Genomic DNA, 144179 nt, shown 5'->3' on the forward strand with positions numbered 1-144179 from the left:
GGATCTGCAGAGACGAATGGGAGAAACTCACCAAATACAGGTGCGCCAAGCTTATAGCATTATACATAAGACTCAATGCTGTAATCACTGTCTAAGGTGCTTCAACAAAGTACTGAGTATAGGGTCTGGATACTTATGTAAATGTGATATTTCAGGGTTTTTTAATTACTAAAAAACAGTTTTTGCTTTGGCATTATGGGGTATTGTGTGTAGATCGAGGGGAAAAAACAATGTAATCAATTGTAGAATAACATAAAATGTGGAAAAAAATCAAGTAGTCTGAATACTTTCCCGAAGGCAGTATGTGTGTGTGTGTGTGTGTGTGTGTGTGTGTGTGTGTGTGTGTATACTCACTATATACCACACCCACAGCCGCCCCCCCCCTGCCCCCACACACACCAACAACACAAGCACCCCCACACATACTTCACACTCATCACATGCTGCTGCTACTTTATTTGACTCGTTTTACTATCTATCCTGATGCCTAGTCACTTTACCCTAGAGGTCTTCACGGATCCACTTGTACCCGAATACCCGAAACCCACTCCGGGACCTGATTGGGTCCGGATCCAGAATTCTAAATAACGTCATGGGTCTGTGTCGAATCTGATCTGATTGTCACGGGTATGTTTAATTTTAAGTGACTTGTCCAGAAGGACCCATATGAATCCGAACACGACTGCTGCAGTAGAGAGAGAGAGAACTTTATAATTTATGCTGCTGCTCTTTGCTTTTCACAAAAGGGGCGTGAGTAGCTTGTTGTTGGCCAACCACAAGTGGCAATAGGCTACAGTCAGAGCCTCCAAGTGGGGAAAACGTTAGCAGATATCTAAATCAATGGAAGATGGAATTCAAATGGAATAAAAAAGTTAAAGGAGAAGGAGAGGCTACAACGATCAAAAGCCAACAGTTAGGCTGCTATTAATAGCTATGTCAGCTATTAGTCTACTATAGTTCGAGTCAGCTTGGTTGGTTGCAGTCTCTCCTCTCTCCCTCCCTGTTCCATGTCACTCGCTCACACTCACAGTTGCCTAAACACACAGCACTGCCACTGCTAGAGCGTCACCTCTACCTCCTCTCCTTTGCGCTTTATCAGTCCTGCAGCGCACCAGGGCAAGAGAAATTCGTTACACCCCATGATCTATAATACATTCATTACATACTGTATTCAACAGTCTAGGTACGTTTTCATAATTTTCCTTCCATTCACAAACAAATACATTTATCTCACTGGAGAAAGCATCTGAGTGAGCAAAACAGCGCCCCTCTGTCTCTATGTGTAGGCCATCTATCTGATGCTTTCTGATCATGAAGAGTATGACATTGTTGCCACCGTAGCATTGAATGCAAGGGAAGCCAGCGAGCATTTGGCCTCCCTTGATAAAAAAAGTATGAAATCATAGCCAATCAGCACTGAGATAAACTGAGTGAGCTCACCTGTGAATGCTCCTGCGCACTAGAAAGGAAAAAAAAGTGTCAAGGGAAGCCAGTTTGGCTTCACTCCGATCTCTTCGCATCAAGAGAAATATGTCTTTAACAGAAACAACTTGAATTGTTTCATCTCGTTGTGTTGTCCTCCGGTGACTGGCTGGCTAGCTAAAGTGGACCCTTTCCTAAATTAGCCATGGATGGAGATAGGGATTTGGACTTGGATACTGGCCAATGATTATAACGGTGATTCTGATTGTGTCCCCGGACTGAGAGGATAGAAGTTCAATATGAGGCTAGATGTCAAAGGCTAATGTTAACTAGCTAACGTCGCCCATGAAAGGAAGTTAGGCTCGAGAGCAAGAATTTTAGCCAGGTAGTCTAGTACAACAAAAAATAAAACATATACTGTATGACAGAGTCATAGGCCGGCTCGTCAACATGAAAGAAAGGAGGATGTCATTGGCATTTCTCTACAAGTAGAGTGAGCAAACATGTTTTTTTCTATTTTCATGAATGCACACACACACACACACACACACACACACACACACACACACACACTCAGTCTTGTATAACTAACCTTGTGGGGATAAAATGTATTCCCATTCAAAATCCTATTTTCTTAACCCCTAACCCTAGTTCCTAACCATAACCCTAATTCTAAACCTAAACCCCTACAAATAGCATTTTACCTTTTGGGGACTAACAAAATGTCCCCAGTTGGTCCAATTTTTGTTTGTTTACTATTCTTGTGGGGACTTCTGGTCCAGAAGTCCCCACAAGTATAGTTAAACATGTTCACACACACACACACACACAAATCAGAACCATTGACAGCCACATCATATTTAGCTTCTGTCGATTGGACTAAATTGTTTGTGGTATCTTTTAGTTGTCACTAGTAGACCAAGCATAGGTGATTTGATGATGTTAAAATGGTGCTGGAATAGTGGAGGCAGCTCCTGTTTTCTTTGGGACTTGCGGTAACTCTCCGTGGTTCTAAATCAATAGTTGTTTAGTAGGCCAAAAATGTCAGAAACATTTAGGAAAGGGAGGATAACTAGTCAGTTGTCCAACTGAATGTATCTTCTGCATTTAATCCAACTTCTCTGAATTAGAGAATGCAGGGGGCTGCCTTAAACAACATCCACAGCTTCAGCACCTGGGTAATGGTATGTTAACTGCCTTGCTCAGGGGCAGTACAACCAATTTTGACCTTGTCAGCTCTGGGATTCAATCCAACAACCTTCCAGTTACAAGCCCTACACTCTAACCACTAGGCTACCTGCCGCTTGACCATGTAACTGTTGGTTATATGAAATATGCTTTGTGGACTTCACCTGACAGAGGTTACTCTCCAGTTTCATTATGAAAGAAAGGTGCGGTTGAATTTATTCTGCCACTGTCATATTGTCTCGGCCTTAGGCCTATATACATCACGGTCACAAGGCGTATGAACTAACAGGTTATAGAATAAACAACGCAATTATCACAGCACAAGTTGTAATTTGGCTATTTTCTGTCTTGGTTCCCCAGTGTTTTTATACACTCACTGTGACTGGCACTGACATTCTTTAAAAGTCACATTTAATGAGTTTCACCACTGTACTTCAACTCTATACTTTTCGAAAGAACTGACATTTTTTCTAACGCACACGAGCACATCCGAGGAGTCTATATTCCGAACCACATTCCTGTAAAGCTTAGAGATGATCTCATGTTAAATACTGTTGAAGTAATATGGCTTCAGGTTCATCTGCCTCACCTAAGGCCCATTCTTGTGGGAAGCTGCTATAGACCACCAAGTGCTAACAGTCAGTTTCTGGATAATATGTGTGAAATGCTTGATAATGTATGTGACATCAACAGAGAAGTATATTTTCAGGGTGATTTAAATATTGACTGGCTATCATCAAGCTGCCCACTCAGGAAAAACTGTATCAGGTTGGATCAGGTTGTCAGTCAACCTACCAGGGTAGTTACAAACAGCACAGGAATTAAATCATCTACATGTATTGATCCCATTTTTACTAACGCTGCAGATATTTGCTTTAAAGCAGTATCCAAATCCATAGGATGTAGTGATCACAATATAATAGCCATATCTAGGAGAAAAAAAAGTTCCAAAGGCTGGGCCTAATATAGTGTATAAGAGGTCATACAAGAAGTTTTGTAGTGATTTATATGTTGATGATGTAAAGAATATTTGCTGGTCTGTGGTGTGTAATGAGGAGCAACCAGACGCTGCACTTGATGCATTTATGAAACTACTTATTCCAGTTACTAATAAGGACGCACCCATTATGAAAATGACTGTAAAAGCTGTTCAATCCCCTTGGATTGATGAGGAATTGAAAAATTGTATGGTTGAAAGGGATGAGGCAAAAGGTATGGCAATTAAGTCTGGCAGCCCAACTGATTGGCAAATGTACTGCAAATGAAGAAATCATGTGACTAAACTAAATAAAAAGAAACTACACTATGAAACAAATATAATTATATAATGATTGATAGTTAAAAGCTTTGGGGCACCATAAATTAAAATTTGGGGAAAAAGGCCAACTCGGCTCCTTCATTCATTGAATCAGATGGCTCATTCATCACAAAGCCCACTGATATTGCAAACTACTTTAACGACTTTTTCATTGGCAAGATAAGCAAACTTAGGGGTGACATGCCAGCAACAAACGCTGACACTACACATTCAAGTATAACAAAATGTGGAAAAAAAAGTTGTAGGGTCTGAATACCTCTGCTGTGTCCACTGAGCTGTTGGACCCGCCCTGCAACCTCATTGGATAAAGCTGGAAAAGCCTCTTGCTTGCTGTCACTTAAATGAGAGGGGCTGATGATCATTGGCTAGAACTCGAATTGCCCCTGTGGAAACGGACAAACACGATTTAAGAAAATGAATTACAATTTTTAAAGGAACTGTTTGACTTTGTCTCTTTTTATTTTGTCTAAATTTGCACTGAGAATGGCATAATCAAGTTACTAATTATGAAAGACAAGAATTGTACTTTTGAATTCCGGAAAGTCAGTGTGGAAGAGGTGAAAAAAGTATTGTTGTTTTTCAACAATGACAAACCACCAGGGTCTGACAATTTAGATGGAAAATTACTGAGGATAATAGCGGACGATATTGCCACTCCTATTTGCCACATCTTCAATTTAAGCCTACTAGAGAGTGTGTGCCCTCAGGCCTGGAGGCAAGCCAAAGTCATTCCGCTACCCAAAAATAGTAAAGCCCCCTTTACTGGCTCAAAGAAAACATATGTGTTATGGCTTTATACCCCCTGCTATAATGTGGAGAAAGAGTTACTTCTCTAACAGAACACAGAGGGTCTCTCTTGACCTCATGGTCAGCCAGTCCAATCAGATTATTGTTGGTTCAGATGGTGACTAAACATGCACAAAAAGGAAAAATACAAAAAGACATGCCCAAACTAAAGATTCAAAAGCCAAACGAAAGGCCTTATGGCCACCAAACAAAGTGGAAGTATATCCTGGACGGTGTTTGTCTACGTCCTAACACAAACCTTGTACCTACAAGTCTTACATTCCATAACCTCTCTCTCTCCAACCCTGCTGGAAAAACCAATTTGACCAACTGAAGCTGGTGACCAGTTTGACCATCCTCAAGACCATATCATAGCCTAGAATAAAAAAATCTCCTACAAGTAGATTTATTTGTCCCTTTAAGGAGGGTTCAACATTTGATCTATAATAATTATATTATGTTCTAGTATCCTCCAGACCTAGTCAATGAATAAGCAACTATAGCTTCAAACAATGTTCAACATTCTTTATTTTTCTCAAGGAATTGTCTTCATTTACTGCTTAAGACATACAGTATCATAGACAATAAGGTGTGTTGAGGTTGGACTTGCACAGAGCACCTATCATATGGACAATAATTGAGATTCTGTCTATATTGATATACACTTGCCCTCAATGGAACATAAAAGGGTCAAATCCAATGTGAAAGCAATGTGTGATTTGATTGTATACCAGTGTGATCACAAGTTTTGGAATTGCTTAGACTGTTTAAGCTAATGTCCTCCAGTGGGTGGCAGTAAAACTCATGAAATAATCACACAATTCTACATTTTGGTCATTTAGCAGATGCTCTTATCCAAAGCAACTTACAGTAAGTAGTAAGTCGAACCTACAACCTTGGCCTTGCAAGATCAATGCTTACCAACTGATCAACACGAGACAACACAATCAACCAGGATGAAATCAGACATTATGTATAATACATGATCTACATAACAGTCTAGGTCTATACTGAAGTAGGAAATAGAATAACAAGAGCCACAGCACTGAAGTTCTTTAAAAGGTCACATTTAATGAGTTTCACCACTGTACTTCAAATCTACACTTTTAGAGACCGGACATTTTTCCCAACACACACTTGAGCACATCCGAGGAGTCATTTCCGGTCTCAACTTCACATTGGCTTTAAGGTCCTTGTAAGCAGAGCTTTATATATATATTTATCGTAAATTGTATTCAAATTACATTACCTCTGAGTATAAACTTCAAATGTCTTATAAAATGTGTGACAGCACAAGTAGTACCTATCCAAATTTTGCCCAAATATCAGTTGCAGAGTTCAAGTTAGTCTCTCTCACAGCACCACCATCATATTTCTGTCTGCTTTGTTATTATATATCGAAAATTAGTATCAGTGGGTTTTTGTACTTCATTTCAACACAAAATCTCTTCACACAGATATTACACAGGGAGACGAGGAGGGTCATAGGGGAGGGTCATAGCCTATCAAATATATGACTCAACGTCAACTAACAGTCTGGAATTGCTTGGCTATTGATAGGGTATTTTAATACAATGACATGATGAATCCTACCTCTGGCAAATTAAAAAATGTTTTTCAAATGAGTGAAAAAGAAAACTAGCTGTTTTATATATATATATATATATATATATATATATATATATAAATATATATATATATATATAAAAGCTGTAAGGGACATTCAAGTTTTATTTTTAATTCTCCACATGAACTGATACATTTGTGGAGGTTAACAAACCAAGTAATAGAGCTCAAGAGGTAGAGAGCAACATTGTAATTCCTTATATACATATACACACAATAGTAAAGTGTTTCTCTAAGGTAGAAATAATAATAAGAAAAAAGCCTTCTACTTCAATATATCCACAGCTCTGCAGTACACACAAGACACAATTAACATAATTGGTTATGTGTTTTTTCATTTGTTTTCTGAATCATGTTTGTTTTGGATTATTTATTTCTTCTACACACTCGTGTACAGGGGAAAACATAAAAAAGACAAAATAAAATATATACATTTATATGCAAGTCTCAAAAATAAAATAAAATGCACAGCCCTAAAATACAGCAGTATTGTTTTGAGTTTTCATTTATTGATTCTTTTCCTCCATTGTAGATTTGGTTTGAAATCTATTTGTTTTTCACCTATTGACATATCATATTCTATGGATCATGCCATTGAACATTGACTGAAAGAAATAGAAAATAATAATCTAAAAATATATTAAATAGTTTTCTTCTGCGAGTTTATTTTATTGGCGTAGGTGCAAATGTGGGTGACATGAAACATCGCTATGGGGAGTGAGGCTTAAAGTAGACCTAATATTACTGGGTCAATTATTCATTGACCTTATTCATTGATGGGAATATCTATCTCTTTGACACCATTCCCTTTATAAGGTGACACCCCCTCTCCAAAGCAACTCACTGTAGTTAGTTAAACATATTAATTTGCACGTGACAGGACACACGTATAAGTAACACGCACACATCCCACTTGTTGGGACCCTTTGGAATAAATCAACATCTTCCAGAAATGGCAGCATCCCCGTATCATCAAACATCTATTTTTTTTAATATATTTTTTTAAATCTTGGTTTCGCTTTCTCTTTAGAATAATTAAATAATTTTGGTTTGGCTGATCTTCGTATTATTTTGCTTGTCTGTCTTTAACTAGGTATGTATTGACAGAACATGGACAGTGTATGGTAGGACTATAGATTCAGAAGACATGGCAGGGGAACCAGTGAATGACTGTATCCCTTACACGCTTAACATGCCTGTTCATATGGTACAGTACGTTTAACAGCAGATTACTTGAATTCGGTCTCTAAGAGTCTCCAGAGAGAAAACGCAACGACCAAGTACCACCCCAAAATGGCCTTCTTGTTCCTGTAGCACAAAATCTGTGCTGAATACCACAATGTCAATATGTACCCTAAACTACCTTCTCTCTGTCCCCCGTCATGTTACTGTACCCAGAGCGGAGGATATCTTCAGCTCTCAGTGGCGCTTCTTTCCCACTAATAGCCTATTCTTTGATGCAACCACATTCCAGGGTTACCACATTTTACCCAGCTAATACTGACAGAGCACCATATTTGGGTTAGTCATGAGAGTGTGTGTGCCGGGTGGGGTGTGAGGGGTTCTCGCCATACGTATCGCAACCAAGTGGCATGCAGAGCACACACATCTCTTCACAAATACTGACTTCTAACCCGGGGGACAGCAGGCATAGAACAAACAGCAATAGAGCAGGATTTTTTTTTGACAAAACAAACAATGAAACCCTCTGACTAAACTGTTTAACAGTACACCACAAATAAATAAAAAGCATTATCTCTAATTGAACATTATGATTTCTGAGGGAGGGGGGGGTTAACTAGCGTGAGCAGGTAGTGTCTTAAATCCTGTGCTATATATAAAAAGAACACCCTTTCCGGAACGCGTCTCCCTCCTTTAATAAATAAGTGATGACTATGCATGTATGGAAGTGGACGGGAGCTGTGCGTTGCCCTCTGGGAATGCAGGCAGAGACTACGAGGACTCTCTGCAGCATACTGTCTCATCCCTGGCTTTACACACACACTTTCAAGCCCACGAGGTTGGCCCTTATACCAGCTCTGCACAATGTTTGTATGCACGTGTGTGTGCATCCATTTGTGGCTTTGCATCTACAGAGCAGTGTGGGTATACACTTGCATACATAGCACACTGTAAAAGTCCCTCCATAACCCAGTCAGCAGTGGTTGGGTTCATTTTAAAACTTCATAGTTAGTATTACAGTACACACACAGTGGGCATTGCTAGTCCTAGACTCCAGTGAAATGCTACGCAGGTTGGGGTTTCTTGTTGTTGTCCTCAGTAGTCCAGCGCGGGGCCAGGGCGTGGCACAGACAGCAGCTATTCCCACACCAGGGGGGACGGGGGCATCTCAGAAGGCTGGGCCACAGTGGAACTGTCAGGGAGAGATGGGAGAGAGAGAGAGAAACATTGAGGGAGACGAGTGAAAGAAAGAACAAAAGAGGAGACAGATGAGGGGACAGGGAGAGATGGAAAGATATAGTCAGTCACTGGCACTGCCGCACCACCACTTTCTGTTTAATGAGCAGCATGCATCTACTGCAGAGGACCTGCAGAAAAAGCTTTTAACTATTGCACCAAATCCTTCACAATAACTCTCAGCATGTCGGCTGGCAGGCTGGAGGTAGGAGGAAAACTCACAAATCAGATGTTTTAGGCCGGTAAAAACAATACTGCAAGGAGAAAGAGACTTTTATTGGTTGACAAGCTGGCCACTGCAATGGATTCTTACTGTTCTCATTGTGACACAGAAGGACACAGGTATCAAGGTGTGGCAGGTAGATTATGGTAAGGGAAGGGAAGCGGATATGCTCACAGGACCAGGTCAAGTAGGGTCAATGTCATCTATCAAGCTATCAAGTTTCTAAGGAGTGGCTAGCTTTCAAACTACTGTAGCTTAAGTACAAAAATCCAAACAATGAAGAATCTGGTGGTATCCACCGGCAGAGGCCTCTAGTCTTACCTGATAAAGCTTTTGAAAGCGGCTGACTGGGGGTTGATGCAGAGCGGCACTCTGTTCCCCTTCTGCTGTTCCAGGATGAACTGGTGAATGATCTCTGTGGAAGACAGAGACAGAGTCAGACTCAGGGAGATGGACCGAACACATTCTTTAGTTACACCAAGTTTCAAAGTAAGCTTTTTAACCGGGGCTAACTTACTGTGTTGTACTGTATTTAGGGCTTGTGTTTTAATTTGGTAAAGATCTATTTTGAAGTGTGGATTTTCACTTACAAACACATGGTATGTACAGTTGAAGTCGGAATGTCCTTGGACATACTGGACCTCAAATAGTTTATCAGTTTTAGCTTACTGAAAGCTCTTTCGCCACCAGCAACAGTCACAGGCAGTGTGCAAAATATACAGTTGAAGTCGGACGTTTACATACCACCTTTAAATACATTTAAACTCAGTTTCACAATTCCTGACTTTTAATCCAAGTAAAAATTCCCTGTCTTAGGTCAGTTAGGATCACCACTTTATTTTAAGAACGTGAAATGTCAGAATAGTAGAGAGAATGATTTAATTCAGCTTTTATTTCTTTCACAACATTCCCAGTGGGTCAGAAGTTTACATACTCAATTAGTATTTGGTAGCATTGCCTTGAAATTGTTTACCTTGGGTCAAACGTTTCGGGTAGCTTTCCACAAGCCTCCCACAATAAGTTGGGGGAATTTTGGCACATTCCTCCTGACAGAGCTGGTGTAACTGAGTCAGGTTTGTAGGCCTCCTTGCTCACACACGCTTTTTCAGTTCTGCCCACAAATCTTCTGTAGGATTGTGGTCAGGGCTTTGTGATGGCCACTCCAATACCTTGACTTTGTTGTCCTTAAGCCATTTTGCCACAACTTTGGAAATATGCTTGGGGTCATTGTCCATTTGGAAGACCCATTTGCGACTAAGCTTTACTTCCTGACTGATGTCTTCAGATGTTGCTTCAATATATCCACATAATTTTCCTTCCATGATGTCATCTATTTTGTGAAGTGTACCATTCCCTCCTGCAGCAAAGCACCCCCACAACATGATGCTACCACCCCCGTGCTTCACGGTTGGGATGGTGTACTTTGGCTTGCAAGCCTCCCTCTTTTTCCTCCAAACATAACGATGGTCATTATGGCCAAACAGTTCTATTTTTGTTTCATCAGACCAGAGGACATTTCTCCAAAAAGTACGATCTTTTGGGCCTCCCGGGTGGCGCAGCGGTCTAAGGCACTGCATCGCAGTGTTAGCTGTGCCACCAGAGACTCTGGGTTCGAGCCCAGGCTCGAGGCCCACGGGGCGGCGCACAATTGGCCCAGCAATGTCCGGGTTAGGGAGGGTTTGGCCGGCAGGGATATCCTTGTCTCATCGCGCACTAGCGACTCCTGTGGCGGGCCGGGCGCAGTGCACGCTAACCAGGTCGCTAGGTGTACGGTGTTTCCTCCGACACATTGGTGCGGCTGGCTTCCGGGTTGGATGCGCGCTGTGTTAAGAAGCAGTGCAGCTTGGTTGGGTTGTGTTTCGGAGGACGCATGGCTCTCGACCTTCACCTCTCCCGAGTCCGTGCGGGAGTTGTAGCGATGAGACAAGACAGTAACTAGTAACAATTGGATACCACGAAATTGGGGAGAAAAAGGGGGTATATTAAAAAAATAAAAATAAATTTAAAGACGATCTTTGTCCCCATGTGCAGTTGCAAACCGTAGTCTGGCATTTTTAATGGCGGTTTTGGAGCAGTGGCTTCTTCCTTGCTGAGTGGCCTTTCAGGTTATGTCGATATAGGACTTGTTTTACTGTGGATATAGATACTTTTCTACCTTTTTCCCCCAGCATCTTCACAAGGTCCTTTGCTGTTGTTCTGGGATTGATTTGCACTTTTCGCACCAAAGTACGTTCATCTCTAGGAGACAGAGCGCGTCTCCTTCCTGAGCAGTATGACGGCTGCGTGGTCCCATGGTGTTTATACTTGCATACTATTGTTTGTACAGATGAACGTGGTACCTTCAGGAGTTTGGAAATTGCTCCCAAGGATGAACCAGACTTGTGAAGGTCTACAATCTTTTTCTGAGGTCTTGGCTGATTTCTTCTGATTTTCCCATAATGTCAAGCAGAGGCACTGAGTTTGAAGGTAGGCCTTGAAATACATCCACAGGTACACCTCCAATTGACTCAAATTATGTCAACTAGCCTATCAGAAGCTTCTAACGCCATGACATAATTTTCTGGAAATTTCCAAGCTGTTTAAAGGTACAGTCAACTTAGTGTAAACTTCTGACCCACTGGAATTGTGATACAGTGAATGATAAGTGAAATAATCTGTCTGTTAACAATTGTGTCATGCACAAAGTAGATGTCCTAACCGACTTACCAAAACTCTATTTTGTTAACAAGAAATTTGTGGAGTGGTTGAAAAACAAGTTTTAATGACACCAACCTAAGTGTATGTAATTTATTTAGCGCGGGGCCGGGGCGATTTCTAAATACAACTGTATTTAGAAATCACGCGGTGAAATGGTAGTTGCATTATAATGATCTGATTATTTTGCTTCATTTGGGTTCATTAAAACAAGCGTTGTTGTGTAGATACCACTTAGGACGAAGTAAATAGTTGAAATATGTACCAGAGAGTACAATATCTGAAGTAAAAGTAAAATGCTATTCATTTTTCTTTGTTTTTGTCACAGGCCTACTCCAGGATATCTGGCACCTGCACTAAGGTTTCAGATGTATTGAGCTATGTTTTGTCATTCATCACATTCCTGCAAACTCCAGCCATCTGTCTTTTGCTGCAGAGGAGGAAACTGTGATTGCATTACACAATTGATGACAAATCATCTTAACATTTCAGCCATTTTTACCAGTATGAGCATGCACATTTGTGTGTACAGTACATGTGCACACACCAAAGGCCTCTAAAGGCTAGCAACTAAAGTGGTGCACTAGAGTCCAGTGTCCAGAAGAATGGGGGTGGGGAGGAAGAGGAGTAGGAGGGAGGGAAGAGAAGGGGGTGGGGAGAAGGAGGAGGAAGAGAAAATAAGGGAGAGAAGGAGGAGGGAGAAAGGCCAGGTTTATTTCGACCCTCCACCAGAGTAAGCCTGCTTTTAGAAGACAACCTCACTAATACCTGCTAACAGAACAGGCCACCAATGATCTGGGTCTCCCCCTATGTAATGATCATGCTGTTTAAACAGCTTCTTGGTATGCCACACCTGTCAGGTGGATGGATTATCTTGGCAAAGGAGAAATGTTCACTAACAGGGATGTAAACAAATTTTTGCACAAAATTTGAGAGAAATAAGCTTTTCGTGCATATGGAAAATTTCTGGGATCTTTTACTTCAGCTCATGAAACATGAGACCAACACTTCACATGTTGCGTTTATATTTTTGTTCAGTACAAGATAACTCAAGAAATCTGTCATAAATGTTGACTTTTTGCAGAGGAGAACTTAGTCGTGTAATTTTACATCTAACTAAATGTTTGGTGCAGTATTTCTCAAAGAAAAAAATGTGCATGAAAACGAGTCGTCTCATTGAAGAATCGACTTTATTGAAGAATCCCTATTATTGACCAATCACCAACGAAGGGGCGTAGACTTCGGCTACTTTCGAGAAAAACAATGTGGTGCCTGAACAGCTGAAAAAAATAATTCACGAAGTCTAAACTAACAACAAAAATCACAAAATGTCATCATAATATATGCACGAACCCTTCCGAACGGTTTCGTCTGGGAAGCACGCGAACGCTTTAACACACAGAGGCATGATCTGCACATGGTCTCAGGGTTGATTGGATTCAATTAGGACCTCAGGCATCTGTAAAGCTGCCGGTTTCACAATAATCACAATACTAGGTTAAGACTTTCACCGTGTATGCAATGGATGGATGTCTATCTATCACCCATTGAAACTAATTAGCTTTAGCTAAAGCTGCCTCTCTTTGCAAACCCAGTGGAAAAACAGAACCCAGTAACATGAAGGGGATAAAAACGAATGAGATCGATAGGCCTAAAACAGAGGATAAAATAATCAAAACAACAAAACTTGAAAGGGCTAATTCCCATAGTGCAACTTTGCCCTCTGCTGGTTGGTCAACAGACTCACCTTTGACCTGTCTGACGGAGGTCAGATTCTTCTCGAAGCCGTCGTCGAACTTGGGGTTGGTGACGGGCTCGAAGTCGCTGGTGTAGACACGGCCAGAGGAGGTGGTGTAGCAGCACTTGCACATGCAGGTGTGGTACCTCAGTCTGCCCTCGTCCAGGTAGGGGTGGGCCAGGGCATCCTTCGCTGAGATCCGTTTAGACTGGGGGAGGGCCAAACACACACTGATGTATACAGACTACACACACACTGATGGAATACATACAGGACTATGAAATCCCTCCAAATCAAATGGTCTGTTTGATAAAGCATTTGCTGGCTCTCAAACAGCAGTCTACTGCACATTCGCTCTCTTTCGAGGACACCCCATATTAAAAGTGGACCTTGGAATCAAACCAAATCAGCCTCAACTGAATAACCATCTGACTAGTCAGCAATATCCCACTTAGATGTGCCAGATTGAAACGAGGGGGGAGAAATACTGCCCTCTGGTCTGGAAAAAGACACCCGAAAAGAAAGGTTGGCTTATTTCCACATTACAGATCTCAATGAGACAACCCTGTATACAGTAGGCCTCGATAACTCAATGTATTTGGCCACCATCATTACCATATGTCAGATTCCTCCTAATCTGTTAGTGACAGAGCCTCAGAATCATTACAGCGCACATCTTATTTCCCCAGTCAGTCAGGAGATGCCAATAAACACCACCGCATGTGTTCTGTCAACGCTAGCTGCTAGTAGGGCTTCTGCACACACACACACACACACACACACACACACACACACACACACACACACACACACACACACACACACACACACACACACACACACACACAATGGATGTAGGACAAGCATGCAACATTGTTTGGTTTTAATCATATCCTAAGTGCATGAATAAGTAAACGTGTGGGTCGGGGAGAGAAGATGGCATAGTTAATCAACCTCCCTTTGTTGCATAAGACAGTGAATAAGCGTCAACTCGTCAACCTAACTCATGATAGGAGGATGTTGTTGCAGGGCAGTAAGGTCAAGGCAGTGCTCTTTAGGGGTTGGACTTGGAGACATATGCACTGGGGGAACAGTCTTACACCCTAGCTGTTCATCTTTCTGGATTGGCCACTGGCCAGAGGTGAAAGCCTGCCATTGAAGCCAACGTCATTCAATCGAAAGCTGGATTGTTGATTAGTCAGTGACAGTGGTGTTTAGGGTTACCACCACCTTCCACACGTTCCCTTTGTTCAGGATGTTGAATTCATATCTTTCCAATGTGTAGTTGACTGCTCAGAAATGATGCAAAAACTGTCTTCGTACCATAAGGTATACTTGTACATTTTAGGAAAATAAGATATGTTTAGACAGAAAGCCAAAAAGCGGCTTCCGTCTGTAAGCAGAAGCCAAAACTCTTGAGTAGTCTTTTTTACATCTCTAGATATGGTGTCCAATCTACAGGTCATTTAGCCTTTGAACCATTGCTTGTAATGAGGATATTATTTTTGTTTATTTTCTTTGGTTAGGCAGAAATGGCATCCTATTACTGTGGAGTATAATGATCTGTTTCCCAACAGGCACACACACTCTCTCTCTCGTTTACCAAAGTTTGTCGGGACACACAATTGATTCCCATTCAAAATCCAATTTTCCCTAACCCTAACCCCAAAACCTAACCTTAACCCTAAACCTAACTACTAACCCCCCTAGAAATAGCCTTTTTCCTTGTGGGGACTAACAAAATGTCCACAGTTGGTCACATTTCGGTTTGTTTAGTATTCTAGTGGAGGCTTCTGGTCCTCACAAGTACAGCTAAACATGACAACACACACACACACACACACTACTCACCGGATCGAACACAAGCATCCTGCACAGGAGGTGAACAGCTTCGTGGGTAGCCTGGCTGGACAGGGTGTACAGGACAGGAAGGGATGGCTGCAGAGACAGGAAATTACATACAGTCAGTCAAATAGTTACACGCACAGTCAACTTAACCAAATAAAGCTATTTCAATGCTGGCCTTGTTTTTATTACATGAGGATTTTCAAAATTGTGAAAACAGCTTGGATGATGATATCATGAACTGTACATTCAACATGACATTTTTGACATTCAGAAGAAGCATCTACCTGTGAAGGCAGTGTAGATGGTAGTACAGTTTTTGTACAGCAGTCAAGGGCTACTGCATACATATTGCAATGTGGATTCAATTGAATTGAGTCCTACAGCAGATCTTATCTGTGGCATCAAAGCCAGCCACAGCCAACGATTTTACAAATCTCTCCTTCACTTCCAATGGTCTTCCACGCTGCCGCAAAAGGGATCCTTCAAATGATAGCCCTGCTGTGTGCTTATCTCTAAGAGTAGGTGGGCCCAAAAGTTATTTTTACACTCTAATTATCTTTCCTGCCCCATCTCTCTCTCTCTCAAACTCAACAAAGTTGATTGAAAAAGTCCACTGGTAATCACCTGTTTTCCCTGTTTAGGTTTTGCAGGTGCAAGCCCCAACTGGTGATTCACACTCTCCGATGTGTTTCAGGAGAGGAGGAGAAGAGGAGGAGGAGGAGAGGTGAAGGAGAAGATAAGGAGCGGAGAAGCAGAGGAGAAAGAGAAGGGGAGCAGAGGCGAGGGGGAGGAGAGCAGAGGAGAGGGGAGCAGAGCAGAGGAGAGGGGAGCAGAGGAGAGCAGAGGAGAGCAGAGGAGAGGGGAGCAGAGCAGAGGGGGAGGAGAGGAGGAGGAGAGGGGGAGGGGAGGAGAGGGGGAGGGGAGCAGAGCAGAGGAGAAGGGGAGGAGAGCAGAGGAGAGAGGGAGCAGAGCAGAGGGGGAGGAGAGCAGAGGCGAGGGGGAGGAGAGCAGAGGAGAGGGGAGCAGAGCAGAGGAGAGCAGAGGGGAGCAGAGGAGAGGGGAGCAGAGCAGAGGGGGAGGAGAGGAGGAGGAGAGGAGAAGGGGAGGAGAGCAGAGGAGAGAGGGAGCAGAGCAGAGGGGGAGGAGAGCAGAGGAGAGGGGAGCAGAGCAGAGGGGGAGGAGAGGAGAAGGGGATGAGAGGGGGAGGGGAGCAGAGCAGAGGAGAAGGGGAGGAGAGCAGAGGAGAGAGGGAGCAGAGGAGAGGGCAGGGGGAGGAGATCAGAGGAGAGAAGAGAGGGAGGTGAGGAGAGGAGAGGCTTTTAAAGCTGCATCCTCAGGACAATGGACATGAAATGTTCACCTTTTTTCCAAGGCTGCATAGTGTGTGTGGTGTGGGTGTATGTGTGCATGCGTGCGAGTGTGTCTATGCTCCATTGGGCAAAGTTGATTGCAATGTGTGACAACTCCAGTGATAATTAAAAGTGGACCCAAGTTCTCCGTTACCGGAAGTAGAATTTTCACCTATTAACTCTGTGCTTTGACTCAATGACTAATGACTCAGGAAAAGACACTGATTGGTGATGTAATGGCCATGGCGCTGTTTCAGACTAGACATCACTCAGAAACTCACACTGTGTCAAACACTGTGAAGGAAGAGACTGTCAGAGGAAATGAAGGCTCTTTTTAAAGACAACATAGAGATATAGATGCATCTATCTATCTATCTATCTATCTATCTACTTACATGATACACTACATGACCAAAAGTATGTGGACACCTGCACGTCGAACAGTAAGCCAGCGTTCCCTTTCTGACTTATGAGAAGAGAGAGAAAGAGGCTCCAGGTTGGTTTAGCTCTGCTCTTTTTTCTAGCCTTAGCACTAGGGACTTTACTCAGTACGACATAGATGAGCTTCCTGTGTGGTGAAACCCATGTGACCCCTACCCCCCCTGCATTCCATCTTCTCCTCAACCCCCCCAACACACAAACAACACACACTATGCCCAAAGACAGTACAGTATGAAGACACACTACCGGTCAAAAGTTTTAGAACACCTACTTACTCAAGGGTTTTTCTTTACTTTTACAATTCTTTACATCGTAGTATAAAATTAAAGACAAAAACTATGAAATAACACATATGGAATCATGTATTAACCAAAAAAGTGTTAAACAAATCAAAATATATATATTTTTTTTAATTCTTTATAAATCTTCTTAGGGCTAGGGTCTATTTTCCTGAATTTCAGTCTGACAGACGTGCCCAAAGTAAACTGCTTGTTACTCAGGCTCAGAAGCCAGGATATGCATATAATTGGTAGCATTGGATAGAAAATACTCTGAAGTTTGTAGAAATGTTGAAATAATGTATGAGACTATAGCACAATTGATATGGTACTACACAAACCAGATTTTTGTTTTTGAGGTCCCAGGCTCTTATAATGGAAAGCTATGGGCCCTATGCAATTCTAGCTCCCAGATTGCAATTCCTATGGCTTCCACTAGATGTCAACAGTCTTTGTTCAAGGTTTCAGGCTTGTTTATTCCAAAACGAGTAAGAATTTTGAGTTTTTATACAAAGCGTCTCAGTGGAAAATCAGTTTGTTTACGCGCGACAAAGAGGACGTGCGCCTGCTAATTTTACATTTCTATTTAACATACTTCTTTCCGTATTAAATATTATAGTTTATTTAAATTTTAGGGTACCTGAGGATTGAATAGAAACGTAGTTTGACTTGTTTGAACAAAGTTTAGCTGCAGCTTTTTGGATTCCTTTGTCTGCATGTTGAACGAGTGGATTACTGAAATCGATGGCGCCAACTAAACTGACATTTTGGGATATAAAGAAGGATTTTATCTAAAATAACGAACATTCATGTTGTAGCTGGGACCCTTGGGATTGCAAACAGAGGAAGATTTTCAGAAGTAAGTGATTTATTTAATCGCTATTTGTGATTTTATGAAGCCCGTGCTGGTTGAAAAATGTTGATGTGGGGCGCCGTCCTCAAACAATCGCATGGTATGCTTTCGCTGTTAAGCCTACTTGAAATCGGACAATGCAGTTAGATTAACAAGAATTTAAGCTTTTAACCGATATAAGATACTTGTATGTTCATAAATGTTTAATATTACGATTATTTATTTGAATTGCGCGCCCTCCAATTTCCCGCTGACGGGACACCTAGCCCTATTAAATAGCCACCCTTTGCCTTGATGACAGCTTTGCACACTCTTGGCATTCACTCAGCCAGCTTCATGAGGTAGTCACCTGGAATGCATTTCAATTAACAGGTGTGCCTTGTTAAAAGTTAATTTGTGGAATTTCTTTCCTTCTTAATGCGTTTGAGACAATCAGTTGTGCTGTGACAAGGTAGGGGGTATACAGAAGATAGCCCTATTTGGTAAAAGATCAAGTCCATATTATGGCAAGAACAGCTCAAATAAGCAAAGAGAAACGACAGTCCATCATTACTTTAAGACATGAAGATCAGTCAATACGGAAAATTTCAAGAACTTTTAAAGTTTCTTTTAAGTGCAGTCGCAAAAACCATCAAGCGCTATGATGAAACTGGCTCTCATGAGGACCGCCACAGGAATGGAAGACCCAGAGTTACCTCTGCTGCAGAGGATAAGTTCATTAGAGTTACCAGCCTCAGATATTGCAGCCCAAATAAATGCTTCAGAGTTCAGGTAACAGACACATCTAAACATCAACTGTTCAGAGGAGACTGTGTGAATCAGGCCTTCATGGTCAAATTTCTGCAAAGAGACCACTACTAAAGGACACCAATAATAATAAGAGACTTTCTTGGGCCAAGAAACACGAGCAATGGACATTAGACTGGTGGAAATATGTCCTTTGGTCTCTAGAGATTTTTGGTTCCAACCTCCGTGTCTTTGTGAGACGCGGTGTGGGTGAACGGATGATCTCTGCATGTGTATTTCCCACTGTAAAGCATGGAGGAGGTGGTGTTATGTTGTGGGGTGCTTTGCTGGTGACACTGTCTGTGATTTATTTAGAATTCAAGGCACACTTAACCAGCATGGCTACTACAGCATTCTGCAGCGATACACCATCCCATCTGGTTTGGGCTTTGTGGGACTATCATTTGTTTTTCAACAGGACAATGACCCAATACACCTCCAGGCTGTGTATGTGCTATTTTACACCAGGGGCAGCCAGGGAAAGTTGCATCCCTCTCCCACACCCTCCCCTCAAACATTGCCCTCTCTCTCTGCCCCCATCCCTCAGCCCAGAGCACGACAAACAAGTTGTACATCACTCTGCCATACAACAACAAAGCCTTCCCAGGCTACAGCAGGGCACTGTGAAAGGAAGAGTTGCACCTGGGGATGCATGGTGGTGTGGACAAGTGGATGTGATTCCACTGTTTACTCATGTAAACCTGCTGCTAACACTAGCTAGCTAGCCTCCTGGAGCTAAGAGATGAGACTGGTGAAAAATGGGATGGGCCGATAAAGATGTAGGAAATTACTTGAACAAACCGCCAGAGAGTAGGGTTCAACCAGCATGTCAACGCCATATCAGACGGTTCTGTACAAATATTTGGAGAAAGGGGAAGGCGGGTTTATTTGGATTCTGTGTGTGTTGTGTGTGCTCCAGCAGCAGAGTGAAGTGTGTGAGTAGCAGCTTCTGGCAACTACAGGAATCTACATTAGATTAGTGAGAAGTAGAGAAATCTACATTAGGTTAGTGAGAAGGAGAGAAATCTACATTAGGTTAGTGAGAAGGAGAGGAGAGGAATCTACATTAGGTTAGTGAGAAGGAGAGGAGAAGAATCTACATTAGGTTAGTGAAAAGGAGAGGAGATGAATCTACATTAGGTTAGTGAGAAGGAGAGAAATCTACATTAGGTTAGTGAGAAGGATTGAAATCTACATTAGGTTAGTGAGAAGGAGAGGAATCTACATTAGGTTAGTGAGAAGGAGAGGAATCTACATTAGGTTAGTGAGAAGGAGAGGAATCTACATTAGGTTAGTGAGAAGGATTGAAATCTACATTAGGTTAGTGAGAAGGAGAGGAATCTACATTAGGTTAGTGAGAAGGAGAGGAGAGGAATCTACATTAGGTTAGTGAGAAGGGGAGGAGAGGAATCTACATTAGGTTAGTTCTACATTAGGTTAGTTCTACATTAGGTTAGTGAGAAGGAGACTACATTAGGTTAGTGAGAAGGAGATAAATCTACATTAGGTTAGTTCTACATTAGGTTAGTTCTACATTAGGTTAGTGAGAAGGAGACATCTACATTAGGTTAGTTCTACATTAGGTTATTTCTACATTACGTTAGTGAGAAGGAGAGAAATCTACATTAGGTTAGTGAGAAGGAGAGAAATCTACATTAGGTTAGTGAGAAGAAGAGAAATCTACATTAGGTTAGTGAGAAGGAGAGAAATCTACATTAGGTTAGTGAGAAGGAGAGGAATCTACATTAGGTTAGTGAGAAGGAGAGGAGAGGAATCTACATTAGGTTAGTGAGAAGGGGAGGAGAGGAATCTACATTAGGTTAGTTCTACATTAGGTTAGTTCTACATTAGGTTAGTGAGAAGGAGAGGAATCTACATTAGGTTAGTGAGAAGGAGAGGAATCTACATTAGGTTAGTGAGAAGGAGAGGAGAGGAATCTACATTAGGTTAGTGAGAAGGAGAGGAATCTACATTAGGTTAGTGAGAAGGAGAGGAGAGGAATCTACATTAGGTTAGTGAGAAGGAGAGGAGAGGAATCAACATTAGGTTAGTGAGAAGTAGAGAAATCTACATTAGGTTAGTGAGAAGGAGAGGAGAGGAATCTACATTTGGTTAGTGAGAAGGAGAAAAATCTACATTAGGTTAGTGAGAAGGAGAGGAGAGGAATCTACATTTGGTTAGTGAGAAGGAGAAAAATCTACATTAGGTTAGTGAGAAGGAGAGGAATCTACATTAGGTTAGTGAGAAGGAGAGAAATCTACATTAGGTTAGTGAGAAGGATTGAAATCTACATTAGGTTAGTGAGAAGGAGAGAAATCTACATTAGGTTAGTGAGAAGGAGAGAAATCTACATTAGGTTAGTGAGAAGGAGAGAAATCTACATTAGGTTAGTGAGAAGAAGAGGAGAGGAATCAACATTAGGTTAGTGAGAAGGAGAGGAGAGGAATCAACATTAGGTTAGTGAGAAGGAGAGGAGAGGAATCAACATTAGGTTAGTCAGAAGCAGCCCGAGTGCCTGTACTTCTCGGTGGACGTTCTCGCTGTCTGGGAGAATAAACAGATGTAATGACGTCGCTGATGCAGCTCGGAAAACCTTGTCTTTAAAAATGGCACTCGCTCCTCCTCCTGCCATGTTTCACTTCTCTCTTCCCCCCATCCTTCCCTCCCAAGCTCCAAAACCCCAGACACCATTGCGTAAAAAGGAACCCCTTCTTCCCTCTTCAAAGCTCCTTGGTCAACCTCTCACCGTCTCCTCTCTCCTGTGCCCTCTCATCCTCCTCTCGCAGGTCCTTCACCTCCTCCAGAGGGAAAAGAATGGGGGGGATGAGAAGAGGGCAGGGGCTCTCTGTGATGCTTCATTCTCTCCACCTCTCTTGTCTTCACAAAGAGCCTGTCCTCTTACGTGAATACGTAGCTCCCCAAACACTCCATAAAACCTTCAAGTGTGTGTTGACCTCTGGCTGCATCTTGTAAGCTTTGAACTTGCATCTGAAGGAACAGCTAAAACCAGGGCTTTTACAGAGATGTTATGTACTGAATGAGGTTAACTTGTGAATAATCATCCACAGAAAGATGCAAATCAGCCACTGAACAGCCACCCTGCAGGTAGAGCATGGTTGGTAGTGATGGGGGGAAAATCACCCTGCAGGTAGAGCATGGTTGGTAGTGATGGGGGGGAAATCACCCTGCAGGTAGAGCATGGTTGGTAGTGATGGGGGGGAAATCACCCTGCAGGTAGAGCATGGTTGGTAGTGATGGGGGGAAAATCACCCTGCAGGTAGAGCATGGTTGGTAGTGATGGGGGGGAAATCACCCTGCAGGTAGAGCATGGTTGGTAGTGATGGGGGAAAATCACCCTGCAGGTAGAGCATGGTTGGTAGTGATGGGGGAAAATCACCCTGCAGGTAGAGCATGGTTGGTAGTGATGGGGGGAAAAAAATCACCCTGCAGTTAGAGCATGGTTGGTAGTGATGGGGGAAAATCACCCTGCAGGTAGAGCATGGTTGGTAGTGATGGGGGAAAATCACCCTGCAGGTAGAGCATGGTTGGTAGTGATGGGGGAAAATCACCCTGCAGGTAGAGCATGGTTGGTAGTGATGGGGGAAAATCACCCTACAGGTAGAGCATGGTTGGTAGTGATGGGGGAAAATCACCCTGCAGGTAGAGCATGGTTGGTAGTGATGGGGGAAAATCACCCTACAGGTAGAGCATGGTTGGTAGTGATGGGGGAAAATCACCCTGCAGGTAGAGCATGGTTGGTAGTGATGGGGGGAAAAAAATCACCCTGCAGTTAGAGCATGGTTGGTAGTGATGGGGGAAAATCACCCTGCAGGTAGAGCATGGTTGGTAGTGATGGGGGAAAATCACCCTGCAGGTAGAGCATGGTTGGTAGTGATGGGGGAAAATCACCCTGCAGGTAGAGCATGGTTGGTAGTGATGGGGGAAAATCACCCTGCAGGTAGAGCATGGTTGGTAGTGATGGGGGGAAAATCACCCTGCAGGTAGAGCATGGTTGGTAGTGATGGGGAAAATCACCCTGCAGGTAGAGCATGGTTGGTAGTGATGGGGGAAAAATCACCCTGCAGGTAGAGCATGGTTGGTAGTGATGGGGGGGAAATCACCCTGCAGGTAGAGCATGGTTGGTAGTGATGGGGGGGAAATCACCCTGCAGGTAGAGCATGGTTGGTAGTGATGGGGGGGAAATCACCCTGCAGGTAGAGCATGGTTGGTAGTGATGGGGGGGAAATCACCCTGCAGGTAGAGCATGGTTGGTAGTGATGGGGGAAATCACCCTGCAGGTAGAGCATGGTTGGTAGTGATGGGGGAAATCACCCTACAGGTAGAGCATGGTTGGTAGTGATGGGGGAAATCACCCTACAGGTAGAGCATGGTTGGTAGTGATGGGGGAAATCACCCTGCAGGTAGAGCATGGTTGGTAGTGATGGGGGAAATCACCCTGCAGGTAGAGCATGGTTGGTAGTGATGGGGGGGAAATCACCCTACAGGTAGAGCATGGTTGGTAGTGATGGGGGGGAAATCACCCTACAGGTAGAGCATGGTTGGTAGTGATGGGGGAAATCACCCTGCAGGTAGAGCATGGTTGGTAGTGATGGGGGAAATCACCCTGCAGGTAGAGCATGGTTGGTAGTGATGGTGGAAAAATCCATAGTTACATATCAGTATATTATTTTTGATGATATACTGTATCATATTGTTTTGACAATATCACAATATTATTTTTGTGCTAGTTTGCTGTACCTCCACCAAAACTCAAAGCTTGTTCTCCATATTCTTTTAAATAGAGAGCCAATTTGTTTTCACGACTCTCTCGTCACTCTGCAGCAGACACATGGTGAGCAATATTTTTGCAACATCAAATCGTAATAAATACACAGTATCGAATCGCAATACATATAGAATTGCGAGAATCAGGGAGAGGGGGTTCAGATGAACAGCCAGCCTGCATGTAGAGGACCAGCATGGTTGTTGGAGGTGTAAGATTAACCCCAGATGTTAATACACTGCTCAAAAAAATAAAGGGAACACTTAAACAACACAATGTAACTCCAAGTCAATCACACTTCTGTGAAATCAAACTGTCCACTTAGGAAGCAACACTGATTGACAATAAATTTCACATGCTGTTGTGCAAATGGAATAGACAAAAGGTGGAAATTATAGGCAATTAGTAAGACACCCCCAAAAAAGGAATGGTTCTGCAGGTGGTGACCACACACCACTTCTCAGTTCCTATGCTTCCTGGCTGATGTTTTGGTCACTTTTGAATGCTGGCGGTGCTCTCACTCTAGTGGTAGCATGAGACGGAGTCTACAACCCACACAAGTGGCTCAGGTAGTGCAGTTCATCCAGGATGGCACATCAATGCGAGCTGTGGCAAAAAGGTTTGCTGTGTCTGTCAGCGTAGTGTCCAGAGCATGGAGGCGCTACCAGGAGACAGGCCAGTACATCAGGAGACGTGGAGGAGGCCGTAGGAGGGCAACAACCCAGCAGGAGGACCGCTACCTCCGCCTTTGTGCAAGGAGGTGCACTGCCAGAGCCCTGCAAAATGACCTCCAGCAGGCCACAAATGTGCATGTGTCAGCATATGGTCTCACAAGGGGTCTGAGGATCTCATCTCGGTACCTAATGGCAGTCAGGCTACCTCTGGCGAGCACATGGAGGGCTGTGCGGCCCCACAAAGAAATGCCACCCCACACCATGACTGACCCATCGCCAAACCGGTCATGCTGGTGATGTTGCAGGCAGCAGAACGTTCTCCACGGCGTCTCCAGACTCTGTCACGTCTGTCACATGTGCTCATGTGCTCAGTGTGAACCTGCTTTCATCTGTGAAGAGCACAGGGCGCCAGTGGCGAATTTGCCAATCTTGGTGTTCTCTGGCAAATGCCAAACGTCCTGCACGGTGTTGGGCTGTAAGCACAACCCCCACCTGTGGACGTCGGGCCCTCATACCATCCTCATGGAGTCTGTTTCTGACCGTTTGAGCAGACACATGCACATTTGTGGCCTGCTGGAGGTCATTTTGCAGGGCGCTGGCAGTGCACCTCCTTGCACAAAGGCGGAGGTAGCGGTCCTGCTGCTGGGTTGTTGCCCTCCTACGGCCTCCTCCACGTCTCCTGATGTACTGGCCTGTCTCCTGGTAGCGCCTCCATGCTCTGGACACTACGCTGACAGACACAGCAAACCTTTTTGCCACAGCTCGCATTGATGTGCCATCCTGGATGAACTGCACTACCTGAGCCACTTGTGTGGGTTGTAGACTCCGTCTCATGCTACCACTAGAGTGAGAGCACCGCCAGCATTCAAAAGTGACCAAAACATCAGCCAGGAAGCATAGGAACTGAGAAGTGGTCTGTGATCACCACCTGCAGAATCACTCCTTTTTTGGGGGTGTCTTGCTAATTGCCTATAATTTCCACCTTTTGTCTATTCCATTTGCACAACAGCATGTGAAATTTATTGTCAATCAGTGTTGCTTCCTAAGTGGACAGTTTGATTTCACAGAAGTGTGATTGATTTGGAGTTACATTGTGTTGTTTAAGTGTTCCCTTTATTTTTTTGAGCAGTGTATATTTCCTACCACTGCATTTCTGTGAGCTTTTTCAGACTACCGTCAAGCCCTGCTCCCTCCCACCTCAACTGCATGATGGCACAATGTGTCCTGGGACTGCACTGGTGGCAGGAAACATGATCCCTTTTGGCTCGGACCCCACCACCATCCTCCAACCCATACACCCACATCCCCCATCACTCCACTACCCCTCCCTCCTCTCCCTATGCTGTCCCTACCGGCCCCAGGTCTGTAATCTAAACGTCAGTCGATAGACATGATTAAAACATCCTGCTCCACGCATTGCCTAGCCTGCAGGAGACACACACATGGGAGGGAGCGTCGAGTGACAAGGTCATCCAAATGTCAGCGTTTGCTTACAGTGATGGTGGGGGTGGGTGGTGGCCGTGTGCAGTGTGCATGCACACACACACGACACAGGGTAGGGAGATGGCAAGGAGGTATAAGAGTGGCATGGCTTGTGGGTTGATGGGAGGCAGGGGGCAAAGCCACAGTGCTTGCTCTGCAGTTCCTGTTCCCTGCAGGATACCATCTGCCCAAATCAGACATGGAAGATGCACAGAACACACCCCCAATACCAATCACCCATTGGCTGGTTACTGGCTATGTCATTCCATTCACAGAGACCCGACCCACTTACACAAATCTGTCAAGCCTTAGTAATGAAGACATGAGCTCCAGAGGACTGTAGGATCACTCTCACACACACACACACACACACACACACACACACACACACACACACACACACACACACACACACACACACACACCAGGGCTGTCCCCGACAAGACAAATCTTGGTGACCGAAAGTAATCTGTTCTTTCAACCAATTGATTGGTCGTAATGTTTAAACGTGTATTTTTCCATATATAGACACACCATATGTGTTTTAATAAAATCAACTATATACGCATTGAGCTTGTCTGATACTTTAAGCTGACTGTTGAAATAAAACACAAGAGAGAGCCAGATATCTAGATAACAAGAAGAAAAAAAACTTCACCTGAACCAACCATTCTCCTCCCGCTCCTGCTGGCTTTCACAGATTCTGCCATTACTCTCCTGAAGTTGCCGGTAATAGGCTACATGAGGAGTCGGCAACCTTTCTCATGTGGAATGGCAATTTATTTCACAATTTCTACTGATCTGCGTGCTCGTTATAGTTTTCATATGCACATTTTCGTGGAAATTTCATTTATTTATAATAACGTCTTCATATCTCAAAATCATTGTCATGTGGTTAATCAAAATACTATCTAAATGAAAATGATACAAACCTAAAAAGTAACTTCTATTCCCATTGCCAACTATGTAAAAATAGCCTACACAAAGCCAACAAATAAAAACTGCAGCCTGCGCGTAGAAAATATCTTGATAAAAATAAATATCCTATAAATCACATTGGCTAAGCATGGCTTGTCTGCAATGAACTTGAAACATTGTATCAACTATTAACTTGGGTCCAGCCAGAAGCTTGCGCTAGCGAACTTGTAGCATTGGATAAAATATTCATGGCCCTCAGAGTTTCCCGCGCCAGTGAGCTTGGGACAGACACAGCTGTAGGCTACTTGCGAAAGGGATAAGAAGCAGTGCTTGACTTGGGCAGGAGCTCAACAGAGCTGAGTACAGACACCTCAAATGTTCTACTGTTTGAGCTAGTGTTCCTCTTAATTTTTATCATTATTTTTTATGTATTTTGCCCCCTTTTTCTCCCCAATTTCGTGATATCCAATTGCAATCTTGTCTCATTTCTGCAACTCCCCAACGGGCTCGGGAGAGGCAAAGGTTGAGTCATGCGTCCAGCCTAACCGCGCTTCTTAACACCCGCCCGCTTAACCCGGAAGCCAGCCGCACCAATGTGTCAGAGGAAACACTGTTCAACTGACAACCAGTCAGCCTGCAGGTGCCCGGCCCGTCACAAGAAGTCGCTAGAACGCGATGAGCCCCCCCAGCCAAACCCTGCCCTAACCCAGACGATGCTGGGTCAATTGTGCACCGCCCTATGGGTCTCCCGGTCGCGGCCGGTTGTGACACAGCCTGCAGTGCCTTAGACCGCTGCGCCACCCTGAGCTCCTGATCCTCATACAGAATATTTTTTCAGTTTTTCTTAATTTTTTACTATTTTCTACATTGTAGAATAATAGTGAAGACATCAAAACTATGAAATAACAGATATGGAATAATGTAGTAACCAAAAAAGTGTTAAACAAATCAAAATAGATGTTATATTCTTCAAAGTAGCCACCCTTTGCCTTGATGACAGCTTTGCACACTCTAGGTATTCTCTCAACCAGCTTCATGAGGTAGTCCTACCTGGAATGCATTTCAATTAACAGGTGTGCCTTGTTAAAAGTTAATTTGTGGAATTTCTTTCCTTCTTAATGCGTTTGAGCCAATAAGTTGTGTTGTGACAAGGTAGGGTTGGTATACAGAAGATAGCCCTATTTGGTAAAAGACCAAGTCCGTATTATGGCAAGAACTGTTCAAATAAGCATCATTACTTTAAGACATGAAGGTCAGTCAATACGGAAAATTTAGAGTTGACTGCACCTCAGTTATTGCAGTCCAAATAAATGTTTCACAAAGTTCAAGTAACAGACAGATCTCAACATCAACTGTTTAGAGGAGACTGCATGAATAAGGCCATTATGGTTGAATTGTTGCAAATAAACCACTATACTAAAGGAGGCCAATAAGAAGAAGAGACTTGCTTGGGCCAAGAAACATGAGCAATGGACATTAGACTGGTGGAAATCTGTCCTTTGGTTTGATGAGATTTTTGGTTCCAACCGCCATGTCTTTGTGAGATGCAGAGTAGATGAACGGATGATCTCCGCATGTGTGGTTCCCACCGTAAATCACCTACAGTATCACCAGCAAAGCATTTCTACCACAGTATTCTGCAGCGATACGCCATCCGATCTGGTTTGCGTTTAGTGGGACTATCATTTGTTTTTCAACAGGACAATGACCCAACACACCTCCAGGCTGTGTAAGGGCTATTTGACCAAGAAGGAGTGTGATGGAGTGCGGCATCAGATGACCTGGCCTCCACAATCCCCTGACCTCAACTAAATTGAGATGGTTTGGGATGAGTTGGACCGCAGAGTGAAGGAAAAGCAGCCAACAAGTGCTCAGCATATGTGGGAACTCCAAGACTGTTGGAAAAGCATTCCAGGTGAAGCTGGTTGAGAGTATGCCAAGAGTGTAGAAAGCTGTCATCAAGGCAAAGGGTGCCTACTTCGAAGAATCTATTTTGATTTGTTTAACACTTTGTTACTACATGACTCAATATGTGTTATCTCATAGTTTTGATGTCTTCACTATTATTCTACAATGTAGAAAATAGTAAAAATAAAGAAACCCATCAATGAGTAGGTGTGTCTAAACTTTTGAATGGTACTATATATATATATATAGTATCACAATTCCAGTGGGTCAGAAGTTTACATACACTAAGTTGACTGTGCCTTTAAACAGCTTGGAAAATTCCAGAAAATTATGTCATGGCTTTAGAAGATTCTGATAGGCTAATTGACATCATTTGAGTCAATTGGAGGTGTACCTGTGGATGTATTTCAAGGCCTACCTTCAAACTCAGTGCCTCTTTGCTTGACATCATGGGAAAATCAAAACAAAATCAGCAAATCAGAAAAATTGTAGACCTCCACAATTCTGGTTCATCCTTGGGAGCCCAATTTCCAAACGCCTGAAGGTACCTCGTTCATCTTTACAAACAATAGTACGCAAGTATATACACCATGGGACCACGCAGCCGTCATACCGCTCAGAAAGGAGACGCGTTCTCCTAGAGATTAACATACTTTGGTGCGAAACGTGCAAATCAATCCCAGAACAACAGCAAAGGACCTTGTGAAGATGCTAGAGGAAACAGGTACAAAAGTATCTATATCCACAGTAAAACGAGTCCTATATCGACATAACCTGAAAGGCCGCTCAGCAAGGAAGAAGCCACTGCTCTAAATCCGCCATGAAAAAGTCAGACTACGATTTGCAACTGCACATGGGGACAAAGATTGTACTTTTTGGAGAAATGTCCTCTGGTCTGATGAAACAAAAATAGAACTGTTTGGCCATAATGACCATTGTTATGTTTGGAGGAAAAAGGGGGTTAGGCTTGCAAGCCGAAGAACAACATCCCAACCGTGAAGCACGGGGGTGGCAACATCATGTTGTGGGGGTGCTTTGCTGGATGGTACACTTCACAAAATAGATGGCATCATGAGGACGGAAAATTATGTGGATATATTGAAGCAACATCTCAAGACATCAGTCATGAAGTTAAAGCTTGGTCGCAAATGGGTCTTCGAAATGGACAATGACCCCAAGCATACTTCCAAAGTTGTGGCAAAATGGCTTAAGGACAACAAAGTCAAGGTATTGGAGTGGCCATCACAAATCCCCGACCTCAATCCTGTAGAAAATTTCTGGGCAGAACTGACAAAGCGTGTGCGAGCAAGGAGGCCTACAAACCTGACTCAGTTACACCAGCTCTGTCAGGAGTAATGGGCTAAAATTCCCCCAACTTATTGTGAGAAGTTTGTTGAAAGCTACCCGAAATGTTTGACCCAAGTTACACAATTTAAAGGCAATGCTACCAAATATTAAATCAGTGTTTGTAAACTTCTGACCCACTTGGAATGTGATGAAAGAAATAAAAGCTGAAATAAATCATTCTATCCACTATTATTCTAACATTTCACATTCTTAAAATAAAGTGGTGATCCTAACTGCCCTAAAACAGGGAATTTTTACTAGGATTAAATGTCAGGAATTGTGAAAAACTGAGTTTAAATGTATTTGGCTAAGGTGTATGTAAACTTCCGACTTCAACTGTACATACATACAGTTGCTTCTGCTCGACTAACAAAATATTGGTCGAACAACAGCCTATCAACCAAACAATAGATCAGTCGACTAATTGGGGTCAGCCCTAACAAACACACAAACAGCTGGATCTTTTCTCAGTAAGAGGTGAAACCTGTTCTTTAAATAACTAGAGTTAATACAAAAGTCAATGAAACAAAGAGGTGGAACAAAACATCAACAAAACGCCATCTTGCTTTCCAAGAGGACCATTCATCACTGACTCCTGTAATTTGTAGGACTTCTGAAAACCTTGCTCAGGAGACTCATCTGCTGTCCTGCTCCAGTTAACATACACCGCTCATCTGTGTCTCTACCTGTTTGTGTGGTCCTCTGAGGATGTGGGCCCTGGCCCCCTCACACGCCGTCCTCATGGCCTCCAGAGAGGGAGTTCCCAGCAGGTCCGTGATCAGATCCAGCTTCAACACAGAAGAACACCATGCAGCACATGTTACTGTACTTGAGACATGCATGCTCGAACGCACACACACAAACACACGCTATGGCACATATGCAGTAAAGGCAAAGTAGTTGAGAGAGGCAGGCTAAGTAAATGACTCCAGGGAGCTGTACTGTATGTATTGTGTGTGTACTGACTTATTGCTCCAGAATGCAATTTTGCAGTGTATTGTGAACACACAGTATCTGTGAACACATGTCATTTTAGACATGAGCCATTTGTGTCGATATCAGAAGTGAAAGGGAGTAGTGTGTACTGAGACATAAAACTGCATTCATCCCTCCCCAGCTAACTCAACATGTCATCTGTAATTTAGGTTTTTTTACCCCTTTTTCTTCCCAATTTCGTGATATCAAATTGGCAGTTACAGTCTTGTCCAATCACTGCAACTCCAGTACGGACTCGAAAGACGACTAAATTCAGCCTGCAGGTGCCTGGCCCACCACAAGAAGTCGCTAGAGCGCAATGAGCCAAGTAAAGCCCCCCTGGCCAAACCCTCCCCTAACCCGGACGACACTGGGCCAATTGTGCGCCTCCTCATGGGTCTCCCGGTCATGGTCGGCTGGGACACAGCCTGGGATCGAACCCATGTCTGTAGTGACGCCTCTAGCAATGCGAAAACAGTGCCTTAGACCGCTGTGCCAATCGGGAGGCAACATGTCATCTCTGAAAGGGATGTAAACGAGGCAGGACCAGAGCCCAAGGTCTGGAGAGACACGGACACTAAAGGTTCAAGGAAACTCTGTTCTGTTTTCAAATACAAACTTGATCTCTGAAAGCTCTGCTCAAGCTGAAAAAAACATTTCAGTGAAGTCAACAGACTAACACAACTAAGGATAGCGAATACCTTTTTATCTTATAAAATAAGCCCAGAAATGCTCTGCACTGAATACTAGATCAGCAAGTATTCCATGTCAGATCAACATGTCCCCAGTGTTTACAGTATTGGTTACCTGCTGGATGGGGCTTTGGGCCTGGAACAGGATGCGTCGGCCCAGTAGCTCGGCGAAGATGCATCCTATAGACCAAATGTCGATGGCGTTGGAGTAATGGTGGCTGCCCATGAGGATCTCTGGCGCGCGGTAATACTGGGTCACCACCTCCTGAGTCATGTGACGAGACTCGTCCAGCTCCTCCACCCGCGCCAGCCCAAAGTCACAGATCTGGAGAGGGATGAAGGCAGAGAATATGTTCACATTAATACATCCATCAATACCAATATACAAATAGACTAGTCCTCCCAACCCAACCTAACCCAAGGTTTAGATGCATGCAGCTTCTTGTAAGATACACTATTTATTATTTGGCATTTTACTGTGACTGTTCTGAGTCAATTGTTACATAACTGAATGAGAACATCGTCTGATACGTCTAAAGACATAAAAGAAAGGAGTACTTGGATCGTTCATAAACGGACTAACGAGCTGCTCCGAAATTCTTTGTTCCCTCATCTCTTTCCCCCACAAACTCTTCAAGGGATGAGCAGCTTTTTCAGAAATGCATGGCACATCACTAATTATATTTTCCAATGAAAACACTCACTGAAGTTGATTACCAACCTCTTCTATGGTGTCCATACAGGAACACACTTCTGTCTCAGTCCCCCCCACCCTCACCTCCTCCAAAGAAAGCTTAGGACAGCACAGCTATGTGCTAAAAAAAACATTTTTTCCCCCCAATTTCTTCTTGTTGCTGTTAGCTAAATATACATTCTGGTCAGAATGACAGGAAGTGAAGGATTGGGGAGCCACATTAGTGTCGCACTGCTACGGGTCACATTACTTCAGACGATTGCTCCCCACCAGCTTGTACACAACTGAATCAAACTGCTTGAGTAGCTGATGCTGCTGAGGGAGATTTTTGGAAGGGGATGTTTATCATCAGAAATTAAATGACCGCCTCTCTAAAATAATGGCAGACTTGATAGAGAAGGAACACAGCGATACCATGGGCAGACAGCACCCAATCATATGCAGTGAGCATCACAGAGGCAGGCAGAGATGGGTTTGTCTGAAAATAGCCCAGAATGTGTAGGGAAGGTTTTTGGGAAATTAGAATTAGGAGCTAAATTAGTAAATGTCTGCTGGAGACAATCTGTTCTCCAGAGTCAGCCAGAGAATCAATCTGTCCTCCACCCTCTCCTCACTTTTGCTCTCTCTCTCTCTCCCCCACCCGTGGACTAGCACCCCTCCCAGTTGTCTGTGAGGGAGGGGGAGCTAAGGGTAGAATAAACCCAGGTAGGGCCTCCATTACTTGAACCCAGGATGAAGATTTAGGTGTCAGGAGCCCAGCATCGTGTACTGTAGAAATCCCACTGGGGCGTCAGACCCCCAGTAACACAGGCTACAGAGACTCAGGGCGCCAGACAGCGAGTGAGGGCAGGAGTCAGGAGTGTGTGTGTGTGCGCGCATTTCAGATACTGTACTTCCACAGAGCAGACTCCAACCCCAAGTTGACCTCATAAATATCATACTGTAGATCTCAGTTGAGTAATACATGTCATCATCACAGGAGGATGGAGATGTTAGATAGTAGAGAACAGTAGAACAACCTTAAGCACACAGTTGCTGTTGACCAGGAGGTTGCCAGGTTTGATGTCTCGATGTAGGATGCCAGCTGAGTGCAGGTACTTCAGTCCTACAGACAAAACACATGCCGGGAAGGATTCAGTTGAACGGTTTGATAACAGTTCCTTGTGTGAAGGTCCTACCCCGTTATTTATCATGACGATTCAAACTGATATGTGTGAATATCACATTTTAATGTTTGCAATGTGATCTGGGAGTGTGTGAGCGTGTCGGAGAGGTCTTACCTCGGAGGATCTGATAGAGAAACACTTTGACGTGGTCTGAGCTGAGGGGCTGAGGTGACACGATGATCTTATGGAGGTCACTCTGCATCAGTTCTGTCACCACATAGCTGGACGAGGAGTGGTCAAGGAAAACAACACCACAAAGACTACACAGATATTCTGCAGAGAAGAGCTAGCTAGGTAGTGAAGAGGGATTAATGGAAGTAAGTGGGAATGGGTCGAGGAAAGACTATTCAGTGTCTGTTCTGTTACATTCTAACCTACATAAAATGTTGCCACCCTAAATGGATGTTACTGACAGAGGTTGGTCCAATTCCTCTGCATGTAGCAGCAGTACGGTATCGATCCATTGTCACAATGGGCTCCTGCTGTGAGTTTTAATAGACCTCTATGGTGGGGTCTCTATTTCCTTCTTTCTTTCTGCCTCTTTCACTCTCTCCTGGAAAAGGTATTCAGGCAGCCCTGTTTTGCTCTCCCTCAGTCATTCTGGCAGGGTAGACACATAATACATGTGGCATACCTGAACCACAGAGCATAGAAACGTCTCTCTGATAGAAACAACTTAATCCTGCCATCTAGCACTGTCAGCAGGCAGGCCAACTCCCAGAGCACACAGGCATCCCAGCCCAGCCCTGTCGTGTGTGTGTGAGTGTGTGTGTGTGTGTGAGTGTGTGAGAGAGAGTGAGAATGATTAGAGCTGAGTGTGCGACACTGCCTCATCGATCCTCCACAGCTCAGGCAGGGACTTCTAACAAAAGCGCGCACACACACACACACACTTCATCAATAAAGATGGAATGAAGCTACTTGTGGCATGAAATCAGAAGAGGAACAGAAAAGGCAGTGCACACACACCACACCAGGAAGGTTGAGGCTACATACCCGCTCGTACACACGCCTGAAACACACGCATACACAGCCAGTTGGAGAAGGCTGAGGACACTGGGTGCCTTGTGCTCCGTTGGGTCCTCGCCTCCCTGCAGACCCATGTCAGCTGCTCAACAACTCCCACTCTTTTTACAGCCATTTTTTGTTAGCTGACGCCAATGGCGACAGCTAGACCTCCTGGGGTCTGACACATAACAAAAAATACATAAGAAAAAAACACTTTACAATTTACATACATTTAAAAAAAATAACATAGACATTACAGACATACACAATTTCAGTGCATTCGGTAAGTATTCAGAGCCCTTCCCTTTTTCCACATTGTTACGATAGACTTTTCCTGAAATGGAAAAATATAAAATGTTCCTCAGCAATCTTCACACAATGCCCCATAATAACAAAGCAAAAACTGTTCTTTAGAAAATATAGCAAATGTATTAAAAATAAAAAACTGAAATACCGTATTTACATAAGTATTCAAATAATAATTGAGCTCAGGTGCATCCTGTTTCCATTGATCATCCTTGATGTTTCTACAACTTGGAGTCCACCTGCGGTACATTCAATTGATTGGACATGATTTGGAAAGGCACACACCTGTCTATATAAAAAGGTCCCACAGTTGACAGTGCATGTCAGAACAAAAACCAAGTCATGAGGTAGAAGGAATTGTCCGTAGAGCTCCGAGACAGGATTGTGTCGAGGCACGGATCTGGGGAAGGGTACCAAAAGATTTCTGCAGCATTGAAGGTCCCCAAGAACACAGTGGCCTCCATCATTCTTAAATGGAAGTTTGGAACCACCAAGACTCTTCCTAGAGCTGGCCGCCCGGCCAGACTAAGCAATCAAGGGAGAAGGGCCTTGGTCAGGGAGGTGACCAAGAACCCGATGGTCACTTTGACAGAGCTCCAGAGTTCCTTTGGGGAGATGGGAGAAGGACAACCATCTCTGCAGCACTCCACCAATAAGGCCTTTATGGTAGAGTGCCAGACGTATGCCACTCTTCAGTAAAAGGCACAACAGCCTGCTTGGAGTTCACCAAGAGGTACCTAAAGGACTCTCATACCATGAGAAATAAGATTCTCTGGTCTGATGAAACCAAGATTGAACTCTTTGGCCTGAATGCCAAGCGTCACGTCTGGAGGAAATCTGGCACCAACCCTATGGTGAAGCATAGTGGTGGCAGCATCATGCTGTGGGGATGTTTTTCAGTGGCAGGGACTTGGAGACTAGTCAGGATCGAGAGAAAGATGAACGGAGCAAAGTACCTTGATGAAAACCTGCTCCAGAGCACTCACCTTCCAACAGGACAGCGACCCTAAGCACACAGCCAAGACAATGCAGGAGTGGCTTCAGGGAAAAATCTCTGAATGTCCTTGACTGGCCCAGCCAGAGCCCGGACTTGAACCCGATCGAACATCTCTGGAGAGACCTGAATTTAGATGTGCAGCGACGCTCCCCATCCAGCCTGACAGAGCTTGAGAGGATCTGCAGAGAAGAATGGGAGAAACTCCCCAACTACAGGTGTGGCAAGTTTGTAGCGTCATACCCCAAAAGACTCAAGGCTGTAATCGCTGTTAAATGTGCTTCAACAAAGTACTGAGTAAAGGGTCTGAAAACTTATATAAATGTGATATTTCTAAAAACCTGTTTTTGCTTTGTCATTATGGGGCATTGTGTGTAGATTGATACGATTTTAGAATAAGGCTGTAACGTAACATAATGTGGAAAAAGTCAAGGGACTGAATACTTTCTGAATGCACTGTACATACATTACTACATATACATGTGCCTTAACCCATCACCCCTCCCTGTCTTATCACTCGCCTCACACACACACTCCCTCCCTCTATCACAAGGCCTCTCCCTTGCATACTACGATCCCATCCCCTCTCTGCTAGCGCCTCTCACACATGGAGAAGAGAAGTGCCAACCGGTCACACCACAGTGGCGAACATGAGGCCCAGGGGCCAAGGACCCATCTATCTGGCCTCGGCACAGCTCCAGATGCTTCCTTTCTGCTTGATAAAACTAAACGCTTAATTACCACTCAACGTCTCACCGACAGCATTTCCTATATTATATATACACTGTGTGCATGTCTTCTTCAGCAAGAGACATGCATTTAGCCTTAAAAATGTATTAATAATTCATGTTTTGTTACATTGATCTAAATTTAGAGCCATGCCAAATTGGGAGCAAATTACATTTCGCTATGCATCCATGTCATCTCAAAGTGACAATGACTAATAAAGACAACATATATTTTCCATAATAGTTGTAAAACCCCACGCAATGGGGAATTCTGACAATTCATGGATGAAACAACTCATTGCCAATTGCAATTTGCAAAATTGTCAGGAAATAACCCAGCAAAGCCCAGAAGGAGTCCCTTAATTGTATCAGTGACAAGGCAGGGAACAGATTACTTTTGTCCTGCCTCTAATACTGTATAATTATCCTCACGCAAATCATCTGCATGCTTGATTCCTCCACTGAATTGCAAACTACACTCTTTCCTCTGAGGCCTGTGCTCGCTCGGTGGTGGTTGACTCTCTCTCTGCTGTGGTGACAATAACAAGGCTCTCTCTTTCTCTGGGTAAAAAGGCATGTCCTGATGGTGAGTGAGTAAGTGCGAGAACACCAGCCACTGGGGCTCTGGACACCTCTAGTCATTCAGAGGAGTGATGGAGATGGAGCAGAAAAACGTGTGAAGAGAGGAATGGTTTGGAATCTGGGGATCAGTTTCTGTTATAAGAATGGAGTGCGCAACATATATAAAGGGTAGATCCCTGTGGACTGAGGTAGCTAGTTATATTTTTCTACACTGAAGCTCCAGTATTATTGTGTGTATGGACTTTAGTTGGGTTAGCCTGTGTCGGGTATGGCACCCCTGGCCTGCCCACCCGTGAGCAATCATTCCCCTTTTAACCATGTGACCTGGCGCTGAACACACTCCCAGAGGGCTCTGGTTACCTGTTACTATGCCAACCAACGCATCCAAGAAGTGGGAAGTGGCAGAGAGGCACCTGGGGTCTGCTGTATGTCAGGGAGCCAACCCTCCCCCTCCCTGCATGACTAACCCACAGAAAAGAGGATGTGGAGCAAGAGGCAAAGTAAACACACACTTTGGCAAGGTGAGGTAAGGGGAAACATAAGAGACATTTTAAGACCTCTTGTGGTTTTCCCCCACTGTTTAAATGACAGTGGAACATGAGGTAAAGCCCCCCCTCCCTCCATTAAAGGTCATATTGTAGCAGGACTCAGAAACATGAACTAGGCTCCCTAGTCAGCAAGTCTCAAATCAGCACACACACACAACACATCCTCCTACTAAACTCAACAAAAAAAGAAACGTCCCTTTTTCAGGACCCTCGTCTTTCAAAGATAATTTGTAAAAATCCAAATAACTTCACAGACCTTCATTGAAAGGGCTTAAACACTGTTTCCCATGCTTGTTCAATGAACCATAAACAATTAATGAACATGCACCTGTGGAACGGTTGTTAAGACTAACATCTTACAGACGGTATGCAATTAAGGTCACAGTTATGAAAACTTAGGACACTAAAGAGGCCTTTCTACTGACTCTGGAAAAACACCAAAAGAAAGATGCCCAGGGTCCCTGCTCCTCTGCGTGAACGTGCCTTAGGCATGCTGCAAGGAGGCATGAGGACTGCAGATGTGGCCAGGGCAATAAATTGCAATGTCCGTACTGTGAGACGCCTAAGATAGCTCTACAGCGAGACAGGACGGACAGCTGATCGTCCTCGCAGTCGCAGACCACGTGTAACACCTGCACAGGATCAGTACATCCGAACATCACACCTGCAGGACAGGTACAGGATGGCAACAACAACTGCCCGAGAAACACCAGGAATGCACAATCCCTCCATCAGTGCTCAGACTGTCCGCAATAGGCTGAGAGAGGCTGGACTGAGGGCTTGTAGGCCTGTTGTAAGGCATGTCCTCACAAGACATCACCAGCAACAACGTTGCCTATGGGCACAAACCCACCTTTACTGGACCAGACAGGACTGGCAAAAAGTGCTCTTCACTGACGAGTCGCGGTTTTGTCTCACCAGGGGTGATGGTCGGATTCGCGTTTATCGTCAAAGGAATGAGCGTTACACCAAGGCCTGTACTCTGGAGAGAGATCGATTTGGAGGTGGATGGTCCGTCATGGTCTGGGGCGGTGTGTCACAGCATCATCAGACTGAGCTTGTTGTTATTGCAGGCAATCTCAATGCTGTGTGTTACAGGGAAGACCTCTTCCTCCTTCATGTGGTACCCTTCCTGCAGGCTCATCCTGACATGACCCTCCAGCATGACAATGCCACCAGCCATACTGCTCGTTCTGTGCATGATTTCCTGCAAGACAGGAATGGCAGTGTTCTGCCATGGCCAGCGAAGAACCTGGATCTCAATCCCATTGAGTATGTCTGGGATCTGTTGGATCGGAGGGTGAGGGCTAGTGCCATTCCCCCCAGAAATGTCCGGAAATTTGCAGGTGCCTTGGTGGAAGAGTGGGGTAACATCTCACAGCAAGAACTGGAAAATCTGGTGCAGTCCATGAGGAGGAGATGCACTGCAGTACTTAATGCAGCTGGTGGCCACACCAGATACTGACTGTTAATTTTGATTTTGACCCCCCCTTTTTTCAGGGACACATTATTCCATTTGTTAGTCACATGTCTGTGTAACTTGTTCAGTTTGTCTCAGTTGTTGAATCTTATGTTCATACAAATATTTACACGTTAAGTTTGCTGAAAATAAACGCAGTTGACAGTGAGAGGACATTTCTTTTTTTGTTGAGTTTATATCGCTCTGTGCATTGGGAGGAGTAATTTTGTTTCATGATGAAAAGTCAAGCACATCCATCCATTTCATAAAGCACCTGAAACGTCTTCCTAAATCCATATTTACATTTAATCTAATTGCCTGTGAGTGTCCCTCCCTCCCTTATTGTTGCCGTGCATCAGGCTGTAAGCATCACGTCTTCCTGTGTCAGGAGCAGTTTAATCATTATCAGGCTGTAAGCATCACGTCTTCCTGTGTCAGGAGCAGTTTAATCATTATCAGGCTGTAAGCATCACATCTTCCTGTGTCAGGAGCAGTTTAATCATTATCAGGCTGTAAGCATCACGTCTTCCTGTGTTAGGAGCAGTTGAATCATTATCAGGCTGTAATCATCACGTCTTCCTGTGTCAGGAGCAGTTGAATCATTATCAGGCTGTAATCATCACGTCTTCCTGTGTCAGGAGCAGTTTAATCATTATCAGGCTGTAATCATCACGTCTTCCTGTGTCAGGAGCAGCTTAATCATTATCAGGCTGTAATCATCACATCTTCCTGTGTCAGGAGCAGCTTAATCATTATCAGGCTGCACAGGCCTGGCTGTGTGTGTTTGTATAGAAGAGTGTATTCACTTTAATGTGCTACTTGATTAAAAACACCCCCTCTACATAATAACCAGCGTGTAGATCTGGGGAGATGACATTCATATTCCTGTTCTGACAGAGCAGACCAAGACGGAGCACACACACCAGCCTACAGTATTCTGCCGTGGGTGCTTAATAAACACACATGCATGCACAAACAGATGCACACACACAAAGACAGAAGGGGTGTCAGACCTCTCGCTCCCTCTCATTCATAAATGCACGCAAGCAATTTCAGCAGAGACCTTAATACTAAAATAGGTACAGTCACTTCCGGAACAGCAAATTACTCACTATATCTGACACATGGATGCAGTCAGTCCTGAGTCAAACACACCACACTACTCCGAGATAGAGAGCCTATTCAGATTAGCCACCCATTTCCAGACTCTATTTCAGCAGGATAATATAATTTTCCGAGGGGGTATTTATAGGAATTCTAAGAAATAGAAAGAGCAGTGGGCAACCAGACCTAAGCATGGTGATTGTGGAATAGACTCAATATCCAAGTCATTTCCTGACAATGTGTAACTCCCCATAACAGACTTCTGAAAAGCAGGCAGGCATGTGGTTGCCCTGAATGTACTCTCTCTTTCTCTTGGCAGGTTGTGATAGCCCCATGCCATGTCACATTGAGGGCTATATACAGCCTGTTGTTGTGTCAGTAATTCACTAGCCTTCCTTGATGCGTGTGTGTGTGTGTATGTGTGGGGTAATGAACATAGAAGGAATGCCGTGGTAAAGATATGGAGACACGTTGGCTCAGATAACTCTGGAGATAACCCTCAGTGGAAAGACAGTGAAGTAGTTGTTAGTCAGGCCTAGTAGGGGTGTTGGTAGGTGGTAAAATGTTAACCTCTCAAACCAGGCTGGAAAATTAGATGAGGGGACGCTAACCCCCTACAAAAGTACACCCAAGGAAAACAGCATGCACACCAAAACCCACAGAGGAAATGCTTACAAGTTAGCAGAGCTACCGGCCTCAACCCCTACCAGGGCTCTAACATTGTGACAAATTTTTCTGTGCGACCAAGCTCATCACTAAGCTCCGGACCCTGGGACTGAAAACCTCCCTCTGCAACTGGATCCTGGATTTCCTAACGGGCCGTCCCCAGGTAGTGAGGGTAGAAAACAACACATCCGCCACGCTGACCCTCAACATGGGGCCTCTCAGGTGCGTGGCTAGTCCCCTCCTGTACTCTCTGTTCACCCAACCCCATCATTAAGTTTGCTGACGACACAACGGTGGTAGGCCTGATCACCAATGACTATGAGACAGCCTTTAGGGAGGAGGTCAGTGACCTGGCAGTCTGGTGCCAGGACACTGACCTTTCCCACAACGTCAGCAAGACAACGGAAGCTGATCGTGGACTACAGAAAACGGAGGACCGAGCACACACCCATCCACAGGACTGTAGTGGAGCCGGACGAGAGCTTCAAGTTCCTCATGTCCACATCACTAAGCATACGTACAATGTCAGAGGCTGACGCATGCTGAACGTGGAACTAGAGAAAGCTTGGTTGTTATTGAAAGTTTCTGAAAAAGTTTTTTCTTGAGAATACAAATATTTACTAGCCTACCTGTTTCATGTGGATCCCGCGACGTGGTTATCCTCAGTTTCTGGGACCACTACTATCTGTCCCGGGATACTGCCAAACCCTAAAAACCTACTGCTTGGTAAAGCGGTTAGCCTAGCTACTCGCTATGAAGCTAGCCAGGTTTCCTTGACAGTTTGAACACCACCCTCGATACGGTTAGCCCTTGCGGCTGGTAGTTCCGGGCTTGTGGCTGTTTAAATCCCAGCTGTTTGTTGCCGTTTCCGTTGGCCCTGAGAGCTGTGCTGGCTGGAACTGCGTTGAGTACCAGCGTTAGCCTACGTTGCTACCATGACAAAGAACAAAGCCTAAAATCTTTGAAATTGTTGCATGTTTAATTTATATTTTTGTTCAGTGTAGAATGACTATGTATGCAGATGATTACACACTCTACATGTCAGTACCCAAAACCAGTGAGCTCACTGAAATTATAAATAAGGAGTTGCAGTCAATATAAAAATGGGGGATAAATAATAAACTGGTCATAAATAGAGCTCAAACTAAAAGCATTGTATTTGTTTTAAAACATTCTCTAAAACCTAAACCTCAACTGGAATTGTGTAGAAATGGTGTGACCATTGAGCAAGTTGAGTAAGCTAAACTGCTAGGTATAACATTGGATGGTCAATTATCATGGCCAAGTCATATTGACAAAGTTGTTGTGAAGATGGGGAGGGGTATGTCTGTTATAAAAAATGTTAGGTATTTTTTACACAATTCAACTGTACTAGTCGTTCAAGCTCTGGTCTTGTCCCATCTTGATTACTGTCCGGTAATATGGTCAAGTGCAGCAAAGAAGGACCTAGCAAAGCTGCAGCTGGTTCAAAACAGAAGCAGCACACCTTGCCATTAACTGCACATACAGAACTAACATCAACAACATGCAGGCCAGGCTTTCCTGGCTGAGGGTTGATGAGAGACTAACTGCAGCAAATCTTGTTTTTGTGAAATATTATTGTATTGACATTTCCAAACTGTCTGTATAATCAACTTACATACAGGGTATGAAAGACATACTTACCTTACCAGACATGCCGCTAGGAGTCTCTTCACAGTCCCCAAATCCAGAACCAATTCAAGGCAACACACAGTATTATATAGAGCCCTGATCACATGGAACTCACTTCCATCTGAAATTACTCAAGCAACAGCAAAATTTGCTTTAAAAAACATATAAAACACCTCACCTAGTTGTAATGTCTATGTTAATGATTTTAAATGTATCTAAATTGTAAAGTGTATTTTTCTTTCTGCATTGTTGGGAAGGGCCGTAAATAAGCATCTCCCTGTTTGTCTACACCTGTTGTTTATGTGACAAATACATTTGATTTGATAATAATTGTTGTAACGATAAGGCTTCACTGTACTGTTATTTCCAGTGGTGGAAAAAGTACTCACATGTCATACTGTAGTAAAAGTAAAACATACCTTAACAGAAAATGACTCAAGTGAAAGTACAGATACCCCAAAAACGACTTAAGTAAAAATACTTTAAAGTACTACATAAGTACTTCACACCACTGGTTATTTCCAAGCACCAAAAAGATATGCACCATTAATACAGCAAAAACGGTTTGCTTCTAGCCCAACCAGGTCAAAAGATCTGACCCATATTACCGGGGCAAGATTTTTGTCTTCCTATAGTGGATCGCCGGGACTGCATTTTACATTCATAAACCATGTTGTGGGCCATTCTAAAACTACTTGCACGTATTCAGTGAAGGCCTGCCGACTTGAAGTGCTTCCTACTAGGTATCATGGTCGGTAGCTAACGTGGCCTACATAAGAAATAATTAATATTGACAGCCATCTAGATGTGCCCTTAATTAATTGACCAAAATTGGCAACCAGTTTAACTTGAGGACCAGAATGTTGACCGCTGCACCATACAAGTGGCAAAATAGTTGGCAAGAGATTTTTTATGTGCCAATTCTGTGGCACGTGGTGTATGAACTGACACATAATAATAATAATAATAATAATTGAAATGATTATACAAAATTCTTGCCATAAACAGAATGTTATGTATTTGGGACATACAACCATCTCAGCTCTGCAGATTTTGCTATGAAGAGACAGAATCATTAGATCCCTTATTTTGGTATTGCCCCTATGTAGCTTGTTTCTGGTCACAGGTTCAGGAATGGCTGATAAATCACAACAATTATTTAAAATTAACCCTACAAATAGCACTGTTGAGAGATTTGGAAAACCATAGTCAATCAATCAACAATATAATAATACTTTTAGTAAAAATATTTATCTTTAACTTACAATCTGTAGATACTATGTAATTAGTCAGGTTCAGAATTTCAGTGAAACATCCAATTAGTCAGGTTCAGAATTTCTGTGAAACATCACAGTTGAAAAATATATGGCACATGGAAATCATAAGAGGGCAGTTTACAGAGATAGGTGTGATGGACTAGAGTAGCTGAGGGGTGGGTTTACAGATATAGGTGGGATGGACTAGAGTAGCTGAGGGGTGGGTTTACGGAGATAGGTGTGATGGACTAGAGTAGCTGAGGGGTGGGTTTACGGAGATAGGTGGGATGGACAGAGTAGCTGGGGGGTGGGTTTACGGAGATAGGTGGGATGGACAGAGTAGCTGAGGGGTGGGTTTATTGAGATAGGTGGGATGGACAGAGTAGCTGAGGGGTGGGTTTACTGAGATAGGTGGGATGGACAGAGTAGCTGAGGGGTGGGTTTACGGAGATAGGTGGGATGGACAGAGTAGCTGAGGGGTGGGTTTACGGAGATAGGTGGGATGGACAGAGTAGCTGAGGGTTGGGTTTACTGAGATAAGTGGGATGGACAGAGTAGCTGAGGGGTGGGTTTACGGAGATAGGTGGGATGGACAGAGTAGCTGAGGGGTGGGTTTACGGAGATAGGTGGGATGGACTAGAGTAGCTGAGGGGTGGGTTTACGGAGATAGGTGGGATGGACTAGAGTAGCTTAGGGGTGGGTTTACTGAGATAGGTGGGATGGACAGAGAGTTGCTGAGGGGTGGGTTTACTGAGATAGGTGGGATGGACAGAGTAGCTGAGGGGTGGGTTTACTGAGATAGGTGGGATGGACAGAGAGTTGCTGAGGGGTGGGTTTACTGAGATAGGTGGGATGGACAGAGTTTCTGAGGGGTGGGTTTACGGAGATAGGTGGGATGGACAGAGTAGCTGAGGGGTGGGTTTACGGAGATAGGTGGGATGGACTGAGAGTTGCTGAGGGGTGGGTTTACGGAGATAGGTGGGATGGACTGAGAGTTGCTGAGGGGTGGGTTTACGGAGATAGGTGAGATTGACAGAGTAGCTGAGGGGTGGGTTTACGGAGATAGGTGGGATGGACAGAGTAGCTGAGGGGTGGGTTTACGGAGATAGGTGGGATGGACAGAGTAGCTGAGGGGTGGGTTTACTGAGATAGGTGGGATGGACAGAGAGTTGCTGAGGGGTGGGTTTATTGAGATAGGTGGGATGGACAGAGAGTTGCTGAGGGGTGGGTTTACGGAGATAGGTGGGATGGACAGAGTAGCTGAGGGGTGGGTTTACTGAGATAGGTGGGATGGACAGAGTAGCTGAGGGGTGGGTTTACTGAGATAGGTGGGATGGACAGAGTAGCTGAGGGGTGGGTTTACTGAGATAGGTGGGATGGACAGAGTAGCTGAGGGGTGGGTTTATTGAGATAGGTGGGATGAACAGAGTAGCTGAGGGGTGGGTTTACGGAGATAGGTGGGATGGACAGAGTAGCTGAGGGGTGGGTTTACTGAGATAGGTGGGATGGACAGAGTAGCTGAGGGGTGGGTTTACGGAGATAGGTGGGATGGACAGAGTAGCTGAGGGGTGGGTTTACTGAGATAGGTGGGATGGACAGAGTAGCTGAGGGGTGGGTTTATGGAGATAGGTGGGATGAACAGAGTAGCTGAGGGGTGGGTTTACTGAGATAGGTGGGATGGACAGATTAGCTGAGGGGTGGGTTTACGGAGATAGGTGGGATGGACAGAGTAGCTGAGGGGTGGGTTTACTGAGATAGGTGGGATGGACTAGAGTAGCTGAGGGGTGGGTTTACGGAGATAGGTGGGATGGACAGAGTAGCTGAGGGGTGGGTTTACGGAGATAGGTGGGATGGACAGAGTAGCTGAGGGGTGGGTTTACTGAGATAGGTGGGATGGACAGAGTAGCTGAGGGGTGGGTTTATGGAGATAGGTGGGATGAACAGAGTAGCTGAGGGGTGGGTTTACTGAGATAGGTGGGATGGACAGAGTAGCTGAGGGGTGGGTTTATGGAGATAGGTGGGATGAACAGAGTAGCTGAGGGGTGGGTTTACTGAGATAGGTGGGATGGACAGATTAGCTGAGGGGTGGGTTTACGGAGATAGGTGGGATGGACAGAGTAGCTGAGGGGTGGGTTTACTGAGATAGGTGGGATGGACTAGAGTAGCTGAGGGGTGGGTTTACGGAGATAGGTGGGATGGACAGAGTAGCTGAGGGGTGGGTTTACGGAGATAGGTGGGATGGACAGAGTAGCTGAGGGGTTGGTTTAAAAGCTCATGTTCTATAATAGTTATAAATTATACATTGTGTTTTCAGTCATAAGTACTATCTATCTAGATGTAATGTAACTACCGTAAAAAAAAATAAGTCAAATGTGTCCAGAATGTACATGTAACAACAAAAGAAAAAGCAGTAAAATTAAGTTTATTTTTGTCCCCCCAAAAATTTGATAATGAAACCGAAGAAAAAGAACAGCTTAATCAACACCGTCCATCCTATAGCAGAGCGCTTTCCACACACCCACTCCTTTCCACACACCCACTCCTTTCCACACACCCACTCCTTACCTTTTCGACACACCCACTTGCCCATACTCAGGTCGCTTAATTGGGAAGCAGCTAACGCCTTCTCCATCTCAACAGGAAAATGGTGCTTTTACACAATGTACAAACCTTATATCCTGCTAATTACTTTGTAATTTCAATGACAGATATTCATATCAACATTTTAGTTTTTCTAATAAATGAATGTCTTTACAGTATTACATATTAGTTTCTAGGGCACAACAATATAGGCTGTATCTAAATAAATAAAAAAAATAGTATTTTCTGATGCTCCTAAATTTCATGTGGTGCTCCTAACTTTTTTAAGTTTGGAGCACCAGTGCTACCAATGATTTTTTAAAATGTATTTACCCTGACCCCTACACACACATGCATCCGTAATGGCAGCCTTCTTCCTTCGCAGGATGCAAGCAGCAGCAGAGTAGTGTGTGTGTCAGTGAAGGCTCCTCAGGAGGAAGGGGACAACCATGCTCCTCAGTGAATTTCATAAAAAATGTAAATTGTAAAACATTTAAAAAGTTAACCTTTTTAGATAACTATACTAAATATATTCATGTCACCAAACGATTAAAACACACTGTTTGCAATGAAGGTCTACAAGTAGCCTCAACAGGACTCCATAGGGTAGCACTATGGTGGAGCCGGAGGACAGCTAGCTTCCATCCTCCTCTGAGTACATTGACTTCAATACAAAACTTAGGAAGCTCATGGTTCTCACCCCCTTCCATGGACTTACACAGTAAGGAGGACGTCCTCCAACCTTTCAGAGCTCTTGCAGCATGAACTGACATGTTGTGCATCCAATCAAAGGATCAAATGAATCAATCTAGTACTGAAAGCATAAGTTATAGCTAGCTAGCACTGCAGTGCATAAAATGTGATGAGTAGTTTACTCAGAGAGAGAAAGACAAGTTGAACTGTTTAAAAACAAATACATTTCGTTTTTTTTTTCTCACTTTCAGTTTCACTTACTTAGCTAGCAAATGCAGTTAGCTAGTTTAGCCTACTCAAACACCCTGCTCAAAAAGAGGGATGCTATGTTAGCTAGCTGGCTATGACTATCCAACACAACACAAAAAAAGCTTCCAAGTTAAGGTAAGTGTTTGGTTTTACAAATGTATTGCCACCAGGGCCCGCCGGTGTTAGTTCTAAAACGCCTACTGACTGTATACTGTAACGTTTCTGCATGATTGTAGCGGGTTTACTAACACGTTATTTCTATTAGCTATGTTGACTATGCCATTACTTTAGCAGATATGGTGACAACGATGTAGGCTGTGTGTAGCGGTTATGATATGGTTTGGCTTGAAAAAAAATTGTTGCCTGGTCACATACAGCTGATGTGTTGTGCATTGAAGTTCGCAAGCGAAGGAAAAAGGTGAGAGGAGGAGAGCACATAGATGCGAGAAGGAATACAACGTGGCTGCTATGAAAGTGAACTGTGTTTACAGGTGATCAGGGGTGTATTCATTCCTCCGATTTAAGTTGAAAAACATTTCTTAAACGGAATGAAGTGGGGATAAACATACCTGAATTTGTCCAATAGAAACTCTTGTTTGCAACTGTTGGACTAATGATTACACCCTAGATCAGCTAGATGCAAGCAAGAGTGTGCAAGGCGGTATTGAATGTGTCACTGTCTGTCCATGTGTTACTGTCTGTCACCTCAAATTTTCTCTCGACATGTGTGCATCTAGGTTGTAGGCTAGGTTCTAGCAACATCATGATGGGTATAGAGAAAATTTGAGTCATGTAAACCTATCGCTGTTACATTGAACTGGGTGAATGGAATAGGAATGACAGTCATCCAATATGCTGTATTAAAAACAAGGCCATGCTCATGGAAAAAAAAGAATTGTCCTCCCTCATCTTAAACAGAAACGGAACCGACCGCCACTGGTGTGTGTGTATATGTGTGTGCCCCCCAGGATATACACAGAGCAGGATAGTTATATCAGAGGCCCAAGCTCCAACCACTACGCCTGAAGGACTCACTCTACCAACGACACTGATTTATTCATAGCTTTACTGTTACGCTACTAAACAAAAACATGAATGTCGTTTCTCACTCAAATAAAAAATATAAACACAGAAAAATACAATTGAATTGGATTCATAGTGGAAAATCTACATCAGCAAAGGGAAAGTGGAGAAAAAGGGGCACAGAGAGAGAATGAGAGAGAAAGAGACACAGAGAGCGAGCGAGAAAGAGAGACAGAGAGGGATAGAGAGAGAGTGTAATAAAGAGGAAGAAAACACAGATGACATATCTGTTTCCATGGCCTATTCCTGGTTTCCCTGCCTTCAAATAGACCGCTGTCTGAGTTCAATATGCCACCACTCCCCCAACACTCTCAAAGGCACAAATTGTCATGCACGTGAGAGCACAGCATATATTCCAGTTGTTGTTTATTCTAGTATCAAAAAGCACACAGAGAAATGATGCTATACAGTACACTCATTAGGGCCTTCCATTGTGTGCTTTAAAGCGAGTCCAAAAGACAGCAGAATGTCACACAATTAAGAGTAAAGGGAATAATCACTCTGCTGAATGAGTAACAGCTAAAAATACAGAGGTAAATAAATCTCTCAGCTAAGTGGGTTTTTTGCTTTTGTTTCTTTATTAATGAGAGATCAATTTCTCTCATAATTCACTAGAAAGACTGCCAAGATAGAACTAAAGAAAGTCCACTTGGTTTAGAGAGATCTAAACTAGAAATAAAGAAATGTAGTGAAGGGTTTATAAGAGCATATGGAGTGACCGGGAGCCAGTTCAATACAGGGGAGCAGCGTGTAATTTGTATGATTCAATTATATGCTAGATTACAGAGAAAGCTCAGAAAGCATCAAGCCTCATTCCTCCAATTCCAGCCCATAAAGGAAATATTAGAAATAAGAATGGAAACTAAATGGGACATCTCAGCAATTTACACTCCCTCCCTCTTTACCGCCCTCCTCATCCTCCTACACCCGAAAATAAACCATTAGGCAGTTATGTGCTGGGGCGCCAAGGAAAAGATAACTAAAAGGTGTCGGTGAGAGGCTTGTGCCTTTCCCTTCACCCTGAACATGCAGAATGGGAGCAGGCTCAACTCATTTTTCCAAAGCTACAGTATTCAGTCAGTCACTAGATACCAACTGATAGTGCTGTCAACTGATGAGGACCAATATGGGGGATAGCAGTGGGTAAACAAACAGCCAAATGACCCCCCTCCACCCAAACCACCTGTAAGAGTGAAAACATAAGACTGAGAAAGAGGTAGACGCCACCTGCCAGTAGATCACCCACCCATCTATCTCCCACTGAATCAGCAAGCTCAGCTCCTTTCCTCCGGTTTCCTCCCACGCCCCCAATCGTCACTCCTGGAAGCAAAATAATGTCAATGAGACAGGTCAGTAAAAATCTCACCATTTTAACAACCCCAACAAACATAGACTTCCCTGGTCATAGGCGATAGAGAGAGTTTCTAAATCTGATAGGGGCCTTCCAGCAAGTAGCATAAGACTGGATCTGGACTGACTCCATAGGGGCTGAGCCCACTTAGCAGTAATGACACAACACATCCCATCTAAACAACGCAACGTAAACAGATCAGATTTAATATACAGCAGACAAGTCTGTCCACTTTAACCTGTGGAAGGAGCCAGCAGCCAGGGAGATTCACTGATAGCTAACATAGCTGCTTAAACAAAATTGCATGGAATGTGTAAGAAGTGGTTTTAAACTCCTACGATTGTGAGACTGGAAGGAAGGGGTTTGATGAATACAGGCCACAGACTGGCTACTGTGTCATCGTTTAAGGATACATTTCCTCAAAGTAGTCGATGTGTGGAGGCTGTAGGATGTCGAGAGCCGAGAGCACCTGTGGAGAGGAGAGGAGGTCAGGCACATCCGCAGGGAGGGGATGGAGAGAGGGATCAGAGAGAGAGAGTAAAGAGAGAAAGAGAATAGAGAGTAGGAAAGGACAGAGAGGAAGAGATGAGGGTGGGAAGTGACAGGGGGAAGAGAAAAAGAGGAACCAAGAGAGGGGAGGGAGGCTAGCCATCCACTCACGTTATCATGTTTGAAGAAGCACAGCATCTTCAGCTCGCGGAAGACCCTCTTACAGGAGACGAGGTTCTGGAAGACGTTGGGCATCTTTTTGAGGGCGACTCGCTTTCCATCCCGGGGGTCCGTCACTGACCTGGAGTGGAGGGAGAGGATCAGAGAATGAGACAAGACCCTCACAGACAGCACACAGCAAGCTCCTGTCATAGCCCTGTAGTTGATGCCCAGCCACATATTCAGAGTGAGTGGCAATACAGTAAATTATTAAAAACATGAAAAACATAGCATGAAAAAACAAGCAGTCTAAGAAATGATCAATATTAACAGTGCTAAGAGAGAAATAAGTGCAGTTCAGATTAAACACTGCTTTGGTTACGCTACTGAAGGTACTATGATCTTAGCAGTGGTGAAGTAACTGCAAACCCAGAAATACAAATACATCTCACACCAGGAAGGTCACATTCAGTGGTGTTCCTGTATTAAATAACAACATTTATTTACATTTTCCTTAAGGAAATGTCTTCATAACAACCACCTAACCCCAGCCTTAAGAGGAAGATTAGTCCAAAGCATTTTACAATTCCTATTAGCAGAAAACAAAAAGGTCGTGAAATAGAGGTTATTTATTTTCACTGAGACGGTGGTCATTGAGGCACACTGTGTAGTTTGTCAACATGCATCTAATGTAACATGGCCCAGAACATCCGGAACCCTTGACACACACACACAATTAAGTATGTACAGTACCAGCAAAAAGTTTGGACACAACTACTCTTTCAAGGGTTTTTCTTTATTTTTACTATTTTCTACATTGTGTAATAATAGTGAAGACATCAAAACTATGAAATAACACATATGGAATCATGTAGTAACCAAAAAAAGTGTTAAACAAATCAAAATATATGTTATATTTGATATTCTTCAAAGTAGCCACCCTTTGCACACTCTTGGCATTCTCTCAACCAGCTTCATGAGGTAGTCACCTGGAATGTTTTTCAATTAACATGTGTGCCTTGTTAAAATGCTTTTGAGCCAATCAGTTGTGCTGTGACAAGGTAGGATTGGTATACAGAAGATAGCCCTATTTGGTCCATATAAGTCCATATTATGGCAAGAATAGCTCAAATAAGCAAAGAGAAACGACAGTCCATCATTACCTTAATAAGACATGAAGGCAAGTCAATCTGGAAAACGATCAAGCGCTATGTTGAAACTAGCTCTCATGAGGACCACTACAGAAATGGAAGACCCAGAGTTACCTCTGCTGCAGGGGATAAGTTCATTCGAGTTACCAGCCTCAGAAATTGCAGCCCAAATAAATGCTTCAGAGTTCAAGTAACAGAGACATCAACATCAACTGTTCAGAGGAGACCGCATGAATCAAGCCTTCATGGTCAAATTGCTGCAAAGAAACCACTACTAAAGGACACCAATAATAAGAAGAGACTTGCTTGGGCAAAGAAACACGAGCAATGGACATTAGACCTATGGAAATCTGTCCTTTGGTCTGATGAGTCCAAATTTGCGATTTTTTTGTTCCAAACGTTGTGTCTTTGTGAGACGCAGAGTAGGTGAACGGATGATCTCAACATGTGTGGTTCCCACCATGAAGCATGGAGGAGGTGTAGGGGTACTTTGCTTGTGACACGGTCAGTGATTTATTTAGAATTCAAGGCACACTTAACCAGCATGGCTACCACAGCATTCTGCAGTGATACGCCATCCCATCTGGTTTGCGCTTAGTGGGACTATCATTTGTTTTTCAACAGGACAATGACCCAACACACCTCCAGGCTGTGTAAGGGCCATTTGACCAAGAAGTAGAGTGATGGAGTGCTGCATCAGATGACCTGGCCTCCACGATCACCTGACCTCAACCCAATTGAGATGGTTTGGGATGAGTTAGACCGCAGAGTGAAGGAAAAGCAGCCAACAAGTGCTCAGCATATGTGGGAACTCCTTCAAAACTGTTGGAAAAGCATTCCAGGTGAAGCTGGTTGAGACAATGCCAAGCGTGTGCAAATCTGTCATCAAGGCAAATGGTGGCTATTTTGAAGAATCTAAAATATATTTTGATATGTTTAACACTTTGTTACTACATGATTCCATATGTGTTATTTCATAGTTTTGATGTCTTCACTATTATTCTACAATGTAGTAAAAATAAAGAAAACCCCTTCAATGAGTAGGTATGTCTAAACTTTTGACTGGTACTGTATAAATCCACATAATCACTCAAATTATGTTTCAAAGGTAATGGTAATAAAAGTTATTAACAAAGTGTGGAGACAAGAAGAAAGTGTGATCTGATAGAGAGAATATGGTAAATGGTTAACTGGATGAAGTATTTGTTTAATTTATCATGCCTGCATTGATGCCGCAGATGGATCATTAGCAGACAGAGCAGAGAGCCATGTGTGAGTCAGACACGCCAGACCTCCCTTGGAACCCACATCTCACTTAAAGGACACAGACACGCACGTAGTCACAAACACACACACACACACTTACGTACACTACAGCACCACGCACAGTAACTAACATTCACCAACATACCCATGAACCCTCTCACTCAGACACACACACTTCCAGGCCGAGAGATGAGAAGCAGTAACCACCTTGAGGATCTCGCAGACCCTCACAGTTTTTAATCAGCAAGCCTTTTAGAGATGAAACGCTTTTCCAAAATAATATTATCCCCCACTTCAAACAGAGCAGAAAAAATAAACCCTAAAAGCATAAGAGTTTAATCTAAGAAGAAAAGGCTGGTTCCACATATCATTTCCTTCCAGAATGGCCAGGAGTGAAAATGTATCCATCAATTGTGGTTTGATTCAAACCTACAGCCAGATACCATGCAGCAAGCCTTCTGATGTGGGTCGACAGGGTACCTGCTGATCTGGGCATCACTGGGAGAGTACAAGGAGGCGTGGGGGGGGGGGGGGGGGGGGGGGGGGGGGTCCTGATGCGATTTTTCGCTTGGACGGCCGTCTACGCACCGACTCACAGCGACAAGTTCAGAAGAGAGCATAGGGAACCCCAGTTAGAACTCAGGGCTGAAGCCGGTCTGACCAACCAGATCTTGTCAAAAATACAACATACAGCGGACACTGCTGCTGAAACAGTCTGCATCTCTGGCAGAACATTGATCTATGTGGTTGAGACCTGTGTGCTGTGCCGCCTGCTATCCACTGCTCAAATCATGCAAGAATCCAATTCAATACTGGACATGTTAGTGAGCGTAACATGTTTTTATAATTGGCATTTTTAGGACAATACCTATGAATATTTGAAATGTACCATATTGCTTTCGCGGGGGTATTGTGCTGCATGAATTTGCTAATGCAATATCCCTACCTCCGTGGAGTAACCTACACACATCCGTGGAGTAACCTACACACCTCCTCGGTTTCCTGTTTAGAATATATTTGGAGATATAGGTTTTAACACCAGCCTGGGCTCTCTCGTGCATCAGCTTTATGGGGAATGTACTAGCTAATGTGCCACAGTTCCTCTTGTCCCATCGCTACATTACGACAACTACAGTAGGGCCATCCCCGACTAAAATAAAATATTGGTTCGACCAATTGACTGGTCGAAATTTTAAAACATGTATTTTTCCATATCCAGACACACCTTATGTATTTCAATAAAATCAACTACATGTAGGCTACTGAGATTGTCTGATGCTTTAAGCACACTGTGAATTAAATAATTAAGACACACAAATGACTCAAGAGGGAGCCAGAGATAGCTTAAACAGAAAGAAAAAAACCTGTTCCCGAACCACCACCTCCTGCTGCTGCTGGCCTTCACAGATTCTGCCATTACACTCCCGAAGTAGCTGGTAATAGGCTACACTAGGGGGTCAGCAACCTTTTACATTTAGAGTGCCAAATGTATATCTTACCATTTCTACCGATCTGCGTGCCAATTACGATCTTCATCTGGACATGTTTGTGGAACAATTTCATTTATAATATAGTCTTCATATCTCAATCATTGTCATGTGATTATTAAGAATTATATCTAAATTAAAATTATACAAAATCTAAAAGTAACTTCTATTGCCATTGCCAACTTTGTAAATATAGCCTACATAAAGCCAACAAATAAAAACATTGCAGCTTGTAGTTACAAAATATCCTGATAAAAATAAATCACATTGGCTTTGCATGGCCTGTCTGCAAGGAACTTGAAACATTGTATCAACTATCAACTTGGTCCAGCCCCTAGTTTGCTCTAACAAACTTGCAACATTGTATAAAATACTCTGGACCCTCAGTTTCCCACGCCAGTGAGATTCAGACAGACAGCTGTAGGCTATTTGCGCAAGGTATAAGAAGTAAATCGGGTAGGCCTACTTTATGACCTTTCCACCTGATAAAAGCATGACATTTCTTTCCCTTTTCACGCAAGTGGTTATAGAAAGGGAGCTGGAAAGATTTTTCAAATAGGCTACATTGAGGAACTATTGTCACTCTCAATGGATATACAGTACCAGTCAAAAGTTTAAACACACCTGCTCATTCAAGGTTTTTCTTTATTTCTACTCTTTTCTACATTGTGGGACAATAGTGAAGACATCAAAACTATGAAATGACACATGGAATCATGTAGTAACCAAAAAAAAGTGTTAAATCTAAATATGTTATATTTGACATTCTTCAAAGTAGCCACCCTTTGCCTTGATAACAGCTTTTCACAATCTTTGCATTCTCTCAACCAGCTTCATGAAGTAGTCACCTGGAATGCATTTCAATTAACAGGTGTGCCTTGTTAGCAGTGAATTTATTTCCTTCTTAATGCTTTTGAGTCAATCAGTTGTGTTGTGACAAAGTAGGGGTGGTATACAGAAGATAGCCCTACTTTGTAAAAGATAATAAGAACAGCTCAAATAAGCAAAGACAAATGACAGTCCATCATTACTTTAAGACATGAACTTCAGTCAATTTCAAGAACTATGAAAGTTTCTTCAAGTGCAGTCGCAAAAACCATCAAGTGCAATGATGAAACTGGCTCTCATGAGGACCTCCACAGGAAAGGAAGACCCAGAGTTACCTCTGCTGCAGAGGATAAATTCATTAGAGTTAACTGCATCTCAGATTAAAGGCCAAAAACATGCTTCAAAGTTCAAGTAACAGACATATCTCAACATCAACTGTTCAGAGGAGACTGTGTGAATCAGGCCTTCGTGGTCAAATCGCTACTAAAATGACACCAATAAGAAAAGACTTGCTTAAGCCAAGAAACACGAGCAATGGACATTAGACCTATGGAAATATGTCCTTTGGTCTGATAGAGTCCAAATTTTAGATTTTTGGTTCCAACCACCCCATGTCTTTGTGAAACACAGAGTAGGTGAACGGATGATCTCCACGTGTGTGGTTCCCACTGTGAAGCATAGAGGAGGTGTGATGGTGTTGGGGTGCTTTGCTGGTGTCACTGTTGGTGATCAATGGATATAAAAACAGACTGTTTACTTGCTGTTTGAGGTGAAGACATTTTTTATTTGAGAAGGATTCACAGCTCATTAGTGGTGGTGAGTTAAGCCAATCAGAAATACTATAAGATCCCCAAATGGGCACATTCATACGCCTACATTTGTGCGCAGGCCAGGTAACCTAGGCCTACTTCTATGCGTAATCAGCAGCGCGTCCTTACTCAACATTGACAGAGCACTTCAAACAAAACAATGAATGAAATGTAAATGAAATGAACCACAAGTGTAGCCTAGGTTTTGCGCTCTGCAAACAACGTGTCCACTCTGACAATGAGAACTGTAAAAGGCCGTAATAGTAATATATTGAATGCATTCACAGAAATTATGTTAACCAAACAAACATTGTACATGACAAATTATGATCAAACAATCGACCAGTCGACAAAATGGGGTCAGCCTAAAACTAGTGTCATATTTAGAAGATTCAAACAAAGGTATGTTTGAAATGTCAATAATCATGTTATATTTAGCCTCACACTGTGGTCTGGTGAGTTTACTGACAGGAACTAGCCTTCTTTCCACCGCAAGGTTAATGCATCATAATGCATTTTTTAGAAGGTGTATTTTAGATCCAAAAAAAGGGGAGGCGGAAGGTATCTCATCTGTTTATTATTAATAGATGGTGTGTTTCAGGCAGCTAGTGAAGGATCTGCAGTCACAGCAGCAACACTCTGTGGCTTCTAGGCCCTCTGTCTCCCCTATAGAGCAGCACAGACCGCAGCTGCCTGCCTGCCTCTCCCCCAGCCTGCATGCTCATCATGACCAGTGTCACTCTCTCTCTTCACAAACACAGGAATGCTTTTATTATTGTTGCTGTGTGTGTCCTGGCCAGGAGAAAGGGAGGGACAGGTAAAAACCTCTCTGAATAAACCAATGTTAGGCCTCACCTGACCTGTCACTGTCCACAATGCAGTCCACAGCTACACATCACACTCATAGTGGATCTGGTTCCACCCCGGCACGGGCAGCTCAGAAGAACAGGCACAAGTTACTCCACAAACCACTCAAACATTGGGAGGTTTCATGCTCCTCATTAATCAAAAGCAGACAACAGTGGGACGTCAGCTTTGCCCCTTGCTTACATTCCACCTAGCAGATGCATAGTTTAATCACTATGATGAAAACCATGTTCATACATACATCCACCCCACACACCCTCATTTTCCATATACTTGTTACTGGCCATGGGTGGGTGATTGTTGCAGAATACCCACAGGTGGGTATTAGGTCAATGCCCTGACGACCAGGGCTGGATGGTATACCGTATTTTACTATATACCAGTATTGATGCATGGACCGGTTTGGGTTTTTACTTTACCTTCTATAACGGTATTTGAATGTTTGGTTTGTTAAATGTGATATGCCGTGTGTAACGTCCATTTTTATAGTTTACTCCGCTACTTGAGTCATCCCTCTCATCTCCCTCTCTCTCACTCCACACAGACTTAGTCCCACCCCATGTCACTCAAGGAGCGCATTTGTTGTTGCTTGACCACGAGTCACTTCCGTTCAGTCTGCATGGTCAATGCAGCACGTGCAACACTGTTGATGACAACGATGTTGTTTCCACTTTGATCTTCATATAAATCCACAAGCGTTCTATAATTACAATATTAGTTTGTGTTTCTTATATCTACAAACAGCTAGTTTGTATTTTCTTAGCAAGTTAAGCTAAATCGTATAAGCCACTAATGCTAATCGCTAGTTAGCTAATAAAAGTACTGAGTCAGAGCAATCGTATCTAGCTAATACAGCCTGGTACCAGTGCTGGTGGAGGCCGAAATCAGCATGTTGTTTGTACAGCAGTATCTTCTAAATCAAAGAGGAATAGGCGAAGCATGAATATGTTGGCTATATGAATAAAGATTTAATGTAGCCAAAGATTATATGGTCCCCTAGGAAACAGAACATCACGGTTCCTAGCCTGCCACAATAACTCGTCCATGGCATTTTCATTCGTTATCATGTCAAACAATGTATTCAAAGTGCCCACTATTATTTATATTCTAACTATAGAATTATAATAAACATTCTATTTCCATGATTCCAAAAGTTCACCCAAGTGTTTTGATCTAAATCGCAATTGCAATATTTGGTTAAAAATATCGTAGCAGTGTGGAAATGATCTCAAATAATTGCAGGAAATGCAGAAATGGATGGAAATGCAGGAAATAATTTTAGGTTGAAGTTGAATTGAACAGTATAAAACAATCAGAATGGAGAAAGACCCATTGAAATAATTTTGAATATATATGTGTTGTCATGCTAGGGTCACGCACTACTCATGAAGCAAATGTTGAACTTTTATTAAATCAAAAACATAAAATACCGTCAAATACCATCATACCACCATTTTTAAACATTTTAATAACATATATGATATTTTGGCCATAGACTCCAGCAGCTAATGTAACAATTGTGGGGGTGATGAAACCTTTTATTTTTTATTTAACTAGGCAAGTCAGTCAATAACAAATTCATATTTACAATGATGCCCTAGGAACAGTGGGTTAACTGCCTTGTTCAGGGGCAGAACGACAGATATTTACCTTGTCAGCTCGGGGATTTGGTCTAGCAACCTTTCGGTTACTGGCCCAATGCTCTAACCACTAGGCTACCTGCAGCCCCAAACATGTGACAACAACAAACACTATATAATACCAGCACAGAGAACAGCACAGTACCAGTCGTCCTCTACAGGCAGGATCAGTTTGTCCCAACCTTAATTAAAGAGAATAATAGCAGGTTTAGTCCCACAATAGCCACAATAATCACAAAACAAATGCCTGTTTGTGTAATGTGCTACTCAGATAAAGGCAGTAGTTTAGATCAGAGGTCGACCCATTAACCCCGGCATGGCCGATTAATTAGGGCCGATTTGAAGTTTTCATAACAAATCGGTAATCAGACTTTTTGGATGCCGATTATAGCCGATTTACATTGCAATCGACAAGGAAACTGCGTGGCAGGCTGACCACCTGTTATGCGAGTGCAGCGTCAAAAGGACCTTGTGGCTGCAAGGAGACAAGGTAAGTTGCTAGCTAGCATTAAACTTATCTTATAAAAAAACAATCAATCTTCACAATCACTAGTTAACTACACATGGTTGATGATATTACTAGGTTAACTAGCTTGTCCTGCGTTGTATATAATCAATGCGGTATCTGTTAATTTATCATCGAATCACAGCCTACTTCAACTTCGCCAAACGGGTGAGGACAAAAGCGCATTTGCAAAAAAAGCACAATCGTTGCACAAATGTACCTAACCATAAACATTAATGCCTTTCTTAAAATCAATACACGGAAGTATATATTTTTAAACCTGCATATTTAGTTAAAATAAATTAAATGTTAGCAGGCAATATTAACTAGGGAAATTATGTCACTTCTCTTGTGTTCAGTGCAAGCAGAGTCAGAGTATATGCAACAGTTTGGGCCGCCTGGCTCGTTGCGAACTGTGTGAAGAACATTTCTTCCTAACAAAGACCGTAATTAATTTGCCAGAATTTTACATAATTAAGACATAACATTGAAGGTTGTGCAATGTGACATCAATATTTAGACTTAGGGTTGCCACCCGTTCGATAAAATACGTAACGGCTCCGTATTTCACTGAAAGAATAAACGTTTTGTTTTCGAAATGATAGTTTCCGGATTTGAACATATTAATGACCATAGGCTTGTATTTCTGTGTTTATTATATTATATGTAAGTCTATGATTTGATATTTGATAGAGCAGTATGACTGAGCAGTGGTAGGTAGCAGCAGGCTCGTAAGCATTCATTTAAACAGCACTTTACTGTTTTTGCCAGCAGCTCTTAGCAATGCTTGAGGCACAGCGCTGTTAATGACTTCAAGCCTATCAACTCCCGAGATTAGGCTGGCAATACTAAAGCGCCTATAAAAACATCCAATAGTCAAAGGTATATGAAATACAAAATGGTATAGAGAGAAATAGTCGATGCGTCATAATTCCTATAATAACTACAACCTAAAACTTCTGAACTGGGAATATTGAAGAACTGGGAATATTGAACCACCAGCTTTCATATGTTCTCATGTTCTGAGCAAGGAACTTAGCTTTGTTACATGGCACATATTGCACTTTCATTTTCTTCTCCAACACTGTGTTTTTACATTATTTAAACTAAATTAAACATGTTTCATTATTTATTTGTGACTAAATAGATTTTATTTATGTATTATATTAACTTAAAATAAAAGTGTTCATTGTTTATTTCAGTATTGTTGTAATTGTTATCATTACAAATATATATATACAGTATATAAAAATCATCCGATTAATCGGTATTGGCGTTGAAAAATCATAATCGGTCGACCTCTAGTTTAGATTACGGACGTATTTAGATTAAAGTTTGCGTTCAGTGCTGAGAGTCGTCAAGCAGTGTTTACCCTATATTAATTTAGCGGCGGGCTGCCCCTGCTAAATTGTTACCGCCACTCCAAATTAACAATTTTTTTGAAAATAATTTTCAGGATGGTAAAACGTTTTCAGTGTAAACTTAGACTAAAACCAGATATAAAGTATTTAGAAAAGATCATTCAAAAAATATCAAGGCATTGATTTAGTTTTATTTGAGTCACTCAGATAGCATAAGAACACAGCATAAACTATGGCAAAATGAGTTGCAGGAAAATAGCCTTAAAACTAAAATGTTCTCACCCCCTTTTGCCACTGCTACTGAGAAAAATCCTAGGGGAAACACTGCCTAGTCAAGCAGAACAAAGCAACTGCTAACTTTGCCTGGAACATTTCAATGCCCACTTATTTAAAACAACCCCTTTTTTGTAAGTATAAGTATGTGCTAGAATATATCCCAAATGGTATGAATCAACACATAAACCAAACAGGGCTAGGGCTTGGAGTCTGGTAGCTGCAGGCCTGGTACTGCGAGGTGGACCACAAAAGGCAGCCCCTTTGAAAGTGAAGCCTGAGAGGACACAGAGACAGTACTGTGCTGGCACTGGCATCTAGTTAGCCATTTTCCCGGCCTCTTTCATTTCCCTAATTAAGCAACAAAGCCTGGCCTCCTCACCCATGCTCCTCCTTCAACCCACGGACCAAGGCCTTCACCTCAGGAAACTTCACAACAGTAGACACATACATGCTTGTTGGGCCCAGCCTGCTCCACGTACCACCTGGCTCCTGGGAGTCTCAGAGAGGGGGTCACCAGGTGTTACCAGGTGTCAGCCAGGATGGACGTGTGAGTTTGGTTGGTTTGAGTCACACTCATAAGTAGGCTTGGGCGGTATACCCTATATACCTTATACCGGTGTATTTGGCAACAGCCACGGGATGGTTTTTCAATACCGTCAATACTGATGAAACTATTTATTTTGAAAGTATTTTTTTATCCATTTGAATATTTGTAGATACTTTTTAAATAAATAGCTGCAGTCAACTTGTGCAATACGTTAGGAGGTAAAGCAGATCGCGTTCTTCATTTCACCTGTCACATAATTTTGTATTATGATGCTTACCGGTAGTCCCCAGTCACGTGGTGTTTGTTTATGAGCACACAACAAGTCACTGTTGTGCAGCACACACCAGGTGATCTAGTTACAGTACGGAATTCACAACTAAATGTTTGCCAGCAAGACATCTTATAACTATTAAGTGAACAGTCTACATTTTTCAAAATGCTCTGCAGTTGTGCATTTGGTTTGCTAAATTAGTAGGTAGTTATCTATCTAAGTGGTTAGCTTCTTGCAAAATCAAGCTTCTCTTGGTAACAGCAGAGAATCCCATTCTGGGTTAAGAGTCTTGCTGTCTAATATTTGTTTTGTGAGTGCAGCAAAACTGAGTAGCATTCTTTTGTTCGTTGCATAACTTTATGAGCTGGGGGTGTCTGTCCTGCTAATAGTTTGTCAGAGATGTTCGCAATGTGCTCATTAGCATTTAGCTGGCATTCGCTATGGGATTTTACATGTAATTGTTAGCATTGCTAACTTTCAGATTACAGAGGCTCAGTGGGGTTTGAAAATAGCTCCTCTTGTGTTCAGTGCCAGTATTACTGAATATCCCGAGATGGCACAAGGTTGGTATGAAGATATGACAATCTGGATACCTCCCAAGCCTAATTAGAAGGACTGATTGTTCTGTTAAAAAGCTCAAACCTCACCACAGGAATCTGGTTAACTTAATTATTTTTCTTTTTACAGGTAGTCAATGCTGAGACCAAGGTCTCTATTCCAGATGAGACCTGTTTTGCAGAATAAAACATATCAAAATACAATATACACATTAAACTACACATCCAAATACACAACAATAGTATGGGGAAGAATTAGCATATGCTTGCATGGCAGCAGTGAGGGGTGGTGGGGACAGCGTGTGAGGCCCCTCTCGTTCACATGACACACTTCCACGTCTACCTCTTACTAATCTGGGAACCCAGAACCAAAACTGGCTAGCGCTGGCCAGCTCGACTGTTACGAGAGACTATCCTCCTAAATCACAATACCCAGAAACAGTTATTGTGCTGCAAACAGCAGCATCTGCTGTAGCCATTTGCAACCTATCCAACAATTAGCTGACAAATGAAGAAGAGTGCTGCACAGAAGAGTGCTGCAGGGATGGCACCAGGGAGAGAGAGACGACACATTATGGCCAACCATTCATTGCCTGCTAACTTAATCCCATTTGCCTCACTGGAGAAGTTTGGCTCTAACACTTTTATTCACATCTAACCTAAAGTGCCTGTGCGAATCAGATATTTATTGAGGAGCACTACTTCAAAGTTCTTAACAGCTATGAGACAGAAATGGGGTGCATGGCTTTTTCATAGTTTAGCTTGGGTTTCATTTATATTTCTGGATGATAGAATGTAGTAGTTTAATTTATAGTAGAACAACATATTCCATTGGGTTCACATCACAATCGTTATTTTTTTAAACTTTTGAATTAGTCTCTATGGGGTAAGAACACATCAATGCTAAATTGGCAGAAACAGTAGTAACATACGTAATAGTAAGGCCTTTAAAGAGGTTCAGCACAGCCTACTGTAGTGGTCGTGCTCACATACACCCATGCATGAGTTAGTGTCAAACAACCTACGGCTGTTCAAACAAGGCTTTAGAGACGATCTGGTGACAGCTAGCATAGCGCTCCCTCTGCTTGTTTCAAAGCTCTGCAGAGGTGTCAACAACCTAGTTATTTAAAAATAAAGTGTTATAGTTATTCTTAAAAAGTGTAATTACAGTCACAGATGCAAAACGGAAGCATTTTTAACATGCCCAGGGCAGAGAAGAACATGGAGGATGAAAAGTGACAGACGCGAGAAGGTTTTAAGAAATTGTTTTAGGGAGAGAGAGAGAGACACAGATCACAGCACCACCGGGTCACTTTCTAAAGTCTAATCTCGCTAGATAATCAGATTGGGAGGAGTTGGTGACAGCAAGAGAATAGGAAGATGATTGAATGTCTGTGGTGAGAAAGAGAGTGGCCTACGACATGTGTCTTGATTATTTTTGTGTCAATGCCAATTGCATCATGTAGTCCATTTAGTTTATCTCACTAGAAAGATTGAGACACAAAAAATGGTGTGATTTGAATTAACAAAGTGGAGACAAAGGTCTGTGAGACATGGGTTTGATTTTAGACACATGAAAAGTGGGATGTATATGGAGGGTACGGGGCAACAGAAGACGAACAGTAAAGCGGCTAATGACTTTGGAGATAGGGAAAGGGCCGATAAACCGGGGAGAAATTTGTGGGACTCCACCCGGAGTGGCAGATCCCGGGTGGACAGCCATACCCTCTGCCCGAGCTGATACCGGGGAGCCTGGGTCCGGTGACAGGCCGCTTGTCGTCAATACCTGGAGGTGGTCTTGAGAAGGGCTGACTGGGCTCTCTTCCAGGTACGATGACAGAAGAGGACAAACATCTGGGCCGACAGTATGCCAATCTCTTCCTCTTGCTCAGGAAAGAGCGGGGGCTGATAGGCCAGAGAACACTCAAAAGGGTGAGAGACCCGTGGGGTGTATTTGACCCACACTAGTTGCTGGCTCCAGGTGGTGGGGTTGGCGGACACCAGGCAGCGAAGAGTCGTTTCCAAGTCTTGGTTGGCTCGCTCCGGCTGGTCGTTGGACTGGGGGTGGAACCCGGAAGACAGGCTGGCCGACGACCCAATGAGCATGCAGAACGCCTTCCAGAACCCGGGACGAGAACTGAGTACCCTGGTCGGAGACAGTGTCCACCGGGAGTCCATGGATCCGGAAGACGTGCTGCACCATGAACTGGGCCGTCTCTTTGGCAGAGGTTAGCTTGGGGAGAGGAATGAAGTAGGCGGCTTTGGAAAACCAGTCCACTACTGTCAGGATGGTGGTGTTGCCATCAGACGGGGGAAGACCCGTGACAAAGTCCAGGGATATGTGAGACCAGGGACGGTGAGGGACAGGCAGTGGTTGAAGAAGACCAGCCGGCGCTTGCCGAGGAGTCTTGTTCTGCACACAGACCATGCAGGCAGCGATGAACGCGGAGACATCCGGGACCATGATTGGCCACCAAAAGCATTGTCGCACAAAGGCCAGGGTCCGACGGGAGCCTGGGTGGCAGGCAAGCCTGGAGGAGTGGGCCCACTCCAGAACCGAGGAGCGGACACCATCAGGCACAGACATCCGGTTATCTGGGCCCATAATGGCACCAGCAGTCCAGTCAATGATGGGATTATGTTGCTTGGAGCCAAGAAAATCCCAATATCACGGGAACCTGAGGAGACTTAATCAGCATTAATTGGATTGCCTCGCTGTGGTTCCCTGACACTTGTAGGTTGATGGGAGTGGTATTGTGAGTGACCCGGCCTATAGAGCGCCCATCCAGAGCTCTAACGTCCATGGGAATGGAGATGGGCTGAGTGGAGATGCCCAGCTCGGATGCCAGGATAGCGTCCAAAAAACTCTCATCGGGCCCCAGAGTCAATGAGTAACCAGAGACATTTTGACTGGTTCCCCCACAGCAGGATGGCATGGAAAGGGGTGCGAGTAAGGGGAGAGGAAAAGTTATCCATAAGGCCCACCAGAGTACAAACCCCTTCTTGATGAGCCTGGTATTTTAAATGGGCAGGTAGCTACGAAATGTCCCGTAGCTCCACAATACAGACAGGTCTGGGTGTGGAGTCGGCGTAAGCGCTCAGCCTGAGTCAATCTAGTCCTGCCCAGGTGCCTGGACTCCGAAGGAGGCGAGCCGGCAGCCCTCGTGATTCCCAAGAGAACTCGGGTGACGTCGGGTTCACTCGGACATGTAAACTTCGGGAATCTCCAGGATTCTTCGGAGGCGAGGTGGGAATCGAGGGCAACATGGCACAGATTACCTCTCTCTCGTACGTTCTCGAAGCAGCCCATCGATCCGGATGGTCAAGGCTATGAGGGAGTCAAGGTCCATGGGCAGCTCCCAGGCTGCAAGCTCATCTTTGACCACCTCCAATAATCCGTGAAGGAACATGTCAAACAAAGCTTCCGGGTTCCAGGCACTCTCAGCCGCCAACGTGGGAAAAATCCAATGCGTAGTCTGCAACTATGTGAGTTTTGACATAGCTGGAGCAGCTTACGCGCAGCCTCTCTCCCGGACAACGGAGAATTACACACCTTCCAAACTTCCGCAACTAACTCCTCTAGACTGAGGCAGATGGCGGACAATTGCCACCACACAACCGTAGTCCAGTCGAGTGCCCTCCCGGACATCAGCGTTATGACGTACGCTATCCTTGAGCGGTCTGAGGGGAACGAAGAAGGGTGCAGCTCGAAAATGAGGGAGCACTGGGAGAGAAAAGCCTGGCAGGTTCCGGAATTTCCAGCGTAGCGCTCCGGAAGAGGGAAGCAGTGTTCTCAGGACAATGGGGTAGGCTGGGAGATTGTGGGTGTGACCCGCTGCTCAGTGGGGAATCTGCGTAATTGCTCTAGCAAAGTCTCGAACGCCTGGTCATGGCGTTCTGCCAGGGTATGGAGTCCCGCCATAAGACATTGCAGTAACTCCTTGTGACATTCAATAATGGCTCCTTGCAGGGAAACACCATTATGGAACTGGTCTGAGTCTGCTGGGTCAGTCAGGGCCAGTTTGTACTATCATGTTTTAGGGAATACCCAGATGCAGAGAGTGTCGAAGTAACAAAGGTTTATTACTAGAACAGGGGCAGGCAAACCGACAGGTCAAGGGCAGGCAGAGGTCAGTAATCCAGATCAGAGTCAAAAGGTACCTAACGGCAGGCAGTCTCAGGGTCAGGGCAGGCAGAGGTAAATAATCCAGGGCGGTGTGACAAGGTACAGAACGGCAGCCAGGCTCAGGGCAGGCAGAATGATAAAAACTGGGAAAACAGGAACTACAGAAATAGACAGGAGCAAGGGGAAAAACGCTGGTAGGCTTGACGGACAAAACGAACTGGCAACAGACAAACAGAACACCGGTATAAATACACAGGGGATAATGAGGGGAGATGGGAGACACCTGGTGGGTGGTGGAGACGAGCACAACGACAGGTGAAATAGATCAGGGTGTGGCACAACAAGTAGATCCTTATACGCCTCCATAAGGTAAGTCTGAATACCAACTACTGAGAAGTACATAGGAAAGGCGTGCATGCTTGTTTTGGTCCTGACGTCAGAGTGTGCAGCTGAATACACTCGGTTTGTTATTTTACCTAAAACATAACCAATCTTTTGTTTAAACATAAATACCGAACTTGTTTTTGCATGGACTCCATGACGCAGTTAGCTTTTAACAGTTAGGACCGCTATTTCTTGTCCCGGAATCCCACTTAACTGTTAGAACGGACGAGCCGCTAACCTAGCTAAGCTGCTAACGTTAGCCATCAAGATCCCAGAGAGCCATGATTAATACAAAAATAATAATAAAAGTGTGCCGTGAGGTGTTGCTTAATTCGTTTTTTTAAACCAGGTTTTCTGTTCACTTGCGCTATATGAGATGGAAGGGAGTTTGGTTGTTCGGTAGCAGGAACATGCCTTCAAACCTACATGCTATTCTACTCCATTATGGACTTGTGTAATGTAAAACTTTCACACAGACAAACCATTATATTCCCTCCAAGAGTTGAAAGGTAAAATGTCTTACTGGCAATGGCAACATACCATGTTACAGCGCTATTCCAGGAAGAGCTGTGAGCGTACAATACCGTTCAAAAGTTTTAGAACACCTACAATCCCCCGACCTCAACAAAATTGAGATGGTTTGGGATGAGTTGGAACGCAGAGTGAAGGAAAAGCAGCCAACAAGTGCTCAGCATGTGGGAACTCCTTCAAGACTGTTGGAAAAGCATTCCAGGTGAAGCTGGTTGAGAGTATGCCAAGAGTGGGCTAAAGCTGTCATCAAGGCAACGGGTGGCTATTTAAAAAATATATATTTTGATTTGTTTAACACTTTTTTTGGTTACTACATGATTCCATATGTGTTATTTCATAGTTTTAATGTCTTCACTATTATTCTACAATCTAGAAAATAGCAAAAATAAAGAAAAACCCTTCAATGAGTAGGTGTTCTAAAACTTTTGACCGGTAGTGTACGTGTGTGTGTGCATGCTTGTGTGTGTTTGTGTGGGGTCATTAGAAGAAATGGGCTGTGTCTGTCAAGCCTCAGAACTTTATTACTGTGTTCCAGGCAGTAGCCTTTAATCTTTATGGTGGTTGTTTGAGCATGTTAGCAGCACTAGAGTGTTGGAGATGGATCAGGGGTGGTTGATAGCACACAGCAATTACATATTATAAAAGGCCTCCAATCCCCTGCCTAATTCATATTAGCTCTGCCTCTATCAGTGAGGATGCATGGCTGCTCTGGCCTGGGCTAGCCTGGAAGGCATGGGGGTAAGGGATGGCAGGGGGGATTGCAAGTGGACGTGGTACAATTGATACTGTATGTGCTGCAAATATGTGCTAAACAAAAAGCCCTCTCTCTCTCTCTCTCTCTCTTATTAAAGCAGCTCAGTTATCACCACGAGAGGCATTATACAACTGACTAGTTCTTAAAGAATTTTCATACATATGAATCTTCCACTGTACTAGGGAGAAATATTCCCTCTAAACTGCATGTTATGCAGAAGAATTGCCAGCCCGCGCAGACGCACAAGACTGAATTTCTCTAAAATGTACACCATCTTTCAGGCTTTAAACAGATCATATTTTACCTCTATTGTGGAAATTGGTATCGAATCAACATAACAGTCCCTTTCAACGCAACAAACCAAATCTCACTTCAAGACTGAGTTGGTGATTTTGTTGTAGGCTGAGGAGCGCGTCGGAGTATGTGCTAGCAGCTTGGTCGATCCAGCATCTGCATTGGCGGTGCAGCATTTACTGTGATGCCGCCTCTGCAGAAGTCAGGGCATTCATACTTCTTGCGTTTCGCGGAGCAGTGAAGGAAGTTATCAAGGAAGGGAGTTTGTGTTTATACAGGACGTACCGCCCCCACCTACAGTCAACAGATCATGTCAGTGCGGACCTATAGAGTTATATGGAGCCCTCCGCGTTATTATAAAATTTGGAAGGCACACGGCATCTTCGTACAGAGCTTGATTTGGCCTCCGCAGACCTCCGGAGACTCCGCGATTGTGTCACTCGCCCCCCGTACGGAGCCTCAGAACCGCATTAAAGGACCAACCATAAATTGGCTTTTATTCTATTATTCTATTTCACAGAGATCACTAACCAGAGTTGTGTGTTGCCGCATGTGCACATTTGTTGATATTCTTTACTAGTTAGTCAGTTAGTACCCAGTTTAAAGCTAATTTCGGTCAGCAATGCGGGAGTGATTGCTTCCTACAAGAGCACAAAACTTGTACATATTGTACAGTGTATTCGTTAAGTATTCAGACCCCTTTACTTCTTCCACATTTTATTACGTTACAGCCTTATTCTAAAATGGATTAAATAAAAATAGAGCTCCGAGACAGGATTGTGTCGAGGCACAGATCTGGGCAAGGGTACAAAAACATTTCTGCAGCATTGAAGGTCCCCAAGAACACAGTGGCCTCCATCATTCTTAAATGAAAGAAGTTTGGAACCCCCAAGACTCGTCCTAGAGCAGGCCGCCTGGCCAAACTGAGCAATCGGGGGGAAAGAGCTTTCGTTAGGGATGTGGCAAAAAACCAGATGGTCCCTTTGACAGAGCTCCAGAGTTCCTATGTTGAGATGGAGAACCTTCCACAAGGACAACCATCTCTGCAGCACTCCACCAAATCAAGCTTTTATGATAGAGTGGCTAGACGGATGCCACTCCTCAGTAAAAAGGCACATGACAGCCCACTTGGAGATTCCTAAAAGGCATCTTAGACCATGAGAAACAAGATTTTCTGGTCTGATGAAACCAAGAATGAACTCTTTGGCCTGAACTCCAAGCCTCACATCTAGAGGAAACCTGGCCCCATCCCTACGATGAAGCATGGTGGTGGCAGCATCATGCTGTCCAACCTGAAAGAGCTTGAGAGGATCTGCAGAGAAAAATGGGAAAAATTCCCCAAATACAGGTGTGCAAAGCTTGTCGTGTCATACCCTGTAATCGCTGCCAAAGGTGCTTCAACAATGTACTGAGTAAAGGGTCTGAATACTTATGTAATTTCGATATGTTTTTTTTATTTTTTACATTTAAAACATTTCTAAAAAACAGTTTTTGCTTTGTCATTATGGGGTATTGTGTGTAGATTGATAAGGGAAAAAACCAAAAACTATTTAATGAATTTTAGAATAACATTGTAATGTATATATTTTTCGAAAAAGTCAAGGGTCTGAATACTTTCCAAATGCACTGTATCCATGTGGAAATGTTATGGAATTTGCTTCATTGGTTTTGTTGATAGGTCACTCTGTTAGGCCTACATTATGCTTAAATAGCCACAATAGCCTATTGACCACTGTCTGAAACTGTAACAAAGTGAGTACAGCCTCAGTGTTCACAGTTAATAATGCATGCCAGAAGTCGCGCAGAATGCTCGCAAAATAAAGTGCCCACTCACAAGACCTGAAATTTGCTTTGCCACATTTTTTTTTACATTGCTAAGGGGTGACACCAACTGCTGTTTCAAAACAGAAAATGACTGATTGGATGTCGTGTTTTCCCTAAGCTGGGACAACTATACTGACAGCTGTTCTGATGGATAGCTCGATCAACATCTACAGTGTCTCACTGCTCGTTACTGGACTTCCCCTCACAACACCTATGACCCATATTCATGACAAACATGTTTGAACACCAGTCTCAAGGTATTTATTTTCCCTTGGACAAGCAGCATGTTATAAATGTTAGCTTGGTTTCATCTTTTGACCAGTTGACAGGGTCCCTGGCTCTTTTCAATGATGGGATCCAGGTTGATTGGATGACGATTGATTTAAAGCACCATACAATGCGTATGGCAGCCATCTTATGCCACATTGGGTTCCCATTTGCTGGGTGTTAAATAAGGTCAGTTCATTTCCGTTGACAAATTGATGTGTTCATGCTATCACAGTCCCAAAGAAGCCACTTGAATTTGAGAGGCTTGAAATGGACTGAGGGCATTTTGTTATGTAATTGGATTAGATGTTCAAGTGAGAGGACTGAGGTAAACTCTCTCATGTTTTTGTTGCCATTCTCCCACTGTTGCCTCGCTCACCTTCTAATAAATCAAATGCATGTGACATCATCCCCTTGTTCATCCCAAAAATAATGGAATTGTCTTAATTAGAAATGTTAATGATCGTACAGGCTAATATTAGCAAACCCCTCCAGGCACGAAACACTAAAGAACAGGGGCTAAACACACACACACACAGTTTTGTACAGCTAACCTTGTGGGGACACACAATTCAGTCCCATTCAAAATCCTAATTTCCCTAACCCCTAAACCTAACCCATACTCTTAATGTAACCCTAACCCTAGCTCCTAACCCTAATTCTAACCCTAAATCCCCTAAAAATAGAATTTGACCTTGTGGGGACTAACAAAATGTCCCCAGTTGGGGACACACACACAGAATATTGAACACAACTACACACTCTTATACATTCACACACACTGACGCACAAATAATCACAGAATAATAAATGCCGATACCAGTGCACACATTTTAACACACACACACACACACACACACACACACACACACACACACACACACACACACACACACAGCGCATCGCAGCAGCTATGTCAGGATCAATCAGCCATAGACAGTGGAGGCCCAGGGGAAAGATGGCAGATAATGGTTTATAGCACAACTCGTGTCCCTCCTGGCTCACACAGTCAAAAACACAGGCACACAGTGGAGCGCCAGCCTGCCTGTATGCTGCAAAGTGTGTGTGTGCGTCTGTAAAGTGGATGATTCTCTATATCTGCGTCTTTTCTCTTCCAACAGAAATCAAATATTTTATTTAATCTCTCTTCAAAGTACAATAGAGGAAGAAAACACAAGACACTTGTGTAGTTCCCTGTAGACACAGAGGTTTGAGCGCCTGCCTCTTCCCTCTGTTCTGTTAGTGTACTGCTACACACCCAGCACAGTACATTCAGCCTGGCTTCTCCTGCCTTCTTTCCCTGCTCTCTGACACAGAAGAGGTACTTGGTCCTGTAGGAATAAGAGGCCCCATTAACTGTACTGCATGGTATTGTGGTGGGGTTACAAAACTGTATGTGCCCCCGAGGTCAGTCCTGCTCTCTAGCTAGCAAGGGCCACTGGGGCTCAACCAGCCTAGGCCCTATAAGGCAGAGGCTCAGTACAGCCAGGTGCAGAAGGGCAATCCTGGGTCATTAGCAGAGAGCAGCCCTCTCAGCCAGCTACACACACACACTACCCCCCATGGTAAACCCTTTCAAATAGGATCAGGGAGCCAACCATATGGTTGCCGCCTAACAAAGGAGGATCATTGGGAGAGGGATGTGCTTGGCTGGCTAGGAAGGACATAAGCTTGTCAGTAATGCTGAAAGAAACTAGGTAGCAGCCACGAGAAAAACTATGCCCACTACAAGGAAAACAAAATCAACATTAATGGCAGAAAAGGAACAATTACATCCAGTGCAGCTGCTGCTCTGAAGGACATGATTGATTATTGTGTTAGTTGCAGAGACCCCAAGTCAGCAAAAACCTGGGTGAAGAAGCTGTGGAGGGAACACACACACTAACTGAAAGTTAGCCGGGCTAATTGAGAGCGAGATACCGGTCCATGCAGTTCACTGTGTGATCTCTCCAGGGCAGCCCTTTACTTGACGTCAGCAGGTGGTGGTGAGTGGCAGCCTGGACTGTGCCAAGAGGAAGGTGTTACACACAGATAGCACGGCCTACAGCAGCACAGACACACCCAAGGTCCCCCCTTACCACCCACAAACCAAGCCACCCCTTACATCTCAGGCTAGCCACCCAGAAAAAAAGCTTTCCCACTCTACGGAAAACAAGTCACAGTAAATGCTAGCCAACTGCTGCATCTGTGTCAAAACCTCTGGCCCCTGGCTACCTTGCAGATTAGGTGAAAGGAAACTACATCAAACCATTGGATGGTTTGCCATGGTTTATCAACAGTAGAGGAAAGGGTTCAGGATTACAGTCTGGAATCCTGATTGATTTATTTTATTTTTTGGGGAGAAAGATGCACTGAGTACTATGCTGGGGATAACATGTTAGTGAAATTCACTTGTTTTGAACATGGTCCCCTGGTTTTGGGACCATCCTGCCAAAACACATTCAACAGTTGAATAGATACTCAAAGGACACCTGATTCTCTGATATCCGCAGTTCTGATTGGTCTAGGCCATTCAGGCTAGGAAAAACTCCCCCTCCTTGATTTGTGGGAAGTGTGGCCTTCCTCTGAAATATCCACATGCACTTTACTGCATCACCATTAGTTTCAAGAGGCAATTTAAAGTAGGAAAATTCAACTTTAAATCACATAAAGCATTACAATTTGAATTAATTTACTTTGCCAACTGAACATAGAGAGGATAGAATTTGTCACGCAAATTTTTGGAAACACCAGTTAATAAATGCATTTTAAAGTACCATATTATTAGCAAATGTTATGCTAGTGATTTTTTGACTGTCATCGCAACATAAGCTACAGTAATTTTAGTTATGCAAATGGTATAAGTAGCAGTCACTGTTCCTGTTGTAACAAAAATGCAATTACTAAAGTACTGTATAACAATATGTTAATACTACAATATTACTGCACACTTATAATAACAATTTCAAGCCCAAGTGTTACCCATTTGTCTTTCAATGTGTCAATAGAAAGCTATTATTGAGTTAGAGTTTATTTTATTTTTACAGGGACAGTGCACATTAATCAACGTTTCAGTAAAAGTGCCGGTTTTAGCCAGCCGGCTAATTGTCAACCACAGTCCCTGAGCAGGTTATTAAAAACAATTACAATATAGACAATCCTTGAGCAGTGAGCACACGCAGAGCAACATAGGATAAGCAAGACGTAGCAAACAGACAGAGCAACATAGAACAAAAAGCAACAAGACAAAATCCATAAAAGCAACAAAGTTCAATGAGCATACAACTCATATGCAGGAAGTATTGCCCAATTGGCATTTCAAGTATAATAGAACTTCACTAGTACAGTGGACATTATTAACTGCCAGTTGGTCTCAATTGACAAACACTAGCTAATGTGGCCTATTGCTACAGAGAATTGAGCAGAATTGTTTAGAGCTTCATCAGATTCAATTTTTTTTTTTTTTAAACACTTAAATTAATGACTATATTTGCACCGTCTCCTGTATTGAGCCACTTATGGAGCCAGATAATGCTTTAAAAAATTGGTCCGTGCCGCCCCGGGAGGGACTGTAGTGGTAGAAGCGGGAACAGTAATGGAGGACGACAACACATGGTTTTCCTGCTCCCTGTCAGAGAGGCAATGAAACGCGGTCACGTAGGGGTCTAGGGGGAGGTTCTACTGAGAATGCATGCAAACATCTTTATCTTCATAGACAACTGCCCTCTCTGCTCTGAGAGGACAGGAAAAAAACATGTGCAGTGTGTGTGTTTATGGAAAAGGGGGTTAGAAAGTTTTGGTAATTTAAGGTGCTTTCAGACAATTTCTGTGAACTTCGTGCAGTTACCTTAATTTTTTTGTGCAGTGTGAACACTCCAAAAGGAACTCTGGTCAAAACAGCCCCTGAAGCGAACTGAACTGAGGCCTCGCTAAGAGGTGGTCTGAGTTTGATTTGCTTGATGTCCGCAGTCCGATTTACCTTTTTTAGTGCTACGTGAACACAAAGCTCTCCAGGATCGCTTGCCATTATTCCAGCACCACACTAGCCTACTGCAACACTGTTTCCTTGCCATAACCCTTAGCATTGGTGCCACAAACGAGAGAAGATGCGCAGGCAGGTTGGCATAAAAACATGTGCTGTTTTTGGACATTGAGTAGCGACTGTCAAGGATGCACAGAAATTCAAAAAAAAAAAAGGTTTTTACTGACACGATGTTTAGATTATTTGTTTCCGACATGTGATCTATAGGCTACGAAGGAGCGTCATCAGCTATTTATTTGATTGTGGGGTTTAAATCATGTGAGAAAACGACAACATATTTGGTGAGAATCACATCATAAGGGGTACAAAATCAGTGCACGCTCTTAAAGGTGCAATAGCCTACATTGAGTGTACTTTTCAATTATGGCATTATTCAATCTGCAGTTTTCTGCTATTTATCCTGTTATAAGTAATATTTACATGTAAATATTATATTTGGATTATAATTATGTATTATCTTTTTAACTAAATGCAATATACTAGCTTCCTAAATGGTATGACTTGTCCTGAATTATGTAAACATAGTAATGTGAATAGAAAGAGGAGTCGGGCAACATTTTCTTAAAGTGAACTGGCAAAAGAGATGAGTCCTCATTCAAAGGCAAGGGTAGTGTGAATACAAAGAGAACTGAGTTATTTAGCTTTTTTTCACCCCAGAGTTCACTTTAAAAGAGGACTGAGATTAGTTATTTTAAAAGAGGACTATATGTGAAAACACCCTTAGACGCAAGGCTCCCCTTGCCCTCCCCTTTTCTCTCTTCCTGTTCCTCATAGCCTTCTAAATTGATGGCCTTATCTGCCCATCTCCCACATTTCCTCAGGATGCTGTAATCAGCAAAGTCTCTACCTCTCCCTCTGTCCAGTGGGCCAATATCCAGGGATATAAGTATTACTTTAGCTCTAGCATGCATGGATCACAGAGCACACTGGGCAAAGCTGGCACGTTAGTCGTGGGCATTCCTGGCCCTCCATGGCAATTCCACAAGTGTCAACCAAACACTGAGTCACGCCAGCTGGTCAGCAGAGCTGACCACAGGTGGTACGTCTTGCTGTATGTGAAGTAGAGGTCGACCGATTAATCGGAATGGCCGATTAATTAGGGCCGATTTCAAGTTGTCACAACAACTTGCGTTCTGTGCAACAGAGTCAGGGTATATGCAGCAGTTTGGGCCGCCTGGCTCGTTGCGAACTGTGAAGACTATTTCTTCCTAACAAAGACAGCCAACTTCGCCAAACGGGGAATGATTTAACAAAAGCGCATTTGCGAAAAAAGCATAATCGTTGCACGAATGTACCTAACCAAAAACATCAATGGCTTTCTTAAAATCAATACACAGAAGTATATATTTTTAAACCTGCATATTTAGTTAAAAGATAATCATGTTAGCAGGCAATATTAAACTAGGGAAATTGTGTCACTTCTCTTGCGTTCATTGCACGCAGAGTCAGGGTATATGCAAAAGTTTGGGCCGCCTGGCTCATTGCGAACTAATTTGCCAGAATTTTACATAATTATGACATAACATTGAAGGTTGTGCAATGTAAAAGGAATATTTAGACTTGGGTGCCACCCGTTAGATAAAATACGGAACCGTTCCATATTTCACTGAAAGAATAAACGTTTTATTTTCTAAATTATAGTTTCCGGATTTGACCATAATAATGACCTAAGGCTCTTATTTCTGTGTGTTATTGTGTTATAATTAAGTCTATGATTTGATATTTGATAGAGCAGTCTGACTGAGCGGTGGTAGGCAGCAGCAGGCTCGTAAGCATTCATTCAAACAGCACTTTTGTGCGTTTACCAGCAGCTCTTCGCAATTGTCACACCCTGGCCTTAGTTATCTTTGTTTTCTTTATTATTTTAGTTAGGTCAGGGTGTGACATGGGGGATGTATGTGTTTTGCATTGTCTAGGTTTTTTTGTATGTTTATGGGGCAGTGTTCAGTCTAGGTGTATGTATGTCTATGGTTGCCTAGATTGGTTCTCAATTAGAGACAGCTGTCTATCGTTGTCTCTGATTGGGAACCATATTTAGGCAGCCATATTCATTAGGTAGTTCGTGGGTGATTGTCTATGTCTTTACGTTAGTTGCTTGTGTCTGCACTTTCGTTTTATAGCTTCACGGTCGTTTGTTGTTTTGTATAGTTTGTCAGTGTTCTTCGTTTCGTTTTCGTCTTCAAATAAAAGAAGATGTATTGTTATCACGCTACGCCTTGGTCCTCCTCTCTTCCACAATGTTACGACAATCGTGACAGAATCACCCACCAAGATCTGACCAAGCAGCGTGATACAAGGCAGCAGCAGCGATCACAGGACTATTGGAATTGGGAGGAAATTCTGGACGGCGGAGGACCCTGGGCACAACCTGGAGAATATCGCCGCCCTCGTGAAGAGCTGGAGGCAGCCAAAGCCAAGAGGCGGTGGTATGAGGAGGCAGCACGGAAGCGCGGCTGGAAGCCAGAGAGGCAGTCCCAAAAATGTCTTGGGGGGGGGGGGGGGGGGGGGGCTCTCGGGGAGTATGGCAAAGTCAGGTAGGAAACCTGCGCCAACTCCTCGTGCTTACCGTGGAGAGCGGGAGTACGGGCAGACACCGTGTTATGCGGAAGAGCGCACGTTGTCTCCTGTACGTGTACATAGCCCGGTGCGGTACATCCCAGCTCCTCATATCGGCCGGGCTAAAGTGGGCATCGAGCCAGGTGCCATGAAGCCGGCTCAACGCATCTGGTCTCCAGTGCGTCTCCTCGGGCCGGCGTACATGGCACCAGCCTTACGCATGGTGTCCCCGGTTCGCCAGCACAGCCCAGTGCGGGCTATTCCACCTCGCCGCACTGGCCTGGCTACGGGGAGCATTCAACCAGGTAAGGTTGGGCAGGCTCGGTGCTCAAGAGCTCCAGTACGCCTTCACGGTCCGGTCTATCCGGTGCCACCTCCTCGCCCCAGCCCATTACCACCAGTGCCAACACACGCACCAAGCCTCCTGTGCGTCTCCAGAGTCCTGTACGTCCTGTTGCTGCTCCCCGCACTAGCCTTGAGGTGCGTGTCCTTAGCCCGGTACCACCAGTTCCGGCACCACGCACCAGGCTTACTGTGCGCCTCAGCAGGCCAGAATCTGCTGTCTGCCCAGCGCCGCCTGCGCTGCCCGTCTGCCCAGCGCCGCCCGTCTGCCCAGCGCCGTCTGAGCTGCCCGTCTGCCCAGCGCCGTCTGAGCTGCCCGTCTGCCCAGCGCCGTCTGAGCTGCCCGTCTGCCCAGCGCCATGAGCCGCCCGTCTGTCCTGAGCCTTCAAAGCCGCCCGTCTGTATTGAGCCTTCAGAGCCGCCCGTCTGTATTGAGCCTTCAGAGCCGCCCGTCTGTATTGAGCCTTCAGAGCCGTCCGTCAGTCAGGAGGACGGCTCTGAAGGAATATTGAAGACTCATGTTTGAAGGAACCACCAGCTTTCATATGTTCTCATGTTCTGAGCAAGGAACTTAAACAATAGCTTTTTTTACATGGCACATATTGCACTTTTACTTTCTTCTCCAACACTTTGTTTTTGCATTATTTAAACCAAATTGAACATGTTTCATTATTTATTTGAGGCTAAATTGATTTGATTGATGTATTATATTAAGTTAAATAAGTGTTCATTCAGTATTGTTGTAATTGTCATTATTACAAATAAATAAATAATAAAATCGGCCGATTAATCGGTATCGGCTTTTTTGGTCCTCCAATAATCGGTATCGGCGTTGAAAAATCATAATCGGTCGACCTCTAATGTGAAGACAGGTTTATGTGTGGAAGAGTCTAGAGTGACTACAAAAGGGCCATATGGGGCACGGAGGACTTTCTGTCTGTAACAAACCAGTAAGAACAGTTGATTTGCAGGTAAATATGAATCCCTAGATCCCTATTCTCAGCATAGGAGTCCTGAGGAGGCCGATGGGAAATGTGCTCGCAACCAAATGCAGCAACTACTAGAGAAGCTAAAAATAAACATGAGGAATGTGTTAAGTGCCAGGCCTTTACATCAAGATGTCGTCTTTGGCAGTGCATTTTTAATTAACATGTGAATTTTCCCAGGATGAGAGGGACATTGTGTCAAGTATTTGTCATCCCTGCTTTAGCAAAGCTAGAGACTCTCTCTGATTTAGTATTTTAACATTCATTTGAGTTCTGCCTCATCCTCAACAATTACATTTTTTAAAAAGAATGCAATCTAGGGCCGACCAATTGCTCCGATTACAAAACATTCACACACGACAACTGACATCAGACAGTGTGTTCTCTCGGTTGTGAGGCTTCTTTCTCTTTGTCCGTTTCTCAGCCAATATCTGCTAAACTAAGCAAACAAACATGGAGAGTTGTTTTTAAATTTGAGCAGCATGTTTATAGAAGCCAAACCACCTAGTTACATGACCACCGCAATCTGGACCCCCTCTGCCCTACTAGGAACATTCTGAAACAGCTGTTGATTGCTGTTATGAAGTGTGGAGCTGTGGACAGGGTCAACGAGGTATGGGATGCTGCCAGCCGCAGGTGACTGTAGGGTTAAACAAGCATACATCCATAACAGTATTTCCCTCCATCCACCCCAGCAGTACTTCAAAAGGTAAGTCCTGCGCTTGCCACTGTTCTCAGTCTGTGCATCTGCCAAACGCAGGCCTCTTAAGAGCTGCTTCTGACTGCCACGGCTGCTGCTACTGTAGAGAGAACAGGCTGTCTGGGAGCCTTTCATGCTCAAGGTACTACAAGCCTCAGGCAGCCAGTCTACAGGCTTCATAGTTATCCCAAAAAACAAAGACATTACAATGAATGAGGCTGGCAAGTCAATGGCTAACGTAGGTAATCGGTAAGGGGAAAGGGGTGTTTTGGTTTTGACTAGGACACAACACAATATACACAACCTTTGAAATGATGATGCTGTGTTGGTGAACTTTAAAGTTGATATTGAGCTGCAGGTATGGTGGTGTGCTGTGCAAGGCTCATTGTGAGTAACAGAAGGTCAAAGGTCACTGTAAACGCAGCCCTCCCTTCATGTCAGCCCTGGAATTAGCGACGTTGGATAACGTGTGGATTACCAGAAGCCCAGTCAGAGACTGGCTACACAGTGTGTCCTGAATAAGGTAGCTTTACTATGAAATAACTAACTGCAGGCAAGACTAGCTTTCTCTTAAAGGTTGATGTAAGAAGGTTTTCAACAATGTATTAGTTTGTTGTTCTAATATTTTGATATACTTAAAGTCTCTTATATACCCAGGTATTGTACCTGAAGGTTAACAATTAAATAGTTAAATGAACTGATGTCATCCTTAATCCTTCATTGATTGTCATTCACCTCCTAATGCTTCTCTTAAACTCATTCAACAGCGTTTGTAGGTTAAACCTATATCACCTGCCCTGCAAAGACTTCTGGGAGAGTGATCTGACCAGTGTTTGATCAACATCTCACTGCAGGTCACAGAGGCCAATGAGTCTGACACTGGGTAAGGAAAGAGAAAAACACACAGTAACACACACACACACACACACACACACACCTGAACTTTTCCTCACATCTTGACCCTTTAAAAAACTACTGGAATAAAGAAGATCAGGTCACAAACATGTAGAGGCCAACCGAGAACAACCAGCCTCTTTTCAACCAATAAACTAGAAGGATAGATATATATATATATATAATCCTTCTGGTTTATTGGTATGTATGTATGTGAGTGAGAGGGCTATTAGGCGAATGGGGCTACTCTTAACACCTCAACCCCCACTCGTCTCTCTGTGACCACACAAACACATCCCACACAAGGATCAAACCACAGCATGGAAACCAACTACTTAAAGGGATAGTTCACACAAATTACACATTGGTTTCCTTACCTTGTAAGCAGTCTATGGACAAGGTATGACAGCAATCCATGCTTTGGTTTCATTTCCATGGCACTGTTCCAAATGCTAACATTTTTGCATTTGAGGCACAACTCCCATGATTTGAACATGATGCACAAAAAATGCTAATATCGGTCCCATAACTTGAATGGGATTTGTGCCACAAATGCTCAATTCTAAATAAGGTTGTGTGCCAGAAAATGCATTTGGAAACATAGGGCCCTATAAAATCTGCATTGTGGAGAACAAGGACTGATTTAGAGAATCCAGACATTAAAATGGAATTCAACAATATTCAAAAGGTATTAAACTTAGTAGGAAGTCAACTAAATGTATTGAACCTCAAATTTGCTCAAGTTAATCACAAGACATGAACACAATGTATCAGTGGTTAGATATTTCCCTGCAACTTTCTGAAACAGCACAGGAAGGCCCATGGTGCGGCAGGTAGCATAGTGGTTAGAGCGTTGGGCCAGTAACCGAAAGGAAACATTACAGAAACATTGCTAAGCAAACAAAAGTCTCTTGCATTAATAAGCAATGAAACGACAAAGGACATTCCTAACAAACAGCACCTCCTGCACAAAATGCGAAGATAGACATGTTCTAAAAGCTCTACTGTCCTTTGTTTACAGTCAAAAACGTGATTTTATTCTAAATGTTACGGGTTACCAATGTCTAATGCTCCTTACAACTGTGTTATTCACAGAAGCAAATTGTATCGTTTTGTAATCGCTTTGATAACAACAAATACCCGTAGGACTTTAGAGTAAAGTTTGGTTGAGAAGTGGAGAGCGAGATCAGCTGGGTCCAGTACACTCCTGGAGCAGACAGAGACGTAATCAGAGTGGAGCTAGCTTCTCAACAGGTGTTGTTTTATAGGCTGCTATCCTAATCTACTTTTGTACACTGATCTATAAACACAGGATGGGTGAAAGAAAGGTGGTTGATAACTACTGGGATTTTGATTTCCAAAGGAATAAAAAATAAAATAAAATAAATGTTTTCCCTTTTCTAGAGTCAAAAGAACACAGGCAGTGAATGAGTTTGAAATTTATTTCGAAATAAAGATTTTACTGATCATCTTCGTGAAGTCGGCCCGGCCCCACTTTACACTAACAACCTCTCCCACCACAAATAATCATTCCCAACCATTATGTAACTAAGATTCTTTGCTTCCAAATCTACAGGACAACTATTAGAAAAGAGATTTGACTCTCCATCAGGTGTTGCTGATAACCTTTGTTGTTTATCTAAATCAAATTTCTGCATCCGCCCATATGAATCATTGTTTTTCATTACTGATATTTCCATGACATTTATAAACCATCTATAAGTATTTTCATGACTTCAGAATTCATGAAAGTAATGATCATGTTTGGCCAAAAGACTTGAAGTTTGCAACATGCATGAGTCATGACATGAATAACCTAAATAATGGATAAACACTCAATGCAAGACAAAATACCCTCCTTGCCCGTAGGAGGGGAGTAGCTACACTGCTATGTGCTGTTAGTTTTAGAGCCCTTGGCTTAAGCGTACAGTTAATGAGAGATAGCCAAAGGAATTAAAATTTAACCTGAGAAGCCAAATTCCATCTGGACTGTATGCAGTCGAGCACATGACACAAGCTCTCTATGCCAGGGCAAAGCCAATTTACTCCACGTTTCACAGCTGCACGCGTCGCTGAGCACTTACTGCACTGGAGGGCACTCCGAGAGAGATGGTCCACTGATAACTAATAGCCCCATTCTGCAGGTTTCCTGCCCTGTATTTTGGCACTGGTCTGGAATGGATAGCCATGCAGTTACTTATGCCTTTAACTAACTCCACAACATGAGCCAGACTTCTAACATGGTGTTGAAGGGAGCCACCACTGCTTCGGGATATCCCCGATCATGTGCCTGCCAGGCCAGCACTGGTGTTGGTCTGCTCACATGCAGCCTATATAGTGCGTTTCTATAGATTTTTAGGACAAATAAAACGTAAATAAACACTACCATTCCTTGAACACCTGGCTAGAAAACTGTCATAGTGCAATGATTCATTAACAATTGGAATTTAACCAATAGAAAACCATTAAATTGCTGACGTTTGCCTGTTCAAATTAAACCTCACACCAAGCTTTGAAAACACCCTCCTCATTCTGAAGCTGTATTTTCAAGATTCATATTTAGTACTGAAACCACATTGGACTGAGTCTAAGTGGAAGTTTGTTTTTCAAATGAGAGGCCTAGAGAGCTCAGCTGGATGGGTCTCTGGGAGGGAGTGGCGAGCTCCTGAAAACCTCTGTGCCTTCAGTGAGTGCAGAGCTATAAATATCCAGGCGGGCAGCAGCGGTGCAGATTAAAATCAGACAATGAGCAACAGGAAGTGCTTTTGAGGAAAGGTCAGGCTAAGATTACAGAGGCAGTCGTAGCGGGGTGGGTCTGGTGTTGCTGGGGATGCACGGAACAGGAGGAGCAGGAAAAGGAGAAGGAGGAAGATGGTGACCCTGACCAATGGTGTGCGCAGCAAAAAAAATACAACAAGCAGACATCCTCACCCTGCGACTCCAAACATAAACCGAGCCAGAAATACTGTATATGCCCAGTCCCTTTATCACTTTATTGTTTTCAGATCTGATGAGAGTAAGCAATAGGGTGAAAGGTTCTCTAAGGCCATTGGAAGACTAGGTGGCCAACAACATATTGCTTAAATACCTATAGGACGATTCCATGCCAGAAGAAAATATTTTTCGGTATCTCAGATTATTCAGGCAATTCTCACATAGAAACTTAATTTGGAGGAAGGATGTTTGAAATGCTTTTTACATTTGTACCACACATTTTATTTTTAAAATCATGTTGAAATTGGCCCTTTTTAGACATATACACTGAGTGTACAAAACATTAGGAACGCCTGTTCTTTCCATGACATAGACTGACCAGGTAAAAGCTATGATCCCTTACTGATGTCACTAGTTAAATCCACTTCAATCAGTGTAGATGATGGGGATGAGACAAGTTAAAGAAGGATTTTAAAGCCTTGAGACAATTTGGACTGTCTATGTGTGCCATTCAGAGGGTGAATGGGCAAGCCAAAAGATTTAAGTGCCTTTGGACAGGGTATGGTAGTAGGAGCCAGGTGCACCGGTTTGAGTGTCTCAACAACTACAATGCTGCTGGGTTTTTCAAGCTCAACAGTTTCAAGAATGTATCAAGAATGGTACACCACCCAAAGGACATCCAGCCAACTTGACACAACTGTGGGAAGCATTGGAGTCAACATGGGCCAGCATCCCTGTGGAACACTTGACACATTGTAGAGTCCATGCCCCAACAAATTGAGTCTGTTTTGAGGGTAAAACGGGGTGCAACTAAATATTAGGAAGGTGTTTTGTACACTCAGTGTACATGCCTCCTGTAAGAACGTATGATCCGTGAACCATACATGATACAGACAACATCTTGGTATAATTATAGTGTGCTCTAACATATGGATTATGTCTAGATTCTGAAATACACATGTTTACATTCAATTATTCAACATTAAAACTATTAATATGAGTATCTGAAAACTCCCCTTTTTGATTTAGCTTATTTTTTAGACATTATTTGGAACAATATACTCTTCAAAACACATACAATTTCCAGAGTGGGTTCTCTGGTACTTTTAATGATATGACCCATTTTATAGATACAAATTGACATTATAGATCATTAACCAATCACAACCATCCCTTACAACCATCCCTTGCACATTCTGCAAATCACCAGAAGAGAGTTCCCTTTAAATCCATTTCCCATTCACTGTGTTGGTGGTGCTCATTGATCAGAATTTCAGAATTGGCAGAGCCCACTCTGGAAATGTGATGTACTCGTAGAGTATACTGTTCCAAACAATAGGTTTTAAAATGAACAAAATCAAAAATGGTTGTTTTGAGATATTCATATTAGTAATGTTTAATAAATTGATGTGGAAATGTGTATTTCAGAATCGAGACATGATCCATATGTTAAAGCACACTATAAGGAGTATAATGACACTAGATGTTGTCTGTATCATGTATGATTCACGGGTCATAAGGTCTTACCGGAGGCACGTATAGGTCTAAAAAGGGCCTAAAATGGCCACTTTCATCATTATTCAAACGTTAAAAGCATGTCAAATATTTTTATGTGAGAATTGCCAGAACAATCTTGGATCCCAAAATTATTTTCCACTCCCACTGGCATGGAATCACCCTATATGGCCCCTTGAAATGTGCAAATACCGAAGGGGTAGCTTAAGGAAGTGTATGGGTTGTTTTTAGAGGGGAGAAAAGAAAAAGGCGGGTAGAGTTTGACTGAGGTGAGAGATGACTGAACACTGACATGTTCAGAGACACACGTGACATTTGCTGAGTGATAACAGTGCTACTGTAATACTGTAGTAGTAATAACAATGTTTTGCACAGGTAGCAACTTCAAGGCCCACCAGAATTCACATGTGCTCTGTACTTCAAAGAAGTGAAGAGTGTGTAACAGTATAACTTTAGTACGTCCCCTCGCCCCGACCCGGGCGCGAACCAGGGACCCTCTGCACACATCAACAACTGACACCCACGAAGCATCGTTACCCATCGCTCCACAAAGGCCACGGCCCTTGCAGAGCAAGGGGCAACACTACTTAAGTCTCAGAGCAAGTGACGTAACTGATTGAAATGCTACTAGCGCGTACCCGCTAACTAGCTAGCCATTTCACATCCGTTACACTCACCCCCCTTTCAACCTCCTCCTTTTCCGCAGCAACCAGTGATCCGGGTCAACAGCATCAATGTAACAGTACAACTTTAAACCGTCCCCTCGCCCCGACACGGGCGCGAACCAGGGACCCTGTGCATACATCAACAACTGACACCCACGAAGCGTCGTTACCCATCGCTCCACAAAGGCCACGGCCCTTGCAGAGCAAGGGGCAACACTACTTAAGTCTCAGAGCAAGTGACGTAACTGATTGAAATGCTACTAGCGCGTACCCGCTAACTAGCTAGCCATTTCACATCCGTTACAAGTGCAATGTGGTAATATAGGCCAACTAATCTATTTCCAAAACTAAGGCACTTGAACATGGCCAGGTTGGGAGCCCTGGCCCCTTGAAGAGATCCCTGGCCCCTTGAGAGCCCAGAAACAGATGAAAGCCTTATCCCAAATCTTAAAAACAGTTTATCAGTTAAGTCTGTGGATGTTACCCCCAGGACAGATCCCTGGAGCAGAGCGGTGTATCAAAATCCATTTAAACCCCCACCTTTACACTCACATTTTGCACCTCAACTTTAGAAAATAAATAGGCTTCATAAACTCCTACACAGTACATAAAGATAACTCAGTTTTGAGGATTGCCAGAGATAGGGGAGGTGAGTTAGGTCTCACTTCTGAAGATTTTTGGCCTGTGCTTCCACCTCATGGAAAACCAAAATGTTGAATAACTAATTGTTACTGACATAATCACAACATAGGTCTACATATTGATTCATATCTAACTTTGTAGCCTACTAAACAAGGTCAGTACACGTGCACACGGCCAGTTTATTGAGAACGCACGGCATCACACATTCTTAGACTAATCCAGCAGGGAGGTAAACATATTTGTAACACTTACCAGACCACCCCAAAAGCTCCATAGCCGATAGGTCTGTCGGGCTCTATGTCCAACTGCGGCTGTAAGTGGTGTGAGTGTTGATGGTGGTGGTGAGCTTTGGCAGCCGCAGCTTGAACTTGGGCAGGTGCCGCTGCCGCTGCCGGACCGGGGGCTTGTCCAGGAGCTGGCGAGGGAAAGTATGGTTGCTGCTGGCTCGGGTTCAACATTACCGCGGCAGCGGCAGCCGCTGCTGCTGTAGAAGCGTGCTGTTGTACAGGGTGAACAGCGGCGGCAGAGCCAGGGTGTTGCAAGTGATGTTGGCCCGGGTGGTGATGGTGGTGGAGATGGGGAGGTGGAAGATGCGGTAGTTGGTGGTGATGGTGCGGGTGATGGGCAGCAACTGCCGAGGCGCCACCGTTGTATGCAGCCATCATTTTTGCGGCATTGGCTGCCGTTGTTCCGCACAGAGCCATTCACTCAATAACAATCAAAAAGAAAGGAAAAGGAGGGAAATATGGGTGAAAATTGGCCGTTTATTTTACGCGAAAATAATATCCCAGGTGAAGATATGCTATGGGATTGGGCAGATGGTGTTTAACTGATAATTTGGTTGTGACCCGATGCACAAAATCAAAAACTCTTGAAACGGTTTGAATTAAATAAACATGTCAGCTATAATTCTGAGAGCAACCTCACTCTACCTAACAGCCTCATCATTACACGGATCTGACCTACTTATTGTCATGTAATTTATTTCCGCATGCACTGACAGCAGATACGCTACTAAACTGTAACAATAATTCATATGTAAATGCAGTGCACCTTGTAAAAAATGTTAAATAAAAATGCGACAGAAAATAACCCGCACCCCCCACAATAAATAAATTATCCGCGGCCCTAGATCTCCCTCATGTTGGAAGTGGCGGCCCCCTCTCCACTGACGAAACTCAGTCAATTTCCCCTAATTGATATGAAAAGAGAAACCGATATGTATCACATGGGAAATAGCACAGCATTCATCTTTCAAATGTACTCAAGTTTTCCATATTGTCTGGTCCACCACCGCTGTTGTTCCCACAGCCTTTGCTGCATGCAATTTGCAGAAGTTATTCGGCTTTTAGGTCAAGCTACAGTTGTTAGCTTGATAGCCACTTGTATTCGGCGTTGCAAGAACAGTATGGGATACTTCAAATGCTCCGCATATAACAACAATTTCCATATTATGTAGCAGTAGACTGCGAGAACAAATATACCCAATCAAAGCGAGAACGCGAACGAGAGGTGTGATACAACGTTGCCGTCTTGTAGAAATGGGATATGGACCGTTGTCCTCCCTCAGATGTCACAATTCCCGTAACCCCAGACTCCAGAAATCCAAATCATGTTGGTAAAATTAGCTATCTTTTTTTCCTGGAACGAGAAAAACAAATTATTCCGACAGCACAGTCAACTTATTTTCCCCATTGGATCCAGTGTGTTCAGTTTGTTCCGCACACTATCTCCTTACGCAGCACACACATACATCCATTAAAGGAAAATATGAATAAAAACTAAAAATTTCAGAAAAGTCCCTTGTATTTAGAAAACAAGCTGCCAGTGTTGACTCCCTCAAGCCGGATGGTGCTGCCCGGACCTAAGAAGAAACAAGCACAGCCAGAGTCCCCGACCAGTCAGTGATGGAAGGATGTCCAATCAAAAGACGTGTCTGACGTTTTTTATGTTGTTCAGCCAATCAGTTGGATCCAGATAGCAACCGAGGAATTACCACAAAAGTCAAAGCCTGTGACACTAGAAACTATCGCCATTGTGGAGATCTAGACTTGTAGGTTGCAGTGAAATATGAATGTAACAGTTGAACCCGAATGGAGAACACACGCTCCAGTTGCTCATAAAGATTACGCGAGGAGCGCGACCCAATCATTATCCTCTCTACAAGAACGTCCTCTTTTACGGACAGTGATAGACATGGGATGTAACCAATAACTCCTTACGTCTCTTCATATATAGCAAGGGCTATGTAAACGGCATTCAGTAGCCCATACGCCCCAAAAAAGCATTCATTATTTCATAGCCTACATGTTGTGATTATAGACTCTTACTAACAGTATTACACGTCAAAATGACAGTCACACAAAACAAATTTGTCCATGACTCCCCCTGACAAAACAATATCAATAAATAAATACAAATCGCAGCACCCCTACCCCCAAACTACTTCCCATGGCTATAACTATAGTCTCTCTCTGTTTCTGGGGAGTAGGCTTACTATAGTCTCTCTCCCTGTGTCTGGGGAGTAGGCTTACTATAGTACCTCTCTCTCTGTGTCTGGGGAGTAGGCTTACTATAGTCTCTCTCTCTCAGTGTCTGGGGAGTAGGTTTACTATAGTCTCTCTCCCTGTGTCTGGGGAGTAGGCTTACTATAGTACCTCTCTCTCTGTGTCTGGGGAGTAGGCTTACTATAGTCTCTCTCTCTCAGTGTCTGGGGAGTAGGTTTACTATAGTCTCTCTTCCTGTGTCTGGGGAGTAGGCTTACTATAGTACCTCTCTCTCAGTGTCTGGGGAGTAGGTTTACTATAGTCTCTCTCTCTCTGTGTCTGGGGAGTAGGTTTACTATAGTCTCTCTCTCTCTGTGTCTGGGGAGTAGGCTTACTATAGTCTCTCTCTCTCTGTGTCTGGGGAGTAGGCTTACTATAGTCTCTCTCTCTGTGTGTCTGGGGAGTAGGCTTACTATAGTCTCTCTCTGTGTGTCTGGGGAGTAGGTTTACTATAGTCTTTCTCTCTTTGTCTGGCGAGTAGGTTTACTATAGTCTCTCTCCCTGTGTCTGGGGAGTAGGCTTACTATAGTCTCTCTCTCTGTGTCTGGGGAGTAGGCTTACTATAGTCTCTCTCTCTCTGTGTCTGGGGAGTAGGTTTACTATTGTCTCTCTCTCTCTCTGTGTCTGGGGAGTAGGCTTACTATAGTCTCTCTCTCTGTGTCTAAGGAGTAAGTTTACTATTGTCTCTCTCTCTCCCTGTGTCTGGGGAGTAGGCTTACTATAGTCTCTCTCTCTGTGTCTGGGGAGTAGGTTTACTATAGTCTCTCTCTCTCTGTGTCTGGGGAGTAGGTTTACTATTGTCTCTCTCTCTCTCTGTGTCTGGGGAGTAGGCGTACTATAGTCTCTCTCTGTGTGTCTGGGGAGTAGGTTTACTATAGTCTCTCTCTCTCTCTCTGTTTCTGGGGAGTAGGCTTACTACAGTCTCTCTCTCTGTGTGTCTGGGGAGTAGGCTTACTATAGTCTCTCTCTCTCTGAGTCTGGGGAGTAGGCTTACTATAGTCTCTCTCTCTCTGTGTCTGGGGAGTAGGCTTACTACAGTCTCTCTCTCTGTGTGTCTGGGGAGTAGGTTTACTATAGTCTCTCTCCCTGTGTCTGGGGAGTAGGCTTACTATAGTCTCTCTCTCTCTGTGTCTGGGGAGTAGGTTTACTATAGTCTTTCTCTCTGTGTGTCTGGGGAGTAGGTTTACTATAGTCTTTCTCTCTCTGTGTCTAGGGAGTAGGCTTACTATAGTCTCTCTCTCTCTGTGTCTGGGGAGTAGGTTTACTATAGTCTCTCTCTCTGTGTCTGGGGAGTAGGTTATCTATAGTCTCTCTTTTTCTCTGTGTCTGGGGAGTAGGTTAACTATAGTATCTCTCTCTCTATATGTGTCTGGAGTAGGTTTACTATAGTCTCTCTCTGTGTCTGGGGAGTAGGTGTTTACTATTGTCTCTCTCTCTCTGTGTCTGGGGAGTAGGTTTACTATAGTCTCTCTCTCTCTCGGTGTCTGGGGAGTAGGTTTATTATAGTATCTCTCTCTCTGTGTCTGGGGAGTAGGTTTACTATAGTCTCTCTCTCTGTGTCTGGGGAGTAGGTGTTTACTATAGTCTCTCTCTCTCTCTGTGTCTGGGGAGTAGGTTTACTATAGTCTCTCTCTCTCTGTGTCTGGGGAGTAGGTGTTTACTATAGTCTCTCTCTCTCTCGGTGTCTGGGGAGTAGACTTACTATAGTCTCGCTCTCTCTGTGTCTGGGGAGTAGGCTTACTATAGTCTCTCTCTCTCTGTGTCTGGGGAGTAGGCTTACTACAGTCTCTCTCTCTGTGTGTCTGGGGAGTAGGCTTACTATAGTCTCTCTCTCTCTGTGTCTGGGGAGTAGGCTTACTATAGTCTCTCTCTCTCTCTCTCTGTCTGGGGAGAAGGTTTACTATAGTCTCTCTCTCTGTGTCTGGGGAGTAGGTTTACTATAGTACCTCTCTCTCTGTGTGTCTGGGGAGTAGGTTTACTATAGTCTCTCTCTCTCTGTGTATGGGGAGTAGGTTTACTATAGTCTCTCTCTCTGTGTCATGGGAGTAGGTTTACTATAGTCTCTCTCTCTCTGTGTCTGGGGAGTAGGTGTTTACTATTGTCTCTCTCTGTGTCTGGGGAGTAGGTTTACTATAGTATCTCTCTCTATATATGTGTCTGGGGAGTAGGCTTACTATAGTCTCTCTCTCTCTCTCTCTCTCTCTGTGTCTGGGGAGTAGGTTTACTATAGTCTCTCTCTCTCTGTGTATGGGGAGTAGGTTTACTATAGTCTCTCTCTCTGTGTCTGGGGAGTAGGTTTACTATAGTCTCTCTCTCTCTGTGTCTGGGGAGTAGGTGTTTACTATTGTCTCTCTCTGTGTCTGGGGAGTAGGTTTACTATAGTCTCTCTCTCTCTCTGTGTCTGGGGAGTAGGTTTATTATAGTATCTCTCTCTCTGTGTCTGGGGAGTAGGTTTACTATAGTCTCTCTCTCTCTGTGTCTGGGGAGTAGGTGTTTACTATAGTCTCTCTCTCTCTCTCTGTGTCTGGGGAGTAGGTTTACTATAGTCTCTCTCTCTCTGTGTCTGGGGAATAGGTTTACTATAGTCTCTCTCTCTCTCTCGGTGTCTGGGGAGTAGGTTTACTATAGTCTCTCTCTCTCTCTCTCTCTGTGTCTGGGGAGTAGACTTACTATAGTCTCTCTCTCTGTGTCTGGGGAGTAGGCTTACTATAGTCTCTCTCTCTCTCTCTGTGTGTCTGGGGAGTAGGCTTACTACAGTCTCTCTCTCTGTGTGTCTGGGGAGTAGGTTTACTATAGTCTCTCTCTCTCTGTGTCTGGGGAGTAGGTTTACTATAGTCTCTCTCTCTCTGTGTCTGGGGAGTAGGTTTACTATGGTCTGTCTCTCTTTTACTCTGTGTCTGGGGAGTAGGTTATCTATAGTCTCTCTTTTTCTCTGTGTCTGGGGAGTAGGTTTACTATAGTGTTTACTATAGTCTCTCTCTCTCTCTCTCTGTGTCTGTGGAGTAGGTTTACTATAGTATCTCTCTCTATATATGTGTCTGGGGAGTAGGCTTACTATAGTCTCTCTCTCTCTCTCTGTGTCTGGGGAGTAGGTTTACTATAGTACCTCTCTCTCTGTGTCTGGGGAGTAGGTTTACTATAGTCTCTCTCTCTGTGTCTGGGGAGTAGGTTTACTATAGTCTCTCTCTTTGTGTCTGGGGAGTAGGTTTACTATAGTCTCTCTCTCTCTGTGTCTGGGGAGTAGGTTTACTATTGTCTCTCTCTCTCTGTGTCTGGGGAGTAGGCGTACTATAGTCTCTCTCTCTGTGTCTGGGGAGTAGGTGTTTACTATTGTCTCTCTCTCTCTGTGTCTGGGGAGTAGGTTTACTATAGTCTCTCTCTCTCTGTCTGTCTGGGGAGTAGGTTTACTATAGTCTCTCTCTCTCTGTGTCTGGGGAGTAGGTTTACTATAGTCTCTCTCTCTCTCTGTGTGTCTGGGGAGTAGGTTTACTATGGTCTCTCTCTTCTCTCTGTGGAGTAGGTTTACTATAGTATCTCTCTCTCTATATGTGTCTGGGGAGTAGGCTTACTATAGTCTCTCTCTCTCTCTCTGTGTCTGGGGAGTAGGTTTACTATAGTACCTCTCTCTCTGTGTCTCGGGTGTAGGTTTACTATAGTCTCTATCTTCTCTCTGTGTGTCTAGGGAGTAGGTTTACTATAGTCTCTCTCTCTCTGTGTATGGGGAGTAGGTGTTTACTATTGTCTCTCTCTCTCTGTGTCTGGGGAGTAGGTTTACTATAGTCTCTCTCTCTCTGTGTATGGGGAGTAGGTGTTTACTATTGTCTCTCTCTCTCTGTGTCTGGGGAGTAGGTTTACTATAGTCTCTCTCTCTCTGTGTATGGGGAGTAGGTGTTTACTATTGTCTCTCTCTCTCTGTGTCTGGGGAGTAGGTTTACTATAGTCTCTCTCTCTCTGTGTATGGGGAGTAGGTGTTTACTATTGTCTCTCTCTCTCTCTCTGTGTCTGGGGAGTAGGTGTTTACTATTGTCTCCCTCTCTGTGTCTGGGGAGTAGGCTTACTATAGTCTCCCTCTCTCTGTGTCTGGGGAGTAGGTTTACTATAGTCTCCCTCTCTCTGTGTCTGGGGAGTAGGTTTACTATAGTCTCTCTCTCTGTGTGTCTGGGGAGTAGGTTTACTATAGTCTCTCTCTCTCTCTCTCTCTCTCTGTGTGTCTGGGGAGTAGGTTTACTATGGTCTGTCTCTCTTTTTCTCTGTGTCTGGGGAGTAGGTTTACTATAGTGTTTACTATAGTCTCTCTCTCTGTGGAGTAGGTTTACTATAGTATCTCTCTCTCTATATGTGTCTGGGGAGTAGGCTTACTATAGTCTCTCTCTCTCTCTCTCTCTCTCTCTCTCTCTCTGTGTCTGGGGAGTAGGTTTACTATAGTCTCTCTCTCTCTCTCTCTCTCTGTGTCTCGGGTGTAGGTTTACTATAGTCTCTCTCTTCTCTCTGTGTGTCTGGGGAGTAGGTTTACTATAGTCTCTCTCTCTGTGTCTGGGGAGTAGGTTTACTATAGCCTCTCTCTCGGTGTCTGGGGAGTAGGTTTACTATAGTCTCTTTCTCTCTCTGTGTCTGGGGAGTAGGTTTACTATTGTCTCTTTCTCTCTCTGTGTCTGGGGAGTAGGTGTTTACTATTGTCTCTCTCTCTCTGTGTCTGGGGAGTAGGTTTACTATAGTCTCTCTCTCTCTCTATGTCTGGGAAGTAGGTTTACTATAGTCTCTCTCTCTCTCTCTGTCTGGGGAGTAGGTTTACTATAGTCTCTCTCTCTCTCGGTCTGGGGAGAATGTTTACTATAGTCTCTCTCTCTCTGTGTCTCGGGTGTAGGTTTACTATAGTCTCTCTCTTCTCTCTGTGTGTCTGGGGAGTAGGTTTACTATAGTCTCTCTCTCTCTGTGTCTGGGGAGTAGGTTTACTATAGTCTCTCTCTCTCTCTCTCTCTGTGTGTCTGGGGAGTAGGTATACTATGGTCTGTCTCTCTTTTTCTCTGTGTCTGGGGAGTAGGTTTACTATAGTCTCTCTCTCTCTGTCTGGGGAGTAGGTTTACTATAGTCTCTCTCTCTCTCTGTGTGTGTCTGGGGAGTAGGTTTACTATGGTCTGTCTCTCTTTTTCTCTGTGTCTGGGGAGTAGGTTTACTATAGTGTTTACTATAGTCTCTCTCTCTCTGTGGAGTAGGTTTACTATAGTATCTCTCTCTCTGTGTCTGGGGAGAAGGTTTAGTATAGTACCTCTCTCTCTCTCTCTCTCTGTGTCTGGGGAGTAGGTTTACTATAGTCTCTCTCTGTGTGTCTGGGGAGTAGGTTTACTATAGTCTCTCTCTGTGTGTCTGGGGAGTAGGTTTACTATAGTCTCTCTCTCTCTCTCTGTGTCTGGGGAGAAGGTTTAGTATAGTACCTCTCTCTCTGTGTCTGGGGAGTAGGTTTACTATAGTCTCTCTCTCTGTGTCTGGGGAGTAGGTTTACTATAGTCTCTCTCTCTGTGTCTGGGGAGTAGGTTTACTATAGTCTCTCTCTCTGTGTCTGGGGAGTAGGTTTACTATAGTGTTTACTATAGTCTCTCTCTCTCTGTGGAGTAGGTTTACTATAGTATCTCTCTCTCTATATGTGTCTGGGGAGTAGGCTTACTATAGTCTCTCTCTCTCTCTCTGTGTCTGGGGAGAAGGTTTACTATAGTCTCTCTCTCTCTGTGTTTGGGGAGTAGGTTTATTATAGTCTCTCTCTGTGTCTGGGGAGTAGGTTTACTATTGTCTCTCTCTCTCTCTGTGTCTGGGGAGTAGGTTTACTATAGTGTCCCTCTGTGTCTGGGGAGTAGGTTTACTATAGTCTCTCTCTCTGTGTCTGGGGAGTAGGTTTACTATAGTCTCTCTCTCTCTCTCTGTGTGTCTGGGGAGTAGGTTTACTATAGTCTCTCTCTCTCTGTGTCTGGGGAGTAGGCTTACTATAGTCTCTCTCTCTCTCTGTCTGGGGAGTAGGCTTACTATAGTCTCTCTCTCTCTCTGTCTGGGGAGTAGGCTTACTATAGTCTCTCTCTGTCTGGGGAGAAGGTTTACTATAGTCTCTCTCTCTCTGTGTCTGGGGAGTAGGTTTACTATAGTGTTTACTATAGTCTCTCTCTCTCTGTGGAGTAGGTTTACTATAGTATCTCTCTCTCTATATGTGTCTGGGGAGTAGGCTTCCTATAGTCTCTCTCTCTCTCTCTGTGTCTGGGGAGTAGGTTTACTATAGTACCTCTCTCTCTGTGTCTCAGGTGTAGGTTTACTATAGTCTCTCTCTCTCTCCCTCTCTCTCTCTCTCTGTGTCTCGGGTGTAGGTTTACTATAGTCTCTCTCTCTTCTCTCTGTGTGTCTGGGGAGTAGGTTTACTATAGTCTCTCTCTCTCTCTGTGTCTGGGGAGTAGGTTTCATATAGTCTCTCTCTCTCTCTGTGTCTGGGGAGTAGGTTTACTATAGTCTCTCTCTCTGTGTCTGGGGAGTAGGTTTCCTATAGTCTCTCTCTCTCTCTGTGTCTGGGGAGTAGGTTTCCTATTGTCTCTCTCTCTCTCTCTGTGGAGGAGGTTTACTATAGTCTCTCTCTCTCTCTCTCTGTGTCTGGGGAGTAGGCGTACTATAGTCTCTCTCTCTCTCTGTGTCTGGGGAGTAGGTTTCCTATAGTCTCTCTCTCTCTCTCTCTGTGTCTGGGGAGTAGGTTTACTATAGTCTCTCTCTCTCTCTCTGTGGAGGAGGTTTACTATAGTCTCTCTCTCTCTCTGTGTGTCTGGGGAGTAGGTTTACTATAGTCTCTCTCTCTCTCTCTCTCTCTCTGTGTCTGGGGAGTAGGTTTACTATAGTCTCTCTCTCTCTCTCTGTGTCTGGGGAGTAGGTTTACTATAGTCTCTCTCTGTGTGTCTGGGGAGTAGGTTTACTATAGTCTCTCTCTGTGTGTCTGGGAAGTAGGCTTACTATAGTCTCTCTCTCTGTGTGTCTGGGGGGTAGGCTTACTATAGTCTCTCTCTCTGTGTCTGGGGACAAGGCTTACTATAGTCTCTCTCTGTGTCTGGGGAGTAGGCTTACTATAGTCTCTCTCTCTCTGTCTGGGGAGTAGGTTTACTATAGTCTCTCTCTCTCTGTGTCTGGGGAGTAGGCTTACTATAGTCTCTCTCTCTCTGTGTCTGGGGAGTAGGCTTACTATAGTCTCTCTCTCTCTGTGTCTGGGGAATTAGGTGTTTACTATAGTCTCTCTCTCTCTGTGTCTGGGGAGTAGGCTTACTATAGTCTCTCTCTCTGTGTCTGGGGAGTAGGCTTACTATAGTCTCTCTCTCTCTCTCTCTCTCTGTGTCTGGGGAGTAGGTTTACTATAGTCTCTCTCTCTGTGTCTGGGGAGTAGGTTTACTATAGTCTCTCTCTCTCTGTGTGTCTGGGGAGAAGGTTTACTATGGTCTGTCTCTCTTTTTCTCTGTGTCTGGGGAGTAGGTTATCTATAGTCTCTCTTTTTCTCTGTGTCTGGGGAGTAGGTTTACTATAGTCTCTCTCTCTCTGTGTCTGGGGAGTAGGTTTACTATAGTCTCTCTCTCTCTGTGTATGGGGAGTAGGTTTACTATAGTCTTTCTCTCTGTGTGTCTGGGGAGTAGGTTTACTATAGTCTCTCTCTCTGTGTGTCTGGGGAGTAGGTTTACTATAGTCTCTCTCTCTCTCTGTGTCTGGGGAGTAGGCTTACTATAGTCCCTCTCTGTATCTGGGGAGTAGGCTTGCTATAGTCTCTCTGTGTCTGGGGAGTAGTCTCTCTCTGTGTCTGGGGAGTAGTCTCTCTCTCTCGGGTGGGTGTAGACTTACTATAGGCTCCCTCTCAAGACTGGATAATCCCTCTGACAGAAAAATACCCTACAAGGTTGTTCCACCCAGATTATTCATTAACTTCATTTTATGGACACCGGGAAAATAATCTAAAAACCGAGAACATAGCAACCCGGAGAGTTAGCAATTATAGATTTAGGTTTGTTTACGTGGCTAGAGTGTCAATAGGCCTATTGCAAATGAAGCTCAGTCGTTCAGTATGTCTCACCTCAATACAGGGCCTCTATGTCTGGCTGGGCCCAATTAAGATATAGAATTCTTTGATTTTCTAAACCTGAACTCACATGAGAAAAGTATTACATAATTATTGAAAATCAGTCTCCAGCTATATTTTTACTGTGGGGATGTCCTCTGTCCTCTACAGCAGAGCTGAATGACCCAGCTATGAGGACTCTAATGGGGAGCAACCACCCAATTAGTTTTCAACATGGACAGACAGTGCTGCAGGAGGCACAGGAGCGGAGGGGTTGGGGTTCACAGCACAGGAATGCTGGGGGGAATGTGCCTGGGATTTTTTGTAATTGGAGCAGAAAACAGATGGTCAGCAGCACTCATATCATGATAAAAATGAAATATTGGAAAGGATGGCAAAAGGAGACACAAATATGTCTCATTGTTGACCACTCCAATAAATCAATAAATCAACTTTGTTATATTAATGCTGTCTTTCGGCATTAGGTAATGCTGCTCTCATTTAGACTTACCACACACAGCTGTGCCAAAAAGTTACAATTGTGAAAATTGATATACTGTACTTTCTAAAAAAAGGACCTGTACAGATGCCGTATCTTAATTTGATCACTCAGTTGTTGCTAAGAATTTCTGTGCCGAAATTCAAATGAGCCTCTTGATTTACATAAATTCTCTCACTCGCTCAAATGCGAAAGCACCAGACAGACTAAATGTCCCACTACTGTAGGTCCTACTACTGCGACATTCAAATGTACAAAAATGTATCTGAAATGCCGCAATACACATCAACAACCATCGTTTTATATACAGTTGAAGTCGTAAGTTTACATACACTTAGGTTGGAGTCATTAAAACTCGTTTTTCAACCACTCCACAAATTTCTTGTTTACAAACTATAGTTTTGGCAAGTCGGTTAGGACATCTACTTTGTGCATGACACAAGTCATTTTTCCAACAATTGTTTACAGACAGATTATTTCATTTATAATTCACTGTATCACAATTCCAGTGGGTTAGAAGTTTACATACACTAAGTTAACTGTGCCTTTAAACAGCTTGGAAAATTCCAGAAAATGATGTCATGGCTTTAGAAGTTTCTGATAAGCTAATTGACATAATTTGAGTCAATTGGAGGTGTACCTGTGGATGTATTTCAAGGCCTACCTTCAAACTCAGTGCCTCTTTGCTTGACATTATGGGAAAATCAAAAGAAATCAGCCAAGACCTAAAAAAAAAAAAAAATGTAGACCTCTACAAGTCTGGTTCATCCTTGGGAGCAATTTCCAAACACCTGAAGGTACCACGTTCATCTGTACAAACAATAGTACGCAAGTACAAACACCATGGGACCACGCAGCCGCCATACCGCTCAGGAAGGAGACGCGTTCTGTCTCCTAGAGATGAACGTACTGTGGTGCGAAAAGTGCAAATCAATCCCAGAACACCAGCAAAGGACCTTGTGAAGATGCTGGAGGAAACAGGTACAAAAGTATCTATATCCACAGTATAACGAGTCCTATATCGACATAACCTGAAAGGCCGCTCAGCAAGGAAGAAGCCACTGCTCCAAAACCGCCATAAAAAAGCCAGACTACGGTTTGCAACTGCACATGGGGTGTAATAGCCATCGTTGCATGAAGAAGTGGACCAAAGCGCAGCGTGGTAAGTGTTCATGATTTATTCATAAAACTGAACAACAAAAACAACGAAGAGAACGAATGAAACCGAAACAGTTCTGTCTGGTGCAGACACAAAACAGAAAACAACTACCCACAAAACACAGGTGGGAAAAGGATACCTAAGTATGGTCCTCAATCAGAGACAACGATAGACAGCTGCCTCTGATTGAGAACCACACCCGGCCAAACACACAGAAATAGAAAACATAGAACACAAAACATAGAATGCCAACCCCAACTCACGCCCTGACCAAACCAAAATAGAGACATAAAAAGGATCTCTAAGGTCAGGGCGTGACATGGGGACAAAGATTGTACTTTTTGGAGAAATGTCCTCTGGTCTGATGAAACAAAAATAGAACTGTTTGGCCATAATGACCATCGTTATGTTGGAGGAAAAAGGGGGAGGCATGCAAGCCGAAGTACACCATCCCAACCGTGAAGCACGGGGGTGTCAGCGTCATGTTGTGGGGGTGCTTTGCTGCAGGAGGGAATGGTACACTTCACAAAATAGATGACATCATGGAAGGAAAATTATGTGGATATATTGAAGCAACTTCTGAAGACATCAGTCAGGAAGTAAAGCTTGGTCGCAAATGGGTCTTCCAAATGGACAATGACCCCAAGCATACTTCCAAAGTTGTGGCAAAATGGCTTAAGGACAACAAAGTCAAGGTATTGGAGTGGCCATCACAAAGCCCTGACCTCAATCCTACAGAAGATTTGTGGGCAGAACTGAAAAAGCGTGTGCGAGCAAGGAGGCCTACAAACCTGACTCAGTTACACCAGCTCTGTCAGGAGGAATGGGCCAAAATTCACCCAACATATTGTGGGAAGCTTGTGGAAGGCTACCTGAAACGTTTGACCCAAGTTAAACAATTTCAAGGCAATGCTACCAAATACTAATTGAGTGTATGTAAAATTCTGACCCGCTGGGAATGTGATGAAAGAAATAAAAGCTGAAATAAATCATTCTCTCTACTGTTATTCTGACATTTCACATTCTTAAAATAAAGTGGTGATCCTAACTGAACTAAGACAGGGAATTTTTCCTAGGATTAAATGTCAGGAATTGTGAAATAATGAGTTTAAATGTATTTGGCTAAGGTGTATGTAAACTTCTGACTTCAACTGTAGCTTTAGTTACACAGAAAAGATATTGGTCTCCACTATGACATACAAGTGTATCTGAAATGCAGACGTAGGCTACACCCAAACTATAGCTTCCTGTAGCCTATCAAAACAAATTTCCCATTAGAAATTCTCATATTTTTATACTCCTGCAACAAAACTGGTCAAATTAAGAACCATTTACATTTACGTCATTTAGCACTTACATTGAGCGACTTACAGGAGCAATGAGGGTTAAGTGCCTTGCTCTAGGACACATTGGCATATTTTTCACCTAGTCAGCCAGGGGATTCGAATGCTCTTGTTAACCGCTAGGCTACTTGCCGATCGCAGACCGGTATATCAATAAACAAGATATGGCATTATAAAATCCTATATACTACAAAGTAAAATATGTGCATTGCTATGAAGACTTCTACCAGCATTACTTTCAGAGTTAATGGGGTGCAATGGCAGAGTTTCACCATTCCCCTGTCTTCTCTCTGTCTCTCTCTGTGGAAGGCAGGTCTATTTAAAGCAGCAGGTCATTTCCGTCCGAGTCTGTTTTTAGAAGCTCGCTTTCTTAAGAGAATTCACAGGAGAGGAAATTAGATATAAAACGCGGCCAAATTATGACAAAATCTATCACACTGGAAAATCAGAAGCTCCCCTGTCGCCCATTTCATTTATTAGACAAGTCAGTCAGTGCCACACTGAAAGTGAATTTTTATGGAAAGTGGGGAAATGGTGGATGCTCATTAAGAGCAGGCTGTATGTGGAAAATATTTGCTGAGGTGTGACTCCATATCTGTATGTGGACAAGCTTTGCTGACGTCTGACTACAGTCCATATCTTTACTGCTCAACTTTTTATCATTTAAAGGTTCTCAGAAGAGAAGGCTATCTCGGCCGCAAGCTCTGGGAGTCTGGGACATTGATCCATTCATCACTAATACATTTCAGAGCACTCTCTCCTGATGCGTGGAGTACTAGCATGAGCAGAAGCATCGGCCACTGAATGTTTTATAGTAGGATAGTATGCTATACTTTTGAGATACAAAAATTGTAAGGCCACGGTAGACTATTGGCTATCTATAGCTTGAGCTTCCTAGATAAATGTGAAGAAAAACATCCATCATTTGTGCAATGTACATAAAGTAAATATTAACATTTACAATATGAAGAGTATCATCAGCTAAGGAACTTTAAAGGGGCAGTCTTAACAATAATTTGGGGGAGTGTTAAATTCAGAGAGAATTCATTGTGTATGCATTTAAAAGGTGTGGGTGAATTCAAAGTTATTAAAACAGACACCTGTGAAAAGAAAAAGGATGGAATTTCTTGCTAAATTAAACTTCAAAAGGATTTACATATAAAATGCAGATTATGGGTGTGAATGGTTTGCATAAAATCACTAACCTCATTTGTGTCACACCTGCTCCACTCTCCCTCCCTGGTGCTCGAGGGCGCCAGGCTGTCCAGCACTTCGCACTCCTGCCACCATCATTACGCACATCTGCTTCCCTCGTCACGCGCATCAGCGATCATTTGGACTCACCTGGACTCAATCACCTGCCATCATTACCTCCCCTATATCTGTTTGTTCACCAGCTCTGCTCCCCGCTTCAGCATATTGTCGTCATGTCGTTTTGTTCCCCCTGTTCTGACGCTGTTCCATGTCCGCTCATTAAATGTTCAACTCCCTGTACCTGCTTCTCATCGCCAGCGTCGGTCCTTACAATTTGACTAACAAATCAGCGGCAGACATTATTTTATATTGAGATCAACATGTTCTCCAAAGCAGACACACAAATCAGTACATTTCCCTAGACTTATGCAAAATATTTTATTTGTGGATATAAAAATAACTAATATAACAACATTGAGCGCATTCTAAAATATCAGTCTTTAAAAAACATGATTTATACTAATTCTCATAAATGGGATTTGCAAGCTGCATAACCTACATTTATAGGCTCCCACTTAACAGTCAGTACTCAAGGACATGCTCAAACAATATAAACAAACATGCACGCTTTAATCACCACACTTTGACCTAAATCATCCTGAGAATATCTAAAAGCACAGCTGGAGGGCAGGGTCTTGTCCTGTTCAGAGCCCCTTCATCATGGAACAGTTTGCCAGTCCATGCCCCAGTTTCTGCCTCAGTCTCCATTTTTAAAATCAGGAAAATCATGTTGAGCTATGGGTAGTGTATAGGTTAATCTCCCACTTTCTTGTCACCCTATAATCCCAGATAGAACAATGAGACAGATATTTCACCAGATGTATAAATGTGAAGCATTCGCTTGGCGTTTTCACTCACGACCAATTATGGTAGTGAGAGGAATCTCAGTGGCCGGCAGAGGAAGATGGAACGAGATTGATTTTGGCCGAAATTCTGCAAAATTTTTCATCGATTAAGCATTTTATCTCAATACATTTTTCTGTTCCCAAAACTACAATATGTCATGAACAGAATGGACTAAGTTTTGTAGACTTTACCCTTTGCTTTGTTGAGACGGAGTGCAAAGGCGAATTTAGTTATTGCACACGCGCACTTCAGAGTGGGCGTTCCCTAACGGAAATATGCAAATGCCGGCTAGAACGTGACAAAAGGATCTCGCTAGCTCGTGCTTGCTTCTGCCCACCTCCTTGCTTGTTCTTCCCACTATGACTCATTTGTTTCCATTTAAAATGACAGACTGTGATCTATCTTGATTTAGTTATAAAAAATCTTTGCTATAACTCCGTTTTTGAAAGATGGCGGCAGCTTTACACTATTGCGTTGTTTCAGTATCTTTTCCCCCACCTACTGGTAGGTTAGATTTATTACATTATTCTGGGTACGTAATATCCAGACAATTCACTTACCACATTTACTCTCCTCCACTCTTCGCAATACTGAGGTCAGAAGAGGCATAGTACCTGAGGCCGTCAAACATGTGTCCTGGAAAGAAAGTAGGACTTGTGAGATTGAACCCCGGAAACTATGGTATATATGTGACCGGTGGAATGCTCCATGTATTAGCAGTAGTGACTTTAGGTGTTTAACACCTTGAAACTTTGTGGGGAGGACAGTAGCAGGGACCCGAGTTTGAGTCCCAATTCAATACATTTGTGTCAAAAGTGGGATGGATGGCGTGTCAGTGATGCCATAGTCCCATTAGATGCCTCCTGGGACAACATTTAGGGAGATCTAAAGTACCTACCGGTATCTATAGTGCCTATTTGTTCTGAATGAAGTCCTTGGGATAAGAACAACACCTAGCAAAACCCAGTGGCGGTATTAGACTTGTGCAGTTGAAGAGATTGGATTAAATACTTTAGAAAAGGCCTCCCGAGTGGCGCAGCAGTCTAAGGCACTGCATTTCAGTGCTTGAGGCATCACTACAGACCCGGGTTCGATCCCAGGCTTTACTTGGCTCATTGCGCTCTAGCGACTCCTTGTGCTGGACAGGCTGACTTCGGTCGTCAGCTGATCGGTGTTTCCTCCTCCGGTTAAGCAGATGGGTGTTATTAAGCAGATGTTGGAGGACGCATGACTCAACCTTCACCTTTCCCGAGCCCGTTGGGGAGTTGCAGCGATGAGACAAGTTTGTAATTGGGGGGTAAAACAAATACGATAAAATTAAGATAACCTCAATGGGGCTACCAATGCTGTCACAGACACCATAATGGCACAGAAACAAAGATAAGTCCTCTAACTCTATGCTTTCTAGAGGACGACGGTAAATATATGTCCTTAAATATAGGGGTTGCTGTTGAGACTACAGTAGCAGACCATTGCAAACAGTCTGGATATACAGTGCATTCGGAATGTATTTCAGAGCCCTTAAATTTTTCCACATTTTATTACGTTACGGATTTATTCTAAAAGCCTTGAGTCTTCTTGGGTATAACGCTACAAGCTTGGCACACCTGTATTTGACTTTCTCCCATTCCTCTCTGCAGATCCAAGCTCTGTCAGGTTGGATGGGGAGCGTCGCTGCACAGCTATTTTCAGGTCTCTCCAGAGATGTTCGATCGGGTTTAAGTCCGGCCTCTGGCTGGGCAACTCAAGGACATTTAAAAACTTGTCCCAAAGCCACTCCCGCGTTGTCTTGGCAGTGTGCTTAGGGTCATTGTCCTGTTGGAAGATGAGTGTCCTGGAGCAGGTTTTCATCAAGGATCTCTCTGTACTTTGCTCCGTTCATCTTTCCCTCGATCCTGACTAGTCTCCCAGTCCCTGCCGCTGAAAAACATCCCCACAGCATGATGCTGCCACCACCATGCTTCACCGTAGGGATGGTATTGGCCAGGTGATGAGCGGTGCCTGGTTTTCTTCAGACGTGATGCTTGGCATTCAGGCCAAAGAGTTCAATCTTGGTTTCATCAGTCCAGAGAATCTTGTTTCACGGTCTGAGAGTCCTTTAGGTGCCTTTTGGCAAACTCCAAGCAGGCTGTCATGTGCCTTTTACTGGGGTGGCTTCAGTCTGGCCACTCTACCATAAAGGCCTGATTGGTGGAGTGCTGCAGTGATGGTTTTCCTTCTGGAAGGTTCCCCCATCTCCACAGAGGAACTCCGAACCTGTCAGAGTGACCATTGGGTTCTTGGACCTTCAATGCTGCAGACATTTTTTTGTACCCTTCCCCAGATCTGTGCCTCGACAGAATCCTGTCTCAGACCTCTACGCACAATTCCTATCTCATGGCTTGGTTTTTGCTCTGACATGCACTGTCAACAGTGGGACCTTATATAGAAAGGTATGTGCCTTTCCAAATCATGTTCAATCAAAAGTTACCACAGGTGGGCTACAATAAAGTTGTAGAAACATCTCAAGGATGATAAATGGAAACAGGATGCACCTGAGCTCAATTTCAAGTCTCATTGCAAAGTATCTGAAAAGTTATGTAAATAAGGTATTTCTGTTTTTGTTTTTTTATGTACAGTACCAGTCAAAAGTTTGGACACACCTACTCCTTCAAGGGTTTTTCTTTCGTTTTACTATTTTCTTCACTGTAGAATAATAGTGAAGACATCAAAAATATGAAATAACACATATGAAATCATGTAGTAACCGAAAGTGTCAAGTAAATCTAAATATATTTTATATTTGAGATTCTTCAAAGTAGCCAACCTTTGCATTGATGACAAATCTGCACACTCTTGGCATTCTCTCAACCAGCTTTATTAGGTAGTCATCTGGAATGCATTTCAATTAACATGTGTGTCTTGTTAAAAATTAATTTGTAGAATTTCTTTCCTTCTTAATGCGTTTTAGGCAATCAGTTGTGTTGTGACAAGGTAGGGGTGGTATAGAAAAGATAACCCTATTTGGTAAAAGACCAAGTCCATATTATGGCAAGAACAGCTCAAATTAGCAAAGAGAAATGACAGTCCATGAAGGCCAGTCAATGAAGGCCAATCAATCCGGAAAACCATCAAGCGCCATGATGAAACTGGCTCTCATGAGGACCGCCACAGGAAAGGAAGACCCAGAGTTACCTCTGCTGCAGAGGATAAGTTCATTAGAGTTACCAGCCTCAGAAATTGCAGCCCAAATAAATGCTTGACAGAGTTCAAGTAACAGACACATCAACGGAGACTGTGTGAATCAGGCCTTCATGGTGGAATTGCTGCAAATAAATCACTACTAAAGGACACCAATCTGTCCTTTGGTCTGATGAGTCCAAATGTGAGATTTTTGGTTCCAACCGACGTGTCTTTATGAGATGCAGAGTAGGTGAATGGATGATCTCCGCAACTGTGGTTCCCACCGTGAAGCATGGAGGAGGAAGTGTGATGGTGCTTTGCTGCTGACACTGTCAATGATTTATTTAGAATTCAAGGCACACTTAACCAGCATGGCTACCACAGCATTCTGCAGTGATACGCCATCCCATCTGGTTTGAATTTAGTGGGACTATCATTTGTTTTTCAACTGGACAATGACCCAACACACCTCCAGTCTGTGTAAGGGCTATTTGACCAAGAAGGACATTGATGGAGTGCTGCATCAGATGACCTGGCCTCAACAATCAACCGACCTCAACCCAATTGAGATGGTTTAGGATGAGTTGGACCGCAGAGTGAAGGAAAAGCAGCCAAGAAGTACTGGGAACTCCTTCAAGACTGTTGGGAAAGCATTCCAGGTGAAGCTGGTTGAGAGAATGCCAAGAGTGTGCAAAGCTGTCATCAAGGCAAAGGGTGGCTACTTTGAAGAATCTATTTTGATTTGTTTAACACTTTTTGGGTTACTACATGATTCCGTATGTGTAGAAAATAGTAAAAATAAAGAAAAACCCTTGAATGAGTAGGTGTCCAAACTTTTGACTGGTGCTGTACATTTGCAAACATTTCTAAAAACCTGTTTTGCTTTGTCATTATGGGGTATTTTTATTAAATCAATTTTAGAATAAGGCTGTAAGGTAACAAAATGTGGAACAAGTGAAGGGCTCTGAAATATTTTCCAAATGCACTGTATACCTGGACAGTTTGCAATGGTCTACTACTATAGTCTCAACAGCAACCCCTATATTTGACATATATTTACTGTCGTCCTCTAGCTCCATTCACTTCACCAAAGAGGAAGAGACGAAGACTTCACCACATAATTTTCAAACCATCTTTGACTTTAATGATGGTAAAAAAAATAATATGATGTAGCTCAGGGGAAAGTTAACAGATTACCAATCAGATATATTGCAATAGCATACCAAACATCAGGAACACCTTCCTAATATTGAGTTGCTACACATTGGGGCAGGCACTTCCAGTAATGTTATGTGAATAATGATTGGTTTTTACATAGATCATTTGTTTTCTTCTATGCTTCAAACCACAACTTGCAACCTCACTTGGGCAGCTCGTGCTGCAAAGCAACAACTAGACGAAAGTCGAGTGTAATCGAAGGAGGTGCATCTAGCACACCCGACAGTCGGACACTTACAGTATATGGTTTTCCAACAGCAAGGCTAGATCAATATGGCAGTTTTGCCATTGTTTAAAAAAGTTGTTCTTTATGTTGAAATAAACGTGTTCCAAACCCCATAACACACACTCACAAACTGAAATCATAATTGTGTAGATTGTACAATCAATCAGTGAAAGAGAGCATCAAATATCACATGCATTTGTATGTATCCACCGTATAAATGAATCGCAGGAAAAAGTTGGTTCCTGTTTGTCATGTCTTTGGTCACGTTCGCGTGGGTCAAACAAAAACATCCTTATGATAAGATGAAGTTGGGAAAGAGAAACTTGCAGTCAAGGGCTTCCAAAAAATGTCAAAAGACACACCCTCTCCCCTCAGCCCTGAAATTAAGTGGACACTTCTGATGACGTCTGACAAGTTGACACTTGCAGGGCGAGGAAAGAATTAATTATTTTTAAAATGGGCCGCTCTTGCCCGGAAATGTGTCACTTGTCCGTCCCATGGTTGTGTTTTCAGTTATAATGGAACCACCGGTAGTTGTTGTGTGTGCTACAGTCAATTATGATTGCATTTCATATCTTGGCTAGAAGACAACACATCGGATATTAGCTATCCGACCATATCAGGTAAATCGAAAATTACAATGTATAAGTGTGGTGTCAGGGAAAGTTGTAAGCGCAAGCTAATATTTTCAAAGGCAAACCAAACAAAAACATAATTACTTTTACGAGACGTGTTTGAGCCGTCATGTGCATTAGTAGCACCATTGTTTTTACTTATTTACATCTTTTTACTTATACTTGTATGTTGACTTCTCCATATCAATGTTTACTTTATGTTTTTGTGGACTTTTCTTAGTGGATGTACAATCATCGCGAATTGAATTGTGGCGCAGCGGTCTAAGGCACTGCATCTCAGTGCTAGAGGCATCCCTACAGACCCTGGTTCGTTTCCAGCTGTGATTGGGAGTCCCATAGGGTGGCGCACAATTGGCCCAGCGTCGTCTGGGTTAGGCTGCCATTTTATAAATATTAATTTGTTCTTAACTGACTTGCCTACTTAAATAAAAATTGGGCGTTTCAGGCCCTGGAGTGAACATAATCGAACACTCTCAAACTCTACCAAAAACGAGGGCTGTGGGGCTTACGTTTCCCTTTCTTGGCTAATCATTTGGACCAACGACAAAGATGGCCGTGGGGATTCCCCCAAGGGCATAAGGCAAGGGTAAGTGGGGAGGGTATGTATTTTATGTGTTTAAAACGCAGCCAAAACTTCATGACATTTGATCACATGAATTTTGTAAAAACATGTAGGCGCAAGTCATATAATTGTTAAACCTAATGCAACACACTGAAAGACGGTGACCTATGATGGTGACTGACTTGAGAAAATTGAACGACTCGAACAAGCCCAATGGCATTCACGAAATGAAGTCATGGGCGTTGATTGGGCAGGCCGAATGTTTCCTCTATGCCACTGGCTAGCTAGTTAGCTTACTAGGGGAGGCAGCCTTCGTCGATTTGCATTACACTTCAATGGATGACCGGCACGATGGACGGGTGTCTGAGGGATGTTTGAAGCATGTAGACGAGAGTCGCCCCGGTCCACCGAACGCATGGGTAGAAGATGATCAACACCAGTACGAGGAAGCGCAGTCGGAGAAAACGGGTCCGAATGTCCCTCCATAATCTATTAGCAACAAACTTTTGAGCATTCACTAGCCAGCTTGCTGCTAGGTGACTAGCTAGCTATTATATCAAACATGAGCTAGCTCGTTGGCTAATTAGGGGCTTTTTATAGAACGTTGTTAGGGAGTGTCTTGTTCGTGGTTAGTTAGCTAACAGTAGCTAAAGATTGGTACGGCTAGTGAACGTTGGCTAGCCGTTAGCTAGCTAACGCGACATGATTCGCGGGACATTGACCTTGTTCACTGGCTAATAACCAGCCATCTAGTTAACTAGCTAGTCAGTTAGCAGCAGTGCCAGCCATAAATTATTTTAAGAAATGTACCAGCCAACAAGTCCGATGTAATTACGTGAAACTAACGTTAGTCAGCTGAGTGGCACTTTTGCAAACGTTATCCTTAGTTACATTCACAATCTCAACACGAACCGGCTTCACTGGAATGTTCCGCTAAACGTTTGCTAGTTAACTATGAACTGGTTACGGTACACAGCGTATACTTTTTGTCCCGGTCCGACAGAAATGGTTTATTTCTGTAATTGTAATAGTTATGGTCTGAGTGTTAACATATAAATAGTAATCGTTAGCTAGCGAAAAGCTATCGTTATTTTTGGGCCTGTTGCGCGTGTCACTAACTCGAGTATACTCTGGCATTGGCATAGCCAGCAGATTTGACCCACCTGCTTACAGCTGTACTAGGGTCCGAAAGTATTCCTCTGTATATTAAGACACCAAGGAGCCGGCACAAGATAGGGCTCAGAAAACGTACCTCAATCCGTGGATGAGAAATGCGTTTTACTTAGTTGTCCCATTATCCCAACTATTACACAGAGAAGGTTGAACAGCTGTTAGTTTTTTGCAGTCATTTAATCTTGTTGGCGTAACAGTTGGGATAATGGGACAATTCAGAGTACAAGGCGTTTTTCATCCTGAATTGGGGTACGTTTTCTGAGCCATATCTTGTGCCGACTCCTTGGTGTCTAATTATACACCGAAATGTTGTCCGACCCTAGTACAGCTGTAAGCAAGTGGGTCGGATCTGCTGGCTAGCATTGGCAATGACATGTATCTAGTCATGTGAGAGGGCAAAAAAAACAGGCGTGTATTCAGTTGGGTGAAGCTAGTTAAACAAATCTAGGCATAGTCTATGCAAGTACAGTGTGTGTGATTGTAGTTGTTTTCTTGTCATGTCATCAGGTAATGGAAAAATAAATGGAACCCCAGTGGAGCGAGAGGACACCCCTTCTGCCCCTATTCCTGTGGCTGCCCTTCATTACTCGAGCAGCAGGCAACTTGAAACTTCTAACTTGAAACCAAAACCTCCTGGGAAGCTCCTCGCCATTCACACAAAAGGCAGTAGCAATAGCCATTTTAAGAACAGTATGAACTGCAAAAATGACACGCCTTCAGAGTTGAAAACATGTGATAGCAAGAGCAAGTCCATTGCTTTACCAAATGGCGTTGTGCTCCTCAACCCTGGTCTGTATGCTAACGGCTACCCCAGCAAGCCTGGACCAGACAGTGGTGGCAGGGGTTCTGAGAGTGGATACATCACTCCCAAGAAACGCTGGGCTCAGCGGAGTGCAATGGCTGAGGAGAGTGTGACTGCTGGGCAGGAGAAGGCTGTTCTACAGGCAGTTATGGTCCCTAACAAACACGAGATGGAGCCTCACACTCCAGAGGCTGCAAAAACAGCTGCAGGCTCTCTGTCTCCCACCTCCATCAAAGGTGTCCCACCTGTGGATCAGGCTGGTGAACTACAGTGTAGGACTTCTGAGGAAAAGGCTGCAGCAGGCTCTGTTAAAAAGCTCGAAGACAGGCTGGGCAAAGCCAAGCTTACCTCCAAAAAAGAGGATTCATGGACCCTCTTTAAACCACCCCCTGTCTTTCCTGTGGACAATAGTAGTGCCAAGACAGTGCCCAAGATTAGTTATGCAAGTAAAGTGAAAGAGAATCTAAACAAAGCAGCAGTCCAAGCTACAGGTGACTCCTTACCTCCCCAATCCCAGGTGCCCACCAGACTCTCCCAAGTCCCCATGTCTGCTGTCAAAACCATCACCTCCCCTAGCTTCACCAATGGACCCCTATCTGGAGAGGGGGATAGCTGCCCTCTCCCTGCGCCCCTTTTTACCTCTACTGTTTGCACTGCCCCAATGCCTGTCTCCTCTGCCTGTAAGTGGGAAAACGAAGCATCCTTGTCCAGCAACGGTACTGATATGTCAGGCACCCCCTCCACGACTACTAGAGAACTGAGAAAGGCCAGTCTCCTTGTTCATCCCCTGGGCACTTCAAATATGCAACCGGCCCTCTTCAGCGCCTGCCAAGTGGACTCACCTGCCGCTAAGACAAATCCCAAAGCTCTGGTGGACATTTTCCAGAACCAGTGGGGACTGTCGTTCATCAACGAGCCCAGTGGAGGGCCTGGGGTGGGGCAGCCAGTAGTGGGGCAGCCAGCCCGGAAAGGCCAGATCGTGGAGATCACCTTTCAGGGAGGCGGCCCTGCAGCTTTGCCTCTACAAGTCTCTGCTACCTCCACTCTGAGACCCGATAAACCTTTCTTCCCAAAGGCATACGAGCAGGACAGACTGACTATCTCCCAAGCCCCTAGCAGTGTTGGGAAATCAGGCCCTGATGCTGGGCTGGGAGGCCAAGCCCCTGGCCCATACCCTCTGAGGGGTGAGGCTGGGAGTAGAGGTGCCATAATGTCCTCCGCTTTTAAGCACCCTGGTACTGAGCTGCCTCTTGCCTCCCCTGCTCAACCTGTGTCTGTTCTGGCCAAGGAGCCCAGCCACCCCAAGGGTTGCGACCCAGGATCTTGCTGGGGGGCGTTCGATCTAAAAGCTGCTGTTATTTATCACACTAAAGGTAGGTAACTGTTCCATTCAACGTTCATTCACAAAGTTAAATAATTGACCTGCTATGGCTGGTCCTTAGAACAGAAAGAATGGTGCATGTAATACTACTGTATTAGGAATCTCTCACACTACTAAACGTGTTGTTTTTATATCTTTACAGAAATTGAATATATTCAGAATTTACAAAAACAAGGTAAGTTAGTAATTCCTGCCGTATAATTGTAGAGAACCCGAAAAGCCTCATCTTTTATATTGGTATAGTATGTCTTGGCTAAGCAAATGTGACTTGTCATACTTCCCTCCTTCTAGATTCAAAAGGAGTTGTGTTCTATGATCAGTCCAAGGATGGGCCTGTTCAGTTAAGTCATGACTGAGCGCTACACCCTCTCCTGGCTGCTGCCTCATGAAACGGTGCCCTGGAGGAACTGCTCCCTCTCCTATCTTAGATTCACGTTGCAGGACTCCTTTGATGTGAGCAGCTTGTGCCGTAGAGGGGACACAGTACAGCAGCACCACAGACAGACCACACTGAGCCTCTTACAGGGGTGCTGTCATTCGGGAGATTACAGGATGGGGGAACAAGCTTTTTGACGGGAAACGTGTCCACAAGAGTGACTGCTACATTTCTCCCTCAATTTCCATGTTCAGAGACAGGCTTGTAGAGGACATCATGTGGTGATAATCAGTCACCACCTCTGCATTCCCGCCCCATCTTTGGAATCACAGGATACTGGAGAGAGATGGCCCCTCTCTTAGCCTGTCATGGAAGACAGGAATTCAAAATGTTCACATTTGAACTGTAAGGTATCACAGATGCCTAATTTTGTATTCAGACTGAAACAAATGGGAAAGACTTGGAACCTTTTAGAATGGTTGCCTTCTAGATGTGGGAAGATGGGGTTTTCTGCTCGAATTCTAGTTTAGATGAAACCAAATATCATGGGTAGGCTTTTGTAAGCCCATGTAAAGCAAATGTTTTAATTTTGGATTATGGAGGGGTTGGTTCCCATGTTAACTGAATTACACTAATTAGAAATCCCAGGTCATTGGGTGGATAGATGGATGGAACTTATTTGTGTTCAAGGCTCAAATCATGTATCTCCCTCCCATCGAGGCCTAGTCTGTTTGGTGTTTTGTTGTGTCTCAAGGTACGGTGTCAAGTCTTTGGGCTCTGTTCATACTGGACTCTATTTTTTTTTGGGGGGGGGGGGGGGGGGGTCCTCATGATGTGGTGATTACCAACACTGCGCAGAGGCTATACTTTTTTTCTTTTTTCATTTTCTGTTAATCAGCCAGTTTATAATTACAGTTTATGCTTTACATGCTACCTCTACTTACCATCTCAATGCTCAAATGAATGCCCCATATTTGCATACCTTTTATTTTAAGATTTTGTTTAAAAGTTCTGGGCAGTCTTTTTTTTTTTTTTTTTTCATTGGTTTTTGCACAGAATAGGCGCTTAGGCAGTGTTCACTTTTTTACTGTAGTAATGCTTTAGAATGAGAGATTCATGCAGGGCAGTATTTTAACCAGAAATATGCCAATGTTCATGTTACAAGTCTCCTATTGACATCAATGCAGGATTTAGCTCAAACTTAGGACTGACATCTCAAGTCTGTTTCACCTCCAGAGGAGAATTGTTAAATTCATAAGGAAAGGAATTCTTGGCCTCTTTGACCAGGTTAGGCTGCTCCTTTCTGAGACTGTTAGAAGATTTCTCTCTCCCGAGTACCCATACGTGAATTTAATTAGCTTACATTGACTGATCAGCACTTTAAATCTATAGAATTAAAGCATAAAATGTATTAAATAACTAAATTGAAATGTCTATTTATCCCAGCTAACTCTTTGGCTCCTAACAATCACTGCAATTTTTAAATAGGACAGCCTGTTTATGACCTAATATATAGTTATTGCCAAAAGTAGTTTGGCAATGTTGATCATTAATGTGGCCAAACTAAGCCAGGGGACATCTTTTGAACATTCTGTTTGTCAGGGTTAATGTGAAAATAAATCTTTATTTTGATAATGGCTAATTTATGGCACCTTAATTCCTTTTTTTGTCCCTTTTAATTGCAATGAACATATTGGAAAACAATCATTAATCTCTGACAGTTGCATTGAGTACTAAAATAATACTACAGTGTATTTAGAAGATATCAATGACCAATGTATTAGAACATACTGAAAAACACAGTTCAAGGACTGCTGTCTTCTGTTATGACAGATAAATAGCCTGTGTGTGTGTGTGCGCATGCATGATGTGTATCTTCACAAACATGGTCAAGGGTCAACACAAAATACCGGGTGCTTTTTATAACAACAACATTGGAATTGCATCTGCTTAGTCAAGTATGTCTCCGCCGGCAAGTTGTGCCATGTCTCGATTGTTCATGCTGTCTTGTATTAAGTTATGTTAGTTTGTTCCTCACTTTTCTTTTCCTGCTGTAGTTATGGTAAGAATTTTAACAATCTATTAAAAATTACAGCTCATTTGCTGAAAGTACCTGTATTCTTGTTATTTAAATGACTTATAGCAGCACACTCAATTAAATCTTTATAACTGTCCCTTAAATGAAATCAGTCCGAATCATTCATTTCCATATTAGTGGTTGTTTGGCAAATCTGAGGTTTGAATGGATCAAGAGACCTACACAGCCAGAAATGTATAGAATAATACTAGTGGACCTAATAGATTCTACACATGCTGCGAGCGCGCACCTACAGTTGCTAGACAAGGAGGTGGTATGTGTGTTTTGAGGCATTGCTCAACACCCCCCTTTACCAATATAATGAGTGTATCAGTGAGCAGAAAGAGGACAGACATGTCTGAAGAGAAAGATGTGTGCAGAATGTTGACTGAATATAGAGATGAGGTACTACCTCTGTAACCTGTCACTTTAATGCAAAATGTGATGCTTTATTTTCTTCTGTTTCCTCTTGCTGTCGGTGTCTCCTGGAGACTAACATGCTGGAAATTGTAGAACTTAACAGGAGATGAAAATAAGGGAAATAATGTGTTCCACATTTGTATTAATAAAACCTTGTGGAAATTATTTGTATGCAGTCAGACATTCTTTTGGTAAGGAAGTGAAATAGCAGATCAACATCAGAGATGTGACAATGACCAGACAAAAATAAGAGCAAAAATAGACCGATTTTATTATGCAATACACAGCATTACATATCTGACAATGGAAAAATATATCCACAGCATTCAAAATGCTTTTTTACTGGTCAAATAACAACATAACAAATAATAACAAAACTGTCATATCGGCTGAAAGCTTTATTCTTGTTAATCTAACTGCACTGTCTGATTTACAGTAGGTATTACAGCGAAAACATGCCATGCGATTGTTTGAGGATGGCGCCCCACATCAAAATATTTTTCCACCGGCACAGGTTTCATACATTCACATATAATGATGAAATATTCACTTTTTGAAAATCTTCCTCTGATTTGTCATTCAAAGGGTCCCAGCTATAACGTGTCATTTTGTTAGATAAATCCTTCTTTATATCCCAAAAAGTCAGTTTAGTTGGCGCGATTTGAGTAATCCACTTGTTCAACTTGCAGAGAAAGGAATCCAAAAATATACCCCTAAACTTTGTTTCAACAAGTCATAAAATGTTTCTATTTACTCCTCAGATACCCTAAAATGTAATCAAACTATAATACACTGCTCAAAAAATAAAGGGAACACTTAAACAACACAATGTAACTCCAAGTCAATCACACTTCTGTGAAATCAAACTGTCCACTTAGGAAGCAACACTGATTGACAATAAATTTCACATGCTGTTGTGCAAATGGAATAGACAAAAGGTGGAAATTATAGGCAATTAGCAAGACACCCCCAATAAAGGAGTGGTTCTGCAGGTGGTGACCACAGACCACTTCTCAGTTCCTATGCTTCCTGGCTGATGTTTTGGTCACTTTTGAATGCTGGCGGTGCTTTCACTCTAGTGGTAGCATGAGACGGAGTCTACAACCCACACAAGTGGCTCAGGTAGTGCAGCTCATCCAGGATGGCACATCAATGCGAGCTGTGGCAAGAAGGTTTGCTGTGTCTGTCAGCGTAGTGTCCAGAGCATGGAGGCGCTACCAGGAGACAGGCCAGTACATCAGGAGACGTGGAGGAGGCCGTAGGAGGGCAACAACCCAGCAGCAGGACCGCTACCTCCGCCTTTGTGCAAGGTGGAGCACTGCCAGAGCACTGCAAAATGACCTCCAGCAGGCCACAAAAAACATCAAAGATACCAGGCCTGGTCTTCATAGCAGATTTTTAAAAGGCGTTTGATAAAGTACGACTGGAATTTATATATAAATGCCTGGATTACATTAATTTCGGTGAATCTATTATACAATGGGTTAAAGTTATGTACAGCAACCCCAGGTGTAAAAGAGTAAATAATAGTCACTTCTCAGAAAGTATTTGTAACGTCTCTCGTCGGAAGGCATGGATCAAAGCGCAGCGTGGTAAGTGTTCATGATATTTTATTTCTCAAAAAACACTCGAACAAAGTGAAAAAAAAAAAAAAACAGTTCTGTCAGGTGCACACACTTAATAGAAACTAACTACCCACAAAACCCAACGGAAAAGGACAACTTATATATGATCCCCAATCAGAGACAACGATAGACAGCTGCCTCTTATTGCGAACCACACAAACATAGAAATAAAGAAACTAGAATGCCCACCCTAGTCACACCCTGGCCTAACCAAAATAGAGAATAAAAGCCTCTCTATGGCGTGACAGTATTGAGCTTTTAAGAAGAGTAAAACAAGGCTGTCCATTGTCTCCATATCTACTTATTATGGCAATTGAAATGCTAGCTATTAAAATTAGATCCAACAAGAACATCAAGGGGTTAGAAATCCAGGGGATCAAATCAAAAGTGTTAATGTATGCTGATGATTCAAGTTTCTTCATAAGTCTGCAATCTGGATCCCTGCTCAGTCTCATTGAAGATCTTGATCACTTTTCTAGGCTCTCTGGACTAAAACCTAATTATAACAAGTGTACCAAATTACGTATTGGCTCGTTAAAAGACACAGTGTTTACACTACCTTGTAGTTTACCAATAAAATGGGCGGATATTGAAGTAGACATAGTTGGTATTCATAACTCAAAAAATATAAATGAACGTACCGCAATCAATTTCAATAGAACGTTTGCAAAAATAGATAATATTCTGCAACCACAGAGAGGTAAATACTTGTCTATTTCTGGACAAATCACATTGACTAACTCTTTGGTCCTATCACAGTTTACTTACTTACTAATGGCGCTGCCTACTCCAGACAACTCGTTTTTTAAATCATATGAGCAAATATTTCATTTTATTTGGAATGCTTAGCAATACAAAATTAAACGTGCCCATTTATATAATGAAAATGAGTTTGGGGGGCTGAAATTATTAAATATTAAAGCTTAAACCTCTCACTAAAAGCTTCAGTCATACCTAAATTATACTTAAACCCAAAATGGTTCTCTAGTAGATTATTAAGAAAGGTTCATCCATTGTTAAAAAATTGCCTTCTTGCCTTTACACGACTTATTGAAAATGAAATTTTGTTTAAAGCATTTCCCTTTCTTAAACAAGCCATACAAAGCTGGTTAGAATTTCAGTTTTATCCTCCAGAAAAGATAGAACAAATATTACAACAAATATTATGGTTTAACTCAAATATACTGATGAATTAAAACAACTTCTTTATGGATTTTTTCCCCCCAATGGTATTATATTTATTAATAATATTATGAATAGAAACGGTAGAGTTATGTCACATATCCAGTTATAAAAGGAATGTCTGCTCAATCCAAACTTATAACCAACTGATTGCAGCATTACCACAAAAATGGAGGAGGCAAGTGGAAGCGGGAGAAGGTAGGGAACTTGTTTGTCTGCCATTTACATTGGGCTCCAAAATTACTGGCACCCCTGACTGGTAATGCACAAACAATACTTAAAAAAATATAAACAATATAATTATAGAAATAAGCTCAAAATACCAACGTGAGAAATACTGTAACTTCTTATTGCCAGTTCCGCTAGCGGAACCCCTCGACAACATTCCGCTGAAAAGGCAGCGCGGGAAATTCAAAAATATTTTTTAGAAATATGTAACTTTCACACATTAACAAGTGCAATACACCAAATGAAATAAGCTTCTTGTTAATCTACCCATCATGTCCAATTTCAAAAAGGCTTTACAGCGAAAGCACAACATATGATTATGTTAGGTCAGAGCCAAGTCACAAAAACACACACCGCCATTTTTACAGCCAAAGATAGGAGTCACAAAAAGCAGAAATATAGATAAAATGTATCACTAACCTTTGATGATCTTCATCAGATGACACTCATAGGACATCATGTTACACAATACATGTATGTTTTGTTCGATAAAGTGCATATTTATATCCAAAAATCTCAGTTTACATTGGCGCGTTACGTTCAGTAATGTTTTGCTTCCAAAACATCCGGTGATTTTTCAGAGAGCCACATCAATTCACAGGAATACTCATAATAAACATTGATAAAAGATACAAGTGTTATTCACAGAATTAAAGATAGACTTCTCCTTAAAAACTTCTTGTCAATATGGGGGCGCTGTTTCCACTTTGTAAAAAATCGTGCCCAAATTAAACTGCCTCGTACTCTATTCTAGATCGTACAATATGCATATTATTATTACTATTGGATAGAAAACACTCTCAAGTTTCTAAAACCGTTTGAATTATATCTGTGAGTAAAACAGAACTCATTTTGCAGCAAACTTCCTGACAGGAAGTGAAAAATCTGTTCCAGGGCCTTCCTATTCAATTGCTTGAAATCTATGGATATACATGCACTTCATACGCCTTCCACTAGATGTCAACAGGCAGTGGGAGGTGGAATGGGGTGTCTAGCTTGATCTGAGGTCGAACAAGAGCTCTTGGAATGACGTGACCACAATTTCCTTTGTCTACCAAGGCGCGGGAAGGACATCAGCATTGGCTTCTGAAAAGCGTTCGGTATAGACGGCTAATATCTCCGGCTTTGATTTTATTTGATACATGTGATAATATCATCGTAAAGTATGTTTTTTCAATATAGTTTTATCAGATTATTCAACGTTTATCGGGAGTTTTGGAGTTTTCCGTTCTCTGCGTTAGGTGAAGATGGACATCTTCGCGCCACTTGGCTAGCTAAGGTTGCTAATTCGACAGGAGAAGAGGACATTTTAAAACCAAACAACGATTTATTCTGGACAAAGGACTCCTTGTACAAGATTCTGATGGAAGCTCAGCAAAAGTAGGAACCATTTATGATGTTATTTCGTATTTCTGTGGAAAATGTTTAGTCCTATTTTCCGCCCATTTTGCGGGCGCTGTCTCGCTATAACGTAAGCTGTTTGTTATGGTAAAGTTATTTTTAAAAATCTAACACGGCGATTGCATTAAGAACTAGTGTATCTTTCATTTGCTGTCCAACATGTATTTTTTAGTAAAGTTTATGATGAGTTCTTTGGTCAGATTAGGTGACTGTCCAAAATATCTCCGGATAATTTGGTGAATCGATGCTACATATTCACAACGTATAACCACAGTTTGCAGCTCAAAATATGCACCTTTTCGAACAAAACATAAGTGTATTGTGTAACATGATGTTATAAGACTGTCATCTGATGAAGTTGGTCAAGGTTAGTGATTAATTTTATATCTCTTGCTGGTTTTTGCGAATGCTATCTATGCGGTGAATAAATGCGGTTGTGTGTTTGACTATTGTGGTAAGCTAATATAATGCTATATTGTGTTTTCGCTGTAAAACACTTAAAAAATCTGAAATATTGGATGGATTCACAAGATGTTTATCTTTCATTTGCTGTACACCATGTATTTTTCGTAAATGTTTTATGATGAGTATTTAGGTATTTCACGTTGCTCTCTGTAATTATTCTGGCTGCTTCGGTGCTATTTGTGATTGTAGCTGCAATGTAAAACTATGATTTATACCTCAAATATGCACATTTTCGAACAAAACATAGATTTATTGTATAACATGTTATAAGACTGTCATCTGATGAAGTTGTTTCTTGGTTAGTGACTAGTTATATCTCTATTTGGTCGGTTTTGTGATAGCTACCTATGCGGTAAAAAAATGGGGAAAATATGCGGTTGAGTCTTTTGCTATTGTGGTTAGCTAATAGAAATACATATTGTGTTTTCGCTGTAAAACATTTTAAAAATCGGAAATTATGGCTGGATTCACAAGATGTGTATCTTTCATTTGCTGTATTGGACTTGTGATTTCATGATATTTATATGCTAGTATTTACTTGTGGTGCTATGCTAGGCTATGCTAGTCAGCTTTTTACTGATGAGGATGCTCCCGGATCAGGGATGGTGATGAAGTAGAGGTTAATGCAACCGCTGTGTCAGATTTCAAAAAAACTTTACGGAAAAAGCACACCATGCAATAATCTGAGTACAGACCTCAGACGACAAAATCAGCCAAAGAAATATCCGCCATGTTGGAGTCAACATTAGTCAGAAATAGCATTATAAATATTCACTTAACTTTGATGATCTTCATCAGAATGCACTCCCAGGAAGCCCAGTTCCATAATAAATGTTTGATTTGTTCGATAAAGTTAATAATTTATGTCCAAATTCCTCCTTGTTGTTAGCGCGTTCAGGCCAGTAATCCATCTAAATGGAGCGAGCACTACGTCCAGACAAAGTCCAATAGTTCTGTTACAGACCGTAGAAACATTTCAAACGATGTATAGAATGAATCTTTAGGATGTTTTTAACATAAATCTTCGAATAATGATACAACCGGAGAAATCCTTTGTCTGTGGAAAAGCCATGGAACGAGAGCTACCACTCACGTGAACGAGCGTCAGAGTTTGTGGCACTCTGCCAGACCACTCACTCAAAGAGCACTTATGAGCCCCTCCTTTACAGTAGAAGCCTCAAACAAGTTTCTAAAGACGGTTGACATCTAGTGGAAGCCTTAGGAAGTGCACAATGACCCCATAGACACTGTGTATTCGATAGGCCAAGCTTTCAAAAACTACAAACCTCAGATTTCCCACTTCCTGGTTGGATTTTTCTCAGGTTTTCGCCTGCCATATGAGTTCTGTTATACTCAAAGACATCATTCAAACAGTTTTAGAAACTTCAGAGTGTTTTCTATCCAATACTACTAATAATATGCATATATTAGCATCTGGGACTGAGTAGGAGGCAGTTTACTCTGGGCACGCTTTTCATCCAAAAGTGAAAATGCTGCCCCCTATCCCAAACAGGTTTATTAATGTTTCAGTGGAACCAACCAAAATCGTACAATTATTTAATACAAAATAAATTTCACCAAAATCAAGGTTTCATAATTATTGGCACTCCTCATTTAGTACATAGTGCAAACACCTCTGGCAAGGATAACAGCATGGAGTCTTTTCCTGTAATGTTTGACAAGGTTAAGGAACACATTTGGAGGGATTTGGGACCATTCCTCTATGCAGATCCTTTCAAGATCCTTAACATTCTTGGGTTTGCGCTTATCAACTGCCCTCTTCAACTCAGCCCACAGGTTTTCGATTGGATTGAGGTCCGGCGACTGAGATGGCCATGGCAGAACATTGATTTTGTTGTCACAACCATTTCTGTGTGGATCTTGAGGTATGTTTTGGGCCATTGTCTTGTTGGAAAGTCCACCTACGGCCAAGTCCCAGACTTCTGGCAGAGGCAACCAGATTGTTAGCCAAAATTGCCTGATACTTGGCGGAATTCATTATGCCATCAATCTTAACCAGTGCCCCTGGACCTCTGGAATTAAAACAGCTGCAAAACATCACTGACTCACAACCATATTTCACTGTGGGTATGAGGTGCCTCTCCTTGTATGCATCTCTGTTTCGACACCAAACATGCCGATGCTGTATCTGACCTAAACGTTACATTTTGGTCTCATCTGACCAGGGCACCTTCTTCCAGTCATAATTTAAATGACGTTTGGTAAACTCCAAGCGCATGCATCTGTGTCTTGGAGTCAGAAAGGGATTTCTTCTGGGAACCCTTCCAAAGAGCCTGTGGTTGTGGAGGTGGCGTCTGATGGTGCTTTTTGAAACCTGGTGATCCCAAGACGCCACCAAGGCCTGCACTTCTTTCACAGTGATTCTTGGGGATTTTGTTGCTTCTCTCACGATCCTCCTCCCTATCCTGGGGGGCAAAATGCATTTGCGTCCTCTACCCGTGAGGTTTTCAACTGTTCCATATCTTTTGAATTTTTTAACAATTGTCCTGACAGTGCTCAGTGGTACATTCAATTGTTTGTGGATCTTCTTGTAGCCATTACCAGATTTAAGAAGGTCTACAACCATCTGTCTCTTTTGAACTGCCAGTTCTTTTGTTTTCTTCATGGTGTTGGATGACAAAGGGATATTGCATGCGTGTTACCTCATTTTTATACCCTAGTGAAACAGGAAGTGATGTAATGGCTCAATATAGTTCCTTAAGACTTAGATAAACTTAAATAAGTGGAATTTAATTTAAAAGTATCTATATCCACAGTAAAACGAGTCCTATATCGGCATAACCTGAAAGGCTGCTCAGCAAGGAAGAAGCCACTGCTCCAAAACCGCTATTAAAAAAGCCAGACTACGGTTTGCAACTGCACATAGGACAAAGATCGCACTTTTTGGAGAAATGTCCTCTGGTCTGATGAAACAAAAATAGAACTGTTTGGCCATAATGACCATCGTTATGTTTGGAGGAAAAAGGGGGAGGCATGCAAGCCGAAGAACACCATCCCAACCGTGAAGCACGAGGGTGGCAGCATCATGTTGTGGGGGTGCTTTGCTGCAGGAGGGCCTGGTGCACTTCACAAAATAGATGGCTCATGTGGAAGGAAAATTATGTGGATATATTGAAGCAACATCTCAAGATATCAGTCATGAAGTTAAAGCTTGGTCGCAAATGGGTCTTCGAAATGGACAATGACCCCAAGCATACTTCCAAAGTTGTGGTAAAATGGCTTAAGGACAACAAAGCCAAGGTATTGGAGTGGCCATCACAAAGCCCTGACCTCAATCCTATAGAAAATTTGTGGGCAGAACTGAAAAAGCGTGTGCGAGCAAGGAAGCCTACAAACCTGACTCGCTTACACCAGCTCTGTCATGAGGAATGGGCCAAAATTCATCCAACTTATTGTGGGAAGTGTCACGCCCTGGCCTTAGTATTCTTTGTTTTCTTTATGTTTTTTAGTTAGGTCAGGGTGTGACATGGGGAATGTATGTGTTTTGTAGTGTCTATGGGGTGTTGTATGTGTATGGGGCAGAGTAGAGTATAGTTGTCTAGTTATGTCTATGGCTGCCTAGATTGGTTCTCAATCAGAGACAGCTGTCATTCATTGTCTCTGATTGGGAGCCATATTTAAGGCAGCCATAGGCAGTAGGCTTTTGTGGGTAGTTGTCTATGTCTATGTTCTATGTTGCATGTGTGCACTTAGTTCAGGTTTAGCTTCACGATCGTTTGTTTTGTTCATTTTGTAAGTGTTTGTTTTTCCTTCATTAAAAGAAGATGTATTTTTCACGCGCTGCGCCTTGGTCCTCTCTCTCTTATCAAGACGATCGTGACAGGAAGCTTGTGGAAGGCTACCCGAAACGTTTGACCCAAGTTAAACAATTTCAAGGCAATGCTACCAAATACTAATTGAGTGTATGTAAACTTCTGACCCACTTCTGACCCACTGGGAATGTGATGAAAGAAATAAAAGCTACTATTATTCTGACATTTCACATTCTTAAAATAAAGTGGTGATCCTAACTGACCTAAAACAGGGAATTTTTACTAGGATTAAATGTCAGGAATTGTGAAAAACTGAGTTTAAATGTATTTGGCTAAGGTGTATGTAAACTTCTGACTTCAACTGTATATGATTAGAAAGGTTCAAAATTAATGTAAAACATTACAGCACAACTGAAAAATATATGGCACATGGAAACCAAACAAGGGTGATCTATGGTGATAGGTGGGATTAAGGAATTTATGTTCAGTAATGTATTATTGTTATGTGATTGCTGTATATAAAAGTACCATGTATGTAAAATGTGTTTGCAAAATGTATATGTAAAATGTATGTATATGTAGCAGAAACGCTGTAAAAAAACAAAATATGTGTCCTCCGAAGATGATGGGTTAATAATGAAAAAATATATATTATACAAATATTGTCTGGACCTCCATGGCATAGAAATAGAATGACTAGATTCTCATTTATCAACTACCGACCAAACTAACAGGCTGACAAACGGGGGTGAATATCTATGTAAAAGAGAAGGAAACTGTGTCTTAAAGCCAAAAGCATTTTGAGAGCAATTGTGTGGACACAAAATAATGTGTAACATGCTGACCACACCGCTTGCAATTTACACATACATGTTATTCAATCATTGCACCCACACTGCTCGCGGGCGAGCGTCTGCGTGGCCAGACGCTAAAATAGAAATTGGTTCTATTTGTGACGCTCAACGCGCTGCAAGTCCGGCCTCTCCCATCTCCTCATTGGTTTTTAGGAGTATATACCCACGTTGGTGATTGAAAGATGAACTTAGGTCCACACTCCAGTAGGTTGTAGTAATGCTGTAAAGTTGAAGTCGAAAGAAGAAAAATAAGCCTTAAGAGGTTTTTAAGGAAGAAGGAGAGATGACAAGAAACAAATTCGGTTTACCGTTTTATCTGTGGATTAATTGTCGGAGTTGAGGACCTTGTGTATTTCAGGTAAAATAACAACCCAATGTTTATATACCAGGACAAATTAGCTAGCAACAGTAAGCTAGCTAGCTAAATTGCCATAAATGTTTAATACTTTTTGACCTGTCCCCAAATTAATATAATTGTTTCAGTTTGTTTTGATATTTCAACCTGCGTGTCCTGATCGCTTCTGGTGTAAGTGAACAAAATCAAGTCGGAGCTAGTTTTTTTCTGAGTTCCCAGTTGTCTTGAACTCACTGAAGTCTGAGATTTCCCAGTTCCGAGTTTCCAGTTGTTTTGAACATGGCAGAAGTCATGCTGGATTGACAACATGGCCAATGTATTCAATATATTCTGGCCTACGGTGTTGCGTGTGAATGTTTATCCTTTTAAGCTTGGAAAAGAGACCCTTAAACCCAGACTTGGACCACACACCCTCTCCAACGAATAGCAGGGGAAGCAAAATAGTGATTGCTTTGCAACACTTGCGGTTAGCCACTGATTCCTTCAAAACACTCATTGTTGAATTTGCGATTTCCAACTTGTTGTGTAATGTTTATTTCCAATGGCCGATGAGCATCGATACGTTTTATCTATAATTTCTCTTCATATGACAAGCATTGAAAAGGATTTGCCAATAGATTGTCGACGTGATTCATGATGATGACTGCTTGTCTAGCTTGATTTTGAAGGTATGATGTTGACATGATCAGTCCAACCAAAGCTACGGCAGATATAACGTAATTTGACATCATTTTATCTGTGGCCAGTGACCTTGAGCCTTCTTGGATGGGCACTTCTAATGTAAATCTATGGCAGCACTTAAGGGGGCTTGAACTTTCTAGCTCTCCCTGTAGATTTTGTGGTGACGTAGTATCCCCATGAGTGACAGAATACTGAGCCAATCACGGCGCAACTAGACAAGATTACCAACCACTACGCTCTGTATTTTCTGCTGGCTGCTCCTCCACCACAGAAAGCACAGAGCTAGGCTGAAACACCTTCATTTTGGAGCTGCCTTACTCAAGAAAGCAAAAAAGAGACCCTGTTTGTATGCGGCTCCATTAACTCAATACATTTTTTTTTACATTGTTTGCAAACTGATATGTTACACGTATTAATGCAAAAATAACAGGTGGGGCTCAAAACACTGTGAAGGACGGGTCGCCACTGGTTTTCCCACTGTCACAGTGGTCTTCACTGGAAAGATCCTCAAAGTGTTATCATGACGAAGTATAGGGAAGACTGTCTGCGTGAAAGTGTGTGTGATTGTGTGTATCTGTGTTTTCATCAAGGTGAAAGAAAGACAGCTTTCCCTTGTCCCAGTCCAGATACACTCTCATTATTCGGGGAAAGTGATTCACTTCAAGATGAAATTCCAGGAAGTGACTAACACAGGTAGTCCAAATAGGATTTATATGGCATACTGCTAGATCTAGACCAACTAGATCTTTTGGGATTATTTGTGGCCACACCTACAGCCCAATAGGAACCATCAGAATTCTCTACGTCCCAGCTGTGTGTTCCTGAGTTATAACCCCCAGAACCTAGGACACATCCATGAAGCCTCTCTGGGTTGTCAGGGAGCTGTAGTGCTTTATCACAGTGTCTCATGCTCGTCAAATCCTCGGACAGGATGAGACCTGTGTCTGCAGTGTTGGGATCCAGGATTACAGGAGCTAAGGAGAGATAATTTAACTTTACCATTTACTCTGTAAATTCACTACAAGTTTCATTGATACTCATATCTAAATTCATATGAGCATTGTTTTGCAATAGAGAATGCAATTTAACAGTATGGGGGTCACTACTAGATTTAATATGAATTTGACTGATACAGTCCTTGGACTAAGAACAAGGCGCAGACGAAACCTACTGTTGTTTTTTGCTGCAAAACATTACTTTTCCATCCAATTTGCGACAGATTTTCATGCGAATATTATAATTATAAAAAATTACAAAATCACTCCTTGCTCCGCTCCTCTCACATACTCTGCACCAGACCGAGGTCGCGTCCCGCGTTCAGATGTTTCATGCATTAACCTATGGTTGCGAACTACGTCATGGACCATTTTATCGGCTTACAGATTGCTATAACATATGATATGGTTAGCTGATACTTACAATACCTATCCAGCTGTTGTAAGATTTGGCATCCATCAACAACACCTGGGCAGAGGAACGCCCCCTGACTTTGTTGCGGTTCAAAGGCTGTGCGTTATGACCTGCACATAAAAAACACTTTTGTGCTTACGTCATATACTGAATAAAAAACACGAGTTTAATGTGTTACCATTGTATTTTCCACTCTACCGATAGTTTTGCCACAAACTGTCGCGATAAATGGCAAACTTGCCCAATCTGGTTTTCGCACATGCTTTTTAGACAACAGTTCGCTGATAAAGCGTACACTGGACATATAGGCTATATGATGAGATGGATGAAAGCAAGATCATTATGTCACTAGCATACAAATAATACCCTACATTTTTATTGGAAAGCAGCATCAAGGTCATCACTGTGTACTTTCATCATCCCGTAGCCTAAACTGTGCATGCTTTTCCAAGTCGCACTGGAAGGACCACACAACATAGCATCGCGTGACCGCACATTTACCTCGACATGATGGTTATTCTATCAACAATTGCGCAATCGATTTCCGCGCTTATAAACCCAGGGTCGTTACAGTATTTACAGTATTGGACCATCCCTTTCATCTTCTCCCTGACTCTTAACTGCAGGTTTCCCAGGTGTTTGGCCACGTCTATCAGCGCTCCTGAAACCCTCTTTGGATCTGGCAGTGTTTGCTTGGCTCTGGAAGAACATTCAGGAGTTAGTACTGCTGTGGTTTTGGTATAGAACCACAGAGAGGAGGGAGAAAGGAGGAAGACCATTTACCTGGTCTCTGTGGCCTTGTAGTTCTGAAGAGGACCAATAAAGCAGGTGAAAATCAGTCTTACCAATAAAATAATCAGTAAATAATAATCACTATATACAATATCTACTCATACGATCAGCTGTTTACTGTACCTGCAAGAATGAGATGTCTTCAATGCTCAGCTGTTGTTCGGTGGCTTTGATTGTGTATGAAAGTGATGATATCTCTCTGCTCATCTCTGTTATCTTGTTTCATCACCTGACTCTTCCGCACCTCTTCCATTCTCAATGCATCTATCCATCTATCTTCCTCTTGCAAAAACAGGTACAGCTTTTTAAACTGCCCCTTAATCTGCCTCTCTGTATCCTGGGCTTGGATCTGGAGAGAGTGCAAGGAATATCTCAGACATACTGTATCTCTCCTGTTATAATTCTCTCTGTTACCAATTTAACTTGCTGGTTCTTTCTGTCATTATTCATACTATTTCCTCCCTCGTGGCATCCAATCAAAATTGCTTCACCTCAGTCTTCCTGTAGGGCATGATCTTCTAGGGCCTGTCTAATCTTTTTCTTTTTTTACTCATAAACAAATCTTTCCTACACAGCAATCCCATACAGTAACATACAGGTCAAGTTTGTGAATACCATGTTGCTTTCTTTTCAGGTTAAACTCAAGACTGCATTGAACCCTCTTAAGGATAAACTGAGGCTCTTTAAGGGAGTCAAACTCACTTGTGATAATACAGCAAAACATATTAAGGTATGACATTTAAGATTTGATGCAACAACAATGTATGCATTTTGGCTAGTTTGTGTTCTTTATTGTCAACTCTGTTCTAATCTAAGGGAACACCAACTATTGTAAAGTACCACACTGTTGCTAAATGTTCAAAATTATCCACATAGAAACAGCTACTGCAATAGTTTGTTTCCACAAACTTACCCGGAAAAACAATCTATCCAACCTTATGTTCCTGTACAGCTTTCTGTATGGGGATGCAGGCATGCTTTTTATGCTTCCTTGAATCACGACACACCAAACAGATGAACTCTTTATCCTCCAAACAGAAGAGCTTGAATTTCTCACTATGCAGACTGCAGAGAACCCCAGACCCTCCTGAAGCTCTCTGACTTATTTCCTTTAAGACAGCCTCACACAGGTTCTTTAGAGCCCGGTTACAGGAAGGATTACCCATTGAAAATACTTCCCTACAAACTGGACATTCCTGCAATAGTCTCTGTCTACAGCACTACTGCAGACAGGCTTTACAGAAGCTGTGGCTACATAATAAGATGACAGGATCACTGAAGGTGTTTAAGCATACAGGACAGGAAAGATCCTCTTCTGGGAGAGACAATCTGGAGGCCATTTTCTCTCTGTCACACTTCTCTCCCTCTTTTGTAATGCCTTAAGGAAGCAGTTTACTTTCACTTTTAAAGACTCACCCCTGTTTTGTAGCAGCTACAAAATACTACAAACTAAAGGATGTCCTCATCTCCTCCAGTAACCACTCTGAAATGTTGATATTAACAAGCAATATAGCTCCTGTGTCATGTACTTTGCCCTTAGTTGAACAGAACAGGCAAATAAACAGAGGTTGCAGCGAGAGCAAACTGTTACAGTGTTGTGCTGTGTGTTATTTCCTGTCAAAAGACTTCCTGCATTCTGTGTATTACATGTGTATGAGGAAAGGAACTTTGCAACTACTGTGTGTTTGAAATACACAGATACCACAAAGGTCTGTGCATAATATAGTATTATCATAGCAAACAAATTGATAGTTTAATGTTTCTTGCTTCAATCATTGTGACTACCTTTTAAACTCTATTAGTGGTAAATTTGTTTTTTTCCAAGGTAACCACTGGAGGGCAGTCAAGGTTTTGCAGAGCTTGTACTTGAAGACACACTTCCCTTACAAGGAATGATTTACACGATTTGTGTACTTTTTGTGTGTACAAGAACCACATTAATTCTAACACTTATTATTTCAAGTCATCTGTAATTTCAAGTCATCTTATGCCATGATAGCAAACACCAAAATATTCACATAATGGGGGACAGGAGCATCGCTAGGATGAAATCATCTGTAAAGGAATATCTCAAAAATAAACTCTTTATTTCTCTAGAGCAAATTGTATTTTTGCTACATGCAATTCTAGCAATTTGATTAGAGATTAGTTTATTCAGAGGTCACATGTTTTTGTAGTTTTAATTGCAGGATGTCAACTGCATATTGTCTCAGGGTTGTCCCATTGTCTACTGTACATAGAACCCCCTTCAGAGGGACAAGTCTCCTAAGTTTCTGTGTGAGAAGAGAACAAGGAGCCCCTGGCCCCTTAACCTTGACCGCCATGTAAGTGTTTGAGGCCATAATGACTACTGTGTGTAATTATGGTGTGAGGCAGGCTGGAATGTGACTTCAAAGCGTCGCCCTACTCTGTGGCCCTATTCTTGTCATGTTGAGGGTGGAGAAATTGTGAAAATATTTCTTTAACATTTCTTTATTATTTATGTTGTCTTTTTTCCAATGGGCGGGTCTGCATGTAGAGGCACATTTTTCCAGTGAATTTGGAAGGACATAAAGCACAACTATAGTGGCTTGCGAAAGTATTCACCTACTTGATATTTTTCCTATTTTGTTGCCTTACAACCTGGAATTAAAATATATTTTTGGGGGGGTTTGTATCATTTGATTTATACAACATGCCTACCACTTTGAAGATGCAAAATATTTTTTATGTGAAACAAACAAGAAATAAGACCAAAAAAAAGAACTTGAGCGTGCTTAACTATTCACCCCCCCAAAGTCAATACTTTGTAGAGTCACCTTTTACAGCTACAAGTCTCTTGGGGTATGTCTCTATAAACTTGGCACATCTAGCCACTGGGATTTTTTCCCATTCTTCAAGGCAAATCTGCTCCCGCTCCTTCAAGTTGGATGGGTTCCGCTGGTGTACAGCAATCTTTAAGTCATACCACAGATTCTCAATTGGATTGAGCCATTCCAAGACATTTACATGTTTCCCCTTAAACCAATCGAGTGTTGCTTTAGCAGTATGCTTAGGGTCATTGTCCTGCTTGGAGATGAACCTCCGTCACAGTCTCAAATCTCTGGAAGACTGAAACAGGTTTCCCTCAAGAATTTCCCTTTATTTAGCGCCATCCATCATTCCTTCAATTTTGACCAGTTTCCCAGTCTCTGCCGATGGAAAAACATCCCCACAACATGTTGCTGCCACCCCCATGCTTCACTGTGGGGATGGTGTTCACGGGGTGATGAGAGGTGTTGGGTTTGCACCAGACATTGTGTTTTCCTTGATGGCCAAAAAGCTCAATTTTAGTCTCATCCGACCAGAGTACCTTCCTCCATATGTTTGGGGAGTCTCCCATATGCCTTTTGGTGAACACCAAACATGTTTGCCTATTTTTTTCTTGAAGCAATGGCTTTTTTCTGGACACTCTTCCGTAAAGCCCAGCTCTGTGGAGTGTATGGCTTAAAGTGGTACTATGGACAGATACTCCAATCTCCAATCTCTTGCAGCTCCTTCAGGGTTATCTTTGGTGTCTTTGTTGCCTCTCTGATTAACGCCCTCCTTACCTGGTCCGTGAGTTTTGGTGAGTGGCCCTCTCTTGGCAGGTTTGTTGTGGTGCCATATTCTTTCAATTTTTTAAATAATTAATTTAATGGTGCTCTGTGGGATGTTCAAAGTTTCGGATGTTTTTGTAACCCAACCCTGATCTGTACTTCTCCACAACTTTGTCCCTGACCTGTTTGGCGAGCTCCTTGGTCTTCATAGTGCTTGGTGGCGCCCCTTGCTTAGACTCTGGGGCATTTTAGAACAGGTGTATATATACTGAGATCATGTGACAGATCATGTGACCCTTAGATTGCACACAGGTGGACTTTGTTTAAATAATTATGTGACTTCTGAAGGTAATTGGTTGCACCAGATCTTATTTAGGGGCTTCATAGCAAAGGGTGAATACATATAGACACACCGCTTTTCCGTTTTTTATTTTTTAGAAACAAGTACTGATTTTCATTTCACTTCACTTTGGACTATGTTGTGTATGTCCATTACATGAAATCCAAATAAAAATCCATTTAAATTACAGGTTGTAATGCAACAAAATAGGAAAAACGCCAAGGGGGGTGAATACTTTTGCAAGGCACTGTACTTCAGACCATTGTCATTAACATAGCTACAGTATCTGCAAGTATAGATTCAGTCCTGAACACAAGGTTGCTAAATTATTCTATACCTATTTTACATGAATGATTCTATGCTATATTACATTAAAGATTCTATGCCTATATTACATTAAAGATTCTATGCCTATATTCATGAAATATTCTTTACTTATATTACATTAAAGATTCTATGCCTATATTACATTCAAGATTCTATGCCTATTTACATTCAAGATTCTCTGCCCATTTTACATGAAAGATTCTATACCTATATTACATTAAAGATTCTATACCTATATTACATTAAAGATTCTATGCCTATATTACATTAAAGATTCTATGCCTATATTACATTAAAGATTCTATGCCTATATTACATTAAAGATTCTATGCCTATATTACACTAAAGATTCTATGTCTATATTACATTAAAGATTCTATACCTACAGTTGAAGTTGGAAGTTTACATACACTTAGGTTGGATTCATGAACCTGTTTGGGATAGGGGGCAGCAGTTTCATGTTCGGATGAAAAGCGTGCCCAGAGTAAACTGCCTGCTACTCGGGCACAGAAGCTAAGATATGCATATGATTAGTAGATTTGGATAGAAAACACTCTGAAGTTTCTAAAACTGTTTGAATGATGTCTGTGAGTATAACAGAACTCATATGGCAGGCGAAAACCTGAGAAAAATCCAAACAGGAAGTGGGAAATCTGAGGTTTGTAGTTTTTCAACTCATTGCCTTTCTAATATACAGTGTAAATGGGGTCATGTTGCACTTCCTAAGGCTTCCAATAGATGTCAACAGTCTTTAGAACTTTGTTTCAGGCTTCTACTGTGAAGGGGGAGAGAATAAGAGCTGTTTGACTAAGGGGTCTGCCAGAAGGCCATGAGCTGGTCACGCGCATGGCCGTGAGAGCGACCTACTTTCCATTGCATTTCTAAAGACAAAGGAATTGTCCGGTTGGAATATTATTGAAGATTTATGTTAAAAACATCCTAAAGATTGATTCTATACATCGTTTGACATGTTTCTACGAACTGTAATATAACTTTTTGGACTTTTCGTCTGAACTTTCGCCTGGACTTGCCCGCGCCTCGTGAGTTTGGATTTGTGAACTAAACGCGCTAACAAAAGGAGTAATTTGGACATAAATTATGGACTTTATCGAACAAAACAAACATTTATTGTGGAACTGGGATTCCTGGGAGTGCATTCTGATGAAGATCATCAAAGGTAAGTGAATATTTATAACGCTATTTCTGACTTTTACTGACTCCACAACATGGCGGGTATCTGTATGGCTTGTTTTTTTGTCTGAGCGCTGTACTCAGATTATTGCATGGTGTGCTTTTTCCGTAAAGCTTTTTTGAAATCTGACACAGCGGTTGCATTAAGGAGAAGTATATTTTTAATTCTGTGCATAACACTTGTATCTTTTATCAAAGTGTATGATGAGTATTTCTGTAAATTGATGTGGCTCTCTGCAAATTCGCCGGATGTTTTCGAGGCACAACATTACTGAACGTAACGCGCCAATGTAAACTGAGATTTTTGGATATAAATATGAACTTTATCGAACAAAACATACATGTATTGTGTAAAATGAAGTCCTATGAGTGCCATCTGATGAAGATCATCAAAGGTTAGTGATACATTTTATCTCTATTTCTGCTTTTTGTGACTCCTATCTTTGGCTGGAAAATGGCTGTATGTTTTTTTGTGACTAAGCTCTGACCTAACATAATCATATGGTGTGCTTTCGCTGTAAAGCCTTCTTGAAATCGGACACGATGGGTAGATTAACAAGAAGTTAAGCTTTAATTTGGTGTATTGCACTTGTGAATGTATGAAAGTTAAATATTTCCCAAAAATATTTTTGAATTTTGCGCTCTGCCTTTTCAGCGGATGTTGTCGAGGGCCGTAAGAAGTTTAAAACTCGTTTTTCAACCACTCCACAAATATCTTGTTAACAAACTATAGTTTTGGCAAGTCGGTTAGGACATTTACTTTGTGCATGACACAAGTAATTTTTTCAACAATTGTTTACAAACAGATAATTTCACTTATAATTTCACTGTATCACAATTCCAGTGGGTCAGAAGTTTACATACACTAAGTTGACTGTGCAACCAACAAACCAACAAATATCGCTGATTGAAAGCATTTCTGTATGCAGAGTGGGCCAAAATTCCTCCACAGTGATGTGGGAGACTGATCAACAACTACAGGAAGCATTTGGTTGGAGTCATTGCAGCTAAAGGTGGCACAACCAGTTATTGAGTTTAAGGGAGCAATTACTTTTTCACACAGGGGAATTGGGTGTTGCAAAACTTTGTTAAATAAATAAAATAATTAACTTTTTTGTTGTTGTTATTTGTAACCTCAGGTTCCCTTTATCTAATTTTAGGTTTGGTTGAAGATCTGATAACATTCAGTATGAAAAATAGAGAAAATCAGAAAGGGGGCAAATACTTTTTCACAGCACTGTAGATGGGGCAGACAGGGCCAACATTCCTGACCCACTACAGGGGTAAACTACAGGGCATGTCATGTCGTCAGAGGATCTTGCTGTAGTTCCGACAAAGACAAGCTTTTGTCATGGTATCAGTGAAAGCATAAATCACATAAATCACATCAGGGTTCTTATAGTGTTCTTTAGTGAAAAGCTGCAGGGTTTTAATTGTAGAGCGCTTGAATGGATAATGCTAGATGAGGGATGTGCAATGCTGGAACATACAGTGAGGGAAAAAAGTACTTGATCCCCTGCTGATTTTGTACATTTGCCCACTGTCACGATCGTCTGTTGAAGAATGAGTGGACCAAAGCGCAGCGTGGTAAGTGTTCATGATTTATTAATAAAACAACACTAAAATACAAAACAACAAAGAGAATGAACGAAACCGAAACAGTTCTGTCAGGTGCAGAAACACAAAACATCTACCCACAAAGCATCGGTGGGGAAAAGCTACCTAAGTATGGTTCTCAATCAGAGACAACGATAGACAGCTGCCTCTGATTGAGAACCACACCCGGCTAAACACAAAGAAATGCAAAACATAGAAAATGAACATAGAATGCCCACCCAAATCACACCCTGACTAAACCAAAATAGAGACATAAAAAGCTCTCTACGGTCAGTGCGTGACACCCACTGACAAAGAAATTATCAGTCTATCATTTTAATGGTAGGTTTATTTGAACAGTGAGAGACAGAATAACAACAAAAAATCCAGAAAGACGCATGTCAAAAATGTTATAAATTGATTTGCATTTTAATGAGGGAAATAAGTATTTGACCCCCTCTCAATCAGAAAGATTTCTGGCTCCCAGGTGTCCTTTATACAGGTAACGAGCTTAGATTAGGAGCACACTCTTTAAGGGAGTGCTCCTAAGATCTGCTTGTTACCTGTATAAAAGACACCTGTCCACAGAAGCAATCAATCAATCAGATTCCAAACTCCACCATGGCCAAGACCAAAGAGCTCTCCAAGGATGTCAGGGACAAGATTGTAGACCTACACAAGGCTGGAATGGGCTACAAGACCATCACCAAGCAGCTTGGTGAGAAGGTGACAACAGTTGGTGCGATTATTCGCAAATGGAAGAAACACAAAAGAACTGTCAATCTCCCTCAGCCTGGGGCTCCATGCAAGATCTCACTTCGTGGAGTTGCAATGATCATGAGAACAGTGAGGAATCAGCCCAGAACTACACAGGAGGATCTTGTCAATGATCTCAAGGCAGCTGGGACCATAGTCACCAAGAAAACAATTGGTAACACACTACGCCGTGAAGGACTGAAATCCTGCAGCGCCCGCAAGGTCCCCCTGCTCAAGAAAGCACATATACATGCCCGTACATGCCCGTCTGAAGTTTGCCAATGAACATCTGAATGATTCAGAGGACAACTGGGTGAAAGTGTTGTGGTCAGATGAGACCAAAATGGAGCTCTTTGGCATCAACTCAACTCGCCGTGTTTGGAGGAGGAGGAATGCTGCCTATGACCCCAAGAACACCATCCCCACCGTCAAACATGGAGGTGGAAACATTATGCTTTGGGGGTGTTTTTCTGCTGGGGGGACAGGACAACTTCACCGCATAAAAGGGACAATGGACGGGGCCATGTACCGTCAAATCTTGGGTGAGAACCTCCTGCCTTCAGCCAGGGCATTGAAAATGGGTCGTGGATGGGTATTCCAGCATGACAATGACCCAAAACACACGGCCAAGGCAACAAAGGAGTGGCTCAAGAAGAAGCACATTAAGGTCCTGGAGTGGCCTAGCCAGTCTCCAGACCATAATCCCATAGAAAATCTGTGGAGGGAGCTGAAGGTTCGAGTTGCCAAACGCCAGCCTCGAAACCTTAATGACTTGGAGAAGATCTGCAAAGAGGAGTGGAACAAAATCCCTCCTGAGATGTGTGCAAACTTGGTGGCCAACGACAAGAAACGTCTGACCTCTTTGATTGCCAACAAGGGTTTTGCCACCAAGTACTAAGTCATGTTTTGCAGAGGGGTCAAATACTTATTTCCCTCATTAAAATGCAAATCAATTTATAACATTTTTTACATGCTTTTTTCTGGATTTTTTTGTTGTTATTCTGTCTCTGACTGTTCAAATAAACCTACCATTAAAATTATAGACTGATCATTTCTTTGTCAGTGGGCAAACGTACAAAATCAGCAGGGGATCAAATACTTTTTTCCCTCACTGTAGCTACTGTAGGCCAGTTTGCCTTGAGCGTAGTGCTTCACTCATAACAATACCAGTGGGACACTAGTGATTTAACTCTCCTTGTGTATTGATGACAGACTCTCGTGTCAGTGGAAGGTTTGTGTTATTAACAGCTCATATTTCACTCTGCTGGAATGCATGGCTGTCTCTTTGAAAGCCCTGGCACAGGAGGCCACCTCTAAAACAGTACACTGTAAAGGTAAGTCATTTGTTCAATGTTAAGGCTTTGGCCAGCCAGATATCACTTTTTTGTCTGTTGCATGTAATTAGAAGGTCCTGTCATCTTTGAAATGAAGCAATACTCTTATTTATCTAATATCTCTCAGATCTTTATCTTTGTTTGTGTTCTTTTCTTGGCAGATGGGAATGTTTGCTGCATGTTCTCACCATGGAAACAGATTCAACAGAAAGACAACAATACAGCTCACAGTGATGACGACTTGGCTCTGTATGTACACAGACTGATGTGTCATCTAACCTGATGATAGTCAGACAGACAGTTTTAACGGCACTCACTGACGACCGAATCCTAACTTCAGATCTTCGAGCGTTACAAATGTTCGCACAAATCTCCCATTGACATGAATGAATGACTGACGATGACAGGGGATTGATGCTGAAGTGCTGTAGATACTGCATTTACAGTAGTAGGTTCTAAACTCAGTCCTTTGGGACCATCAATCATTTCATGTATAGTATTGCATAGAATAACTTTATTTTTTATGGAGCACAGAGACCTTTATTGGTGTGTGTGTGCATCTGTGTGTGTGTGTGACTCAGCCCTGTGCCATCAACTTACTCTCTCTTCCCACAGGTAGAGCCCTGCATGCAGACAGACAGCCCCTGGTGGGTGAGTCAGTCTGGTTGAGGAGGCGGAACAGGGAGGGAGGGGAGGTTAGAAGAGGGGATCCACCTCCACCAGCTACCTCCACAGGGTAAAGATCCTGTCCAAATATGACATCACTGACCTCCTAAAGGCCAAGCAGCTCTGCCAGTGTATGAAGGCAGAGGGTTGGAGCTGTATGGGGGAGAGCGTGTACCAACAGGGTCCTCCACCTCTACAGGTTGACAGCTGCAGGGACAAAGGGCCAGGGGGCCCCAGACTACCTGGCTGCTATGCTGACTTTATTTCCATCACACCCAGTTGGACTCCCCCTATTTAACAACATCTTAAGTGAAGCCCATGGAATAACAAAGAGTAAAAATAACATCTCACTTTCCAGATACATTATGTCCATATTCTCAATGACAAGAGTATAAATATGTTATAAGCGTTGCTGTCGCACTCCGTTTTAAAGAGCACAATTATGTTTTCATTGATTTGACACTTTAATTAAAACAATAGTAGCAGTACTAAATGTCTTCATTGAAAACTGTTTTTATATCATTGCTAGATTACAAATATTAGTCTAAACCTTCTCATAGGAGTGTGAAGATTCAACAACCTCCCTTGCAACTCCCCAGTCAGAAAACTGGACCCCAAGTCACTCTGCTTACTTATTATCTCAAATTACCCAAGATGAAATAGTGTATGTATCTGTAATTTACAAATCTCAGAGCAGAAAGAAATCTTGAGCAGGTTGCTCATGCCGGCCTGCCTTTCAAAATGGTTATGTGGATGGGTGTGAAGTAAAGTTCTTGATTTATTCATGGCGACAGATAATTGCTGGTGTCTTGTCATCTGTCAGAAACACTGGGCCAAGGGATGTTCCAAACTACAGTCAAAGCTTTTTGTGTTCGGACCATAAATCTGTCAAGCTCTGCTGTAAATCTCAGGCCTCTGAGGAAGCCTGTTTGTGCACTATACAGATGTAGGATCTTAAATTGATCACCCTGTTGGAGGATAACGTTTCTGTAAAGCAGGACATTTAAAACATGTAGTGTATTTGAGGTTTAAAAAGGCTTCTGAAAATTGTAATTTCCACTTTGACATTTCCGACTTGATTTCTCCTTACGAAAAATGTATCAACCCTGAAAAAAACGTCCATTAATTATAATCCACATAAAAAATAAAATTTCCTATTGACGCAGGATTATTTTCCTGCTGTAGCAAACTGGCTCAAATTAAGATCCTACACCTGTAGGACAATAGGCTATGACTCAGCACACTGTGCTGTGCTAGCCCCAAATCCTTTCCGCTACAAATTAATCAAAGACAGTGTTGGACTACCTGGTGCTGTAATTACAGATGAAGGGTGTGACGTGCTGACGGAGGAATTAGATGCTTCCAATTTCTGACGGAGCAAATGAACACCCCACAGGTGGAGGAGGGAATGGAGACGTTGGTGCAGAGCATTAAACACTGGCTCTGTCTGCTAGTTTGCTTAGAATTTAAGATGGCTTGGGGCAGCAGCTCCAGTAACTATGCTGACAATGCTCATTCTAACCCCTTGTGAAAAATAAAACACTTGATTGACCATCATTTGATTGGAGTCCACTTGAATTGGCAATCTCAATTGGTTTAGAGGGCATATATAATGCCATGATTTTAGGTGGAACAATCAAGGTGAAGTGTCTTGCATACCTCTTTTTAACGGTCAAAAGGCAAGCTTTGGTCAAAGCCAAGGGCACTATGGCTACACAAGCTTCACGTTTATTTTTATTTTTTATAAACAGTTGTTGTTGTACACTAAGAAGAGACAAGAGATGTAGAATGTAGAATTAGTATAATTAGACAAGCTTCAAATGGCACCACAACTTCACAAGGTTAGGCTACTGCAAGAGTTCCCACTGTGTTCTCTCAGACTCCAGAGAGCCAGTCCTGCCAAAACACTGAGCTTCAGTTCCCAGGATCAGTCCTCAGCTAGTATTGCATTATCTCCGACTTGTTCATCAGACACTCTACCTGTACAGGTCGTACATCCTCCCTTTTATTTCCTCTCATCCAACGGACTCTCAGTCAGTCCAGGATGTGGCTAACCAAGTAGATGCTTCAGATTCTCCTGGGATCATTCTGCTAAAAGGACATCAAACTAGTGATGGCTGATGACATTAAAAGTTAGGGAGAAATTATGGATGAAAATTATGTTGATAAAAAATGCAAATATGGCATATATGCAGCAGATATATAGTTTAATTTACAAGGATGATTTTTGAACGTTTCATATGTTTTTATCCCTCCCCTCAGATCTTAGAGGACCATCTTGAGAGGAGCCGTGTCTGCAATCAAACCAAGGGAAAGACATGTGAGAGGGTATAGTCTAACATTGAAGTCATGGTGACTCAGAAGGTCATATTGTCATGGGGATGAATTGATAAGATATGAAGACATGGGCAAAACAGTTACTCTTCACAGTTCTTTAGGGAAAGCTCTGACTGGAATTGTCTGGTTGTGACCCACCCACCTTTTCCAAAACCCAACCTATGATTAGCATGGAAAGGTTATGGCTTTTACAACTAATTTCAAATTATAGAGAGAACACCATGTCAGAGTGTGCAGACCTGTGTTTAAGAAACCTAGAAATTACGTCCTAATTGCAGAACAAGAAAAGGGCAATGTTGTAATTCTCTCCTAAACAACTTTTTTCCACCAACAATAACTCTCTGCCTTTTACTTTAGCGTTGCAATGTGGAAAACACATCGCTTTCACCATGTCAGTGCAGGAAACAAACGTAAAAACACCTTTGCATGACACAAACCTGGACATGGACATTTCTCGTTCAAATTGATTATTTGACCAACAAGGCATTCTACATTGTAGGCCTCTACAAAATCGCTCCAAATTAGCACCCCCAAACTGAAAAGTCAAGCTACGCCTATGACAGCAGCTTAAGGGTTAAACGTTGGAAATGCTATCGCTAAATGAGTGCATCAGCTGCTGAGTGGAGGACGGCTCATAATAATGTCTGGATTGGATAAAATTCAATTTGATACCATTCCGCTCCAGCCATTACTACGAGGCCGTCCTCCACAATTAAGGTACCACCAACCTCCTGTAGTGTGCATAGCCATTTACACCACATAAGCCAAAGCAGCTAACTGTTGGGAAGGCTCAAAACAAGCACCTTGTACCTCGTAGGCCTAAATGACTTTTTAAGCAGCGTGCTATAAACCCAGGCAGGAAGGAAACAATGTCTTCAATGACCTCTCAATGAGTGTGTGATAAGAGTGATGACCCCCAGCAGCATTTGGGCTGATATGATCAGCAGAGTCCAGTCTGACAGGTGAAGCTACAGAGCCTTAGAGAACAAGTGACGTTGTAAATCTACATTTAAAAATTGTTTTTTTGAAAGCATGCACTCAAGCAGTGTCAGTGCCTTGGAAGTTAAAGAAAAAGAAGGTCAATGTTCTTTTAGGGGAGATATATATCATTCGCTAGTGCGTTTGAACCTAAAAAACAAACATTGTAATGGGTATGTTTCATGTTATAGGTATGTGTATTGCTTGAGGTTTGTCTTGTGATCTGTTTCTCATGCGGTATCATCATAAGATGTAAAAAAATTCAGGTTACTCCTTCCTCCAGGAATGGAGACTGATATGGCCATGTGTTGCTTCTACATGTATGGGTCAATTATGTGCCTATGCTGTACATGCCGCAGTAAATTAGAGGTATGACACATATACAGTACATACAGTAACAGACATACAACACAGTTAGTAGCAGTATGGATATTCAGCTAGTGGGATATATGCTGCACCGGCAAGATAGAACAGCACACTCCGGTAAGATGGACTTTGCTCGCCTGATATAGAGTATGTTGTGATAAATTGCAGGCCAGACTACTTGCCTAGAGAGTTTTCAGCTATACTTTTTGTGGCTGTTTATTTACCACCACAGACAGATGCTGGCACTAAGACCACACTCAGTCAGCTGTATAAGGAAACCACTCACCCAGATGCGGCGCTCCTAGTGGCCGGAGACTTTTATTGCAGGGAAACTTAAATCAGTTCTACCAAATCTCTATCAACATGTTAAATGTGCAACCAGAGGGAAAAAAAATCTAGATCACCTGTACTCCACACACAGAGACGCGTACAAAGCTCTCCCTCGCCCTCCCTCGCCCTCCATTTGGTAAATCCGACCACAACTCTATCCTCCTGATTCCTGCTTACAAGCAAAAATGAAAGCAGGAGGCACCAGTGACTCAGTCTATAAAAAAGTGGTCAGATGAAGCAGATGCTAAACTACGGGACTGTTTTGCTATCAAAGACTGGAACATGTTCCGGGATTCTTCCGATGGCATTGAGGAGTACACCACATCAGTCACTGGCTTTATCAATAAGTGCATCGGGGACGTCGTCCCCACAGTGACTGTACGTACATACCCCAACCAGAAGCCATGGATTACAGGCAACATTCGCACTGAGCTAAAGAGTAGAGCTGCCGCTTTCAAGGTGTGGGACTCGAACCCGGAAGCTTACAAGAAATCCTGCTATGCCCTGCGACGAACCATGAAACAGGCAAAGCGTCAATACAGGGCTAAGATTGAATCATACTACACCGGCTCCGACAATCGTCTTATGTGGCAGGGCTTGCAAACTATTACAGACTACAAAGGGAAGCACAGCTGCCCAGTGACACGAGCCTACCAGACGAGCTATATCACTTATATGCTTGCTTTGAGGCAAGCAACACTGAGGCATGCATGAGAGCATCAGCTGTTCCGGACGACTGTGTGATCACGCTCTCCGTAGCCGTCGTGAGTAAGACCTTTAAACAGGTCAACATACACAAGGCTGCGGGGCCAGACGGATTACCAAGACCTGTGCTCCGGTCATGTGCTGACCAACTGGCAGGTGTCTTCACTGACATTTTCAACATGTCCCTGATTGAGTCTGTAATACCAACATGTTTCAAGCAGACCACCATAGTCCCTGTGCCCAAGAACACAAAGGCAACGTGCCTAAATGACTACAGACCGTAGCACTCACGTTTGTAGCCATGAAGTGCTTTGAAAGGTTGGTAATGGCTCATATCAGCACCATTATCCCAGAAACCCTAGACCCACTCCAATTTGCATACCGCCCAAACAGATCCACAGATGATGCAATCTCTATTGCACTCCACACTGCTCTTTCCCACCTGGACAAAAGGAACACTTATGTGAGAATGCTATTCATTGACTACAGCTCAGCGTTCAACACCATAGTACCTTCAAAGCTCATCACTAAGCTAAGGATCCTGGGACTAAACACTCTGCAACTGGATCCTGGACTTCCTGACGGGCCACCCCCAGGTGGTGAGGGTAGGTAGCAACACATCTGCCACGCTGATCCTCAACCCTGGAGCTCCACAGGGGTGCGTGCTCAGTCCCCTCCCGTACTCCCTGTTCACCCACGACTGCGTGGCCAGGCACGACTCCAACACCATCATTAAGTTTGCAGACGACACAACAGTGGTAGGCCTGATCACAGACAACGAAGAGACAGCCTATAGGTAGAAGGTCAAAGACCTGGCCGGGCCGGGTGGTGCCAGAATAACAACCTATCCCTCAACATAACCAAGACTAAGGAGATGATTATGGACAACAGGAAAAGGAGGACTGAGCATGCCCCCATTCTCATCAACGGGGCTGTAGTGGAGCAGGTTGAGAGCTTCAAGTTCCTTGGTGTCCACATCAACAACAAACTGGAATGGTCTAAACACACCAAGACAGTCGTGAAGAGGGCACGACAAAGCCTATTCCCCCTCAGGAAACTAAAACGATTTGGCATGGGTCCTGAGGTCCTCAAAAGGTTCTACAGCTGCAACATCGAGAGCATCCTGACCGGTTGCATCACTGCCTGGTACGGCAATTGCTCGGCCTCTGACCTCAAGGCACTACAGAGGGTAGTGCATACGGCCCAGTACATCACTGAGGCTAAGCTGCCAGCCATCCAGGACCTCTACACCAGGCGCTGTCAGAGGAAGGCTCTAAAAATTGTCAAAGACCCCAGCCACCCCAGTCATAGACTGTTCTCTCTACTACCACATGGCAAGCGGTACCAGAGTGCCAAGTCTAGGACAAAAAGGCTTCTCAACAGTTTTTACCCCCAAGCCATAAGACTCCTGAACAGGTAATCAAATGGCTACCCGGACTATTTGGATTGTGGGCCCCCCCCCCCAACCCCTCTTTTTCCGCTGCTGCTACTCTCTGTTTATCATATATGCATAGTCACTTTAACTATACATTCATGTACATACTACCTCTATTGGGCCGAACAACCAGTGCTCCCGCACATTGGCTAACCGGGCTATCTGCAATGTGTCCCGCCACCCGCCAACCCCTCTTTTATGCTACCGCTACTCTCTGTTCATCCTATATGCATAGTCACTTTAACCATATCTACATGTACATACTACCGCAGTCAGCCTGACTAACCTGTGTCTGTATGTAGCCTCGCTACTTTTATAACCTCGCTACTGTATATAGCATGTCTTTTTACTGTTGTTTTATTTCTTTACTTACCTATTGTTCACCTAACACCTTTTATACACTATTGGTTAGAGCCTGTAAGTAAGCATTTCACTGTAAGGTCTACCTACACCTGTTGTATTCGGCGCACGTGACAAATAAACTTTGATTTGATTTGAGTAGCACAGTATTTCAACAAGGAGAGTCAGTAGCCAAGTCAGTGCTCTCTAGACCCTAGGAGCTACAGTGGGATGGCACTGACACACATCGCAGGGCACGAGACCCCACGTGTCAAATCCACTGCTTACGAACGTCATCTGCAGGGATATTGATTTATTTGTTGATTATGTTCTTCTACTTGTATGGGATATGTAGAGCAAAACATTGTACAAAATAAGCTATCAGCACAAGAGTGTCAGAGAATGTCGTAAAGAGATAAGTGGCACCTTGGTGAGAGGAAGAAGATTGCTGCTGCCACTAAATCAAACCATGAAAGTTTCCTATTACAGTATCATAATCCATTAATTTAGACAAATGGTTCCTCTGCTCACATCAAAACTGTCTTTCACCTCTAACAGAGGAAGGGTTGGGGACGGGGATGTGGAGGAGGTGGGTAGACCGTGGAGGAAGAAGGGGGAAACAGGGTAGCAAATAGAGGCCAAGCAGCACTTGAGCCAACAGTGATTACAGGTGATAATTGTAAAATATTTTGTGTTCTTTTCCCCCAGCTTTGAAGTCTTGGCCCTTGTCTGTTCAAGTCCTGGTGGCCACTCAAGCTTGATTTATGACAGTTTCACGCTAGACATCCAAATTACACTGTACCTTAGTCTAGCCATGGCAAGGTAAGAATCACTCAATAGAACGTGGCTAATTGTTGCCGTAGAGATATCTGATGTTCATGTCAGACATGATGATAAGTGTTTTTGCTCAGTTTTCTCAGCTATAAGGTGTAAAGAGGAGTTTATTGATGTAGCTTACCGGATGAAGTCACTAAATGTCAGGCGTGAAACCACAATTAGTCATTATTTTCACAGAACACCCACGATATTATACTTTACAATAAAATAGTGTGGGTGCGAAAGAAGTGAACTTTGATTAAGTGATTCTTTGTAAGGTTGATTTCTAACTGCCATTTGATGATAGTGTTATAACATCCTGATAGCATTTTATAATATGTATTTCCAGGGCAAGTTTATGTTAATCTCTTTCAACTACTGTGTGTGCGAGACCTAGTGAATCACAACGGCTGCTACTGCAATGCTTTCTCAGTCCTAAAAAAAACTATTCCTAAGACGTGAAAAGTGACTCATTGTTTTTAAGATAGCATTTCTATCTGTCTGGACATTCATACTCAAAAACTTGCCTAGAGAAATTTCACAATGTCTTCTACGCACCATTATTTTTGGGGTACTCATTATTTTTTAGATAACATTTCTACTGAAATATTCCAGGCATTTCACAAATGTCTTCCCTCCAACAACATACCATGTTTTTTTCACAATGTTGTAATGCTGCTGGATATCATCACATGTTCATGTTCCATTGTGACACTGATAATGCTAATAATGCACCTCAGAAGCGGAGGAGATCCTGCATGACTGGGGAGGCTGGGGAGAGGAGAGGAGGGGGTGTGAGTGTCTGAGCAGTTGACTGATCCTTCTCCTGTTTGCCCCCAGGGCCCTCGTAAACACATAATACAACTTTGCTTTTAGGCAAGCCTTCCTACAATGTGGCACATACAAAAAGACAAGTCTTTAAAAGCACCTCTCACCTGTCAGAGCCATCCAGAGGTATGAACTGACTCACTGGAAGGAGCTAAGAGACAGTAGAAGGAGAGTGGTATGGCTGAACACTAGCACTGTCTGCCGTTGCATTGGAGTCACGTAGGATAGAACCGGAGCTTGGAACTACCAGCCCAGAGGA

General features: G+C 42.9%; 3 protein-coding genes across 4 annotated transcripts; 1 reads left to right on the forward strand and 2 right to left on the reverse strand.

The window, feature by feature from the left end:
• Positions 1-5224: 5224 nt before the first annotated feature.
• On the reverse strand, positions 5225-87399 carry nlk2 (nemo-like kinase, type 2). The gene is made up of 11 exons (XM_038973382.1): positions 85768-87399; positions 50528-50657; positions 50281-50336; positions 33722-33828; positions 33461-33546; positions 31863-32072; positions 30767-30868; positions 15265-15351; positions 13423-13621; positions 9303-9396; positions 5225-8714 (listed from the first exon to the last, which is right to left on the reverse strand). Exons 1-11 carry the CDS (start codon positions 86217-86219, stop codon positions 8660-8662), a joined length of 1578 nt encoding a protein of 525 aa, XP_038829310.1. The 5' UTR covers positions 86220-87399; the 3' UTR covers positions 5225-8659.
• Positions 87400-107257: 19858 nt separating this feature from the next.
• Positions 107258-113415, forward strand: nufip2 (nuclear FMR1 interacting protein 2). Of its 2 annotated transcripts, none has more exons than XM_038973624.1 (4): positions 107258-107492; positions 108705-110372; positions 110523-110555; positions 110672-113415. In XM_038973624.1, exons 1-4 carry the CDS (start codon positions 107360-107362, stop codon positions 110734-110736), a joined length of 1899 nt encoding a protein of 632 aa, XP_038829552.1. In that variant the 5' UTR covers positions 107258-107359; the 3' UTR covers positions 110737-113415. The 2 variants fall into 2 exon arrangements, with proteins under 2 accessions (XP_038829552.1, XP_038829553.1); XM_038973625.1 differs by having other exon boundaries at positions 107454-107560.
• Positions 113416-125236: 11821 nt separating this feature from the next.
• On the reverse strand, positions 125237-127599 carry LOC120028238 (tripartite motif-containing protein 35-like). The gene is made up of 5 exons (XM_038973405.1): positions 127436-127599; positions 126143-126368; positions 126011-126033; positions 125729-125926; positions 125237-125337 (listed from the first exon to the last, which is right to left on the reverse strand). The coding sequence occupies exons 2-5, from the start codon at positions 126224-126226 to the stop codon at positions 125331-125333; spliced, it is 312 nt and encodes a 103-aa protein (XP_038829333.1). The 5' UTR covers positions 126227-126368; positions 127436-127599; the 3' UTR covers positions 125237-125330.
• Positions 127600-144179: the final 16580 nt, after the last annotated feature.

Source organism: Salvelinus namaycush, chromosome 34 (assembly GCF_016432855.1).
Source record: "Salvelinus namaycush isolate Seneca chromosome 34, SaNama_1.0, whole genome shotgun sequence".
Taxonomy (NCBI): Eukaryota; Metazoa; Chordata; class Actinopteri; order Salmoniformes; family Salmonidae; genus Salvelinus; species Salvelinus namaycush.

Coding starts and splice junctions, on each gene's coding strand:
- nlk2 (XM_038973382.1), bottom strand. CDS start 86,219: ATGGCTCTGTGCGGAACAACGGCAGCCAATGCCGCAAAAATGATGGCT. Junction 33,829..50,280: donor ATCGACTACTTTGAGGAAAT/GTATCCTTAAAC, acceptor CTCCTCGTCCAG/CTATGTGGTGACAGAACTGA. Junction 30,869..31,862: donor CCCAAAGCCCCATCCAGCAG/GTAACCAATACT, acceptor TCTGTGTTGAAG/CTGGATCTGATCACGGACCT.
- nufip2 (XM_038973624.1), top strand. CDS start 107,360: ATGGATGACCGGCACGATGGACGGGTGTCTGAGGGATGTTTGAAGCAT. Junction 107,493..108,704: donor AGCGCAGTCGGAGAAAACGG/GTCCGAATGTCC, acceptor TCATGTCATCAG/GTAATGGAAAAATAAATGGA. Junction 110,373..110,522: donor TGTTATTTATCACACTAAAG/GTAGGTAACTGT, acceptor ATATCTTTACAG/AAATTGAATATATTCAGAAT.
- LOC120028238 (XM_038973405.1), bottom strand. CDS start 126,226: ATGAGCAGAGAGATATCATCACTTTCATACACAATCAAAGCCACCGAA. Junction 126,034..126,142: donor AAGACATCTCATTCTTGCAG/GTACAGTAAACA, acceptor GGTCCTCTTCAG/AACTACAAGGCCACAGAGAC. Junction 125,927..126,010: donor TACAAGGCCACAGAGACCAG/GTAAATGGTCTT, acceptor ATGTTCTTCCAG/AGCCAAGCAAACACTGCCAG.